The 144,179-nt window shown below is 40.8% G+C and overlaps 4 protein-coding genes across 13 annotated transcripts; 2 read left to right on the top strand and 2 right to left on the bottom strand.

Annotated features, from left to right (window-relative positions):
• Nucleotides 1-7,970: 7,970 nt before the first annotated feature.
• Nucleotides 7,971-35,720, top strand: AP1S2 (adaptor related protein complex 1 subunit sigma 2). 4 transcript variants are annotated; one of them, XM_036840129.1, is made up of 6 exons: nucleotides 7,975-8,123; nucleotides 10,304-10,482; nucleotides 16,758-16,866; nucleotides 17,411-17,548; nucleotides 33,290-33,298; nucleotides 34,130-35,720. In XM_036840129.1, the coding sequence occupies exons 2-6, from the start codon at nucleotides 10,304-10,306 to the stop codon at nucleotides 34,175-34,177; spliced, it is 483 nt and encodes a 160-aa protein (XP_036696024.1). In that variant the 5' UTR covers nucleotides 7,975-8,123; the 3' UTR covers nucleotides 34,178-35,720. The 4 variants fall into 4 exon arrangements, 3 of the variants coding, with proteins under 3 accessions (XP_036696025.1, XP_036696024.1, XP_036696026.1); XR_005018358.1 differs by lacking the exon at nucleotides 33,290-33,298 and adding an exon at nucleotides 21,735-21,829 and having other exon boundaries at nucleotides 7,977-8,123; XM_036840130.1 differs by lacking the exons at nucleotides 33,290-33,298; nucleotides 34,130-35,720 and adding an exon at nucleotides 28,380-31,445 and having other exon boundaries at nucleotides 7,971-8,123.
• A 2,009-nt stretch (nucleotides 35,721-37,729) lies between these two features.
• On the bottom strand, nucleotides 37,730-63,647 carry ZRSR2 (zinc finger CCCH-type, RNA binding motif and serine/arginine rich 2). Its single transcript, XM_036839430.1, has 11 exons — nucleotides 63,492-63,647; nucleotides 63,004-63,083; nucleotides 59,533-59,626; nucleotides 55,359-55,467; nucleotides 55,078-55,164; nucleotides 52,213-52,251; nucleotides 51,488-51,606; nucleotides 45,818-46,031; nucleotides 41,959-42,014; nucleotides 41,070-41,179; nucleotides 37,730-38,984 (listed from the first exon to the last, which is right to left on the bottom strand). Exons 1-11 carry the CDS (start codon nucleotides 63,530-63,532, stop codon nucleotides 38,533-38,535), a joined length of 1,401 nt encoding a protein of 466 aa, XP_036695325.1. The 5' UTR covers nucleotides 63,533-63,647; the 3' UTR covers nucleotides 37,730-38,532.
• Nucleotides 63,648-69,658: 6,011 nt separating this feature from the next.
• On the bottom strand, nucleotides 69,659-100,056 carry CA5B (carbonic anhydrase 5B). 5 transcript variants are annotated; one of them, XM_036839433.1, is made up of 8 exons: nucleotides 99,652-99,729; nucleotides 95,761-95,947; nucleotides 86,041-86,238; nucleotides 79,350-79,468; nucleotides 77,880-77,975; nucleotides 77,262-77,324; nucleotides 76,046-76,201; nucleotides 69,659-70,755 (listed from the first exon to the last, which is right to left on the bottom strand). In XM_036839433.1, the coding sequence occupies exons 1-8, from the start codon at nucleotides 99,682-99,684 to the stop codon at nucleotides 70,576-70,578; spliced, it is 1,032 nt and encodes a 343-aa protein (XP_036695328.1). In that variant the 5' UTR covers nucleotides 99,685-99,729; the 3' UTR covers nucleotides 69,659-70,575. The 5 variants fall into 5 exon arrangements, with proteins under 5 accessions (XP_036695328.1, XP_036695330.1, XP_036695331.1 ...); XM_036839435.1 differs by lacking the exon at nucleotides 99,652-99,729 and adding an exon at nucleotides 99,983-100,056 and having other exon boundaries at nucleotides 69,937-70,755; XM_036839436.1 differs by having other exon boundaries at nucleotides 69,937-70,755; nucleotides 95,761-96,012; nucleotides 99,652-99,720.
• An 8,686-nt stretch (nucleotides 100,057-108,742) lies between these two features.
• On the top strand, nucleotides 108,743-143,614 carry CLTRN (collectrin, amino acid transport regulator). Of its 3 annotated transcripts, none has more exons than XR_005018292.1 (7): nucleotides 108,743-108,885; nucleotides 109,209-109,267; nucleotides 113,854-113,939; nucleotides 126,628-126,741; nucleotides 131,452-131,646; nucleotides 132,569-132,670; nucleotides 142,787-142,917. XR_005018292.1 is itself a non-coding variant. In XM_036839438.1 (7 exons), the coding sequence occupies exons 1-6, from the start codon at nucleotides 108,828-108,830 to the stop codon at nucleotides 141,823-141,825; spliced, it is 624 nt and encodes a 207-aa protein (XP_036695333.1). In that variant the 5' UTR covers nucleotides 108,743-108,827; the 3' UTR covers nucleotides 141,826-141,866; nucleotides 142,787-142,873. The 3 variants fall into 3 exon arrangements, 2 of the variants coding, with proteins under 2 accessions (XP_036695333.1, XP_036695332.1); XM_036839438.1 differs by lacking the exon at nucleotides 132,569-132,670 and adding an exon at nucleotides 141,714-141,866 and having other exon boundaries at nucleotides 142,787-142,873; XM_036839437.1 differs by lacking the exon at nucleotides 132,569-132,670 and having other exon boundaries at nucleotides 108,744-108,885; nucleotides 142,787-143,614.
• Nucleotides 143,615-144,179: the final 565 nt, after the last annotated feature.

The raw sequence follows: 144,179 nt of genomic DNA, 5'->3' as shown, positions 1-144,179 counted from the left end.
TTTAGGATAAATGTTTTAACTTTGTCCTATATTATTTAGAAGACAAGGATATAATCTGATCATAAATCAACTGTCATCTTTGGTTTCTTGGTTCTAAGAAACTGACATCATCCACTTTTGACAATTAGGGATAGTTCGCCAGAATATGCTCCCCCCGCAACCCCCATTTCCTTGGCTCTTTCATCCACATGATTTTTAAAATTTTGCATTATCTACTGCCTGGTACAAATGCTATGTTTTGCCAGAGGAATGTAAAGCTAATGAAAAATCTCAAATCAGTCTTTCCTGCCCCTTTGATAGATGAGTAGTTTTAAATTCTGGACTCAGATCGTATGAGGATTCTCTTTAAATTTCAACGGAAAGGAGACACATGAAGGAGCACAAAAAGCAGGTTTAGAATCGAGACAAAGAGCTAGCCACTTGAAAATGCACCGCTCTACCCATCACTATGGCTCCCTCTCTTTGTAAGGAAGTGTGTAACAGCTTGCAAGAATGGCCAGTAATACTAACAGTTGTAACAGATGAACCCGGAAAAATTACTGGCTTAATACAAAGTTATTTCTCATTCACTTAAAGTACAATTGGTGGTAGGAATGATGATGGTGGTAGTGGCATGCGTGTCTGCTCCACGCAGTCATTCAGGAACCCAGGCTGACAGAGACTCAGCCATCTTCAAAACCCTACTTCCAAGGACACCTGGATGTGTCAACATCCAGAGGGCAAAAGCAGGGTTGAGGAGGGAGGGAGGGAAGAGGCTTTCCTGTGGAGGGTTTTCTGGGCCCAGCCTGACAGCACTTCCATCCACATTTCATAGCCTGATCTCAGCTCCATGGGCACACCTAACCACAGGGGTGGCTGAGGAACAGGGTCTAGCCACATGTCAGGGAAGAGAAAGGGCAGATTTTGATTACTACGTAGTGGTTTCTGCCTTATCCAGGGATATGGATTCTGTCTACCTGGTCTCTCTCAACTCTCTCCTTTCCACCTCATGTCTATAATCGCTAACAAAGTATTCAGAGGTGATTCCTACTTGGCATAAGTAGTTGGAAAAAATTTTAGAGTAGTGATATTCATCACGTAAGCATCTGATTTTTATGGTGCAACCTTCAAGTTTCTCTAAGTACTCTAATCTCTAACTTAGACTATTACAGTACATTAGTTTGTACAGGGCACACCACGATCATAGGCCACTATGGGTTGTGCATATAGACTGAACTTCAGGTTCATATAACTGAGACTATTACTCTCCCAATGGTATCAGACTTAATGAGGTCAGCAATAAAAAAATTCAGATCTCAAGTTTCCTTTAGATCATTTGTCTGGGAAAATTATATCACAATTACTGGATTTGAGAACTTTCCTGTTATATGTCATAGCTTTTTTTGGTATAGAGCAGTGGTTCTCAAAGTGTGGTCCCAAGACCAGCAGCATAAGCACCACCTGGGAACTTCTTAGAAATACAACTCTGACCATAAAACTCCTAGAAGAAAACATAGGCAAAACATTCTCTGACATAAACCATAGCAATGTTTTTTTAGGTCAGTCTCCTGATGAAAAAGAAATAAAAGCAAAAATAAACAAATGGGGCCTAATCAAACTTAGAAGCTTTTGCACAGTAAAGGAAACCATCAACAAAATGAAAAGAAAACCTATGGAAATGGAGAAAATATTTGCAAAAGATGTGACAAACAAGAGATTAATTTCCAAAATATACAAACAGCTCATATAGCTCAATATCAAAAAAACAACCCAATAAAAAAATGGGCAGAAGACCTAAATAAACACTTCTCCAAAGAAGACATACAGATGGACAACAGGCACATGAAAAGATGCTCAACATTGTTAGTTATTAGAGAAATGCAAATCAAAACTACAATGAGCTACCACCTCACACTGGTCAGAATGGCCATCATTAAAAAGTCTACAAATAACAAATGCTGGAAAGGGTGTGCAGAAAAGGGAACCAACCCTCTTACACTGTTGGTGGGAATGTAAGTTGGTGCAGCCACTATGGAGAACAGTACGGAGGTTCCTTAAAAAACTAAAAATAGAGTTACCATATGATCCAGCAATCCCACTCCTGGGCATATATCCAGAAAAGACAAGAACTCTAATTTGAAAAGATACATGCACCCTTATGTTCACAGCAGCACTATTAACAATAGCCAAGACATGGAAATAACCTGTGTCCGTTGACAGACAAATGGATAAAGAAGATGTGGTGTATATGTATATAAATACACACACACACACACACACACACACACACACACACACACACTAGAATATTACTCAGCCATAGAAAGAATGAAATAATGCCATTTGCAGCAACATGGATGGACCTAGAGATTATCATACTAAGTGAAGTAAGTCGGACAGAGAAACACAAATATCATATATCACATATATGTGGAATCTAGAAAAATGATACAAATGAACTTATTTACAGAACAGAAACAGGCTCACAGGTATAGAAAACAAACTTATGGTTACCAAAGGGGAAAAGTGGGGGAAGGGATAAATTAGGAACTCGTGATTAACAGATAGGCACTACTATATATAAAATAGATAAACAATACCTACAATGGAAAAGAATCTGAAAAAGAATGTATATATTCTGAATCACTTTGTTGTATACCAGAAACTAACACAACATTGTAAAACAACTATACTTCAATCAAAAAAAAGAAATGCAATTATCTGGCCTCACACCAGACGTGCTAAATCAGAAACTCTGGGGGTGGGGCCCAGCCATCTTGTGCTTTCACAAGTCCCCTAAAGAATATCCTAGAACCACTAGTCTAGTTGAGTTAGATTACTGCTGAAACATCTCATTTTAAGGACCAGGTCAAAAGAAAATTATTTGAAATTGTTTTGTTGAAAACATAGCAAATCTCTCTCTAATACTGCTGTGAATTAAGAGTGTTGTGGAAAACTGACAGAATGAAAAGACTGCTAAGAGCTCTGGGAGGTCATTAGGGCAAATAGTTTCCAAAGGTGTCAGTCACAGACATCTAAGTTTCTATGAAGCATCTCTAGGGGTTTCCTAAAAGAAAATGTATTCATATGTTTGATTGGTGACTGCTCCCCTGACCATCCAGAGTTTGTTGCCAAAAGACATGAAATTTTGTGTCAGGAGAAATAGTTTTGGAGCTTTAGGACAGAGTCAACATCTTACTCGTCTTTGTATCTCCATTACCTTCCACAGTGCCCAGCACAGAGCAAACACATAATAAACATTTATGTTAATAAATGAATGAATTGGGACTTCCCTGGTGGCGCAGCAGTTAAGAATCCGCCTGCCAATGCAGGGGACACGGATTTGAGTCCTGGTCTGGGAAGATCCCACATGCCGCAGAGCAACTAAGCCCGTGCGCCACAACTACTGAGCCTGCGCTCTAGAGCCTGAGGCCACAACTACTGAAGCCCATGTGCCCAGAGCCCATGCTCCACAATGAGAGAAGCCACCGCAATGAGAAGCCCACAAACCGCAACAAAGAGGAGTCCCTGCTCGCCGCAACTAGAGAAAGCCCACGCGCAGCAACGAAGACCCAAAACAGCCAAAATAAATGAATGAATGAATGGATGGAATAGTCATCTCATGGATCTCGGTTCTAAATAACTTCCACTAATATTCCAGAATCACTTTGAAAAAAATCCCGTTTGGATAGTTTAGTCTAGTTACTTTGAAGAATACTGACTGCCTCATGTATGTGGCCAGTCTTTTCAGCAGTTAAGGATTTTACCTATCAAATATTAAGAATGCCTCCAACTCCAACTCCTCTGAGAGAAAACCAAACATATGAAGATAAGTGCTTGTTCCATTTCTTGAAATGTCTATAAAATATCTCCATTGCTGCATGTTAACCTTTTCAGTGACTAACTCAGGGTTTCTCAACCTCGGCACTATTGACATTTTGGGCTGGATAATTCTCTGTCATGGAAGCTATTCTGTACATTGCAGCCGCATCACCAACTCTTCCCCCACCCCCGCCCCCCTGCCCCACTGTGACAACCCAAATGTCTCCAGACACTGACAAGTGTCCCCTGGTGGGGGATAAAATTGCCCAGCTTGAGAATCACTGCTTTAACCCAATATTAAAAGGAGAAGAGTCATTCTCCTGCATTTTATTCAAAGCTATGGAAACAGGCCTCAAGAAAGAACGTATGCTCCACATTTCCCTTTAGCTCATTGTTGAGGACGTCAGCAGTGACAGCTCTATCTAGTTGAAATGATTTGGTTCACAAATCCTCATTATTTTAGGCCAGTTTTCTCCTTGGAACAACTTTATCTTAGAAGATGCAAATTCTCAAACTCTGAGCATCTTTTTTACACTTACTGTGATCTTCTACAATGATTCAGCACTGAATTTCATTACAAGACATTTTTATTTAATAAATTTTAAATAATATATAGACTGGCTAAAGGAACACTGTACAAATCCTTAATACAGTGTTAGCACTAACAGAATTTTTATCTACTTCATTACAATATTTAAAAAAATTATCTAAGTAAAACCTACAATAAAATAAAATGTAATAATAACCTTTATTACATCCTACCTCAAGATTCTGCCTCTGGAAAGAAAGTCTTCATTGTATCTGGAATTTACTTCTTGGTATTGAAAGAATATGCTAATAATTCTATTTCTTGATTCATGTTGGATCGCATCTATTTTCTTACTGTTACCGCATGAGGATTTAGCATTATTTCAACATCCCCTCATGTCTGTCCTCCATATTCTCAAGATAAACATACTACAATTTTTTCTTAAATCGTCAGTGCTTAATCATGAGCCAATAGTGTACGCTGACATCCTCACGCTACTGTCCCCTCCCCTATTGTCCATGTGGGTCTATACTTTAAACATTCCTCTTCTTTTTTTTTCATTTAATGGCATTTTGAGAGGGAGAGGAGATAAAAGCATATAGTCATCACACATTTAACAGGAAACTAAAATTATTTTTGAAAACTTATAAAAGACTACATATAAAGTCTCAAAATTTTACTGTTAAAAGGTAGAATCTCTACTTTACCCTCACCTCTTGCATTTAGCACAAATAAAAGCTAGGCACTTTTGTTGTTGTTGTTTAAGAAACAAGTGATGTTAAATAGACTTACTCTGATCATTTTGCAATATATATATAAATATTGAACCATTATGTTGTACACCTGAAACTAATGTTATATGTCAATTATATCTCAATAAAAACATAAATAAAAGAAAAGGCAGGTTACCAGAAAGACTTCAATTCTTCCCCTTCTGTACAGTTGGGACATAGTTACCATTCCTATTTCATGATAAATCTGTTCTTCTCTCTTCTGACCTTGCCGAATTTTCCTTTATCTATCTGGGACATTGAAACCTGGGAAACATCTGGCAGCCGTGCACCATGAAACTACATGTTCTTGTTCCATGAGAAACGGTACTGTAATAAATGTTTCCTGTATCCAAAAAAAAAAAGTATAAAATCTGATTTTTAGTTTTTCATAAAAAATAATTTTTGCACCATCAATCAATAACAACCAAGAAATCAGGACCACCCAGATAAAAAAAGCAGAGAACTAAAAAAAGAGACCCTATTAACATGACAGATGAAGAAGATACCAGGTGAGAAGAATCAGCTGTATAACAAAGCCCACAATTTGGAAATTGTGGGAACCAAAGTCAAACAGTTAATTACCAACAAAGACAATAACAGTGGTTCTTTTGTCTTTCACGGTGAATGCACAATAAGCTCTTAATACTAAGACTGGGAAATAAACCATCTATAATCTACTGAAAAAGACCATCTGCTTCTATAAATTTTGTTCTTATACACTTGCCAAAAGAAGAGAACATATTAACAAAATAATGGGCCCTGCACTGTTAATTGCTAGGTCGTTTGCAGTTGTGCTGTTGCTATTAGAATTTAATAAGCCATTCCTTCTGCTAAATTAATAAGCAGCCAAGATTATGTAATAGCTGCTTTCAGCTGCTAATTATTTTTCCCATAATTCCCTTCCCTCCCTCCCCCCAACCTCCACCTTTTCTTGGCTAGGAATACCAGAGACTGCCAATATGTCATCAGCAAGTCTCCCGTCCTCGTTTTCAGAACCACAGACCAACATCAGGAGCATAACCAATGAGCTTAAACTTGGAGGTAGTTATCTCAGGAATCTTGAGGACATGAGTTTTGTACAGAAAAAGAGAAAAGCAGCATTTGGATTCAGAGGGCGAGTTTTCATTACATAGTATTAGATCTGTCTTTGACTGGCTAATGGCATCTGTTTTGTGTAGTAAGGGAGAAATGGGGCATTAACATGTGCCTCTGGGGCAGGATTGGTCCCGTTGCTGAAATTTGGGCAGGGGGCCTAAAGACCTACAGAAAGCCAGCTCTGTGCTTTGTGTTGACCACTTCTTTAATACTACAGTATACGTTTAGCATACACGCTGGTAGGAAATTTTCCAAGCAGCATAGCAGCGTTTAAAAGGGAAGGTATTGTATATTTTTATTTTGCCAAAGAAGGGCATTGAAAAATGCCCCCAAGTTCCTATTATATACTATCTTAGTTTTATAGACATTTTAACACACACAAAAAGAACACAATCCCTAATAAAGGATTCCTTTAGATTGATTAAATTTAGCTTCCTGAAAAACTTAGCATCTCTTTTTCCCTTTGGGCCGTTAAAAAATTCGGGCGACTATGCTTGGGAACCTCTGCAAAAAGGGCATAGCTTAACAAAAGCAATTTTCTAGCATCCTTTGTAAGAACCGAGGTGACTGGGGTAATGAATAGCATTCGACATGAGAAACCCGTGGCTGTTCAAGCAAGGTCACTTAATCCCGTGGGGCTCCCCTTTCTTCATCTGTAAAAGATGAGTAGGACTGGATGATTCATCCATTCTTTCATTCAAAAAAATATGTATATCCATTATGTGCTAGACACAATGCTCAGCACTATGGTTCTTAACAAATCTACAATTTTATAATCCTTATCTGTCAGCTCACATTTATTAGTGGTGTTATATACTAGGCAGTGAACTAGGTTGGGATGCAAAATGAAGAAAATTCAAGATGTGCTAATGGGCATATGGATGAAAGAGGGATTCCTTCTTACAGGGTTTGAGGGTGAGACTTCATAGGAGCTGTGACATTTGAGAGCAAGGGCATGCCAGGCAGAGCAAGTCGTCGACAAGACTAAACTGGAACCCAAGCGGATGTGGGGGAGGAGAGGGGAGACTCCGTGTGAAAGAAGCGGGATCTTGAAATGAGGTGCTTCTAGGCTTTTCAGATGAGAATGGACAGTAACTCCTCAGGTCCGCAGCACTGAGGATGGACGAGGCAAGCCCCGGGAAGAGACACTTGCACAGCTTGGGGCGAAAAGGTGTCTAGGGCTGTAGCAGTGCGATGGGAAGAAGGGGTAGGATTCCGGACAGTTTTGAGGCTAAGTAATTGTAAAGAGCACTCTAAACGCGTGCACGAGCTCCAAGAAAGAGCTGACTTGTTTTCCTCAGAGTTGCAGCACACCCTCTCTCCCCTCAACAACATCACCAGCTATTACACCGCCCCGTCCCACCCTCTTGGGGCACGGAAAGTTATCCGAGCTCGAATGTGGTTCTTGGCAGTCCTGATCTTCCCTGCTCCGCATAGCAGGGTCAACAAAGGCCACCGCGAAACACTACCTTCTCACCACAAAACAGCCGAGACAGCTGCGCGCGCGTCCCGGTGGCACACTCAGAAGTGCGCAGGCGCGCCGGCCCCGGCAGCGGCCGCTTCCGGGTCACGTGGCCTGGCTTCCGGTTCGGACCACCCCTCTTGGTAGAGACGCGGCCAATCGGCTTCCTCGGACTGGGCGGTCACCTGAGCTGTCTCCGGTGCCGTTGGCAACAGCCGAGCTGCATCCCGCGCTCCGCCCAGCCCGCCCCTCTGCTCGCCACAGCCAGGGCTCCTCCCCCGTCCGGCCCACGGGGCGGGGTCTGTCGGCTCGCCCTCCCCTCGCCGCCTAAGCCTTCACTCCGCGAACCGGGTCCTCTCCCCACAGCAACACGGCTTCTCTTCCTCAGCTCAGCGACAGGGGCTTCCCCTTAGCCGCCGCCGCCGCCGGCCGAGCCCCGCCGCGCCTGCGGCCCGCGGCCGCCGTAAGTCCCGGGAGGCGAGCGGGGGCGCCGGGGACGGGGAGCGGGGAGGGAGGGTCGGGCGAGCCCCCCGCTGCCCCACGAGCGCCCCGACGACCCCACCCTGCGTCCGCCCGCCCGGCCCGCCACTGGGGCACCGTGCCTCGAAACTCACTTCTCTTCGCGTCCGCGCCCCTCTCCACTCGGCGCCGCGCCCCAGGATGCGGGGGCCAGTCTCGGACGCTGCGGCGGCCCGGCGGCACCTGTGGTTCGGGAATCGCCTCAAGTTTTGCGGGGCATTTGCGGGCGGGGTCGGCGGCCGGGGGCGGCGGCGACCGAGGACCCTTGGCGCCCCCTGCGCGGCGGCGGTTGCCATTGTCTGCCCCGCTCCTTGCCTGTCACCTCGCCCGGGCTCGATCGGTCAGTGATGGAGTGCGGCCCCCCGTGGGGCGGCGGGCAGGCATCGGAGACGGCCGGACCGAGGAACGCTGGCCCCGAGCCCGTTCCGCGGCCGAGCCTATTGTTTTTAATACCAATCTCCAGGAATTGAGGTGCCCTGTGATTTGTGGCAAAATCAGAGCGTTGGTTTTTAACTAGAGGAAAGGAATACTTGTGCCTTGCGACCGGGCATCGTCCCATGTTAACATATAATTTATTTTCAAGAGAGTGAATTATTTATTCGTCATATAAAGTGGTGGGGGGGGGGGAGGTGGTGGAGCCTGCTATAGACTCCCTTGAGTCCTTGAGTTCCGAAAGCAAACCCCCAGCCCTCCTGGTCATCGAGATCCGGGAATACGGGTCTGTTCTTTTCCAAGTTCTGCTAACGGGTTTGCATGAAACGTTGTACAGTTTATGCTTTACTTGCTGTCCCCTTCTAATGCCGCTATCTTAACAGGACTTCTATGTGAGGCACTTTGACATCAATAAACGAATACTGTCCGTTTATTTCGTGCCAGGCATCCTTTTTAAGTGAGGTGTTTTCAGCCAATTTTAACTTTAATAAAGTTAAATTGTCGCATCGTAAATTTGTAAATATCTTGATGCCTGTTTGGATTATTACAAAAAGCGGCAATGATTTCTTAGCGAAATTTAGGGCCCATTTTATTCAAATTGATTGTATAAATTCCCCCACCCCATGTTCAAATTCGGCATGGTGTGGTGAATATTAAGAGTCAGGCTGAATCTTACTTGCAGTAACTAGTACTGGAACATAGAATAGTTAAAAGAAAATATATATATATCTCTGAATTCTACCTTTAAATTACCTTTGTAGAAACAGTGCTTATCTGTTTACAGTTGAGAAGACCAGTTGAATTATTATTATACAGGAAGGTTTCCTTAAAAACTAAACATGTAGACTAATCATCATTTACAGATTCCAAATAAATATATACAAAATAGTTTGTGTAAAATACACTAGAATTCAGCATCCGCTCCATCTGTAGATGCTATGTTTTTTATCGTTTTAAATGAAGTATTTCGTGTAATGTATGAATGTGTGTAGCTCTTATTTTGGCTTTTTAAAGGTTTTATTCTCTTAAGTAAAATTATATTAACTCACTTTATTGTGTGTATATTTATGGTGGAATTTTTAAAATGAGATGAGAAGGGATACTTAAATCAGGCTTTTATTAAGAAAAATGCATTTATGGGATTTTTTTTGGTTTATATTTTAGATCTTTTGTTTTGCTTAAAATATGTAAACATAAACTGAAAGAGCATTCTAAGTTATAGCAGTCTGTCTACAAGTAATTCGGTCTGGAACTAGGACAGCTTGTTCTGTTTAGGGTGAAAAATAGTAGATCTCTTTCTCTCAAATGCATCTAAACCAGTTGATGTCAACAATTCTCTTTTGATGCATATACATACATTCCTATAGCACAGGTACACAATAGTTTCTTAAATTGCAAGAATTATCTTTCTTTTTCATCAGAATTTTCACTTCACCTGTTTTTGTCCTCCTGTCCCGCCCCCCCCCCAACTTACATGGAACAGGGTGGGGTGGGAGGATTTGCATCTGGTGGGAAGATCTTTCTATAAGAATTTCCTTCTATTTTAACTGGCATAGAAATATTGATGGCTACTCATCATTTGTTAGCTAAACGCCCTGTCCCCCAAAGCTTCTCTGTGCAGCATGTCATCTTAACCTTAACTTTATTGAATCGAAGTATTGCCTGTAATCTTGGTTCTGTTTATCTTAACAGATGCAGTTTATGTTGCTTTTTAGTCGTCAGGGAAAGCTTCGACTGCAGAAATGGTACGTCCCATTATCAGACAAAGAGAAGAAAAAGATCACAAGAGAACTTGTTCAAACCGTTTTAGCACGGAAACCTAAAATGTGCAGCTTTCTTGAGTGGCGAGATCTGAAGATTGTTTACAAAAGGTATATTTTTATTTATCAGGAAGGTGAAATAGAATCAAATGTTAGATCATTTATAATGTGGAAATTGCAGACTTTTGAGGGATGACATTTATAAATAATGATTAATAAAGATATAGATGAAATAGTCTTAAGGTAAAGCTTTGTATTTTTAAGATAACTGCTGTTTTGATTGATTACCCAGGCTAAAATGTTAAAATCATGGAAATCTTTTTACACTAAATTATGTAACTGAAGGCATAAATGGTACTTCATGTTTAATCATCTTTTTAGGAAATTTGAAAGAATTCATTTCTTTGAAGGGGAAAATAAGATCAGTGTTTTAAATTGTGTGAGTAATTCTCTGAATTTAGATAAGCATTTACCCTCCACCACCACCTTCTCCCCACAAATCTGTAAAGTAATGACTGATATTTGACATGCCTTTTAATCTGACTTTTAGGATCTCTTACTCACTTATAAACACCTTGGATACATAGACCATTTTAGTCATAGATGTAAAAACTGGATATATACAGGATTTGTTCGTTAGGGCTTATTAATTTGAAGTACACTTGTTGCTGTGGTGGAGGTGTGATTATAGCTGGTAGATAGATAATTTTGCCAAGAACAGACTTTTAAAATTTTGATGTTGCAAAATGACTCATAGGTTGGCTTTGAACACTAAGCTTTTTTAAAAATGCTATACATCTTTATTAATATCTGAAACTTTTTAATACCTTAAAATAAACTTCTCAAGATTGTTCTCATCAGGTTAAAATAAATATAATTACTTTGTTTCTTCCCCATTTCTGTTCCCTTACAAATAATTTACTGAATTTAAGATAAGAACATTCATGCATATAAAAATTCTTTCTTGTGAGGGATGTGCAGGGAACTGACTGTATGGGCTGCGAGGGGGGTCAAAGAGAAGCCTAGGTTTTCTCTCAGTTTTCCTTTATTCCACTCCAATATGAGTGGGGTTTGTGGGGGAGATGGTAGAGGAAGTCATGAAGGTTATAGGACATCTAGAACTTTAAAAATACCATAGACTCCTCTTTAGAGTAGAATGAATATTAGTCATCTTTGGGTGATTTTGTATCCAGTGTTTGGTTTAGTATTTGTTGAGAAAAATCATAGCATTTTAGAGCTGGGAGATGTTTTAGAGTAATCTAGTCAAGTGATTTTTTTTTTTTTTTAAAAAAAGCTTTTTGCCCCAAGGGTAGAACCTTAAATGAAACAAGTGGAAGTGGAGGTGCTCGTGTGAAATCAGGACTGTATCTCAACTCATTTGGCTTCCACCCTCTCTGTAGATGGTTCCTGAGTTTGAAAACCACTACTGTTGATCAAACTTCAGCTTTATAAAAAATGAGAATTTGGGAGAAGTGACTTGTCCAAGGTCAGTTGCTAGTGACTGCAGTAGTGGTCAGAACTCAAATCTTAAGCCTGGAGGCAAGGGTTTTAAACTGGGATGAATAGAAAATTTGCATTTCTTTAAAGATCCTGTAGTTGGAGAATGGGTGGGGGAGGGCTGAGACTGGCACCTGAGGGATCTGTTAGGAGGCTGCCTCATCCAGCAGTCCTGAAGGAAGACCTCTGCTGTGGGCTCAGCAGGTGGAAGAACTGTTCCCGAGGTAAGTTTGGTAAGACTTGGTCACCGCTAGAAGCAGGGAGGGCAGTGAAAGAAGGGGAGGAGGGGGGTTATTCCACATTTCTGGTTCAGTTGATGGGGTAAATGGTGAAGTAGAAGGTTGACTTTGAGGGGCCTGTGTGACTTCCATTTGGAGATGCCTAGTTTTCTCAGGGTGGGCATAGGCATGGAAGTCTGGGGGAAAATTAGGCATAAAGCGTTAGATCACCAGCATTCAAGCAGCAGGCAAAGGACAAGTATAAGGTCAGTCACATTGGGGAAGGGGGGAGAGTTTCAAAAATAAGGCCACCAGTGCCAAAGCTCACGTGAAGGTCAACTAAAGTGAAGAATACTAGATTTTACAGTGAGCATTTCACAAAATGCCCTTCATCAGAACATTTTCAGTGGAATAGTAGAGACAGAACTCTCGAAGAAATGGGGCAAAGTGTGAAGAGGTGGAGACAATAAAACAGCAGGTGTAGACTATTTGGGGGAGCTTTGCTACGAAGGACAGAAGAGGTGATAACCACCTGTAGACAGGAGTGGGGGACAGGGTTAGAAAATGACATAAGAGACTTAAGCTTATTTCTAGATAGGGGAAGGAGTCCCCCGTGTGGAGGAGGAAAATACAAGCAAGGGAATCAGTCCCAGGAATCAAGATTCCTGTAGCTGAAGGAGATGGCCTGTCAAAAGAAAAGAAGGCACTAGTTGGTGCTCTGTGCACAGCATTCAGCCCATCCATGTTGGGCCACCTCTGTTAAAGGCTGTAAAGGGTAATCTCACCTGACTCTGATATTTACATCAAGCGCCTATAAATAAAGGTGCACTAAAAAAAAAAACAGCTTTACTGAGATGAAATTCACATAAAAAGTTAGAATTTATGATCAGTTTTCCTCTGCATTTCCCCATTTCATACTGAAAACTCATCTAGGGTACTTAAGGACATATTTTTTGTAGCTATGAACAGGTGATTTTTTTTCCCTAGACCAGCTGGAAGAGGAGACCTTTTAAGCAAACAAATTACCGCTTAGCTACTGAGAAATTCTGAACTAGCACTTTCGCTGTTCATATCACCAAGTGATCTTTATGTCTGCCTTCCTCAAGTTGCCTCATCCACATTCTTCATCCCTGAGCCTTTCATTGCAGTTGCCCCTCTTGGGGAGGGAGAGGTGAGAGGGGAGTAAGGCTCAGACTGAAAATCTGGGGACTTGAGTTCTTTTCCCTTGGCCATTAGCTAGTTTTGTGACTTTGAGCAAGTCATTTTGCCTTTGTTTCCTCATCTCTAAAATAAATGCTCTTGAAGATCCCGTGAACACAGAAAACACTATGCGTTTTGATTCCTATTTTGTGCAGCATGTTATGGATTAAAGTCTTAAAATTAATTCAAAAATACACACCTACCAATTACGAGCTTCAGAATTTGTTGAAGAGTACTGTATTGATTTTCTTTACTAGCAAAAGAATATTTAATGACATAGCAGTAGAATATTGAGAACGGTTTGGTTACAGTCACCCACAGTCAGCTGATATTTAGCTGACTGGGGAGAAGTCATGTGTTGTGAATATAAGAATAGGCACCTTCAGATGTTCTCTGAGTGCTAGTAATTAGAGTAAGCCTTAATCTACTCTGCTAAAAATAACCAAACATACCTTTCTTCTTACTAGTCTATTAATTTTACTTCAGATTTAGACTTACAAATATATACTAAGAGAACAAAATGAGCTCATTATTGAATTTTTTAAAACCACTTGGTTCTGAAAATAGGGAGTATACCTCAGGTTCTCCTGGTAATCTTTTACTAAATCAGGATAACAATTTTTATTTCTCTCTTCAAAGCACGTAAAATATTGCTTTGAATATGTTTTAATTTTTGCCAGTTGCAGGATTACTTTATTTAGCACAGTTCTGGGCCATAGTTTTTAATATAAAACTCAGGCTCTGGAGTCAAATCACTGTTCTGGAAGATTACTCAATTAAGCCTGAGTCTCCTGTAAATGCAAATAATAACGGTATCTCTCTGGAAGGGTTTTTTTGAGGATTAAAATGGTAAATTATGCCAATGCCTTAGGTAACATTTAGTGCCTTACTCAGAGTGAGGACTCAATAAATGTTACCTGTTATTATGCTTCTGTTTCTTTCTTCCTTAAGCCTTCTGAAAAGAGGTGCCTTCTTATAATCCTGATAACTGGATGCTCACCTACAGTGAAGAATTCATTTAATTTGATATTAAAGTAATATTTCCGAATGACTCATATAATCTAGGACCTTTGACTAGTGTTTAAATGCTGTTTACTTGTAAGTAAAAAGTAGTACTGTGGATAAGGAGCGAGGATGGTGTAAGCATTAGATTGCTTAACAGTAGCATTGAAGAAATCTTGAAATTTAAAAAACAAATTAAATTTACCTGACGTTGCCTATTAGTAAATTCTTTCTAATGGAATTATTTAGCACTCTGTTCATAGCAGCTAGTCATGTCTGGTTTTTATCTACCAAATTTTTAATGTCAGCCCCTTTAATCTTTAGTTTTCTTAATTCAGAGAATCTTATGTGTCATTTGTATCAGTTTTCCCAAATTTAAGACTATTTGAGGAGCATGGGTTAGGGAGGATGGAAGGTTGGAATATCCCATTGCTTTTTAAAGCGATAAACAAAACATAGGATAGTGCTGGGAAAGAGAGGAAGCACTTTGTTGGTAAGGTTGGAGGTGGTGCCTGTTATGTCCTTCATGATAATAAATGAATGTGTTTGAATGCCTTCTCTCTAAGACTGCAGGGGACCCACCATTTAAAATAACTTGGTGAGGGACTTCCCTGGTGGCGCAGTGGTTAAGAATCCGCCTGCCAATGCAGGAGACACGAGTTCGAGCCCTGGTCCGGGAAGATCCCATATGCCGTGGAGCAACTAAGCCTGTGTGCCACAACTACAGAGCCTGCGCTCTAGAGCCCGCGAGCCACAACTACTGAGCCCACGGGCCACAACTACTGAAGCCCGCATGCCTAGAGCCCGTGCGCCACAACAAGAGAAGCCACTGCAATGAGAAGCCTGCACACCACAATGAAGAGTAGCCCCACCCCGCTCACCCCAACTAGAGAAAGCCCACGCACAGCAACGAAGACCCAACGCAGCCAAAAAATAAATAAATTAATAAATAAATAAATTTATTTTTAAAAATAAATAAAATAAAATAACTTAGTGAATGTAGAAATCAGGTGGAATGGACATGGCAAAAAGTGTAAGTGTATGACAAGGGAGTCAGTGTGGTAGAGTGGAAAAGGCCTGGAGTTAAGGTCTGAAGATCAGATTTCTTGTCACAGTACAACCACTTGGCAGGCCCTTGTACTCTTGGGCCTCTTTTTTTTCCTTCCGTAATGAAGGATGATGCTGCTTACTGTTGGAAAAATCAAATAAGAGGAAATGTTTTTAATAATATTGAAATTTTAATAGAGTGTTATGAAAATACTAGTTATTCTCATACTGAAGAGCAGCAGTTCCTTGAATTTCAAAACTGAGATTGTGTGTGTGTGTTTGTATGTTATTTTACATAATGCTATGAGCAGTAATTGCCCATTGTGTTTTCTAAAAATCACTTAAATGCGCCTCTGTGAAAATTACAATGGCAACTGAGACTTGTTTAGAATGTCTTAGGTTTTCATTTTGTTTCTTTTCAAAAGCCTTAAATACATTTAAAGCCTTTGAAAATATTCTTTTAACCCTCCTCAAAGGACTTGGTTAGGTCATCCTTCGTTATGTATGCCTCAAGGTTGTGTTAATAAGTTTTGGCTTCCTTGGATCAAGGATAACCTAGTCCCACGTGCTAGAATCCTAGTTTGGAGAATATGAGTTTTCCAACCTTCTTATACCTTCTTCAAGGGTAAATAACCCGCGCTTTAATTTAACAGGGTAGAACTTGGAAAATTTGAGGACATGTCTCAGTTTCCCCTGTTCTCTTCATCTAACGTCTATGATTACTTGGAACTGTTGTTTTTTTCTTGAGGTTTATTCCATAATCCTATAAACCTCCTTTAAAAATAATTCTGTGCTGTTAGAAGTCAAGATAGTAGTTACCTTTGGGGCTGGGAGGCTGTGACCAGGAGAGGTTAGGAGAGGGGCTTCAGGGGTTCAGTAATAATTCTGTTTCTTGGTGCAGGTGCTGGTACACAAGTATGTTCACTTTGAAACTCATCAGGCTGTACATTTATGACTTGTGTTCTTCTCTGTGTGTATATTACACTTCAGTAAAATGTTCCAGAACGTTGACTTAACGTTGACAGCATCTTCAATAAGTCCTTCAGTTGGAGAGTTTATTTTCTTCCCTGTTTACTTGTGGTTTGAAATAGTCACACAGCACACTTTGTTTTAAGTAAACTTGAGAACAACCTGGGTCAGCTGTGTTTTAGAATATTCATAGAAAGGAGCCTGAATGGAAGAAGAGCAAAATAAGTAACTCTTTCTAGATGGTGTGATTTTTTTTTCTTTTTTGCTTGCCTGTACTTTTCAAAATTTCTTTTTTGTACATTTATTACTTTTATAGTCTAGGAGAAAAATAGTCTACTGTTGTAAAGAAATAAATTGTATAAGCATGACATCTTTCACAATAGGATATGAAAATGTATTTTAGAAAACATGATTATAGGGTAAATTTTTTTCTACATCTGTTTTTTGTTACAGATATGCCAGTCTGTATTTTTGCTGTGCTATTGAGGATCAGGACAATGAACTAATTACCCTGGAAATAATTCATCGTTACGTGGAATTACTTGACAAGTATTTTGGCAGTGTGAGTAGTATTTTGTTTTAGGAAACTGAATGCCACAGTGCTTTTTTTTTTTAACCTTTTCTGTAACAAGTTTATTATTTGATTATCTTGGGGATTCTGAGTATTTGACAGTAACTGTGGGAGAGGGAAGGAATGACTGTTTATTGTCAGTGTGCCTAGTGAGTTAACTGCCAGAATTGCTTGACCCCACAGACCTACTCATTTAATTATGCTGGTGAGAACGAGGTTTAAAATAGTGAAATAGAAAGGGGTCCAACTGCAAAGATTAATATACTGGAAGTGCTTAGTATAGAATTTAGATTTGGTTAGCAGTTACAATCATATTACCCAGAAATATGTATTTCAAAAGATCAGTCTTTATGAGTAGAAAATTATTAAGTTGCCCATGTTAGGAGCTTGCAGAGTCTGGTCTTTCTTAGCCTATAGGCATTAAGATTGATTCCCTCTGGTCAGATTTTACTGACTACCTGATAGTAGGTAAGTAGGTAAGTATCTTTTACTTTCTTCGGTTTTATTTATTTATTTATTTATTTTTGCTTTTCAGGTGTGTGAACTTGATATCATCTTTAATTTTGAGAAGGCTTATTTTATTTTGGATGAGTTTCTTTTGGGAGGAGAAGTTCAGGAAACATCCAAGAAAAATGTCCTTAAAGCAATTGAGCAGGCTGATCTACTGCAGGAGGTAAGCTACTCAGAGTTCTCTTGACTAGACACTAGCATGTTTTGCTCTTATAGCGAAGTCTCAGTCATCTTCCCTCATTCTTACAGTTTCAGAAATTACTCTGAAGCATGCTTGGCATGTAGTGTCCATGTGCAGATTATTGATTGGAATATGTGTCAGCCACATCAACTCAGTTATCTGTGGATGGATTGTTTACTTTGGAGGTGATCTGGAGATGGCCCATTTTGGGACCCCAAAACACCCGAGTCCAAACATTTAGAGGACAGACTACTTTAAGATGGGAAAAGTAACAGTAATTTGAGAACTCTCTGTCCATTGTTCTGAATTACTTAAGATAACCCCTTTTCTCACTAGTGTGTACAATGAGGAGTTGACTGTGAGATTATGGCATTTTCATTCCAAGTTGGTTCATATTTTCACCTCATGTCCATTAAGTGCAAATGTAGCCAAGCAAATGATAGTGTTATAATTATACTTTTTGTAGAATCCTCTAGTTTTGTGTTAGCAAAACTAACTAAAAAGTATTTCTATTTCTCTATGCTTTTCTTAAATAGCAAACCATGTTCTGTTAAACAGCTACATTCTTGTCTTGCCTTGATATCACAAGAACCATTGATAAAACCCCTTTCCCTTTCTAACTTCCACAGTTGTCTTGGGTTAATTGTATACTTGATACTTCTGTACCTTCAATTTCTGAAGTTAAAAATTTCATAGATAAGGCTACCTTTTCCTAAAAACTTAATGATACATTAATTCAGGTACCTAGTTGAATTATGCTTTAGTCATAATTGTGGTTTTATTCAAATAGAAAGTTTATAGCATGAGGAGAAGGAGCTAGTCGATATAAAAAATGTAATTTTTTCATTATGGTAATTGTCTTTTTTATTATTAAAGGAGGCTTTAAATCAGAGTAAATCTTTTTCTTCATTATAACTTCTTAACTGTTGGCCTCAGTCAGGAGAGTGGGGAGCTCTCGGTAATCCCTCTGCATCAGTCACTGACTAGGTCAGTTGTGGGGATTGTTTGAAGTTGGGATGACATCATCTGGAGCATACATAAATTAAATATGAGTCAATGCTTTGTACATTTAATTATCTTGAGTTACCAAAACGGGTTAAGGTGCCTGCAAAAGTGAAGTATTTTGTTGACAGCCCTAATGGCATCTGCTGTTCAGTAGTGAAATGAGCACAGCCCTTTTTCCATGTGTGTATGGTTTGCCACAGTTGTTTATTAATTGATTGCATACATGTCATTCGAAGATTTTTTTTTTTAATGTCAGATGTGCCAACTACAAGCTCATATTCTACTGTTGTAAAATTGCTTTAAAGTTAGCACCTCCTTATTCTGCTGTTCACTAACCAGACTTCTAAAAATTAGGTCAAGACCAGGGTCAGAAATTGGGAATTTTTCTTTTTTTCTTTTTTTTTTTTTTTTTTTTGGCCGCGCCATGCAGCATGTGGGATCTTAGTTCCCCGACCAGGGATCAAACCCATGTCCCCTGCATTGAAAGCGCAGAGTCTTAACCCCTGGATTGCCAGTGCAGTCTGGGAATTTTTCCTTCCCTTGATCACTTTTATATTTCATTATTATGGAACTATATTCGGTTCTATCAGATCCTGGTATTTCCTCCAAGTTCTTCATCATTTCCTGATTAATTACATTTGCCTTGAAACATTTCTAAAGTTGTTGAAGTTCAGCTTTTAATTTTAATATTTTTTTCTGGAGAGTAATGTTTAGGGCATTGACGTCTCTTGTGTCTGGATTGTTTTTTAAACTCTACTGGGAAATCGCTATACACTTTACAATATGACATATGCTAAATTTACTTTATAGCATGTATTGAGTAATATACTAGAGGATCCAGAAGTTATTACAAGTACATGTTTGTTTGTAAGTGTGTACGTGTGTGTGTATCTCCCCTATAAAAGTATTTTAATAAGAAGTAATGTCTCTTTTTTTGAAGTACTATTTTTATATCTCTAATTGGGAAAAGTAGGAATGGAGAGAGAAGCATAGGATGTCCTTAGTTCCATGTAAAATTCTCCTTACCCCATCTCACCCTAGTTTAAAAAAAAAAACCTGACTACTGTTAATTACAGTTCCTTGTCTTTAGAAGAGAACTTTGGCCCTATTTCTCATCTGTGACTACCTTTACATTGTTTTGTACATAAACCAAATTGATACTATATTAAGACATTTTCTATTCAATGGTCCAAGTGAACCATCTTTCTTAATTTAGCCATTCAGGTCTTGAGGAGGCAGAACGTGGCTGGTCCATTCTGAATTTAGAGTGAGGTTAAGGCCTTTATGAAACCAAGCTAAAGTCTGTATGGGGCAGTTAAGCTTCATTCAGGTTATTCTGTTCAGGTTAACTTGTTTATTCAGGTTATTCACCAACATACTGTCATAAGAAATCCAGGATGATAAGATGTTTGTTTCCTACAATAGAGTCATTTATATGTTGATACATGATACAAGTTTACATCTCTGGGAGAGTATTTGAATATTATGTTCATAAAATAGGTGATAGAATAAGATGAGAAAAAGCATTCCACAAACTGCTAAAAAAGATTTGTCTGGACACCATGATAGCAAAAAAGAACTATGATGATAGCTAATGCTTATCGAGCACTTAGATGTGAGGCATCCTATGCTAATCATCAGGATTTCCTGAGAAGGGGTCATGAGAGCCTTTTTAACCAAAGAAGAAACAGAGGCTCTCGAGGCTCGGTGAAGTTCCAATGACTGGTCCTAGGTAGCAGTTGGCAAAACCAGGATTGTAAACCCAGATCTGCTAGACTCCAGAGCTGTATGAAATCTTAACCACTGTGCTCTGTCCGCCCCAACCCCCATTTGTGTATTTTCTTGGTATGTTTTAAACATTCTGTTTTAGACACCAACTTCTGTATGTCTCAGTAATATAGTAAAGAAATTCATAATTCTCCTGGAGGTTTCTCTATGTTGAACAAAGTAGGTTTCCTAAGACTGATGCTATCCTTTACTTTTTAGACTGGAAATTTTCATTGTCCAAGTTATCAATAGTTGGAATTTATTAATTGGATATATAGATATAAATAGTATTTTTCAAATAATTTCTTGTTGGATTTATCAAAATGCCTAGATCTATAGTAGCGTTTTTGGTCTTAAAATTTAGGGTATAATATTCACTTAGTCTATGTCATGAAATGATTTTGCTTCCAAAATTGTAAATATAGCTGTAAAAACACTTATCTAAATGCAGTCTTAAATTTGTAGAAGTCCTAATTAATTGATTTTAATCTAGTTTTTCATATATTGTGATTTTTTTTTTCTTTTTCTATTTGGTGTCAGGTCTTTTACTTGAATTGATTTTTTCTAAACACCAAAGATGACTTTGAATTTATATTGAAAATATCTGTTGGCTTAAAGATATATGCAAATCACAAAATAATTTTGGTTTTAATCCTTTTTTAATCTGTGAAATACACACTTCTATCCTTAAAAATGTTTATTTTCTTTAGAAAAATTTCTTTAAAATGTCCCTTTTACTCAATTTGTGTAAATGTCATGTAGTTTGTTTAGGTAGTCCTTCATTTAATAGGCAAACAGGGTTAGAAAGTCAGTGCATAAAGTAGATTTTCTATTAGCATTTTATAGTCAGTAATGAGAACATAACATAAATGTGTATCTGAATAATAATTACTAAAATATCAGATATTGTGATTAAATAATAAAGATGTCTTATTTTACTTAATTACTTGGTAAGGAAGGGTTACAATTTTGATATTTCTAGACCGAACTCTATGTTAATTCCTTTTGGTATTCTGTTGTATGAATACATAATTAGATTTGGGGGTAAAGCCCAGAAAAATTGGTCTGTTATCCAATTTTTAACGTTTGACTGTTGGAATTTAAAACATATTTTCTTAACATGCCACTCGTACTTAACTTGATTCTTAAATTATTAAAGTGCAACATGCTGAGATTACTAAATTGACATTTTTTTTTGCAATACTTGGAACATTTTCCCCAGCACCAATTAAATACTTATTTTAAGCTAGATTTTTTTTGGAGGGGAGGGCATGGGGAAGCAGTACAGTTGGGTTTATTTTATAAACATTACATATGATGACAAAGGAAATATAGAGTGCATTTTCTTTGTGAAGTCAGGCACTTACCGGTTTTTCTCTGCTCCTTAATTTTATAGAGCCAGAATGAAGAATGGGGAGGTTTGTCTGAGGATATCTTATGATAAAGAGCAGTCTAAGGCTTTAGTCCCTTTGACCCCCACCTTATTTATTGGTAACTACTAAATTTACCATTTTCGTGGCATGGATAAAATGGGGTGTTATGCCAAAACTGTTGCACGTGAGATGATTTCAAGTCCTTGCTTGATCTGTGAAGATCAAATAGTTAAATACTGGGTGTTGGGCTTTAACCCTCAGCGGTAGATGCATGATGGTGTTGATCAGCGCTTTGAGATGTGTCAACCTTTTTTTTTATACTAACAGCATCATTTTCAAATTCGTGGGGGTTTTCCTTTTGAGCTTTGTTTGCTGTTGGTATTGTTTCTCACTAAAGTAATCTGAGAAATGAAAAATAAGTGAGGTACCAAAAGCAAGCATTACACTCATGAATTTGCTTCTACTTCAAGGTGGTCCACTTTATGAATAGATTTATTGAATTTACAGTTGTTAATTTGCCTCATCTAGAAAGTGGTGCTCTATGGAGAATTAGTGCTGCTAAAATTGATTTGTTTTAGTGCTGGGCCTGCATGATACATCTTAGTACTATACAACATCTTTGTGGAAGTAGTAATTAATAAATCTCTTGGACTGCATAAAAATGGAAAGGTAAGAATCTTAGGAGAAAAAGTGATTTCTTTAAAAATGAATCTTTTGTAACTTAAAAGTATTTTAAGTAAGTAAGTACTTATTGAAGTATTTAATAACATGCCTTTTAATAAGTTTGGGGTTTTTTAAAATTAAAATCTTGCTAATTAAGAATATTTGGACTTTGGGCAACGTAGTCAAACTCAAGAGTATCTTACATTGTTTTAAAACAGATGCTTTAAAATATATACAGTAATATAACAGCAAAAAGCATTTTGATAAAAATCCTCATAGGATTGGCTTTAATAAGACAAGCTCCTGTAATTCCTTTGTAATTACCACTGTTTATATTAAAACCTTTAAGCCTAAACCTTCTTCTTTTCAATTGGGTAAAAGTTAACAAGGCTATATAGTCTTTTACGCCAGCATATTTTAATTTTTTTTTTTTTAATAAATGTATTATTTATTTATTTTTGGCTGTGTTGGGTCTTCGTTTCTGTGCGAGGGCTTTCTCTAGTTGCGGCAAGTGGGGGCCACTCTTCATCACGGTGCGCGGGCCTCTCACTGTCGCGGCCTCTCTTGTTGTGGAGCACAGGCTCCAGACGCGCAGGCTCAGTAGTTGTGGCTCACGGGCCCAGCTGCTCCGCGGCATGTGGGATCTTCCCAGACCAGGGCTTGAACCCGTGTCCCCTGCATTGGCAGGCAGATTCTCAACCACTGCGCCACCAGGGAAGCCCAATTTTTTATGAGTAAACTTGATTGGGGTCTGCTAGACCAAATTCTGGATAAGTGAGGTTTAGTTACATTAATGCTTGAAATAGAAAATACAGAAGGGTAGATACAGAGAAAACAGAAGGCGGAACAAATCTTGCCTTTCACTTTGCATTTAATAAGAAACAATTTGGTCAATGCCCTTGGTCACTGGTTTTTAGGTTGTAATCATTTTGCTCTGTGTTTGTTTTTTGAGCTCTTCTTCTTTGTTTGCTTTTCAGAATTTTGAGGATTTCCCCCTTGCTGTTTCATTTTAATTCATTTTGAGTCCACTGTTGCTACTCTGGTCTGTTTGTAATAATGAAAAGTGGGAATAACTTAAAATATTCAGTAACTGTAAATCTGATTTTCAAAAGTATTTGACAAGAAGCCACAGTAATAAATGCAATTTTATATCACAATAGTTACATACACATAAACCAAAAAAATTTTTGGTTAAATAATATATACTTACTCATATCTCTTATTTTATAGTCTCATGTTTTCTATTCTATTCTTCTTTTTTTCAATGCTGGTCCTGATCCACTAAGTTGATTGCATGAGCCCTAGGATTGGGACCTGCACAGGGACCTGCAAAGAGCATATTCCTAGCTGGTGGTGCTGGTTTTATGTGTTTATTTATTTATTTATTAATTGAAGTAAGTTGACCTGATTTTTTTCTTTAAAAAGTACTTTCTGAAAAATTGCAGGGTTTGAGTTCTTTTTTCCCCTATTGAGACGTTCTTTTTTCTTTTGTTGTTTCCTCTGCTGTCCTTTTTTTTTTTTTAATAAAAATTCCCATTATAGGAAAATTAACAAATACAGGCCAGCACATGAGAACATAATCTTACCCACCAACCAGAGACAATTTATTCTGGTTCTCAACTAGGTTTGGGGGTGGGGCAATTGTGCCTCCTCAGGGGACATTGGGCAATGTCTGAACACACTTTTGATTGGCACTACTAGCCATGAGGTGCTACTGGCATCTGGTAGGTAAAGATCAAGGATGCGCTGTTAAACAACCAGCAGTGCCCAGAACAGCCCTCTCAGAATAAGAAATTATCCGGCCTCAAGTGTCAACAGTGCCAAGGTCCAGAAACCCTGGTTTAATTTAACATCATGTAATATATAAAAATTTCATTTATAGATTCCATTTACATTTATGGACTGCTACATCTTTTCAATATAATGTATAGTCCAGATTATAAATGACTGGCTAAAAATGAATCAAAAGTAGAAGGGGAAAAAAACCCCTAAAAATTGTGAAAGAAGGAGAAATGTGCTCAAGTAAATGGCTATAAGAATCACCTCTGTGATCCACCAAAATTACTTTTACTTGATAACCAGAGATAACCCGTAGCAAAACTTATGGGATGTCACTATATAATTTAATTTCCTCAACAACAACCAAATCTGTTAACATCTATTAAGGTAATTGAGTTTTTGCCTGAAAACAGAATTGAGCATACCCTGCAGGCAGTTAGAACACTTGAATTTTCTGCTTATTTCCCTATCCACCTTAGGGATTTGATAATTCCTTAAGAGAGAAATAGTTTAAATGACCAGAATTTACATATATAGACTTATGTTGTACCTATAGACATTTTTGTTGTTTTTCTTTTATACCCTATTAGCGTTAAAGAATTTACTTAGTAAAGATATTTAGAGTTTGAATATTTGAAATTCAGTGATTCCAAGAAATCTTTTCTATTTTGAAAACTCTGATTAAATTTAGGGCATTTCAAGTTATGATCCAAATGGAAGAACAGGGCAAATACAATACAACTACCCTAAAATGTGCTTAAAACTATTTCTTTATAGTTTAAAGTTATATTAGCTAAGTTAATTATTCTGCTTCTTTATTAAAAAAGTACAATTAACTGCCAGAGGAAGTAATTTCTCTTTACTATTTTATCACTAACGGGTTTTAGAGCAGGGTTTTAGGAAATGTAGTTAAGTTTTCCTCATTATTATTTTTAAGGCAAATGTAATAGAAGTAGACCAACAGCACAACAGAATAAGACAGCAGGAGATATGAATAAGTAATCCATAGATGAAAGAAAAAACACATGGTCCTTTGACTAAGGGAACGTAAATTAAAATACCAATTAGCCTTTTTTTTTTTTTTTTTTTGGTTTCTTGGATTGGCAAAGAAGAATTGTTTGCTTCTTATGAACACATAAATTTGTATTCCATTTTGAAGGGTTAGTTTAGTGATATCTATTAACAGTTAAGTGTGTACACCTTTGCCCCATTAGTTATACTTGAAGGAATTTTATCCAACAGAAATATACAAATGCAGCAAGACACATGCTCAGTATAATATTGAGCCATTGGAACCTAACCAAATGTCCATCAATGGGAAATAGGTTAAGAAAATTATAGTACAACCATACATGAAACTGTTAACCTGGCTTTGAAAGAAATGAGATCAATTTCTATGTAATGATATGGAAAGATACTCATCAAGTAAGAAAAGATCTAGGAGCAGGACATTAACTTAACAGTATTACCTCTGAAGATATTTGAGGTCCCTCCCTCCTGTTTTCTATAAGTGTAAAACATGTATTTTAAGTATAATTTTTTTAATTTATAAATTTTTTAAAAAGACAAAATGCTGCTCTGTGAATAGAAGACTACATTGTGTTGTTCCTTTAGGTGAAACTAGAGTAGAATTTGCTAAAAAGAAAGTTTCAGCAGGTAAAGTGAAGCACTTATGTTCTCTTGGCCATTTTAGACACTAACCATCTGGAGCAACCACATTGCTCTTGCCACATTGCTAACTTAATGTAAAAAAAAAAATCACTCGATTTTCCTAGTGCCTCACAAGTGCTTTTGTAATAAGACACCATGAGCCCTTTCATCTAAAAGGTACCTTATAAAGTGCTCTCATTTCTTCTCTTTTTATTCATTGCTAAAAAGAGATCTTAGTGCATTTGGATACTCTGCAGCCCTTTGGTCTTTAGCTCAAGGAATAGAGTTCCAGAGTTGAGAATAAAGACTTTGCCACAGTATTCAATGAGGGGCAATAAAAAGGACCATTGTATTCTAGAACATGAAGGACAAAGGGTACAGTTCAAGGAATAAGTGAAGCCCCTTCAAGAAAAACTGGAGTAGAGCAGTAACTTCAAATTACACTTCCTTATATATATTTTTTATTAAATGTACATTATTTTCTCTTTGACTACATAGTGTACCAGAAAGAAAAATCAGGACCCTAGGTTTTCAGTTTTGGATCCAATATCACTAGTTTATTTAAGCACTTCTCATCTCAACAAGACTTAAGCCTTCAGATAATTACTTGCTTACCAGTTTTCATTATAGTTTATCAGATCATTTTACTTTTGAGTCATTGGCCTAGTATAGTGAATATCTGGGAATTTTTAAGGTAATGAGGTTTGTCTTGTCTTAGGAACGTAGGTGGTTTTGAGAACAGGTGTAACTTAATTCCTTTCTGCTGTGTTTGTTCTACACTTCCCACTACATCTGGTCCTTTTTGTAGGGGATTAAGAAAAAGATTATTCTTAGTATGGAGGAAAGTTGAACATGCATGTATACTGAGGAGAGGAGCTAATGGAGAGAGCGATGAAAAACAGGAATGGAATAATGGGAAAAGTATATGCAGAGGGTGAATAGGAATGGAATCAAAAGCATTGGTCTTGAGTAAGATGAGTCTTCTCCCTCCTCTGTTTTGAGGAGATGAACGGGTTAAAGCTGTAAGTTTTTTTTTTTTCCTCATGAGTTGGATGAGTTGAGAAACTGCATCTAGAGGAGAGCTGCAGGGACTGAGGAGAAAGAAGAGGTAGATCACTTGAGGAAAATGTTGAGGGTTTGGAATAGATTTGCCCAGGATTAAAGGCCCATTTCAGATTGAAAATAGTAAATATCTAATCTTTATTTTAAAAAATAGGTCTCCAAAGAATCTGTACTAAGGGCAACTTGTGGTTTATATTTGTGTAATACAACTTGATTAAATTTTTTTTCTCACTATTTTCATTCTGGTCTTTATTCCCACACAATCTAAATCACTGACATTTCAGTGTATTAAACTCAGTTTGCTAGGCAGTAGAAGACAGTAGGTCTAATTCTGCACAGGACTATAAAGTCTGTGTATTGTAAGAGACTTCACTCTCACCCTCCCCAATTCTTAATTAATATAATTATTCCATGACTCATAAAATGTACTGGTGGTAAGAAGGCCCAGAATACTGGAGTTATATTTAATCCACTATAATGTTTTCCTCGTATATAAGAGAAAAAATAACTTGGTTAATTATGGGCATATCTGTCATTTAGCTAAAAATCAACCTTAAATGTTAAATGGTCATTAAGGCATTTATTTATAGCACAACTTTCTCAGCCCTTAGCAGTTTAAACTGGGCAAGTACTTAAAACGTGTTATAGCAACTTAAAAGTGGTAAAAGAATACATTTATTTTTTAATTTAAAAAAAAATTTTTTTATTATTTTTGGCTGTGTTGGGTCTTCTTTGCTGCGCGCGGGCTTTCTCTAGATGCGGCTAGCGGGGGCTCTCTTTGTTGCGGTCCGCGGGCTTCTCATCGCGGTGGCGTCTCTTGTTGCGGAGCACAGGCTCTAGGCGCACGGGCTTCAGTAGTTGTGGCACCGCGGGCTCAGTAGTTGTGGCTCGCGGGCTCTAGAGTGCAGGCTCAGTAGTTGTGGCACATGGGCTTAGTTGCTCTGCGGCATGTGGGATCTTCCCGGGCCAGGGCTTGAACCTGTCCCCTGCATTGGCAGGCGGGTTCTTAACCACTGCGCCACCAGGGAAGCCCAATACACTTATTTTTGTGGGTTTTAGAGTTGTTTTCTTCTTGAAGAATGTTTTTCCGGTGAGGAGGTTTTTGCCCTTTGAAGAGTATTCTTCTCAATTGATTGGATGGTAAGTTCTTAAGTACAGTAATATGGATCATTGTTATAAAGAATAGTTTGGCTTTATCAACTCTTTTCTTTCCTAAAGGGTATTAAAGGTCTGTCAGAAATGCCTGGGGCAGTCACGGTTGAGAATTGCTCCTATAGAATTGTTTGTTCTCTTTCATAGTTAAGTCTCCTCTGGGGAGGAACCGCTGTGTACTCAGCCCTATTTGGGAAACTACCTTTTTCTTTTCTTTTAATTGTTGGTTTTCACATGGTGTGATATAAAATTAAGAGAGAAAACAAAAATATAAAAAGCTGTAATATAAAGGCTCAAAGTACTGGTATTATTTAGGTGAAAGGTTATTTGATAGACTTAAATTTTTCTTGTTCTCTCTCCAGAAAACAGAACATGTATCACACAGCAAGAGTTTCGTTGGGTGTAAGAAAGCATACTAGAATATGTGCTGGAGTACTTACATGCATCAAAATGTAGTAGGATATATAAATTCCGTTTGTAATTATAATTTTGTCAAGTTTGTTGTTTATAGTTTAGCATTACCTGAAAAGTTTAATTACATTAAATCCCAAGGGATAGTCCCAATTATTTCATTTAACTGATATTTTCATAGGGAATTTTGCTCTGATAATGATCTATGATTGGGGCTTATAATTTATTTTTTTTACACAGCGAATATTGAAATAGGTTCAGAGTTCATTGACCAAAAAACTATTAATACCATTGATACCGAAATCGAATTCCCTCATGAAAATGAAGCATTTAGGGGTTCAATTTATTATTAATATTATTTTAGCTTGCTGCTTCATTCCACAATATTCTGAGTGGGAGAAAAAGAGCAATTATATCTTTAAACTGTTTAGGAATTATCTGAGGATTAAAATTTAACTGGCTTTTTTCCTCAAACACTTTTGTATTTAATGGTTATTATTTAAGTATAAGGTATCTGTTACATATTTTATTGAAACAGTTTACATGAGTTTGTAGCCTAACATTTCAAAGTGCCAAGTTGAATAAATATTAAGTTGAGGATATCTTAAAAGCACTCAAATAAGCAGTTTTAAACTTTTTTGAGTCACAAGCCTTTTGGAGGGGTATAATTGCTTTGAGAATCTGATGGGCCGTGGGCCCTCTTCTCAGGAAAATCTGTACCTAATTTTGTCTCTAGTTTCAGGGAGTTTTTGGAGTCCCTAGACATTAATCTCTTCTGTGCACTCTAGGGTCAGTTTAAAACTTCACCTCAGGTTACCTTGTTGATGTGAGAAACATCCTTTTAGGTACATTTATAGAGAGAAGGCATAGACATTTAACAGATCTATTTGGAGAGTCCTTTAAAATCTATCTTGAGGATTATTTTAAAAGTAATATCCTTAGTCCCAAGGGCATATAGTCTTTGGAATTTTTTTTTTAAGCTAAGTGAACCATTGAAAACCTCTGTTGCTACCAAATGGGTGACTACTTTTCTCCTTTTTTCTTGGGAAAGATTTTCCTTTAGGATCTGTAAAAGTTCATGGTCATTCTGGGATGTAATGATTTTCATTAAGGGACTAAATTCCTTTGCTTCGTGTGGTAAAATCCTGATGAACTTGAACACTGGCGGGAGGGAGTATTCTAACTGGATTTTGAGTTAACTCAGTATTTACCAGATGACTTATACTGAAAAATCTTTTCAGAGTATTTTTAGTAAATACAGTGCTTTCAGATTTTGTAGGACATATAGGTCATCATTTAGATTATCATTATATACAGTAAAGTTATAAAAGATGAATCTGAACTCCTGGGCATTGTTTAGAAGTTAAATATTCAGCCATGAACCAAAATTCTAAAAACAAACCAATTCTAAGTTTCAATTAAGATTTCTTTACTGTGCACTAAACATTCTAGAAATCTGATTGTGTCTATGTCAGTTTGTATACTGTGTGTAAGAATATATGCATTTCTTTTGTAGCCACGTCATGAATATTTTAATGTCCCTGTGTACTAAATGACTACTCATCATCGTGTATGCAGAATTTCACAGAGGAAATAGAGAGCTGATATGCTCATGAAAGAAAATATCCTGAGCTTGGTGACTGATTATCTTGTATAATAATAATAGAACATTTCAGAACCATTACCTTTATAATTGTAATAATTTTCCTGTTTTCATCCTCTTTTCTATTTTATTTTCATTCTATATGTGATCTTGATATAGCTTTTCCTGCTTGCAGCTGGTTTAATTTCTTCTTGAAAAAATATGACCTATGACCATTTTGAGTAATGTTTCATCTTAAACACGTACATGTCATCATTTATGAACCATCTGTGATTAATCGTGTAAGAGGAATACCTGGCAATTGTTAAAATGTTTACCAAAGAAAATATAGCTGAAACGCTAGGGCAGAATAAGCAATGCCATAATATAGTGTGGTTTGGTCTTCAAACGTTGGCGGGGGGCAGGGGGAGCTATATTTAGGGTGGTTATATTATAGTCTATATGAGCAAACGTCTTCTAATGTATCACATAAAAGTGTATTTGGAAATAATACAAGAAAGTAAAATCTGTACTATTATATAATATTTAAGGTAAAACATTCACAGTTTCTAAGAAATTTATAATGCCACAATTATTGAATCACATTTGTCCTGTACAATATCAAACAGTCTGTTTAAGAACTATCAGAAAGCTATGTCAGAAAAGTCTCTTCTGCAATATCTATTGTTCAATAGTAAGTAATCCTTTCAAAGTATTAATATGGGCTTTATTTTATATAGTTAAGATTCTTATATTGCTTAAATACTAATATTTTACTAGTTATGGTTTTATAATTGTCTGCATTTAGATACGTAATGATTTGTTAAATATGGTTTTATATTTCTGAATATGAAAACCTTTAATATTGATCATTTTTGTGTATACTTTTAATAAAACATGCAACATATATTATTATAAAGGGGAAATTACCAAATAATTCATTATGTCTAGAGAGTTGAAAGCCCGAGTTAAGTAACTTATCATTAAACAATACATTCAAAAGATGCTCAAACTGATTTACCATTGAAAGAAGACCTGTGAAAATGTGTATAAGGCAGGTATGCAGATCAGTTGTTTCCATTCTTACCATTCTCACTGTACTACATGACATTTGAAGCACCTGGGTGGGCGGTCAAATGAGAAATTTAGCATTATACATTGATAGCATTGGGAAACATTGGTCTTCCGTTTCCATTATTTTCCTCTATCCCTCCCCCAGCCCTGCAACATGTCATTCATGTGGTTTTAATGCTGCATAAATATGCACTGTCTCATGCCTGTTTGCTTTGGATGCTGTGTGCCCACCTGTAACAAGATGTTGCTTCTTTTGTTATTTGTATACAGCTGCTTGCTTTAAACTAGTAGATTCTGAAATACCTTTCCTTGCATGTCTAAAATAAAAGTATTGCATGTACTTTGTCTCATGTGAATGACTTTTTTCTTCTCCATCCTTTTGATAAATGATATATTTCATATTTTAATTTTTCCAGGTAATTATTTTAAATTGTCTTTTAAAAATAACAAAATTTACTAGTTTAACCATTTTTAAGTGTACTGTTCAGTAGTGTTCAGTATGTTCACATTGTTGTGCAGCAGATCTCCAGAAGTTTTTTATCTTGCAAAACTGAAACTCTGTACCCATTATACACAACTATTCCCCACTTCCCCTTCCCTCAGCCCTTGGTAACCAACCACCTTTCTACTTTCTGTTTCTATGGATATTACTAATTCAGATAATGGTTTTTCTAGGTAATTTTGAGCTACAATTTCAGTGTGAACATGTGAAAATTAATTTTATATTATAAATACAACTGATTAAAAAACTCGTAACGTACGGTTTGTATAAGTCTCAAAGGAAGAAAATGTGTAAATGATTCTTTGAAATTAGGCCTTTCAGAAAGGACAGATACTTTAAATAATGCATATTTGAGAAGCAACGTGGTTCTGTTCAAGAAATGCTATATAAGATTGCAGGCAGTGAACACATAGGGGAAGTCTGACCAGCTCCAGGGAATAGGATAGGGGGACATTTTTACATGGATAAGCTAAGAATGTTAACTATAGAATTCAATGTAGGCACCCTTTAATAAATACATTAAAGGTTATATGATGTTTTAAAAATTATTTAACATTAAATGGAAATGATTCTTTTTAAATAGTCCCCTTTATTTAATATGTATGTGATTCAGATGTCAGTCTTGCAGTGTATTTAATGTTTAAGGCTAAACATTATAAATGAAAGAGATTGGCTTACATCATTCTTGGGAGTGTTGCATCACTTCCATTAAACTTTCTTTTAAAGCTATATCATGAAAACTCTGAGACATACAAATAGAATAGTATAAGGAACTGTCATGTACACATCACTCAGCTCCAACAACCATCAACTCAATGCTAGTTTCATAAATCACCACCCCACCCTGCCTTTTTTTTTCTACCCCGCCTTTTTTGCCTATTTTACAGCAAGCCCTAGACATCCTATCATTTCATCTTTAATACTTCACTATGTATCCCTAAGAGATGAGTACCACACCCCCCAAAATTAATAGTAATTCCTAATATCTTATGCGTGGTTGGTTTTTTTTTCCTAATTGTCTGAAAAATGCATTTTTATAATCGGTTTGTTAGAGCCAGATTCCAAACAAGGCTCACATTTTATCTGGTCTCTTTAAGTCTCTCTTAATCTTTAACAACTCCTCTGCTTTTACCCTCCTTTGCCTTTTTTGTTAAACTGAGTCCCCTATGCTGTAGAATTTCCTCCATTCTGTATCTGGCAGATTATAATGGTGATGTTTAACTTGTTTTCTTATCCTCCATGTATATTTAGGTCTGTAGCCTGGTTAGGTTGAGGTTCAATTTGGAGGGGGGGAGGGGGGCAAGAATACTTCATGAAAAATAGTCTTTTTTCACCAAAGCTGACTTTTACTCATTTTTCATTAATACACAAACATACTAAAAGGTCATCATATGAACTTTATATATAGAGCTGGTTTATAGTAAGGCTAAATACCTTCATTTAGATTTCAGTTGAGTAATGTATCAGCTAACATTTTTTGAGCACTTTCTGTGAATCAGGCACTAAGCCTTATCTCCCTTAATCTCTACATATGAAGGTAAGTACTATGATCCTTGTTTTCATAGTGCAAGGAATAAGGAAACAGACCAAAGAGTTCAAATAATTAAGATTATTTCATGTAGTGCTTTACATACAATTAAATCTAATGTATGGATTTATGGTTCAATTAATTTTTCTTTTGTTTTGTGCTGTACCACAATTAGGATGCAAAAGTAAGTTATTTGGGTACAAAAATTGTTTTCCTCTGTTAAAATCTAGTATGCCTTTTAATTACAAACTTGTTGCTAGTAATACCTGAAATTTGACCTACTTGGTCCTTTTTTATTTTGTGCCGTGCAAAATTAGACACTTTGGGAAAACTTAATTTTTTTCTAGTATGCCTGCTTTGTTTAGTCTTCTTTTGACATTTAAAAATGAGTATTGGTTGTTACATAGAACAAAAGGCACTTTTGTCCCAGATCCCAGAGCATTCTTTCTGTATGTTGCTTCCACTGAAACCATTGGTTGCTCTTGGGGAGGTCTGGGAAGGTGAGTTTCTGCAGCCTTGCTGCTGGGGACATTTAAGTCCAAAACTGAGTAAAAACTCAGAGAAGAATAAATACATATGACTTGAAAAAAGAGCAGGGAAAACAAAATATGTGAAGAATGGGGAGAACTCAGGGGGGTTTCCCTGGTCTTTATTTAGGGGAGGTTTTGAATTTTAACACTAAGGTAACTTACCTTTCCTGTAGAAATGTCGGGTAGCTGTGGGTTTGCACTGCGTTTGCAGTGGGCTTGACTGCTTTTTGTGTTACAGCAATGGAGCCCAGCACAATTGGTAGGTAATCAGTAGGTATTTAATGCATGCTGAAAATATCCTCCTGTGGTCTCTGATGTTTGGGGCACAAATTGCTAAATAAGCACTGGCTCTCCATAGAAGTGCCCATACTGCTGAACTGCTTGCCTTCAGCATTCTCTGAAACTTGCACGCCCTTCCGTGTCAATTTCACATTCTCAAGCCTCCCCGGATCTGCTTACCAGAGTCTCACATTTTCCCTCCACAGGAAGCTGAAACCCCACGTAGCGTTCTTGAAGAAATTGGACTGACATAACTCTCCTCCCCTGTTGATGACTTCTTGTGGCATTTCACACACTGTAGATGGTCACTGCCTTCATGTCCATGTTAGCTAATGGTGTAAGATGACGTCTTGTCAGTATTACTGTTCTGCTAAGCTGCTTCATTCAGGCCTACACGATCTTTTTTTAAAGGGAACTTTGGTTAATCAAGTGATAAGGGACTTAAATATGAATTAGAACGAATGCAGGAAAAGAAAGGTACTTTTTCTGGCTATTTTGAAGTTTATAGATCTGTTTCTCTTGAATAGATTATTATCATTACCTTGATTATGTGTATCTATGAACATGACACAATCAGGCAATATACATTTATTAATTACTGTCTTTGGCAAAAAAATTAAATTATGTGAAACCTGGTTTTATGAAACCAAAGACTAGTGCATTTCAGTATATATGCAAATAAAGGGAATTGACATGTCACATATCAAGTGAACGAAAATTTCATTGTGTTGAAACTTTAGAAAAAAAACAAATGTATACCAAAGACCCTTATTAGAAACTAAACACCTTAAAACAAAGGGAATACACAAAAGACTAATGGAATGATGCTGTTTTACACTAAAAATTATTTCTTAGGCATTCCAGACCTGGGACGAGGAACAGAGATCAGCTGTTTCATAATAGTAAGCACGTTATTTTTAAGGCCAAGGAACATTTGACTCCTGAGCTAAGTTTCTTGTTGTCATAATCATTTAGTCACTTAGTTGTGTTGTTTTTGATGCCCCCAAAATAAAATGGAAATGTTGACTTACCAGGGATTCTTAATAACAGTATGTAATGGAAAATGTTTTACTCCCTTCACAAAGTGTTGCATAAGTCATTGTTTAAAGCACGAATATTCCTTCCAGGGTGCTTGTTACAGCCAAATTTATTTTACTCCCCTATTGCTTCCCTCCACTTAGAAGTGCAGCAAACTTTAGGGCAGCTTCTGTCCCTTCTGTGGCACTGCCTAGTTACTGGAAGTGATAAATATAAAAACAGATACCACCTTTCATATGAAAGTGTGAGCTGAATGAGGTAAAATGGCACTAGTGGGCTCTATATTTTTTAAGGATATACAGTTGTTTCAATGTCACTTTTATACATACTTCTATGTATGTAAACATGTCTTCACGGTTTACACTTTCATTTGTATCTGCTGGGCTGGATTAAGCTTTGTTGTGATTGTGACCAATATTCAGGCCACGTGAGCACGTCTTATCACATCGCCAATTAGTTGTAATAAATGTTCAATGTACACCACTGTCGTGTGTTTTTATCTGTCTCTTTCCAAAAGTTTGTCAAATTATGAAGAGCTGCTGAAGGAAGAATTTAAAGAAAAAATTTTTTGAGTAAAATGTTGAAAATTCACCCACGTTTGAATGTGGTGGTGGTTAAAAGCACACACAAGATAAACGGCGGAAGATTTAAGGAGTCTTCATGTACTTCAAGCTCATTAAAAAATAATATGGAGTCCATGCTACTGAGAGCTTATCTACACATTTATTTTCAATCAATAAATACTGCTTTTAAAACCTTGATGCAGTTGACTTTTCTCTTTCTGAATGAGCAACTCAGATCACTCCAGGTAATCAAAGGTATTCTAAATCAACTGGAGTCCCCCTCCAACTAACTGGAGATGCTAGCACACTTGCTGATATGGACGGCTATGTGCCAACTACTGCCTAGTATAAGTAGCAAATCAAAATTTTGGTTATCATGATAGTTAAGGGACTGCCTATTAACTACAGATAGGAAATGTTACATACAAAAATGTGGATTTTTTTTTTCAAGTATACTCTTTGATTTCTGGAAAAAATAGGAAAACAATGAAATGAGGATATTTAAGATCAAGGAAACAGCTACCATCAAACGAATTTGCTAGTCTGCTAAAAATAGATATGTGTGCGATTAAAAGAAAAGGATACGTGTAGGTTTAAAGAGCCTCCAACATGCAGAGCTATCTCTTCACTGAAAACAGGCATATGGCCTTCTGCTGGCAATGTAGAGTTGGAATTTTTGAATCATAAATAGTAATCAAATTGTAAGTTTAAAAAACGCATTAATAAGTCTTAAGTTCAAGATGGACATTTATCAGGATAATGACCCAGTCAGTGGTTTAAAAACTACTTCCTTCCATCCCTCTCATACTACCCATTAACACTTGAGGGAAAAGTCACCAACATCTCTACCTTGAGGACAAGCTGGTGTTCATCTCGTTTTTTCCTCCATGAGCTATTAAGATGAATATTCAGCTTTGAATGCCCACATTTAATTGTGTATGTGTGTCTTGGCTGTATTTAGAAAAGGACTGAAAAATTTTGAATTTAGTGAATTCAGCATTTGTGAATCCAGTAGATACCTACAGAAAATTTTCAATCATTTTTAGGGTAGAGGCATTTAAATTCTGGAACAAATCAAATTTTCTTTTACTTTCTTTTTTTTTGGCTGCACCACATGGCCTGTGGGATCTTAGTTCCTCGACCAGGGATTGAACCCCGGCTCATGGCAGTGAAAGCGCTGAGTCCTAACCACTGGACCGCCAGAGAATTCCCACAAATCAATTTCTAAAGTAAAATGTAGGGGCTTCCCTGGTGGCGCAGTGGTTGAGAGTCTGCCTGCCAATGCAGGGGACACGGGTTTGAGCCCTGGTCTGGGAGGATCCCACATGCCGCGGAGCAACTGGGCCCGTGAGCCACAGCTGCTGAGCCTGAGCGTCTGGAGCCTCTGCTCCGCAACAGAAGAGGCCGCGATGGTGAGAGGCCCGCGCACCGCGATGAAGAGTGGCCCCCACTCGCTGCAACTGGAGAAAGCCCTCGCACAGAAACGAAGACCCAACACAGCCAAAAATAAAAATAATAAAGTAAAATGTATTCTGGACCACATAATTCCTTTCCTTTAGACTACAGATTAAAGAACTTTCATTTTCCACAGATACCACTCAGAAATCCCAAGCTTGAAGAAATTTCTTTTCCTATTTCTGTTAAACTATTTTGTGCATCCTTAAGTCCTTATTTTCAAATCTCAAGTTGCCAAATGCCACATACTCAGAAACTCGAGATCTCCAGTACGTCAATGGAGAGGAGATTACTAAGAAAATAAAAAATTTATAAGGAAGTATGAGAGCATCTTCTTTTTTATGATCTGAAACCTAAGAATGATATTTTGTCTCAAGCTTTTTATTTATTTTTTTGGCCATGCAGGGTATCTTAGTTCTCCAACCAGGGATCGAACCTAGGCCCTTGGCAGTGAGAGCATGGAGTCCTAAGCACTGGACCACCAGGGAAGTCCCTAATTTTTTTTTCAAGCAAGTTTCTCTGACCACTCTTTTTTACCAGAACTGCTTTAACACCAGGCATATTCAGTAGCAATGAACTCTGTAACACTGTAAAAAAGACGAACATCCTAATGGAAAACTATGGGGTAGGAGGGAGGGGAAAAAAATTGACTCCACCCTTTAGTACTTTAAGAAAGTGAATTTTAAAGTAAAAAAGCTATTCGGCTATTAACATGTAAAAAATCCAACAATTATTAATAATTTGGGGCAAACAACCAAACTTAATGCCCATTAAATACAGAAAAAAGTGTTTGGCTTAGCCAATATGTACAGAGATGAATAAACACATAAAATTTACCAAACCGGCAAAGGTTACAGTAATTTGCTGCAGGAACAGCAAAATTTATTGTTGACAGTAAATTTTTTTGTAGTCTTTATGGAGGGCAATCTGGAAAGACCTGTATTCATATTTCTTGATGTAATTTATCCTAGGGAAATGACCAGTAATGTATGAAAGTATTTAAGGAAATCCACCACAGGACTGTTTATAGCACAGGATTCTTTAATAGTGCAAAACTTAAAATAACTTAAAAATCCAACAATAGGGATACGGTTGAATAAACTGATAGATCCACACTATGCAGTGAGTAAAAATAACAGTAACACTAGGGCTTGATGAAATAGGACAATGTTTGGTGTGAAAAAAAGCATATTCAACTGCAGCCATATGTTATCTTTGTGTAAAAACAATGTGTACACACCCATACTCCCATAAGAGAGAAAAAGACTTAAAGCAATGCTCCAGTGTTAATTGGTTATCTTTAAGGGTCAGGATTATAAATAATTTGTGTTGTATACATTTTACGTTTTCTAGGTTTTCTATAGTAAGCACACTGATTACCAGAGGATAAAAGTATTTTTAAATAGGGTTCCAGGCTACATAGGCTTTTGCCAGACTTGCTAACCCACATGAGCTGAGAGCCCTCTATCCAACTACGCAGCCGCCATAACAAATAAGGTGTACAATCACTGAAGGACATGGTAAGTTTATTTGGATTTGGGACTCTGCAGAGTTCAGTCTCGGCTCCCCGACGTCCTCTTGCCGCGGCTCCTGGACCTGGAGGAGCTCCGGCTGCGGCTCCGGCGGCTGCGGCTGCCCCGGCCACGGCTGCGGCCCCTTTTTCTTCCTCTGCTTCGGGAACTGTGCCTCTCCCGGCTTTTGGACGTGTGCTTGTGAGATTTCTTGCCCCCGTGGCTCCTCCTCCTCCTCCTCCTCTCGGCCTCCCCGTTCCTCTTGTAGGAGTGGGCCGGCCCGGGGCTCCTCCTCCTCCGTGGCCTACTGTAGTAGTCGTCGTGGCGGCCCAGCCGCTCCCTCCTCTCTGAGTTCTTACTGAAGCAGGAGCCAGTCCGATCCGGAGACAGGTACATGTCTCGATTCGCTTCCCAAAATTCATTGTTGGGATTTCTGAACACGTGAAGAAAGTTGCAGTGTTTCCCTCTTGGACACTGCTGTATTTCAAATAAACCTGCAGTGGCACAGTGAGGAAACGGCATTTACTGCTGGCACTTCATCCTTTTCAGAAGGTACATTTCTGATGTTCGCTTGTGATAGGACTATTTTCTCCTTACGTACATTGATGTCATAGTTTGGGTTCCCCGAATTTCAAAAATAATCAATGCTCTAACAAAGGGCACTGTGAAAAGTAACAGATCAGAACTTTTAATTAACCAGAATGCCCCGTTCCCCTACTGGATTATGGTGTGGAGTGCAACCGAACCAATGGCGACCACATTATTTTTTCTAGGGTTTTACCATCCTGCTGACTGACAATGTAGATCCCTAATTAACACTGAAGAACCAGCCCTGGGAGTCCCCCTGGCAACATGCTTTGAGGGCACGGTGGTGGGAGGACCAAAGCACTGACCAAAAGAAAGAACCTATTATAAGTAAAAGATCCTGTATTTTCTTATACTTCAAGATGATAAACACTGGCCTAATGCTTTAAATTTACCAGGTGCTTTTAACATGGAAGATTTTTGTCAAAGGTGAAATCTACTTGAACAATTTAGAGATCTTTTGGGGATTTTCAAACTTTTTTAAAAGCGGTAAATTCCCTAAATATGTAAAAGAGTTAAAAGTGAAATACCTCCATACCACACACTATATACAAAAAGTCAGTCAACATGGATCAGAGTCCTAAACGTAAGCTATGAAACTATAAAACTCTTTGAGGAAAACATACAAGTAAATCTTCGTGACATGGGGTAAGCAATGGATTCTTAGATATGGCACCAAAAGCACAAGCAAAAAAAGAAAAAAATAGAAAAATCGGACTGCCTCAAAATTAAAAATTTTTGTGCTTCAAAGGACAACATCAGTGTGAAAAGATAACCCACATAATGGGAGAAAATATTTGCAAGTCATATCTGCGATAAGGGACCTGTCTGTAGAATATCTCAAGAACTCTTACAACTCAATAAGACATATAACCTAATGAAATATGGGCAAAGCATCTGAACAGACATCTGTCCAAAGATGATATACAGTGGCCAATAATCCAATAATAAGGACACGACAAAATGCTCATTAGTTACTAGGAAAAATAAAGCTGTTATTTAAAAAATAACAAGTGAAATAAATAGTCTCCTGCTTTGGGGGAGTCAAAGTCACACTCAGAAGCGCCTCACTGAAATGGAGAAAACAGACCCATCTCTTACAGCACCCCAGTCTTTAAATCAGGCATAATGGTTCTTCTGGTTTGCCAAAGCAAGGAATTCTAAATTCCTTTTTTTTCTCCCTTCAAATAAATGGTTTTTAAGTGAGAGCATCCATTAAGACCGGGTTGCCAAAGATTCAGACTTTATAAATTATAGATTTTGAAATAAGAGGTTTTAAGCAGGTGAGTATAAAGCAAAGCAAAGCAAAGCAAAGGGTAAGGGAAGTGGTCCCCTAAGGCACGGGCAGCTCCTCTCGTAGCTCCCGGAACACTTCAATAAGAAATGGTTCAGCGAAGCCCATCGGATAGAAATCAAAACAGAACGAGCCCTTCAAAATTGCCAGCTACTCAAAGGACTGACTCATTTCCTGATTTGGCAGCCACTGCCTGATGAGTCAGCCCGCCTGAATGTGCCCTGACCAGGTTCTACAGCTATAATCAATCTTTATGACACAAAAGCTTGTATTTCAATAAGGCAGGAAGTGTCATAGGTAATGTTTTAGGTGGCAAAGATGACAGAAGGTTCATTAGGGATAAAGATGGGAAAAAAACCCAGCTCAAGTGAGGAGCCAATGAATAGAAAACACTTCTGAGACTGCAATCAGGAGGCGGTGTCCCTGATAGACACAACTTCTCAGGCTTCCTGCAGATCCCAGGACTTCGAGCACCAACTTTGTCACCTATACATTGTGACCCCAGTCACCTCATCCATAAAGTGACCCACAAGGTCGGTTACAGGTCTAAAATGTGATGTACTTTATATAATGATCTCTGCTCATCTACCAGGTGAGGCAAAAGCTGTGCTTCATACCTTTAAAAGGTTGGTTTTTTTCCTAAGACTATCCCTTTATATGACAGTGGAACAGTGGGGAAAAAAGTCATATTGTATTTTACCACAAATTGCCATTTTCCATCGGGTCACTGGGCAGAATTCGCACTGAAGCTGTCGTCCTGCGTACCACCGTCCATTAAACAGAGAAAGGGCTGCTTGGCATTCTTCTTCCCTTTAAACCACAAATTAAAGGATGCACTTTAGAGTAACTTTCTAATACGCAAATTAACCCTATTGTTAATTAACCCTTGTATTTGTTTACTGTAGGACCACCTAGTTCACTGCTTTTGTGCTACCTAGGGAGTCCTCATTACAGCATTCAAGGTCCTGAAGCTCACAATTTATTCAGGAACCCTTTTGTTTTTTAGTTTTTTTTACTAACCCTCCCAGAGGTTTTGATGCAAGGAAATCGACTTGAGTCAAAGCTTCTTAAACCAAAAGATTGGACCATTAAGAATGCAGAAGTGTTTTCCATTGTCAGTGCCTGTTCCTTCTCAGCTCAGATCGCTGTCCTTCCTATTATGCAATACAATGGTTAATTTATCCCATTAGCCATGGCAGCACAGGCAAACAGCAAGAGGAGCAGAAACAACACACTAACTGCTTGCTCTCTTAGCGGGCCAAATGCACACCGAAATTATTTGGGGCTTTTATTTGGGGTTCTCTATTCTAGTTACCCCTTTTCAGTTTGTGTTTTAATTTTAAAATTATATAAGTAAAAAATTAACTATATTGCAAAAAATTTAAAACTCTCTAAGTATACGAAGAATGAAATACAAATGTATAATTTTCTAATCCCTTCCATATTTCTAGGTCAGCTCTTAATATATACATTTTTAAAAATACCATGCATATGAAAGCTATGTATTCAGTGGAAAAATCCCAGATGTCAATGTAATCACAACACTATATTGTGACAAACGTGAAGATGTTTATGTTCAGAATACTTACGATTGATATTGAACATACACATTGCCCCTCAGATGAGGTTCCCAGTTGCAGCTGACCTAAGGAGCAATGAAGAATTGCATCATTAAAAAACAAACAGGGCTTCCCTGGTGGCGCAGTTGTTGAGAGTCTGCCTGCCAATGCAGGGGACACGGGTTCGAGCCCTGGTCCGGGAAGATCCCACATGCCGCGGAGCAACTAGGCCCGTGAGCCACAACTACTGAGCCTGCGCGTCTGGAGCCTGTGCTCCGCGACAAGAGAGGCCGCGATAGTGAGAGGCCCGCGCACCGCGATGAAGAGCGGCCCCCACTTGCCGCAACTAGAGAAAGCCCTCGCACAGAAACGAAGACCCAACACAGCCATAAATAAATAAATTAAAAAAAAAAAAACAAGACAAAAACCTAAGGAAAAGAAGCCCTCCAGTCATCAAATGCATTTTTTGTCCAGGCCAACATTACCAAAAGTTGTTATCAATCAAAGATTCCAAAATTAAGATACTACCCCACTCTCACGTCTATTTAAGGCATACTTCAGCAGATAGTAGTGCTGCAGGCCCCAAATACCTGATCCCTGTTGATCCTGACTTTTTTGTCCAAAGATATGAAATATTTCACACGTGCATAAAGATACAGAGACTATTTTAAAAAAAGAAAAAAAAATACAGAGACTAGAAATCAGCCCCTATATACACCACCCAGATTTAACACTAACATTTTCCATTTTTGACTGAGAATGTTTAAATACATAAAACATGAAAGACCCAGTTGAAGCCTTTCCATCCTATTCTTCTCCCTCCTCCACCACATAGGTGAACACTATCCTGAGGTTGGGTGTATCCTTCACATTCCAAACACACACACACACACACACACCCCTATCTACACAGACACAACACCCACAGCCATACATACACACAGACAGGCATATACACATATATCATATGTGTGCCATAAAATATATACATATATTATGTATAGACATACAAAGAAGTGTATGTCTGTTATGTACATATGGGTATACACATATTTATGTACATATATGCTAAGAAGCACGTATATATATTGATAAACAATATATAGTATGGCTTTGTACATTTTAAAATTTTATATAAATAATATTTATTTCACATCCTTTTTTCAAGATGTAATCATGTAAACTTAATGACTCATTTTAAACTACTGAATACTGGCTATATCAAATTATCAAATTTATTTATCCACTCCTCTAACGATGCATATCCAAGGTGCTTCCAATTTTTCATCAACAAACAGCGATGCAGTCAGCATGCCTGAATGCGTCTCTGGGCAGTAGGACTTTGTCTAGTGTGCATGACCGGAAGTAGTATGCTGATTTGTAGGTTCCATGTACTTTCAACCTCACTAGGTACTGACAAACTGCTCTCTAAAGTGGTTTTACTAATTTACACAACCTCACCCATGCTTGATATTAGAATTCATAATTTTTTTCCCGATGGGTATGAATAACATCTCATTTTAATATGCACTGTTCCCATTACTAGTGAGGTTGAACACTGACCATTTGTCTTAAAAAATGACAAATCTGATTTCGTTTTACATAACGGTATAAAAAGGTCCTCAAATATTCATACTAATGTTTAGCATTTCTTTTCAAAATGAATCTATCAATATAATTTTACAACTTAGTTGCAGAGTATTTTTATTAGAGCATCCCAAGAGAGGCAGGATGCGTACTGACTGACAGTACTGACTGACACCATCCTTAGAAGGAAGACTGGGGTGGGGGGGTTTCCCTAGTGGCGCAGTGGTTAAGAATCCGCCTGCCAAGGCAGGGGACACGGGTTCGAGCCCTGGTCCAGGAAGATCCCACATGCTGTGGAGCAACTAAGCCCGTGCGCCACAACTACTGAGCCTGTGCTCTAGAGCCCACGAGCCACAACTACTGAGCCCGCGCACCTACAGCCCGTGCTCCACAACAAGAGAAGCCACTGCAACAAGAAGCCCACGCACCGCAACGAAGAGTAGCCCCCGCTCACTGCAACTAGAGAAAGCCTGTGCGCAGCAACAAAGGCCAACGCAGCCAAAAATAAAATAAATAAATAGATAAATTTATAAAAAAAAGAAGGAAGACTGGGGACTTCCCTGGTGGGCCAGTGGTTAAGACTTCGCCTTCCGCCTTCCAATGCAGGGGGTGCGGGTTTGATCCCTGGTCAGGGAGTCAGGGAGCTAAGATCCCACATGACTCTCGAAATCTTTAAAAAAAAAAAAAAGAGAGAGAGAGAGAGAGAGAGAGAGAGAGAGAGAAGGAAGACTGAAAGGCCTCAGGAGGCCACGTCACCCGCACCAGGGCCCTTAGAGATCGTTTAAGCCCGTGGTTCCCAAAGACCTGGTATTAATTTTCCATGATGAATTTGATGTTTTGGAAATTTTTCTACTAAAAATTTATTAAACAGCTTTCCATTTATAACTGCCAATGTGATTAGCATAAGCCTGGCTGACAGAATTCTCAACAAAAGGAAAAAAAAAAAACCCATGGTTAGTAGGTACGGCCTGTCGCAGATAATGGGGGTGATTTCCATTAAGCAGCCTGAGGTGCTGAAAGCAGCTCCAGCACTAACTTCCCAGAAGCAGTATGATGTAGGGACCCCATGAGGGAAAACACTGATGTAGTCCAGTCCTCGCCCTTTCGGGATGAGGAAAAGGCACAAAGAGGCAAAGAGCCCACGGCTAGTCACCACACCAGCTCCTCAGCGGTGCTTCTCACGTGGCACCGAGTCATCTGTGGCCAGGCACTTAGAAGTACTGTGAAGACGGGAAAGTGCATGCAACAGAAAGGAAAGGTAAAGGGGAAAGAGAAATTCTGAAAGAATTTTTTAAAATCTTGAAATCAGTAGAAAGAAGGATAGCCTTGAATTTCACGAGGGCCGCAGTTACTCTGTTTCTTGGCTATTCCAACTTTCCACTGTCATTTCCAACTAGCAGAAAAAACTCACAGCTTAATTCCTATCTCTTTCCAAATTATGGGCCATTTCCCCCATCCTAACATAACAAAATCATTCGGGTTCGGATCTGAGCGAATCGCAGGCAGCAGGAGGCTTCACCGTGTTACGATTTGACCACTGGGCCCAGGAGCAGCAGCCATTACACCTGACTTCACGCTTGCTCTAAGGAATGTTTTAAAATAACTCTGCAATCTGAACACTTCCTTTACCCCCTATGCTGCATCACAAACCATGACTCTGGGAACACTATGTTCCGTATTGAGAGTATCCAGTGAATAAAAACAAAGTAAAAATAAAAAAGGAAAAGGAATCAAGGTTTATGTTCTTGGGTAGCTCCAGAAGAAAGAACGTGCACCTTGGGTGGAAGCTGCAAGCAGGCACCATCAACACAATACAGTAACAACAAATCAACCATCTCGGTAGGTGGAGTAAGTAGAGGATTGTCACACTCTGCTCTCCATGGCTCTAGGGGAGACCGACCACGGGAGGGAGGGCATTCCGCATCATACGCAGCCCCTAAGTGAACGCTTGGATACCTATCTGCAGAGGACCTTATGCAGAGAATTCACAGGCTGCAAAAGAATGGGACCATGAAGGTACTGAATGGATGCAATATCTTTTCCCATCAAAACCTCAGAACCCAGGAAATGTCATGCTAGTACCTGTTTAAGATTTCAAGTAGTACCTCTACCGTATTGGCAATGAGGTGGATGGAGAGGGAGAGAAAAGAATTAACATTTCCTTCCAACATGACGCCAGGCCCTGCACCACAGCACACGTCCCACCCAGGCGGAGAGCCTGTGCCCTCGCTTTCCCATCCCATCCGGTGCTTCAGAGGGAGGCGAACTAGTCCCGTCCTCCACACGCACTGCATGTGCCCACCTTGAACTGGATCACTTTCCCCACGTTCTTGAACTCGGGGAGCACGTCGTCATAGAAGTCCAGGAACTGCTGGTAGGTTTCCTCTTCGCTGTACTCCAGACTTGCGTCGGGGTCATAGTCGTCCCTTCTGCACTGCTCCATCCCAAATGTCATAAACATGCTTTTAATAAGAAGGGTGGGACTTGATGCCGGGAAATTGTGCTTACGTGAACACCTGCGTATGAAGGAAAAACTTCAGCATTCCAATGGTGAGAAATTACACATAAAAGGCTTGCTTTAAACTGTGAGATAAAGACTGAAGCAACTTAGCTGTTTCAACTGAACTGTAAGATGATAAACCCCATTCAGACTTTAAATTTCAACACTTAAAACTGTTCTAAGGGCTTCCCTGGTGGTGCAGTGGTTAAGAATCCACCTGCCAATGCAGGGGACATGGGTTCGAGCCCTGGTCTGGGAAGATCCCACATGCCGTGGAGCGACTACGCCCGTGCACCACAACTACTGAGCCTGCGCTCTAGAGCCCGCAAGCCACAACTACTGAGCCCACGTGCCACAACTACTGAAGCCCGCACGCCAAGAGCCCGAGCTCCGCAACAAGAGAAGCCACCGCAATGAGAAGCCCGTGCACCGCAACGAAGAGTAGCCCCCGCTCGCCGCTACTAGAGAAGGCCCGCGCGCAGCAACAAAGACCCAACGCAACCAAAAATTAAAAAAAAATTAAATAAATAAATTTATTTAAAAAATAGTATCCAGCATTTAAAAAAAAAAAAAACTGTTCTAAAACTGACCAATATATTGGGTCTCATTAAAATGTAAGGTCAGGAATTATTTCCAAGTTCAGATGCCATTCAGCTGCCTTTTACTGAAGTTCAGGAAGCCTTACACATGTGGAAGCACAGGGAAAGAGGAGATGCGTGGGCATGACGGACCGTGATGAAAGGCGCACAGACACCGAGCATGGGACTCCGGACAAGGTGAGAACAGTGCAATCCTGGTTCCATACAATCGCCAACAAACCCGACACTTAGAGAACGGTATTCTGAGAGTTTCAGCTAAATGGAACGCATTTCATAGTTTTCATGGCATTTTTATATTCTTTTTCTGATCCTTGCAACCTGTTAGGACAGCCAGGGCTAGTATTTTCTCCACTTTGAAAGAAAGAAAGTGAGGCCTAGAGAAGCACACGTACCCAGGTCACATGGCTGGGGAGAGAAGATCCCAGAGATCCGAGCTAATCGACAGTCTACTGCCTGTGTGTTATATGATGTGCTAAATGTAAGGAATTTGTCTTTAATGAAGGAGGTTAACCGTTGTGAAGAACAATTTTCTTTTCATAGCTTAAACTGGACCGGGTTTAACTGAGTAATTTTTTTAAAAAATCTTTTATATGAGTTTACTTTCTTATTTACTTCCTTCTCCTCAAGTAAAATGAAGGGAAAAAATGCAGCTTAAGATTCCAAATCGTCAAAATTTTCCTGATTAAATTTCTAGTTTAAAAATTAGTTAAAAAAAAAAATTAGTTAAAACAAAAATTTTAGAAAAACATCCCCAGAACTTTGGAAGAAAAAAAGTTGAAGAACAAGGCAGGTGTCAGAAAAATACAATGGCCCTGAAATGAATAAATGTTTAACTCATGCTCACTTTCCATTGTCTGTAACATACATCTGTACACCTAGTGAGACAACGCACACAGAATGCCCCGCATACACCATGCCCAGCTCAGAAACGTGCAATCTGTGTTCATTAAAGTGAAATTTTCTATCTTTCAAAGGACCCTCCTAGATTATTCAGTCAGAGACCTTGTAATGAGATCCATCTTCCCAAGGACAAATACCCACAGAAAAAAGAACGAGGATTCAACCTGGTTGGCAGTGTTAGCAGAACCAGAATTTTACAAGTATGAAGCACATACAGAATTAAAGGAGAAACCAATTTAACAAGCTTAAAATTCTCATGGGATTATCATATCTGAATGAACTTGGCTCTAGTACCCAGGATGTCAAGTGAACATTTGTGAGTTTTGGAACAGTGCCAAAGTCCCCATCTAGGGAAAAATCCCACTTGGCCTAGAGATAGTCCATATAATCTGAGTGTATTTAAGGCCAGCCCTACAGGTTCTACTGAAAAGTCAGCTAAGACAAGAGATATTTGGGAAGGCAGTCTAAAGTTGTGGTACCAAACCCATGTGATTCTCAGAATCACCTGGGAAGAACTGAGATTTCTCAGGTCCTCCCCTAGACCATCTGTTCAGACCTCAAAGAGTGGGGAACCCATGTTTTCAGAGTAACTCCCCACCTGGTCCTGAAGGTTAGCCATGTTTGGGGACTCCTGGTTTAGGCCATGCTATTTACTCAGATCCTTGAATCCAGTAAGACTGCCACAAAATCATGTAGTTGGACATTACCTTAACCAAAGGACAGCCAATAAATGGCATGGGTCTCCAAATGCCCCCTCAGGTAGAGCTAACTGCCTATGCCTCTTTTTCTTTTTTCAGGGGAGCACTCCAGGCACCCACTACCTTTGTCCTTTATCGAATCAAGCTACATGCTAAAGGTAGGCTGTGATTATTTACCGAAGGTCTTTGTGAGAAATATTCTCATGAAAATTACATATGCAACTGTTAATAAACCATCTATCAAAGTTACTGCCCACCTTCCTACTCAATGTCTTTATACAGTATTCCATGGGAGGAACATTTACACTCTGATGCCTGGAAAATCTTTGTCTTTCCAGAGATCCCACTCATTTCCTTTTTGGTAAGAACTACATAGCTCATTTCTGCCTGGGATGGATACAACTCCAAAGCCAAATGTACGTTCACAATAACTCACTTTCTTCTCCTTTCCTTGCTTTCAATTTCTTTTATTTTATTAAACTTAGTGTAGTAGATTGTGAGCCTTCTTTATTTTATTTTTTATAAATTTATTTATTTATTTTTGGCTGCGTTAGGTCTTCGTTGCTTTGCACGGGCTTTTCTCTAGTTGAGGCGAGCGGGGGCTACTCTTTGTTGCGGTGCACTGGCTTCTCATTGCGGTGGCTTCTCTTGTTGCGGAGCACGGGCTCTAGGCGTGCAGGCTTCAGTAGTTGTGGCACGTGGCCTCAGTAGTTGTGCCTTGTGGGCTCTAGAGCTCAGGCTCAGTAGTTGTGGTGCACGGGCTTAGTTGCTCCACGGCATGTGGGACCTTCCCAGGCCAGGGATCTAACCCGTGTCCCCTGCATTGGCAGGCGGATTCTTAACCACTGTGCCACCAGGGAAGCCCTGTGAGCCTTCTTTAAGTCACTTCTGGAAACAAGTGAGGTATAAATAACTACTCTGATTAATAAATTTTACTTTTCATCAGTGATTATGTTCTTTTAGGACCAAAAAAAAAAAAAAAAAATTGAACTCCCCTCAAAGCTGTGACTCCAAGTGCAGAAAGGTTCTAGAATCAAACTCGTACTAATTACAAAAACAAAGCAACCAAAGAAATGCTTAGCTATGGGAGTGCTTGATGATGTGACAGACCTTAACAGAAAAGAACAGTTGTATGATCTGGAGCAAGTCACTGGGGCTCTCTGTGAAAGGGGAGCAGTATCTTTGTTTGAAGGGATGGTGCTGGATTTTGTAACTGCTGGTTTCATGGAATCTTATTTCACAACTGATCACTTGAATCATGCAAATACCCAAATCGCTCTCATACTTTTTTTTTGATAGTTGTGATGGTGAAATTTCGCATGCCTGTGAATATATTAAGAAAGGTTCACAAACTAATCTGACCACCGTCAGTATTTCCTTGAAATGGCTCTCAGGGATGGGTTTTGAGAGCCTGACAGTCCATTCCCCTTTTCACAAATAAGTACTGTCAACTGATTTCCTGGAACCACTTAGGACATCTCCCCTTCTCTCACTTATGCCCAACAGAAGACTCCAGAATCCGATGACCCCAAGTCTTCACATTTAGGGAAATGTTAGAGACATATCATAATTGAGGACTCCTGCAGCTGGGAAACCTTACATACAATTTGGTTCAATCCCCCACCCCTACCCCACCTCCGCCAATGCAAAGGTGAACTCACATTGAGTCTCAACTGTCTTTCAAAGGTAATTCACTGTACATTTTTTCTTTGGTGGGGGATGTTTTACATCAATCAATTATTACTATTTTGATGAAATCAAACATACATTTGGGAAACACTTCTAAGGATACGAAGGGGGGTAAAGTCTTTCTCCCCTCCTTAGTTCCCAGTTCCTCAAGAGGAGACTTTCACTATTGGCCGGATCCTGTGAATCCTTTCACAGATATTCTGGGCATATACAATCCCAGCTATAAAATATAAGAGGAGTCACAAATCCTACATTAGTGACTCTCAATCCTGGGCACATCAGAAACACCTGAGCACATTTCAGAAATTCGGGTGCCCAAGTCTCAGAAACTCTGATTTACTCAATTTGAGGTAGGAAATAATTTTTTTCAAGCTTTCTAAATGATTCTAGTGTGCATCCAGGGTTGAGAACCACTGTTCTTAAAAAATGTAAAATGATGTGAGGGCTTAAATTAAAAAAGAAAGAGAAAGCTAGAGAAGGATCATATTTTCAAAGAAGGAAATAAAACAGCATGGATAATTTTATGAATAAAATAAACATGAGACAACACACAGTTTCTCATTAAATACATATGAATTTGCCTATTCATATCCCTTTTTATGATGAATAGGACACTAAGATATAATTAGATCTTTTCTTCTGCAGAATGAAAAGTAATAATTAGATTTTGCCTCAGATGGATTTATTCACCATTATGAATTATTTATCTACTTTAAGCTGTTCATTCATAAACAAGCCAAATTATAAAACTCACCATTGCCTGGCATACAGTTGGTATTTAAATATTTGCTAAATGAATGAAAACATCAACACTTAGTTTTCCACATGAATGTCTTGTTTTAAAATCATTGATCCAAAAGAGGGAGGGAACCAGAGTGTCTCAGAGAATAAGGGCAACAGTAACAAAATGAAAACACGAGCAAACACTCAGAACTTGCCATGGGCCTGCCATGTTCTCCCTGCTTTCCCTGCATTCACTCACAACCGCCTTAGAAGAGGGGTACTGCTTTTAATCCCCATTTTACAGGTGAGGGAACTAAGGCACAGAGGGCTTAAGTAACTTTCCCACCTTGACAGCCGCTAAAGCCAGATGTTGAACCTGGTGTCTGTTCCTGAATCAGAGCAGACTGAGAACGCACATTAGAATTTTCCTCTACTCACTCGGATCCTGTCTTTCACAGATATCCCTTTGGGCATGCCAGTTTTTAAAGCCTCTTTTGTGTACAGTGTTTGCCATTCAAAAAATAAAGCCAGACTGCTCCAGTCTTTTGAAATAGATTATCTCCCCATCCCAGTTGTCCCATGTGGACTAATACAAGTGCAGGAAGAAAATAAAAGCAAAAGGTCTTCAGATAGCTGTGGGAGGAATGCAAAGGAAGCCCTGCCAGAGAACTGGACTAAGCCCACCCACAGAAGAGGTATGGGGTGTGGAGGGAGCAGGGGATGCTCAGCTGGGGGAACTGGAGCAGCAGCAAGAATGCAGCAGACGCCTGCCTGTGAACATTTCAAACTCCAGTCCGTGCCAACTCAAAAACCTCAACATTTTGAGTCACTTAACTCTGACACAATAAAGCAAAACTGGTTACCTGTCTCCAAATCTGCAAGCTCCTGTTTTACTGTAGAATGGACAATTGGCTCGATCTTTTTCCATTATTCTTAATTCCATGGGTGGTTCTGGGTTTTGCCATGTGGTGCCATTTTCCAACTGTTAAAAATAACCATGACTTTACTTGGTGTTAAAAATCCATGAAGAAGTAAATGTTTAAAAGGTATTCAAATATTTTGGTCAAAAATAAAAACAGATTCATGTAAGAATATACACATTCAAGTTGTGTCACACAATCTAGACTCTACAAACAACTGTTGTGAGACAGGGGCTATATGTCTCTCCTGGCTCCCAGTCACTGCCCATCATCAGGCATCACTATGGCTACCAGGAGCAGTCACCCAGGCTTCCCTTCTGTCCATCCATTCCGAAAAGGGTCGAAGGACTTCTTAGCGAACCACCCCGTGAGAGCAATCTAAGTTACTGTGAATCAAGTTAAACCATCCATCTGGGCGTAAGAGTGTGTGATGCTGGTTACACACACTTTAAGGACTATAAACAAGTCCAGTCCACCAGGGTGATCTTTGCTTTTGTTCATCAGTTCAATTTTGTTGTTGCTGCTGTACAAAGCACAGAGCCACACGGGTGATTCCCACATTCAGACAGGATCTAAGTAGCTTACCACGAAATTAACATTATTGGAAGTATTGTTTTTAAAGAAATGTTCATCGGTCTCAAATTCTTAATGAAAGGTTTTGAAAATACCTCATTTTCAGCCTGCTCCAGCATCTTCTGCACAGCTTCCTACAAATGGTGCAAACATAGGACTAATGAAAACCTCAAAGTCAGGTAAGTCACATCTGGTTTCTCTGGTTAAGAATCTCATGTGTCACAATTTTAAAAAAACTTACGCACACAAAAGGCTTCAGGTTCTAATTTGCTTTCTACAGCACAGATCTTCTGAAAAGCTTTCAAAAGACATATAGCTGAGAATCTTCATTCAACTAGGACATTTAACAGCACACATCGCAAAACACAGTCTTCTAATAATTTCAGTAATAGTATTTAGTAGATTTGAACATATATTCCACATTCTAGTTTTTAAGATGAGGTATTAGTGAATATCATAAAAGACAGTGCTAGCTGAAACATCACAGACATTTAACAGACGCTACATTATGACATGAACAGCAGCAACTGGGATTGATGAAAAATCTCAAACTTTCCGATAAGGCAAAGTCAGTCCTGCAATATGCCAGTAAATTTTGACCTCCTTGGCATTTAAATAAGTTTTAAATTATGTTCGACAGACTTCTCTTCCCTAGCTCCTTAAAGCATTACATAGAAGACTCATATGTCTAGCTGCTTACTTGATTAACTCTTCCTGGCCACGTAAGGGTCCGCAGTAACTTAACGTGCTCAAAACGAACCTTACTCTTCCCTACCCTTCGCCCATCTAAATGCCCCATCTCAGTAAACGGTGTTGCCATCTGACCACCTGCTCAAACTAAAAAGCTAGAAGTATGACTTGAATTCCCTTCCTCGTCCATTCAGCCTACCAGCTAGAGTTCCGCTGACTGTGCCGCGACTCACCCCAAATCTCTGTACTTCTCTGTATTAAGCAGTACTGACATCCAAACCACCATCACGTCCTGTCTGCAACAGCAGCCTTCTAACTGGTCACCATATATCCACTCTTACCTCCTTGGTCACCACTCCCCACCCCCACCCCCCATTCTATACACAAAAGTTAGAATGATCTGTTAAAGGTAAAGATATAAATTAGATGAAGTCACTCCCTGATTAAAAACCCTTTAATGGCTTCCCATGACACTTTAGGTAAAATCCTAACTCCTCCTTCCCACCCAGGAGGCCTTACATGAATGACCCTGCCTACCCTCCTGACTTCCTCCCCACCCCTGCCGCTCTTTCCTTTGGTCTCTAGGATTCAGGCACCCTGACCTCCTTTCAGCTGCACGCTCAAGGCCTCCCCCCTCTGCCTGGAGCCCTTCTCTCTGAGATCTCTGCATTCAGGCGTCAGCTCACACATCGGCTCCTCCTTGGAGAAGTCTTCCTTGACAGGCAATCGAAAGAAGTACTTTCCTACCCCAATCACTCTGTCACATGACATTCTGCTTTCTTTCTTTTTTTTTTCTAATGCTTTATTCCTTTATACCACTTAACATTACCTTAGAGCACTTAAAATGATCTTTTTTGCTTGCTTATATTCAGTTCCGCCATCTAGAAACCGAACTCAATGAGTGCAGATCTTTTTCGCTGCCCTATCTCCAACCCCCAGAGAAGCATCTAGCTCACAGGAGAAACACAGAATGCAGATCCCTTTATATATGCTTAGAATCGACTTCATTTTACCCACTTCTCCTTAATGTCTCACCAGACTTCCTTTGAAACAAAAGCGTTAGCTTTTATCTGGTGCCAGAAAGACCTCAATTGAAGAACATTCCACTGTTAAAATGGGAATTTATTACTCTCTATTAAAAAAATGACAAGCTCCAAACAATTTTCCTGCCCCCTAAAAACTTAGCATGATCTTGCCTCATCTGGAAAGCAGTACTCAAATAAGCATGTTTAAAATTTGCACTGGAATTAACTGATGGCCAGAGACAAAAGAAACAAAGGTTGCTTCTATCCCATCATGACCAGGATGTAAACAAATGCATTTTTCCCCATGATCTGGTGATTACCCAGTTTTATGCTATTCAAACATGGCATTATCACAGAAAAGATACATCCTGATGAATCAGTCAAGGAAAGATGAGCTGTGATATCTTTAAATAAATACACTGTTAAGGAGCAGCAGCAAAATAGACCAAAGCAATCTTTAAAAACAATCCTGGAAGATATAGACGATACATACATATACCTTATAGATTCTTTTTTTGTGTGTGAGCAACTATAGGTTAGCTACAATTGCCTTTATAGCACAAGTTAGAAAGGAAGTCAAGATTTAATAACAAAAAATATTTCCTCATCCCTCAATATTTGAGTTTCTGATTTCTTTCAACCTATTAGTTCTTGCCGACACGTCCAAAGCAGTGAAGTCTCTTATGAATCAAACAAAGGTGGAAACTATACAAAATAGTATTCTCTAAGTAAGTCAACCCATATACAACAAAACCTCCGAAGAACACCATCTGCCCTGGAGTGGTACAAAGTGTAAGGCAGGGGTCAGCTGCCTGTTTTTAATCAATAAAACAGTAAAGGTTTTACTAGAACATGGCCACACCCTGCATTTTCGTGTTACCTATGGCTGCTTTCACGGGACACTGGCCGAGTTGGACGTTTTCAACAAAGACCATACAGACCACAGAGCCTAAAATGTTTACTCTGGCTCTCTACAGAAAAAGTTGGCCAATCCCTGGTATAGAGAGTAAGATAGGCAGAGTTGAAGAAAAACCTTCATTTAAGGCGTCTGCCACAGCACCCACCCAAAGAAGAGCATCATAAGGGAACGCTAGTGTATATCCAAACTAAAAACATGACTCTTTCTAAAGAAAAAACCAAGTCCCAACCTGACATGCCTATAGCTTACCCTTCAAGCCCAGCACCCGCCCCATCCGCTCACTAAGAGGATACGCATTGCGTTCATCCTCCTGTGACGGGAATCACCTCTCTTTCTTTCTTCTCCTGTAGCTTCTGCTGCTCCTCTTCTCTCTCTTTTCTCTGCTGTTCTTCCCATTCTTCCTTTAACTTTCTCTTTACGGAGGAAAAAAGAAAGAAGAAAGGTAATTTTTTTTCAGACTCGCTTTTTTACAACATTTCACACATGGGGCAAATAAATGAAAAACTTTAACACTGGTAAAATGGATAATATCCGGATTTTTAAAGTTCAAGGTATGTAACTCAATGAGAGTCGTTTTGGTTAACTGGTTATCTGATTAATACCATACCTCTTGTTCTTCCTGCCGTTTTCTAGCTGCCTCTTCCTTTTCTTTCTTTATTCTGAATTCTTCTTGCGCCTTCTGTTCCCGCAGCAACCACTCCTCATGTAATTTTTGCCTATTGATGTAACGACGTGATCAAATAAAAGGAATGGGCACTAATCTACAAATACATCCACACACATATATGATAGCAAATGACATTTTGGGAATGATGAAAGTATCATGAAAGATATTTTCTAGAAAGCAGTTAAGCGGGGGTAAGAGGATCAGGAGATGATTAGTGATATTGGAAAAGCACTACATTTTAGCAACTATCCTCCTAGAGGGTGACAGCATAAAATCACTACTTCTACGTTTCCTATCTGTAACATCTTTACACAAAACAATGACACTCTAGCTTTCCCTTTAGGTTGACCACAGTGATGTGTAGGTGCCAATAAAGTGAGTAACATCCAGCTTTTCACATTCAGAAAGTATTACCCTTCCTGTTCTATGCATTTTGAAAGTGCCCATCGCAGGACTGCAGCACGATAAAAACCTGGCATCTCCTGCTGTAAACCCTTGGACTGCTACTCTTTACAGTTGAGAGACTCCTGTGGTTTGCCCCAAGCACCTAACTGCTGAGAGAAGAAAAATAGAACTACATCGTGATCGTGTCCTTAAAATAAAGAAAGCTACAGGTTTTACGAAAAGATGACAAGGAGTTACAAAAACAGATTAGTGGGTGTCTAGTTTATTTTTAGAAATGACCAATTATAAAGAGTGATCTTATCTTAAAATGGTGTCTCAGATATCCAATACCACAAGCTTACAACTTAAAGATGGGTTATATTTCAAAAGTTTATTAGCCGATTAAGTGTTTAAAACCTAGACTGCATTTTCCCACTGAATTTGTAAAAGGAAAATGAAATATGAGAAATTGTTCTATATTACTTCAGGGACATTAGGAGTTAAATAAGGTTTTATGTCTAGTCTGGGGACCCAACCACAATTTCAAATACTTGATGGGAAAAAGTATTCCATTTCCAACTACAGATTCTAGGAACCCATCTTTTAGCCATAGTAGAGACTGGCATGTTGCATATGTCAACGTTCCTGTGTATGTCATAGAGTATATGTAGATGTTTCAGTGTGCAGAACTCTGATTCATGAATCTTTTGAGGAAGATATTCATTGTAAATAAACTGAACCAAAGTGTATATATACTTAAGACCACAAAAAAGTAAAATGTTACAAACTTTAAAACTTAATAACTTGGATATAATACTGAGAACTCTAGAACTCTGAGCACATAACTCTGTCAACCCCCTGCACTAAGAGACTTGAGCAAACTCTAGCATGGCTTTTAGCAGCATAAGGCTGTGTCCCTAGGATGACCCCATCACCTCCCACCCCCCAAGACACATTAAAATGCCTGCCTGAGAAAACTCAATGCTGCCTAGAAAATGGACTGTTTGCTCTAGCCAACACCTGATAATAGGCCTCTGCCTTCCCTCTCCTAGAGCATTACTCAAAAGGGCTCGTAATTATGAATATGTGTCTCTTACAGCTCATAAGGGTCTCTCTCAAGGGCCTGAGAGCCATTCCTGGGAAATGCAGTCATTAAGAAGGATGAGGCCTCTGGCTCCCAGTCTCTGTGGGAGGATAAAGCCCTAACTTCCCTAACTGCCCACTAACGAACACAGCTTCCTGGTCACCTTCACAGGGACCAACCCCTGGTACTGTTCACTTTCCTCATTCTCCCTTTTAAAAGCCCAGATCGCCTCTGCACAAACCAGAATGGAGCTCAACTCTTCCCCTACTGTCAGGAGTTACTGAATAAAGTCTGTTCCTGCACTTTAACTAATGTCCGGCTCTGTTTACCTTTGACACTATACACCTGCTTTTAAGTAGTACATAAAGCCATTCAGTATTTTCAAATAATTTTCCTGCTTTTCAACAATAAAGTATTATGCAACTCGTATAGGAATAAACAAAAATCAAGGGAACACAAAGACACGTGTATGTGATTTAAAAGAAGCATCTAAGTAAATGGGAAAGCAAAAACAATGACTTCCCTATTTCATGCTATACATATCATCTTTATCATTACAGAAATCTCTAGTAGTAAGAACAACCAGAGATATTACAGCACCTCCTATCTGCTCACACTACGTTAAGCGCTATACACTTACCACCTCATTAATCTCATTTAATCTCCCCAATTCTATGCTGTAGGTACTATGATTGATGTTTTTTTTTTTTTTTTTTTGGCTGCATCATGCAGCATGGGAGATCTTAGTTCTCCAACCAGGGATCAAACCCGTGCCCCCTGCAGTGGAAGCGTGGAGTCCTAACCACTAGACCACCAGGGAAGTCCCTGTTTATGCCCATATTTAAGGCGAGGAAATTGAAGCTTAGAGAGATTAAGCAACTTGAACACAGCTAGTAAGCAGCAGGGCCAGGACTGCAATGCAGATCTGGCTGAATCCAACTCCCTGTTCCCAATCATTACTACTTTTTTTTTTTTTTTTCAGCATTTTGATATTTCCACCTATTTACGTGCTTAGGTGGGTAACAGGAATTAATTACAAGAAAAGAAGCAACATTTCCAGTGAACACACTAAATAGGTAGACAGGATCTATAAAGTTTTTTCTCCTTTAAAAAATTATTTATTTATTTTTTATTGTGGCAAAGTATACATACCATAAAATTTACCATTTTAACCATTTAAGTGTACAGTCGAGTAGCATTAAGCAGATTCATATTATTGTGTACCACTTGGGGAAAAAAAAATAAACTACCCCCTGAAAAATACCAAAAGAGAAAAAGAGTAGAATATTTTTGTCATCTTGGGATGGGGGCGGCCTTTTGAAGTCAGACATCAAGGCCAGATATCATCATGAAATTGATGACATGGAGATCAAATTATGTGAGTAACACCATAAGCCAACTTAGGACTGATGACAAATGAGAAAAATATACATCACACACATGACAGATAAAGGATTAATATCCTTAATCAAGTAATAACATTGCTTACACAACAAACTTTAAAGAAAATGAATCCCAAAAGAGAAAGGTGCAAGACCTAAGCAAGCTACAAATAGATAATATATAAAAAGATACTCAATCCTACTAATTAAGAAGTGTACATTTGAACTCTTCTCAATACTCTGTAATGGCCTATATGGGAAAATAATCTAAAAAAGAGTGGATATATGTATATGTATAACTGATACACTTTGCTGTACAGCAGAAACTAATGCAACATTGTAAATCAACTATAATAAAAAATTTTTTTTAAATGTACATTTGAAACAATGAAATATAACTTTTCACTAAAGGAGTTTTAAGAATTGATAATGCCTAGTGTGAGTGAAGGTGCGGAGAGATGGGCACCTTGATTCACTCTTGGAAAGGCTGCAAACTGCAATCTGGATGCCCTTTCTACCTGCCCACCTACCTTTTACGTGTACTTCTCCTCTAGGCATTTTCCTAAGGAAATAATAGGACAATTACCATGGATTTATAATCATGGATACTCACTGCAACTTTTTTATAATAGTAAAAAGCCTGAATGTACAATAATAATAAATTAATAGTAAATAAGAGTGAATTAATAGTATATGGTAAGTGAATGTTATTTAATAGTAAATAACCTGAATGTCCATCAGTAGAGAACTATAAATTATGAACAGAAAATAAATTATGCCAGTCATACAATGGATACTGTGTTGCTATTGAAATGGTTGAATTAGATCTCTGCACCAACACTGAAATAAATGTCCTATATAGCGAAAAAAGCAATTTATAGAAAAATATGTATAAATATCATCCCATGATAGAAATATACATATACAGTACATCTACAGTTTCTTTCTTACCTTCTTACTGGGGCTATCTTTGGTGTGCTGAGTTTATTGAAGCCCTTTCACTGTTTACACTTCTTAATTATTTGGATTTTTTTTCAAAAACATTTACCAATGAGCAAAAAGAGTGAATAATACTTTTTTTTTTTTTTAAAGACAATATCTTTTTTCAGCCCATCAGCTAGAGGTTTAAACAGTTTATCCAGGGTATTTTATAAGACCTATTTTGTATAAGATTGTATAAAGAAGACCCGTCCTAGTTAGTGAAGACTTAGGATATTCAAGTAAAATAACTGGGTTCGCAGGAAGTGCTTCAATCAGTGCTGACCTCTCTCTCTCCAACAGCCTCTCTTCTTCTCGTCGTTGTTCTTCAATAAAAGCATCCGCTGCTGTCTCCTCCTCCTCCTCCTTCTGTGAGAGTCCTGAAGGAATGTAAATGTTTTAGTATACTATCTGTATATTACAAAACCTTGGTCAATAATTCAGGAAAAAAATTATATACAATTTTTCATCTTTACAATTATGGTACAAACCTGTTTTTAAAACTTTCTAATAATAAAGGGCCCCAATCGCCCAAATTGGAACAACGTGAACATTGAAAAGAACAATAATGGTAGTAGATAACACATTAAACTTAAAAAATGTATTGATGGTTCCATAGTGGTACCCCAAAAGATGGTGAGGTGTGGGAGGGAACATCCACCTGTATAGAAGAATGGGAACTGAAAAATGTAGAAAGACTTAAGTAGAAAAGTCCTCACTTCTGCACCCCACTGTAGGAAGAGGATATTTATTTGGGAAGAGGATATTTATTTACACTATCTCAAAATATCAGCCCTCAGATGAGTACTAATTACAAAGGCAGAAACATCTTTTACAATGGAGCCATCTGATTGGCAACACTTAGACCACACTTTGCATCATTAGGAGTGGAACAACTTGACATGAGAGGCCCCCTGATGTATGCAACGAGAGCTATACAGCATCAGCTTTGTAGTATTTTGCTATAGAGTGTAACCTGAAGCTAATCAGGAGAAGACAGACTAATCTAGAATGCAGGGCATTCCACAGACAACTGGCTTGAGCTTTTCAAAATAATCAAACTTGAATTGGGAAAGTTTAAATATGGCCTATATATCATATTACTGAATTAATGTTCCTTTATTTGTTTAGTATTATGGTCCTTATTCTTAAGAGGTGCAGGCTGAAGTATTTAGGGGTAAGGGGTATGTATATGCAATTGATATGCAAAGGGTTCAGAAAAAATTTGTACATATGTATGTATCTATCTATCTATATATAGAGAGAAAGTAAGGCAAAATGTTAACAATTGACAAATCTAGGCGAAGGGTTCATGGATGTTTATTGAATCATTTTTTCAACTTTCTGTACAATGGACCATTTTCAAAATAAAAACATGGGAAAATAAGTTTTAATATAATAAAAATTTATATCCTCTTCTACTCAGAATTTAAATTTGAGCAAAAAAAAGGAGGAAAACTGAAGTGATCTTAAGGAAATATAACAGAAGATCTCAGGCTAAAAGGAAAAAGATATTGTCTGTCACATATATTAAGTATAGGTCTAACCAAAGGCTCACCCAGTCCTAGATAATCACAATACAGCTGACTCTTGAACAATGCAGTGGTTAATGGGCACTGGCCCTCCACGCAGTTGAAAATCCATGTATAACTTAGAGTCGGCTCTCCACATCCATGGTTCCTCTGTATCTGTGGTTCTGCATCCTTGGATTCAACCAACTGCAGACCATGTAGTACAACAGTATTTACTATTGAAAAAAATCCACATATAGGTGGACCTGCGCAGTTCAAAACCCATGTTGTTTAAGGGTCAAGTGTGTATCTAACTGTATTACACATGTAACTGTATATGGAATCATGCTACAATTTTGCAACTTGCTTTTTATCCTTCATGTTACCTTAATTTCTGATAATGCAGCTCGTTTCAGATTATTTCAAGTAGAACTGGGGGCTAAAGAGGCTACCTGTAATAGAGAGGTTGATACTCCAGAAATTTCTACCAATCACTTGCCAACTCACTCTTATAGCAATTCTTACAGAATATTTCTATATTCTAGCCTTCTGGGTAATGTTTGCCCATCCAACATGTGCTACAACCCACAGCAGTATTTGGTAGACCACAGTATTCATGAAGCACCACTAAGTAAAGAACTGTGAGCTGGAGTAGGCCAAAGCAGGAGCAGTCATCCAGAGACAAGCGCTTAGTCTTGGATCTGCCATTAGCCATATATAATCACGAGCAGACCAGCGAGCTGCATCCTTCAATTGACTAAACTGCCAAAGCACACATCCACCTGCCTATTCACAGAGGCTCACTCCAAATGCACTTTACAAAGTTAAAGGGGAATAAAAAATCAATGAAATATGTTGGATTTAAAATATGTAAAGAAAACGAAGACTTTTAAAAAGTGGGGGCATGTTACAAGAAAACAGGTTAACAAAGTAAGGAAGCTGAAAACTTTAAGGAGGGTGGGGAATCACTAAGGGCATCAATAACGCCAACCTAACCTGTTTTTCCTTTTATCCCTGATGCTTTATCCTGCCTCTAGCGGGCCAGTTTTGAACGAATAAAAAAGAGATGCTAATACAGGCTGCAGGGCAACGCACTGCCCCTTCCATTCTAAATATCCCAAGTATTGCTGCTGAAACAGTTACAGGGTAACTCCAATGGTAAGTAAAACCTCCATGGCTATTTTCTCAAGGCCTGAGAATCCTGGTTCCTTGAGTCTGTGGACTTCAAGAATTGTCTAGGATAATTTAACAGGTATATTCTGGCTAATGTGGATGGTAACCATTATAACTCAGTACTCCTGCGTGATTTCAGTGCTTCCATCTGCATTTATAACTACACTATACAACTTTACAACTAAGTTCATTAAACAGATAGGTTTAATATACAAATGTTAGATTCTGCCATGAAGGCCAAATGACACCACCACCAGTACAGATGAAGGTTCCACAGTACTTTAATAGGAAAAAAAAAGTGATAAGTAACCACAGGGCAACAGTAATAGTGGCATTCCAAACTCCACTCAGTACCATATTCACGTTGTGAGCGTCTATTTCCCATCATCCCTAACATTACATTAATGTAGATATGGGGACTTCCCTGGCGGTCCAGTGGTTAAGACTCTGAGCTTCCACTGCAGGGGACGCTGGTTCAATCCTGGTCAGGGAACTAAGACCTCACATTTTACGACTTGCAGCCAAAAAAAAAAAAAAATAGGTAGATATGAATTTTACTGGATGTATAATTGTATAATTTCACTTGGTTTTGTGATTTGTAAGTATATTGCTTTATAAATCAAGTAAGTTTCACAACTAATTTTATGCATATATATTTAAATAATGTCAACAAGCGGTCTCTCATGTTAGTGAAGTTTAAGAAAAACTTGCAAAGTGTCTAAAACCCTCGACTCCTGCTGGTTTACAAAGAAAAATATTCACCGAATACTTACTATGTGCAAAGGCTGTGCTAGCTGCTATAATTCGTAATGCCTGCACCTGTAATATTAGATGCTTCATAAATACTTAACACGTAATCAGTGGGTGATGATTCACCGTGACTTCCCCCCCCCCACCCTTGACTACGTTAACATTGTTTCTGACATGGGTCTAACACAACTTTTTGAGAGGCCGTGGCCACAGCAATTCTTTTTCGGATACGGTACTTGGCTTCCTTCTGACACTGGGGCCTCAAGTTAGGACGGGAGTCGTGGGAGCAGTTTCATACACAGAAAACAGGATGAGTCCATTACCTGAGTCTCTCAGTCGAGCGAGTTCCTGCCGACGTTTCTTTCGTTTCTCCTTCTTCAGGGCGGCCCTGTACTTTTTGTGGCTGGAAAAACAAGACACAAACACACTCCAGCGTCAGTGGCCGCACCTGCAACGCTGCCTGAGCCTCCCCGCTCCTCCGCGCCCAGTGACAGGAACTCGTTTGGGTGCTCGAAAGTGAAACCTTGCTTCCCGTGTTTTAATTACAGAGCATGCTTTTACCATCACCTCGCCATCCCATGCGCAGACGGCAGGCCTTCTCCATCCCATCACCTGTACCCTTCCTCGCCTCCCTGAGCCTACAGATGCCCGCGGACAGTCCGGGAAGCGTCCAGGGAAGGGATCGAGCTGCCGCGGTGGCTCATCTGCTTCGCCCAGTTCCCCTTGCCTTCCTGCCTGCATAGCCTTCATCCCAGCCTCGGTCCGCTCCGTCCCCTTTTGTTGTCAGCTCATCTCCCCCAACCCAGCTCACCTCAGTTTCTCCGGAATCACCATTTTCTCGGGCGCCGCCATCTTGCCAGCACAGCCACGCCCCGCAAGAGTCGGCCGGAAAGGGCGGGCTTGAGGGCGTGCGCAGCCGCGCACGGTCGCAGTCGCTGCGCGGCCTCTCGGGCTAGAGGGGCGGGAGCATGCCTCCCCCCTGGCTGACCAAAGACGGACGACGGGAGGTAGGTAGCTCGTCTTCCAAAATCCTGCACAAGTAAATGTCTCCTTCTCGAAAAATCCTCTGGGGCTCCTAACCCGTCTTGTAAGTAATTCTTCCCTCCTAGCGCTTCCCCAGTGCGTCAGCACTCCCTCTCCCCACCTCATTGTGAGGTGTCTTGGGGCCAAGAAGTTAAAGTCACACCTCCCCTTTTCTCCTCGTCCATTCACAAAGCCTCATCTCACACAAGCTGCTCGCCTTGCTTTCCAGTCCGAGGCTCTGCCTCCTTCCATGGTTCCACCTATCAACGCCTCAGACAAAGCTCCATACGCCGCCCCCTTCCATTCACACCTGCTGGCTCTATAGGCAAAATTAACTACCGAGGCTGCAAAGGTGCAACCTCTACTCCCAAGGAATTTACAATCTAGAGGCAGAGAAGGACCAATTCATAGATTAGATAATATGGTACAGGCAACTAAGATTACTTAACATAGTCCGCCTGGAGATTCAGGGAGAGCTTTCTGATGCCTGAGTTGTTTTGAAGGCATACGACCTTTACTCAGGTGGAGAGGGTGGTAATGGAATTGCAGGTAAACCAGCATAAGCAAAGGCACTAAGAGGTGAAACAAGGTGGGATCTGCCAGAACCGCGAGAATTTTGGCCATCGAATATAAAGGGCAATTTGAAAGTTTCAAGGAATACAGCGGTATTCCTTGAATACTGCTGGGGCTAGGTTGTGGAGGAGGCCCGTTCCAAGAAGCCTTAACTATGCTCTGTAGGGAACAGAGAACCGTTGCAAGATTTTAAGTTGAGGCTTGTTGTGATCATATTTGTGTTTTAGGTAAATTACTCTGGTTTGCAATATAAAGGGTACAGCCGGAATAACGCAATCTAGGTGAGAGGTGACAAGGAATTAAACTGGGGCAACTAGAGTAAGGGACTGAGAAAGCAAAATAAACCCTGCTAATAATTAGACTGTGATTTACACATACAAGGCCAGGGACAAGACCAAGAAAAAAGTGTTTCTCCCAAGGACACGTTGCGACTGCAAAAGGATTAACAACCCCCATCATTTGATAATTGGATAACTTCCCTGGCTTACCTTTTTCCCTCTCTCCTCCAAATCAAAATTACTGAGATACCCAATTACTAAGCTGCCTGTTTCCCTAGTCCCTCCTTGAAATCATTCAGCAGAAGCCCAAACTCTTCATAAACTGCCCTACTCCCTCTTACAAAGACACTTGCAGTAACAAGCTTCCAAGTGGACCTTGTCCAGCTCAGTGCATCAGTAATTAGGGACATAGACTTTGGAATTGGATGGATTGGGAAACTCAAGCCTTGGCTCTCTGATCTTGAGTAAATTCCTAATTTTTTTTTTTTTTTTTTTCTGGCCGAGTCCTAACCACTGGACTGCCAGGGAACTCCCAGTTCCTAATGTTTAGTCTTCAGTTTTCTCATCTGTAAAAATCAAGGGAATGCTATATGTTGGCATAGTGCCTGGCAATAGTTAGTGTCCCCAAAACTTTATCTGTTATTAACGGCAGCAGCAGCGTGAAAACTTCCCAACCCGCTCAAGAGTGGGTTAGGTACTTGTCCTGCGGGTGCTCCCAGCACAAGTATTTCACCTTTTATAACACCTGTCACACTATACTGTACTTTGTTGCCTTCCTAAGACTGCATCTGGCACTAAATCTTAAACTTCTTGAAGGTGGAGACTTGGCAGTTATGGCCTCTAACTAGAGAATGCCCTGGGTGGCACAAAATATAGCTGTGCAAATCTCCAATTTTGCTGGTTCCTGTGACCAGGACTTATGCTGAGAATTGCTGCCATTCTGAAAGCATCAGTGTTTGGGTTGCTGTAACATTTCTTATGAATCAGACCAGACTTTCATGTCAGAATAACTAAGAATGTCTTCTAGGAAGATACTTCTAATTAAAAAAGGATACAGATTTCGATTTTATTCTGATTTAGAAATGAGTGCAAATCTCCTTTTATAGGAGTTAGATGTTTATCTTCAACAGTTAACCACTGCATTCATTTTCATGAATAAGCTTAAATTGCTCAAGTTAATTTCATTACAGAAGTTACTCTAAAAGCCAATTCCATTTCCAAACTACAGTTACCATCATTTGAATTCGATAAATCATAAGATAAAAATAAGGTATGTAAAAATGTAATGCAAAGATACATTCTATGATATTCTGATAAATAGAACAAATTTATCTTTATTCTGCAATGTAACATGTATTTTCTATTTTTCTTGGTGCCTGAAATACAACATCTAGTTATTCTCAAATATGTATGTTTTGGTTTATTCCCTCTCTTTGGGAAAAGGCCTAAACTTTTGTCTTATTTTGTCAGTAGAAAATAGCTGAGTGTTCTTAAAAAGTTAAAGAAAATATTTTACTCATATAAATGATGTAATAGATAATGCTATTACTAAATATGAGGGTTTTTTTGGGTTTTTTTTTTCTGGCCGCGGCATGCTGGATCTTAGTTCTCGGACCAGGGATCAAACCCGTGTCCCCTGCAGTGGGAGTGTGGAGTCTTAACCACTGGACCACCAGGGAAGTCCCTAAATATGAGTCTTAGTTATTATAAAGTGACCAAAGAATGATCCATAAATGTATTTTTCATTTATTGCAAGCATAAAGGGAGAGCAAGAAATGTCTACTCTCTGGATGCCAGGTTGGAACTCTTTTCAATTAATTTGTTTTTTTTCTTGCTCTAGTAGGACAGTGGTACTAGGACTCACTGAATGGTCAATGCAGAAATTCTCAGGAAAGAACATTTCATTTCTCACCTACCATTAATTTCAGTATTAATCACCAGATTTATTCAAGGACATACAGTGGGGTCTCAAGTCCTCTCCAACACTCATTGCTATGCCAAAGGCTTTATATATTTTCTAGATTACAGTTATCACTTAAAATAGCAAGATAAGATACTTATAAATGCATATTAATATGAAAATGCATGCAAATCTATATTTGTACAACTGATTAAAAGTTTTCTTTGGAGCAGGGAACTATCCAGTGGTAGTTATTCTTTATTCAATCAATTCTTATTCAGTTATTAGTGAATAAAGTTATTCTACATTCAGTTAATATTCTTATTGATTCTTTTGTCTAGTGATAAGCTCAAAGCAACACAACTGCTGGAATGGTGGCAGAGTTGATATCCCCACCTAGAACCCAAACCAAAGTACCATTTTCGAAGAGTAGGTTGAATTTGATAAGCAGGGATCAAAATGTACACAGGGACAAGTGTCTTAGCCTGTTTGGGCTGCCATAACAATATACCATAGACTGGATGGCTTATAAATAACAGGAATTTATTTCTCACAGTTCTAGAGGCTGGGAAGTCCACGATCAAGGTGCTGGCAGATGGCAGATTCAGTGTCTGGTGAGTACTTCCTTACTGATTCATAGATGCCCATCTTCTCTCTGTGTCCTCACATGGTGGAAGGGCTGAGAGAGCTCTGTGTGGTCTCTTTTGTAAGGGCACTAACCCCATCATGAGGGCTCCAACCTCATGACCTAGTCACCTCCCAAAGGCCCCACCTTCTAATAGCATCACATTGGGGGTTACATTTCAACACAGGAACTTTGGGGGGATACAACCGTTCAGTTCCTAACAACAAGAATGCATTACTATTTACATGTAAAGTAGCCAGTATTGTTAATATGTACTAATTACATGGTAAAATTGAGCTTATTTGCTTAATTGAACTGTATCCATTTTGATCAATAAAATTTTGCATAAAAGAACTTAAAGTTGAATTAAAAAGACAATAAAACATTAAGTAGAATAGGTATCAAAAGTTGAGTCTTCTAGTGAACAGAAAAATACCTAAAGTGATTACAATACTGTATTTTTGCTAATATTGTGCCAAAAGAATGTGTCCCCCCAGTGAGCAAGGGAAAGACATCTTCCTAAACTTTTTTGAGGTGGATGCCTGGTTTTAGAATAGCCAACCTCACCCTAACCCATGTAGCCCTGGGAAAGGAGAAAGGGGCTAGAAGCTTGCCCTACTGGTGATGTCAGCAGATTGTGCACTGGTTCCATAGAAATTGGTGAGCTGAGGAGCAGTGGGTGGATCTTTCCATTCCTGCCTCTCTAGTAAATCCCTCATGAGTTTTCCAGTCACTTTCTGATCTCATGTTGTCTCGCTAATTGTATAGACACCTTACATGCTCAAAAAAACTAATACGAAGAAAAAGTCATTAAACAAATATTAATATTGTAAAGAAAGGGTTTTATTATATTATTTAATGAAGATAAGCAGCAATTTTAGTACAGAATTCTTTCTCAAGCCCTTTGACAGCCCTCAAGCCCATTTTCCCCCTTCATGTCTAGGAAGGCACAAGTAAAACACTTTTTGGAGGCAGAAAAGACATGAAAAGTTTCCCCTGAGGGTGTATCAGTAGCCAGGGAATTTACATCACCCCCTTGGGGGTCATCTGACTAAGGCATGGAAGAAACCACATCCCCAAGGCAGTTTCCATAACCTCTGCAGAGAAGGTGACCAAGAATTTGTCATGCAAAGCAGGACATGGTTGAGAGTGAAAGAGGGTGCTGTTAATAACTATACCAGAACACCAGATGTAAGTTGATCAGGGGTGGCCAACAGGGACACACTCTATGAATACATCCTTTGTATCTCTGAGAGAGAAGGGCCAGTCAGGCATTCTGTGAGTCAATTTGGAAGACTCCCTGCAATTGAATTTTGCATTAAGAATTTGCAAGAGACCTAGGAGGGAAGCCTGTGTGCCCTGAAAAATGCATATCTTGTGTGTTTACCTTTTAAAGATAACTATGTTTTAAAACAGATAAAATATATAAAGTTAACATAACTTTTTCCCCATATTAATCTTTTAAAGAATTTTATTCATTTCCTAGAGCATATATGCTTCCCTTCTCCAGAGAAGGCATGCACTCTAGAAGCAATGCCTTTACCCCTTCTTTTTTAAGAGCAGAGATATGCCCCCAAACTTACACATACAACTCCAACCCTATCTTTTTCCCTACTGAATTTATTAGTTATTTTTAATTGTGGTAAAATACACATTAAAATAAAATTTACCATCTTAACCTTTTTCAGTGTATAGTTCAGTAGTGTTAAGTATATTCATCCAACCTTATCTTGCAGATCGGATGACTAGCATACTAATGAAAGAAATATACTAGTAAATGTAGTATTGAATTTGAACACAGGCATAGGCAATTAAAAACGTTCCACGTATTTACAAGCAAGGGCAACAGTGGCATGGATTCCTCAGAATATGTAGAATTATCTAGGTTTTAGCCTATTTGACAGGTTTCTCTCCCTATTATAGCAAAAGTCTTCTAAATGTTTGTTTATTTTATTATTTATTTATTTTATTTTGGCTGCGCCAGGTCTTAGTTGCGGCATGCGGCTTCTTAGTTGCGGCATGTGAACTCTTAGTTGTGGCATGCATGTGGGATCTAGTTCCCTGAGCAGGGATCAAACCCGGGTGCCCTGCATTGGGGGCGTGGAGTCTTACCCACTGGACCATGAGGGAAATCCCTGCAAAAGTCTTCTAAACCACTGTATAAATTAGGAGATTTATGTTGATCACCTGCCTTGCACAGAACCTCAACTAATAAAGTTCAGATAGTTTTAAAGGGAAGTCAAGATAGTTCTGTCATTGTGGAAAATATTATTGTATTCTATGAAACAATGTACAAACAATTCAAAATAATACTATAAACCATAGACTATTATATTACTAGCCTTTTGAAAAGTATTTCTGTAAATGGATCATGAAAGAATTTTAAGTTCTAGGCACTTAAAGCTTTTTCTTTAAAATATTCTGCATATGCTTTCTATATGATCAAGCCTTTAAGTAAAACATCTGACTTTCAGAAATGCAAAAGGATTTCCGGATATAAGTAAACCCTTGTGTTTTTAGGATTACAAAATATTTTTTCTTTTTTTTAAAATAAATTTATTTTATTTTTATTTATTTTTGGCTGCGTTGGGTCTTTGTTGCTGCGCGCGGGTTTTCTCTAGTTGCAGCGAGCGGGGGCCACTCTTCGTTGCGGTCCATGGGCTTCTCATTGCAGTGTCTTCTCTTGTTGTGGAGCACGGGCTCTAGGCGGGCAGGCTTCAGTAGTTGTGGCACGCAAGCTCAGTAGCTGTGGCTCACGGGCTCTAGAGCACAGGCTCAGTAGTTGTGGTGCACGGGCTTAGTTGCTCCGCAGCATGTGGGATCTTCCCGGACCAGGGCTCGAACCCGTGTCCCCTGCCTTGGCAGGCAGATTCTTAACCACTGCGCCGCCAAGGAAGCTCACAAAATATTTTTTCTGTATTTTAAATTGATAGTAAGTAATCATATCCTGTACTAGTAATGACAAGTGAAAATCGAGGCAAATATACCCATTGAGAAGGCCTTATAAAAGAATACACATTCATGTTTTAAAATAAAATATACCTAAAACCATAGCCAATGCTCAGCCAAGAAGTACCAATCTGGGTCCTGTGGCTGTTTCTGAAAAGCCTGCATTCGGGATGGTCAGTGTCTGTGCCTTACCAGTTGTTAAATATTTTGATTATCATCCCTACTTATAACTCTGTAGAACCACCAATTGATAAACATATCAATAAAAAGACAGCTCAAAAATGTCACACATAAAAAGACATTACAATTACCAGCAGGTTGCTATAAGAGAAATTTGTGTCTCTTGCTGGTACTTCAGTGATAAACATCATTATCAATAAAAGTAAGAATTTGTTTACCAAAGAGCTTCCCTCAAAGACTAAGGAGCGCTGCCATACCAAGAAAGGCACATCCATAATTATTAAATGCAGGCATTTAAAAGAGTCTAGTTAGCAACTTTTAAAGAACTAGTAGATATTTAAGCAAGATACCACCTAGATAATGGCGTCTAAGGGGGTACTTGGCTGGTAGACGACTTGGGTTTTGCTTGTATGTTCAGCACATAGTCGTGAGGGAAGGATGAGCGGACAGTGCGGTTCAATAGGGGCTGAAGGGGGCGGAAGTTGTCCACCATTCTTTTCTCTTTCTCCCCCTCAGAAGTGAAGAGCAGGGTCCGAAATTGCTCAAGCTAGAAACAGAAACAAGAAGCATAAATAATTTCAATAGAAAAACAGCTTTACTTCATGAATAAATTACTTTCATTTTTACTACCCTGAAACATTCGTCTAAAATTGGATACAGAAGGAGAATTTACTTCTGGGCAGGAATCCCTTCACTGCTGGGCGGGGAATAAAATGTTGTGTGAGGAGAGTAGCAGGAGGTGGTGAAGCCAGCGAGGCACCTGGGATCCGAAGACTGGCGGTCAAAGGCCCTGTCCCCCACGTATTAGCCATGTGCCCAGTCCAAGTTACTTCTTCTTTGGTTCTCAGAAACCTCATCTTTAAACGGGCAAAATAGCCAGGCTACAGGATAATAAAAAAAAGGCTTGATGCATATAGTAACAGTGCCAAAAATGTTTTGTTTTTTCAAAATTTAACTGAATCCTTAACATAAACAACGTAGTCTTGATTGCTTACCGCACCTGGGCATTGCGGACAAGGCAATGCAGGTGGAGGTCTTAACAGGCAGTGGGATGCCTCCTGCCAGCACTGTCCAATAGAACTCTCCACGGTGAAGGAAAGGTCCTGTGCAGTGTTGATTACAGTAGCCACAAGCCACATATGGCTGGCTGCTGAGCGCTTGAAATGTGGCCATTGTGACCAAGAACTAAATTTTTAATTTAGTTTCAATTTAAATGTATTTATACTTAAATGCCCACACGTGTCTTGTGGCTAAGGTACTGAACAGTGCAGCTCAGTATAAAAGGAGTGATCCCAAATCAAGGGCTTGTTTTCCAGTGTGGCAATAGCATCCATCAGTAGCCCCTTGGCTTTCTGAGCAACCATGTTATAGAACACTTGACTTCAAGCCAGCTGGAAAAGCTCTTTGTAGCATTTTTCCTCACTCAATCAGGCACACTGTAGCTACAGAGAGGACAGCCTAGGGCACAGCAGGCAAGCATGGGAAGATTTGTTTGGATTAAAGACTTCAGGCCAAGTAGACCAGGGACAAGCACCAAACACAGTGACCGTACTTGCAAATCACACATATACCCTCATTAATTAGGAACATGTCTGAGTAGTTTATTCTTATTTGGCTAATTGCAAAAGATTAGAAGTAGCCCAGGTATCAATAATACATTTCATTGGAGCTATAAAATGGGCTAGTATATAGCCATTAAAAATGATATTGAAGATAATGTTTATTATCTATAAAATGTTCCACACATCACCGAGTGAAAAGAGCAACAAAATGGCATGTACAGAATGATTCCATTTTGTTCAAAAAATTATATATATTTATATAGATGAAAGAACAGAAGGATTTATGTGTATCTGTATAAGTAAAAGACCAGAAGGATTTATCCAAACAGTGATTAACACTTAGTGGTAAGATTGTAGGTAACTAGGATTATTGATGACAGCTAACATTTTTTTCTTACTGAATTTTCTGTGTTGAAATTTCATTTGAAAAGTCCTCACATGGGCCACTGACCCTCTGATTTATTTATTTTATTTATTTATTTTTCAGTGTTATGTCAGTTTTTAAATATGAAGGATAGTAGCGGAATAAATGTATAAGCCACCAAGCCCAGGCTTATGAGCAAACTCTGTATTCTGTCATTTGTTTATGGTGGTTTTCATGACACAGAATTTTTTTAAAAATTATTTAGTCTACCTTACCAGTTGCTATCTCTGTGACTTCTGGTTTTGATATATGGTTAGAAAAGCTTCCTCCATTTGGACGTATGAAAAGATTTTCCTATGCTTATCCTAGTACTTTTATGGCAGTATTTTTAACATTTAATATGTCTGGAATATATTCTTGTGTAAGGTTTGAATGGTCAATCCAACTTTTCACCCCCAAATGTCTGCTCAATTGTCCCCATCGCTCTTACTGAATAATCTCATCTTTCCCCCTCACTGGGCTGAGATGCAACCTTTATCATAAACTAAATTCTCGTACGTACTTGGACATATTTCTCAATCTACAGTTTTCATCCTATGATTGATCTCTTTATTTGTGTACCAGTACAGCACTATTTAACTATTGAGGCTTTATAACTTGGTTGATTTAATCATCTTTCATTTTCTCTTTCACAATTTTCCCTGGCTCTTTATTTATACTTTTCTTTTAACACATGAGGTTAGAAGTAGCATATCTATTTTAAAATCCTATTGGTGTGGGCTTCCCTGGTGGTGCAGTGGTTAAGAATCCGCCTGCCAATGCAGGGGACACAGGTTCAAGCCCTGGTCTGGGAAGATCCCACGTGCCACGGAGCAACTAAGCCCGTGCGCCACAACTACTGAGCGTGTGCTCTAGAGCCCGCAAGCCACAACTACTGAGCCTGCGTGCCACAACTACTGAAGCCCACGTGCCTAGAGCCCATGCTCTGCAACAAGAGAAGCCACCGCAAGGAGAAGCCCACACACCACAACGAAGAGTAGCCCCCGCTCGCCACAACTAGAGAAAGCCTGCATGCAGCAATGAAGACCCAACGCAGCCAAAAATAAAAAAAAAATTTTTTAAATAAATTTATATTAAAAAAATCCTATTGGTATATTTATTGGGATTACATCAAATTTATGAAGAATAAACAATTCATGGCCAATAACAACTTAAGGAGAATTGACATCACAGGTGTCTATGATGTCTTCCTATTCAATAACATGGAATGAATTTTATCAACTCAAGTCTTTTGTGTTCTTCAGAAATGTTTTAAGTTTTCTTGTTAAGCTGATTCCAAGGTATTTTGTATTTTTTTTCCATTATAAACAGCATTCTTTCTTCCATTATATCTTTTTTAAAAATTTATTTATTTTACTTATTTATTATTTTTGGCTGCGTTGGGTCTTTGTTGCTGCGCGCAGGCTTTCTCTAGCTGCGGCGAGTGGGGGCTATTCTTTGTTGCAGTGTGCAGGCTTCTCACTGCAGTGGCTTCTCTTGTTGCAGAGCATGGGCTCTAGGCACATGGGCTTCAGTAGTTGTGGCCCGTGGGCTTCAGTAATTGTGGCTCACGGGCTCTAGAGCGCAGGCTCAGTAGTTGTGGCGCTCGGGCTTAGCTGCTCCGTGGCATGTGGGATCTTCCCAGACCAGGGCTCGAACCCGTGTCCCCTGCATTGGCAGGCGGATTCTTAACCACTGCGCCACCAGGGAAGCCCTCCATTATATATTTTAACTGATTGTGATTTATACATGTCCAGTGTACTGATTTCTAGAAATTAATATTGTACTCCACTAATTACTGAATTATCTTTGCAGTAGTTCTTTTTATTGTTTCTCTCATTTATTTTTTCTTTTCTGGTCTAATTACATTGACTACTTCCAAAATATAACTTCAGTTAAAATTTAACATAGTAATACTCTTTTCCGTATTAAGCATACTATATACTTTAGAACTGAGATCAATCTCTTTTATCAAGTTAGGGAAGTCTCCATACATTCCTATTTTATTGAAAATTTTTTAAAAAACTGAATGTTGAATTTTGCTAGTGCTTTTTAAGAATCTATGGAAATGATTATTTTTAAAATATATTTAGATTCACTGATATGATGAATTAATATCATTCGTGATATTGAACCATCCTTGCATTACTGGAATAACTACTACTTGAACAAAATATATATTTCTTTTTTTAAAATTTTATTATTTATTTTTGGCTGCGCTGGGTCTTAGTTGTGGCATGCGGGATCTTTTTTTTCAGTTGCGGCATGTGGACTCTTAGTTGCAGCATGCAGACTCTTAGTTGAGGCCTGCATGCAGGATCTAGTTCCCTGACCAGGGATTGAACCCGGGCCCCCTGCATTGGGAGTGCGGAGTCTTACCACTGGACCACCAGGGAAGCCCCCCTTTTTTTTTTTTTTTTGTTTTTTTTTTGAAAGAGGGAAGGGAGGGAAGTTTTTGAGAACCAGGAATCCAGACAGGAACAATGAGACAAGTTTTTTGTTTTTTTTTTTTAATTAATTAATTAATTAGTTTATGGCTGTGTTGGGTCTTCGTTTCTGTGCGAGGGCTTTCTCCAGTTGCGGCAAGTGGGGGCCACTCTTCATCGCGGTGCTCGGGCCTCTCATTATCGCGGCCTCTCTTGTTGCGGAGCACAGGCTCCAGACGCGCAGGCTCACTAATTGTGGCTCACGGGCTTAGTTGCTCCGCGGCATGTGGGATCTTCCCAGACCAGGGCTCGAACCCGTGTCCCCTGCATTGGCAGGCAGATTCTCAACCACTGCGCCACCAGGGAAGCCCCCCCCCCTTTTTTTTTTTTAAATTGGAGTATAGTTGCCTTACACTGCTGTGTCAGTTTCTGCTATACAGCAACGTGAATCAGCCATATGTGTACATATATCCTCTCTTTTTTGGATTTCCTTCCCATTTAGGTCACCACAGAGCAATAAGTAGAGTTCCCTATGCTATACAATAGGTTCTTACAAAGTATATATTTCTTTTAACGTACTGCTGGCTTCTGTTTCTAAAATATTATTTTAGCTTTTTTTTTTGGCCATGCCGTGCAGCATTCGGGATCTTAGTTCCCCGACCAGGGATCGAATCCGTGCCCCCTGCATTGGGAGCGTGGAGTCTTAACCACTGGACTGCCAGGGAAGTCCCTATTTTAGCTTTTTAAAAAATATATCCTTCAGACATACCAGTCTGTAGATTTTTTTTTTTTTGGTCTGATCTTTGGTGGGTGTTGGTGTCAGTTATCCTGGCTTCATAAAAAAGGTTCTGGAACCTTTTGTTCTTGTGAAAATGCTTTGTGATTAATTAAAATCCCATAAAGCAAGCATAAGCAAATATTATTGCAGTTCAGTTATGTTATGAATTAAATAGAATTTGTGTATTAACATAGTAATCACCACTTAGTTGCTAAGGAAAAAATAGACTCCAGGGTCAAAACAACTGACTTAAAATTTCTGGACAGACATTGTTGGGTTCTGCTTTTATCCTGAGGTTCCATAGCAAAATTCCCTTAAAGATTTTAAAGGGTTTGAGCACATCCATTTTCAGCCTTCATTCTTCCTTTTAAAAGGGTCTTGTTTATATAGAGATTCATATTTATATATAAAATATACAATGCATAAAACATATGTCATTGTCAAATATGGAAGTAAAAAGCTTATGTTTCCTAAGTTTTACCTCTTCTCTCTAGTTAATTTGAAGCATTTCCTAATTCATATCCAAATTAACACAAGATGTTAGCACATTTTAATAAAAATGTATGAGCATTACAAGATGTTAAAAACTGATGCCAAAGTTTGAGCCCAGCCTTGTTTTAAAGGGGCAGACTAGAATTTCCTTACATAGAAATGTGGAAAGAACGTACCTGATCATGATCAACCTCTATGGGCTGCTTCTTAATGATCCAAGTGACAGACTCAGAGAGTGGCGGGGTAGTCAGGGACCCTGAGTAGGTCCAGTAATCTGGGCAGGTAGGCATCAGACAGGAAGGGTCGAATGACCCAAATTCCACAAGCATGTCCTGGCCAAGAGAAGGGGTCATCGAGTTATCATTTTATGGTGAAAACCACTCAGGAATCAGATGATGTGGTGACGATTCTAGGGGAGTCTGAGGACCAGCAGCGGTCCAGATGAGCTCCAGGTATCTCCGGGCACCTTAGGACAGAATCATACCCATGCTTTGTTCCTGCAATTAACCATGTATTTCTGATAGTCCTCAGTGGGAACACAGCAAAAACCATTTTCTCCCTCCGTTCTAGTGAGCTTATAGCAGGTGGTCTCCTCTGAACTCTTTGGGAGGCATTAGGTGGTAGCTGGTGCATAAACAAGGAGGCTTTTCCTTTTCAAGAGAGACTAATAGAATTCACCTTTCTAAAATGCAGTGCAAATTAGGAGGAGACAGGATCCTGGACAGAGAGAGGGACAGAGGGGAACAGGGAGGGAGAGAGAGGAAAGGAGATGGGGGTGGGGTGGGGGTAGGGGAGGGAGGAGGAAAAGGAGGGAGATGGAGAGGGAGGGCAGGGTGGAGACATAGGCAGGGAGGGGAGGGAAGACAGACTTCCAGAGAGCAGCCCCTCTGGGATTCTGAATATTGAACAATTAACCTTGACAGCTGGAAAGAGGTATCCACCCTGAAGGATGTGGGTAATTGTTCTGTAAAGCTGGACAAGCCAAGTTTCTCTCAGACTTTTCTGTGCTCCCTGCCTATGGGAGGGTAGCTAGAGCCCAGAAGGCTGCCCTGAGTGTTTGCACAAGGACTGAGAAGGAGCAGGGGTCGGGAGCAGAGGAGGGGACTCGTTATGTTCCTGAGTCCCTGAGTGCTCAGTGGCATGGCAGCCAAACCAGAGCAGTCCGTGCCCAACAACAGAATCACTTCTGTCCCCTGCAGGGTATCCCAGGGCCAGGGGCTCTCTCAGCACAAGCATCATAAAAGACAAGTTGTCTTAAAGGGCAGCCTTCAAAGAGAACCTTAATTACACTGAGGCGAATTACCTTTTCCCAATTCACAGTGCCTTCTTAGTGTCTCCGCTCTGAGACTGAGACATAAACTATATTTCAAGTGATTTAGGAAAAAAAATTACCTTGTGCTTAACTGATGGCAAAATATCCACCAATTTCTGTAGCTCTTTATGATACTTGCCTAGCTAAAGAAGCAATGAGAAAATATTAACAACAATTGACATCTCACTTTTGAAACTGCAACAGAATGAATTAAAATTAACCACCTGGTGATTATATAAAAACAAACCAACCACACTACTTAAGCTACAATTAAACTGGTAATTTAGAATGTTTTAAGCATCACTGAATTCAATTAGACACACAACAAATGAGCAGGCTGTTTGCTGACAGGGTCAGCGTGCCTGCAGGTGAAGGTGTCCTGCTCCATTTAAGCATCAGTTCTTCAATTAATATTTAAATTAATTAAAATTAAAAATTGTTCCACAAAGTAGCGACATTTCTTTTCTTTTCTTTTCTTTTCTTTTTTTTTAGGAGCCACATTTCAAGTGCTCAGTTGCCACATGTGGCTTGTGACTGCTCTGTTGGACTGTGCATTTCTATACCATTTGAAATATATTCATAACAATCTTGTATTTTAAACATTGTCTCAATATTCTTAGAACTTAAAATTGCAGTGTTGTATCTTTTCATCCTAGGATACAACACATCACTTCAAGCTAGTAAGATTTTTTTTTTACCTTTAAAAATACTCCTAGCACAGCCAAACCATTTTCTTCCAGTGCTGCATCCTCAAAGTTTTCAAATTTGACTGCATTCCAATGCACCAAGTGCAGCTGAAACACCATTAAAAGGTGGTTTTACACATGACCATGTAGGATTGCTCCAAAACAGACAGCCTTATTCACATATGATATTTTACTGTGCTTACTCACCAAAAATAAAGCCACTGAGAAAAGCACATGACAGTCTGGTGCAAAATGAGATAGAATTAAAGAACAGGAAGAAATATATGCAGGAGCAGTAATTAATGCTACTTTGGAATAGAGGGATTTATTTGGGGGAGAAAATTTTATATACATATATATGTGTATATCTCCAAGTGAATAACATTTCATTGAGGGAGCAACATTTGTCCATTCCCATCCTGATTTGCCTGAAACACTCATATCCAAAATCCATTTGCATCTAAAGGAGAGATGTTTATATTGAGAGAAATAGATTCTCCCTATGCGAACTAGGAGTTGAAGACAAATTTGTTCAAGGGATAACCACTTAAAATGTGTTTCTTTTTAAGGTAACATTTAAAACTAAATTAGGAGGAAAGTTGTGAAGAAAAAATTCTATTTCCTTTGGCTCCTTTTATTTCCCTACAAATCATTCCTTGTCCATCATTCACGAATCCTCACCTAGCCTCCCGAGTAACACCCTGAAGGTCATGTTTAACTTCTGCCTCTCCTCTCCTGAAGAGGACCCTGCCTCCAGGTCCTGTTGCTTTTATTTCCAAAATGCTTGTCCAAACTGCTTGTTAGGGACTTCCCTGGTGGCACAGTGGTTAGGACTTCCCCCGGTGGCACAGTGGTTAAGAATCCGCCTGCCAATGCAGGGGACACGGGTTCGAGCCCTGGTCCGGGAAGATCCCACATGCCACAGAGCAACTAAGCCCGTGTGCCACAACTACTGAGCCCGTGTGCCACAACTACTGAAGCCCGCTTGCCTAGAGCCCGTGCTCCGCAACAAGAGAAGCCACCGCAATGAGAAGCCCGTGCGCAGCAACGAAGACCCAACGCAGCAAAAAATAAGTTAATTAATTAAAAAAAAAAAATGCTTGTGAAATCGTGCTCTTTTTCTCTATTTCTATTGCCACCGCTTTCATTTAGGCTCCTACCATTTCTCACTTGGGTTCATTTGGCCTGGTGGCCCTGCACTATTGCCTGGGTTATTTCTTTAGGCTATCATTTGAGCCTAGCTTAGAATTCTGGAAGAATTCTGTTTCAGGATCTTAAGGTTGATTTCTGCTATATTATTTGAAATGAGGGCAGTTATCATTTTTACATGTATAAACTGGGAATAATCAAATATGCCCCCAAAAGAGCTACATAGCATTTATAGGAATTACCTGATTCTTCCCGATGATTTCTTAGAACTAGAAACTCAGAACTATCCCCTATTCTCCACTGTTGTCACTGTTCCCAAACTTCTCAACTTACCTCTGCTGGGTAACATTTGCTGTCCACAGTATGCTCGGAGCCCCAGGCATCAACGGCCCCCCAGTGAAAATGGAACTGCTTTAATCGGTAGTTGTGTTCCAGGGGTCCTCCCTTGATCACTGAAATGAAATGGCACATCCAACAATTCAGGGGACAGTTTTTCATGTCGTGGAGGAATGTGGGGGAAAGGTGGAATCTGTGGGTGGACCTCTATATGAACTGTCTTAAATGGAGCACACTGTATCATATACCAGTGTTTATAAACTTGATTTCCACACAGTTAATACATGTGTAAGGGCGAGACCTGCACTCTGAATGGCACCAAGATTTAACTACACTCCAAGCTGCATACAGTTGTTAAAGGCCAATTCTTGCCTTAGTTTTATGTTCTATATTTACTGTGCCCAGTGTTTTTTATGCACAATAAAATGCAAATTTCTCTCAGCATATTTATCTAACCCAATCTCATAAAACTGAAATATGGGTACAAAAGATACTCTCTTTTTTATGCACTGATACTTTGCTTTTCAATTTTTGAAGATACTAGCGTTTCTTTTCCTTACATTGAAATAGAAAAGGAAATTTGCAAGTCAAAAATTATCACCCATCTCCCTTTAGACAGAGTGAACAATGTGAGTCACCCACACACTTTACCACTGGTCTCTGCTGTGCTGAATAATAAATACCTTTTGTTTAGACTAGAGTTTTCTGGAAGTAGTGAAATCAGTACATGATAGGGGAAATACTCAGATACGAGTTTTGAAAGTCACCCTTCCTCAGGCTTTGGGTTGTGCTAATTTTTTTTTTTTTTTGCTTGAATTTGTTAAAGCATGTTGGTTCCTCATTTCTGCCATCTGATCAGACCCTGGCGATGTCTGTCCATGGTTAAACCATACAACAGCACGAAAACCTTCCATCTCATCTGTCTTAATGATTTTAGAGATTATTGCCTCATTAGTTGAATTTTATGTATGCAAATGATTGAGTACAGTCATCCTGAGGTCCAAATACACTGGATATGTCATGCAGTGGTCTACTGTATATCTTACCGGCTTTCATAAATATTTTACATCATTTCCTTTTTTGAAAAAAGAAGTTTTGTAAGAGGTGAGCAAAGATACCAATGACTACTTTTCTTTGAGGGGCAAGGGAAGTGCAGAGAATAATACCACATGATTCACTAAATTAATAGGAGGATGGTACGAAAGTGTAGTGAAATAAACATAAAATATCTTCCAAAAAATTCTTGTTTTTCTATGCCAGCTCCATATTGTGAGCATGACTTTGGCAAATGTTCAATATAATCTGTTGGAATGAAATTGAAGTTCTGGTCCCAAGTTAAGTGACCAGGGCAGAGGAGAGGGCCAGCATTTCCCTCCTATCCCCAGAAAAACACTGGCAACATTTCCTGGACACTTACTGTGCGTCTCCTCCAAAGATGATGAGCAAAGCCGAGAGGAGATGTCACCTCTGGGTGGCTGCAAGGGTGGGGGGCAGAACTGGTCTTCAGGTGTGTTTTGATTCACCCACACAATACTAAACACATTTTTCAATTCATTGCCAACATTTAAAGCTGGCTGATTTCACATCAAAATCCACATTTCCAACTTAATGAGACGCCTTGCCCATGTTGAGCACAGGCCTCCACCAGGTGATAAGAGGCTGGATGGGAGAAATGGCTGCCCCTTTAGATGGTCCCGCCAGTTCTTCACAGTGGCTACTGCTGCCATTTCTCTTAGACGCTCCCAGCCTGGCCTATTCTCATTACTTCTGCAGCACTGTAGGTACATCTGCGTCTGTGACCCCTGGGAGAGATGTTAGATACCAGGCATCTGACTTGGGCTCTTGCTAGCTAGAAAAATCATCACATCTCTATATGTGCTGGGCACTATACCTGTATGAATTGTATGGGGGAGAGGGGAGACAGGGAGGTAGTCTCCTGTATGATGTGGTTAAGAGCATGCATTTTGCAGGAAAAGGACTTCAGTTTGAATTAACTGGCTTTGTGTCGTTAGTCAGGAGTGTTGGCAGTTTCTAAGATGACTCCCAGTGATCCCCAGTCTCCTGGTATTCACACCCTTGTGTAATCCCCTGCCCTGAGTGTGAACTGGACCTTGTGACTTGCATCTAAGGGCAAAAGTGATGGGATGTCACCTTTAAGATTAGTTTACAAGAACACACCGCTTTCCATCTTGCTTGCCCTCTCTGACTCTTCTTGCTTACTTGCTCTCATGAAGCCAGTGGCCATGTTGTGAGCTGCCCTCTGGAGAGGCCCACTTGGCAAGGAAATGAGGGTGGCCCCTGGTCAACAGCGAGCAAGGAACTGAGGCCCTGGGAGAAACTGAACCTGCCAACAGCCACTTGAGTGAGTTTAGAAGAGGATCCTTTGCCAGAGGAGCCTTGAGATAAGACCCCAACCACAGCTGACACCTTGATCACAGCCCAATGAGAGACCCAGAGCAAGAGGACCCAGCTAAGCTGTGCCCAGATTCCGAGTCTCTGAGGGTGGTCTGCAGAACTCTGTGAATCGGCTCTTGCCTGTCTCAGGACTTCCTTGTCTGCCACTTCCTTCATGCACTTTACACAGAGTAACACCTAATACGAGCATCACACTGCCTCACACCTTCACCTCCACACGGAGCACCCAGGTGTCACCTCCATCAGGAAGCCTTCTCCCACCAGATCCCACTTCTCTCACAGCACTTAGCCCTCTTCATTAGCATCATCTTTTCCAGGGTCTGCCTCCCCACCACACTATAAGCTCCTTAAAGGCAGGGACCATCCCTTCCTCCTCTTTCCCATCCAGATACTAACCAGACCCGACCCTACTTAGCTTCTGAGATCAGACGAGATCGGGCATGTTCAGGGTGGTATGGCCGTAGACCCTTCTTCCTCTTTCTATTCTGAACACCGGGCATAGTGCCTGGCATTTAGTGGATCCTCCTTGAAACCAGGAACTAAAGAAATGCACTGTAAACTGTCTGTGGGTTTGTTAATTGAAACATAATGGTAAATTCAGCAAGAGCGAGGAAGAGGGTGGGATCAGGCAGGGCAGGTACATGGATGAGGGGCGGAAGTACAGTTGGCAAGAAACAGGGCATAGAAGGGAGACAGTGAATTAGAAAGCAGATCAGTCATAAGCTATATCAAATAAATATATGCTTATTTATTTGAGGTCACTGATATTTTGTTCTTTCTGTGCTTTAGGATGAGAAAAGCTTGGAAAAAATTAGATAACAAATATAAAACACCTAGCATAGAGTCAGGCTTCTAGTAAGCGATCTATGTAATGTTCACTCTCTTCTGTTGCCTTGAATGTGGAGGCGAAGGAGCTAGCAGAGAAAGGGCTGATGAAGGGAAAGGTAGTGCTCAGGACCCATGCAAATAAAAGCAAATGCAGGAAATGGGTGGGAAACTTGGGGTGATGGAAAAGTTCTAAAATTGGATTGTAGCGATAGTTGCACCACACTGTAAATTTACTGAAAATCATTACATTGTTCTTTTTCAAAACAAGTAAATGTAGGACCAAAAATAGGGAAGCAGAACTTAAAATATTTATGAGGGCATTCTTACTAGGGTCAGAGGTGATGCCCTTTAAAAGTGTAAAGTAAGTGGAACAAGGTGGGGGGCAGGACGCACCCTTAGGAGAACAGCGGGACTCTTCTCTTTAATGCCTAGTGACATTGTCGATGAGATTGATTTCAGAGGAGGTGATAATTTACAGGGATCATCCACAGGACTCAGCCCAAGCGTAATTTAGTGCCCTTCCTCACAATATTTTGTATCCCTCACATGCACTCATTAAAATCAATAACTGTGTCCTATTCAGGGAGCCTAATGACAAAACAGTACCCAGCAGAGGGCAGTGGTATGAGACGCTCACACCCCTTCTCTTATTATCCTCTCCTTTTCTGTAAAGTGGGTTGTGATGGCCCCTCTTTCATTCCTGATTTTAGTAATTTGCATCTTCTCTCTCTTTTTTTCTGTTGGTCCACCTAGCTAAAGGTTTGTCCATTTTATTGATCCTTCCCAAGAACCAACTTTTGATTTCATTGATTTCTGCTCTGTAATCCAACATAGGCATTTTCATCTATAAATTTCCCTCTAGACACTGCTTTAACTGCATCCCATAAGGTTTGGTATGTTTTGTTTTTGTCACATACTTTCCCCAGCCCCTTTCCTTGTATGCTTTATCCCCAGGTCTTTGTAAAGCACAGTGTAGCATCATTTCCTACTTTTTTTGAAATTTAGGACATTGATATTTATTAGACCCTTTCTTTTCTAGAATTAGAATTGTTTCTTGCCTTTCTTCATTACTAGGATGTACTTCTTTTCCTTTTTCTTTATTTTTTTATGTTCATTTACTCTTTCTTCCTCTTTGAATGCTATTGATTATTTTGCAACAGCATGGAGAAATAGCAGTGAAGAATAAGCAGGAAATAGGAGGCAGTCACTGAAACGTGGAAGAAGAGAGAGAGAAAGTTAGGTACTTATTAAAGATTAATGGTATCCTAGAATAATTATTAAAGCATAATGAAAAAGGGCTGTTTATTTGGTCCTTCCTGACAAAATAAGTGGAGAATTAGCAACATCTGTACAATTTTTCTTGCATATTTTGTAAAAATAGTGTGACCGACTCATCTAGGGAAGGTAAGATCAAGGAATGATTTAGTTAGCTGTGTTTGGAGGTAGCTAAAGAACAATTATGAGGAAAATGTTGGTCACTCATTTTCCAAGTAAGATTGCCCAGGCAAATGGGTGGATAAGAATTCTTGAATCTATTATTCAAAAGAAAAAAAAATGACTAAAAAATAAAACAAAAAGCTATTTGCCTTGAATGATCTTGGGGATTAACTCACTTGGTTAAGAAACCCATTAAATAACTTGCCAAGATTTGCAACTCGATTAAAATATTGGCAACAGATAGTCCCTAGTCTGTCAAAGAAATTAGAAGTCTGACCATTATTTAGGATCCTCAGAAGAAAGGAAAAAATGTTGCCAGGGACCTAGATGGGACTGAGACTCATTAATCAAGAGGACTGCTGCGCATGCAGAGTAAATGAATGAGAGTTGGTGTTCTAATAGACTGGGTCTGCCCGTTCTTCTAGTTCTGGCAGGAGTAATGGTAGAGCTCAAAAGGGAGACGAGTAGAGCTCACCATAGTGCAAGATGGCCATCTGGAAAACAGGAATTTAGCTTGCTGTTTGGAAGATTTCTGGAATCCTTATACACAATGTAAATAGATACTGATGAATCTGGGAGGGAAAAGTAATTTCTTTTTAGTTTGAGAAATGAAAGTAAGATGTTCGGGGTTTGGGGGGCATGTCATACCATGGAGGAGAAAGAGGAAGATGGGGGATATAGAGAAACCTAAGCCCTTAAGGACAGACTTGAACACTTCCTGAATCACAGCAGAGAGGTGTGTCAGAGGGCAGAGAACCAGAGAGAGAGGAATCCCATTGGAGGAGCAGTCTGTTTGCAGTTGGGCCAGAGGGCCATACCTAAGTATCAGAGCATCACTAGAAGAATGCAAAGAAAACCAAGATACAGTTGAGAATCCTAGACCCAGGATAAATACAGGAGTGAACACTTCCATTTATACTTTAAGATACACTTTTAACTTCATTCATTAACACTTTCATGGATGCATTTCTTCAACTTCATGAGAGGAATTCAAGTTTCTCAATCTCATCTCTATTGATATTTGAAGCTGGATAACTCTACGTGAATGCTGTGCATTGTATTGTAGGATCTTTAGCAGAGTTCCTGGTCTCCACCAACGAGATGCCAGTAGCACCACCACCCCCCAGTGTGACAACCAAAAAGGCCTATAGATGCTGCCAAGTTTCCCCACTCCCTGGGAAGAGAGGGGTAGCAAAATTGCCACTGATTGAGAACCATTCCTTAAGATACATTATTTCAAATAACAATTACTTCAGACAAATTAGGACAATTTGATACTATCAAATTCGGTTTGAAAAAAAAAAAAAGAAACCTGCAAAGAATTAATCACATTCTGTTTTCAATAGACACTAAAAGTTTCAGGTAAATTTTGAAATCATTAGATTAGTTTATATCTGGGTAGGCTAAAACAAAGATACAAAAGCAATATAATATTTGAATTTAAAAATCTCTTTTAAATTGTATTTCTTTTAAACTAGGTAACATTGTTTAACAAAATTAACAGAACACGAGTTTCCATTTTTCTTACATACCACTGGTCTTAACTAGTTAAGTCTATAACCTCATGCACACATTAGTATGCTTTTTGCCCCATTTCAAAGGTATTGTAATCTCATCAGTTAAATCTGATTAAATAATATTACTATCTAAATAAAAGTGTCTTGTAAAGTCAGCAAGCAGAGAAAATTAGTACATATGCAATACACATATGCAAAAGAAACTGCTAGCAGAGCTTTAATTTCATAGCCTATCTTTATATCACTTATAGACTCTATATAGAGAGATATATATGTTCACTAATAAAAAATACTACCTATACTGGAAGAAAACGTTCAAAAAAAACCAGAAGGGACTTTTTCCATACATTATAAAAGTCAGTCCAGTGAGTCCCATGCCACTGCTAACAAAAGAGGTCCCCGCTCCCACGGAGGCCTTGCGATGTGGCCTGTGCTGACATGAAACTGTCCCTTTAACTCCAGATGAGACCACAAACAGGTCTGGCTCTCACCTGACTTATCTGCAGAGTCTTCAAATTCCACGAGGAAAGAGTACCCATTATTCCAGACGTGGAGGCAGGTGGTCGGGTCGTAAGAGATGGTGAGCGGTTTTAAGCCAGGATCGTAGACACTGTCCCTCCACCGGATGTTGATGGGCGACTGGCGGTCACCCCCCGGGACCAGGTCCACGCTCTCCCAGAGAGGTTGCACTAGGAGAAAGCACATCGGAGGCTGTCCTCGAGATGACGCTAGCTGGAATCCCACTGGGGGATGATATGGTCCCATGTAAGGGTGTATGCTGAGTTCACCTCTTATGTGAGCCAGCTGTGAGGATTAGGCAGCCATCCTGCAAAGCCTGGGTAGAATGTTAGCATTGCTAAGGTCCCTGGAGTCCTGTCACATGAATAGCTATGACACTGTGTATTAAGGTGTACACGCACACTCTGTCCCACACGGGTGCTGATGACATCACTGACGGTGACTTTTCTACCAAAGAGTCAAGCGCCGGGTCTTTGTGGCAAGTCCCTGATAAATCTCAGGAAACTTCTTGTAACAAAGAAAGAGCTATCCACACATGATGGATAGAACCCACATGTATAATTCGGGTGGTCCAGCTCTCTGCCCTTTAGAATCAGCACGGATGGGCAGAACCAAGACCAACAGGAAAGCTGGACAAAATATGAATCAAAATAAATCATTACCAACGACCCTCTGCACCTCACCCCACCACTGAGAATGAGTCTGAGGATTTGAGAAAGTGACAAGGCAGCTGCTGCCCAGTCAAACCCCCCTGTGCATGGCAGGGTCACTGGCGCTCCACTTGTCATAAAAACAAGCTTGCCTCTGGTTGTCTCTTACAGAGGAGACGGTTCTCTTCCTGAGATAGCTGCCCAAAGCAGGATCTTAACCTTGGATTTTTGGGTACAAGTGCCCCAGCAGCATAGACACAGAGCGCTCCAAGGCAGTCTCTGGACCAGTGGTTCTCAAAGGAGGGAGCGATTCTGACCCCGGGGGACATTTGCCAATGTCTGGGGACACTCTCAGTGGTCAAAACTGGAGGAGGGTGCTACTGACATCTAGTGGGTAGAGGCCGGGGATGCAGCTAAACATCCTACGTATATAGGCTGGGCTTTCACAGGAAAGAATTACGTGGCCCCAAATATCATTAATGCCAAAGCTGAGAAATCTTGGTCTAGAGCAAAAAGCAATAGGCAAACTCAGGGCATTCCCTTTTCCCCACCCCGCCCCCCCGCTCAATTTTTTCATATAATGCAGTAATCTCATCTCTAGAGAGGTCTGAACCCAACGTTTTGGGTTTTCTCCATTAGTGTAAAATAACTTCTGAACAACAAGAACTTACTTTAGAGAAGGAGGACTTTCTGTTTCAGAAATCTAAAATGAAAAATGCATATGAATTGGTACAATAGTCATATCGTTATCAGATTAGAATGCAAATTCCTTGCAGGGAGGAGCCATACCTCCCTCCCTTTTTTTTGTGCCCTGTAGCGCCCTACTGGATATATGCCCTTTGAGGATTGATTATCCAAATGCTATTGTTGGGATAAAAAGCTGTATTTGATTAATTTTTTTACATTGTTTTTTATTAAGTTTTATTGGCGTATGGTTGCTTTACAATGTTGTGTTAGCCTCCACTGCACAACAAAATCAATCAGCCATACTGATTAATTTTTAATTTGGTATTTTAAAACTTCCAGAAACCCCAAGAACAGCCACGATTCAGTCTTAAAGCGGCCCGCCGGCACAAAGAAACCTGACAACCTTGTCCACTCTGAGGACTGAGGCTGAGCGTTTGAGCATTCACACCCTTCAAAACCAGCTCGTGAGGGTCTCGCAGGGAGACTCGGGGAGAAGGGAATAAGGAGCAGATCCCTAAGACGATGCCCTCTTTCACCCAAATCGTCCCCCACTTCATTCAGGAAATGGCCTAGAGTCTGCTCTCACCCACACAAACACCAGCCCGAGGAAACTGGGCCCGTTCCTTCAGCTGCTCTTTTATGGTCATAACGCTCCTATCAATTTTTATGCGCCTCGGTTCACAAGTCCAGCTTCCAGGTTTTCTTTCCCCCACCCACCTCCCCCTTTAGGAACCCAGACCATCCCCCCGCCAGGGAGCCCTTGGTCACTGTCCCCTTCGTGAAGCCCGCTTTTGCCCAGGGCTCGTTTTGCTAAAGATAAATTCACATTTTTGTTGTCTCCTCCCTTCCTCTTCCTCCGTTTTAACAAAATACAGATTAAAATGATTTCTTGGTGGTTACTCAGACTTCCCCTCAAAGTCCGAAGGTGATTACGTGTTCTGACTAACGGAGCCTGCGTTTCCAGCTTCTTCTCGTGTGGGGAGAATGAAATAAACAGAGGGAGTGATTCTGTCAACCATGGTTTAAGGGCACGACGTCACACTGTCGTTAGGGAGGTGTCATTAACAAAAGCCCTTTAGATTCCATGTGGTCGGCTTGGCTTTAGTTCTTGTTTACATGACTGGTCCTGGCTTTGATTTACTTTGTGCTTGCACCACCTATGGCTCCAGCCTGGGGCGGTGGGTACAGGGAAGGGGTCTCTTTTAGCCTTTGAAATGTGCAAAGCTCATTCCTGCCTTAGCCCCTCAGTTCCTGCTCCTTCTCCTCCTCAGAAGTCAGTTTCCCCTCATTGAGTTTCAGGCTGGCTCCTATTATATTTAGATATTGGGCTTGTCACTTCCTCAGTGAAATTTTCTCTGACTACCCTCTTATAATATGATTCTCTCTTCTTGTTTTTTAATCATAGCACTCTGATCTTTCCCCTCACAACATTTATTACGCAGGTGTAGTCATAATGATATGCATATGAAGGGTAGCACAATATGCCGCTGTAGGAGAGTAAAAGTAATTTTCCCTCAACCTTCTAGGTCCTTACCTGAGACCTCCCCGTAATCAAAAGACAGATTAACAGGAGAAAAAAAAATTAATTACCTACTTACTGATTGGAGCCCCCACAAAGATATGAGACTCAAAAGTCAGGTGGGCGGTTGTGGCTTAAATACTATCCTGAGCTAAGGACTGGGACGGGTCTGGGCCTTCCGAGGGGAGGAAGGAATTTCACAGGAAGGTGAGAAAAGGAAATATATCCTAAACGAAGTTTAAAGGAAGTTCTCTCAGGTGAAAAAGTGATCTCTGGTAATAGCTCTCTTCCTGCTGCAGACCCCCTTTCTAATGTAAATGTACCTTGCAAAAAAACTGGTAATTTATACTCTGTTTCCAGAGCTTCTCTTGTGTCTGCAGTGTCTCAAAATAATCGGCTCAAAATAATCCATATGTCAAAGAGGCATATTTTGGGGTGGTGAAAGGGAGCCGAATATGCCACCCCCAAATACATCTCTTCGGCATAAGGATTATTTTGAGCTGATTGTTTTGAGAAACAGCAGACACAGGAGAAACTGTGGTAACAGAGTGGAAGTTACCTGTTTGTAAGGGAAATTTACGTTTACAGCGGAAATCTCCATTTGTAAGGGTGTCTTCCTTTCTGTACCAGGAAGAGGAGGATGACTAAATCACCAGAAACTCATCAGTGGAGAATGCAGGACTTAGATCTGCATAACAGCCTTACCCTTGTTCAATGTGCTTTTCCTGGTCACCTCCAGTAATGCCCCTCCCCCAGCATCTTCTTTTCTTTTTAGCTGGAGCGGGTATTGAAGGTGGTATCTAGGGCCACCTGGAGCAGTTACTGTTTTCCTGGGTCTCTCCCGTGTCATCAAGGAGGTATACATGTTATTAAAGTCCTGTTTGCTTTTCTCCTGTTAATCTGCCTTATTCCAGAGGTCTCAGCCAGGAATCTAGAAGGGTAGAGGGAAAATTCGTTCTCCTCCCCTGCACAAATACGCTTAACTATCTGCCTCCCCCACTTCTGCTGTCCAGAGCTGAGCTGCCTTTCAGTCACTTGCGGATTGAGTGTATGAGATAAAGAGCATCGCTGGGAAGGGTACATTCCCCTTTTATCTTTATTTCCTATTACCCTGCTCATCATCACATTATTTTTCCTTTAATCATCCTTCAAATTTGTCTCTTCCTTGCCTTGCCCATGACCACCAGCCTAGTTTAGGCCTCTCCGCCCCGCACTTCATACCACATCCCTTGGTTGTTTCTCCTCCTCTCTCACTCCTCTCTACTCCATCTTCCCAAACTGGTCTTGACATCTTCTCCAACCACTCTGATCTTTCCTTCTTCAGAACTCACACTGCATTCACTCTCACACCATTTAGCACCCAACCATTCCTCATGTAACGTGTATTTGCTTTATCTGCTCAAAGGGCCTGTGTCCTACACTTCTTCTACAGCCCAGGGCCAAATTTGGTACCAGGTACAAAGGAGGCACTGAATACTGCAAACAAGTCCATGCCAAGGCTCTCTACCCTTCCCTCACACTCACAGTCTCTCCAACCAGGCAAGCAGGTTTACCCCAGAACACCTGTGTTCAGGAGATCGCCTCTGCCTGTTTCTCTCTCATTTCTTAAAACCCTACCAGGCTCTCAAGGTCAGTTCAAGCCCCTTCCCTAACAACCCCACACTATATTAAGCATCCCTTCATCTGCTGTTACTCTCTGAACCTGCACTGTCTAATATGGTAGCCACTCGCCCTGTGTGGCTAGTTTAAATTGAGATGTGCTGTAAAACACCTAGGGACTTTGAAGACTTAATACAAAACAAAGAATGTAAAATAGTTCATTTATAATTCTTATATTCACTTCATTTTAAAGTGACAAGATATATTTTGGATATACTGGGTTAAATAAAATATATTAGTAAAGTTAATTTCCCCTCTATACTGTATTTCACCTATATATTTGATATATTAGTAGAATTAATTTCACAAATGAATAAAATGTATTTCTTCTTTTTTTCCCCCAGTTGTTTGTTTTGTTTTTGGCCGCGCAGCAGGGCATGTGGGACCTTAGTTCCCGACTTGGGATTGAACCCGCACCCCCTGCAGTGGGAGCGTGGAGTCTTAACCACTGGACCACCAGGAAAGTCCGTTTCCCCCCAGTTTTATTGAGATGTAATTGACATACTATTTGTTGTTTTTTAAATGTGGTTATCGGAAAATATAGAATTGCCAATATGGCTCGTATTTGTGGCTCACATCATTTATCTACTGGACATTGTTGCTCTATACTCTCGTTAGCCTTTTCTCCTATGCCTTACCCTGTAATATCCTTTTTCTTGAGATGTGCTATTTCCTCATGAAATTGAACACCATCCTAGCAGGCCTAGGGCTTATTGCAGTGATGGGATACACAGGGACCCTCCATGTGACTTTCTTTGTTGGGGATGGTCACAGAATCACAAATTGCCTTGTTAGAGCATCAGGGTTGTAAAAGGCACTTTCATGCTGAGCCCAGGTAACCACAGCATCACGTGCAGTTACCAGTGCAGGAGACTTAAGGCCCACGTTTCCTGGTGGTCAGTTCAGGGCTATTTGTTAGTTCCTTGTAGCTGCAGATACTCCTGAGGTCGTTAAATAAATCCAAAGGGCTCTTAATCGGTCCATTGTTTCTCAAGATTATCTAACTGTTAATGAAAAGACTCAATCTGGGGCATCCTGAGTCTGGATTATCTGGCGATTATCAGATTTCTTTGTGAAGACATTGTAAAATAAGCTTTTTTTCATTTTTAAAAAAATCTATTTATTTATTCTTATTTTTGGCTGCATTGGGTCTTCGTTGCTGCGCGCAGGCTTTCTCTAGTTGCGGTGAGTGGGGGCTACTCTTCGTTGTGGTGCACGGGCTTCTCATGGCGGTGGCTTCTCTTGTTGCGGAGCACGGGCTCTAGGCGCACAGGCTTCAGTAGTTGTGGCACGCGGGCTCAGTAGTTGTGGCTCGCAGTCTCTAGAGCGCAGGCTCAGTACTTGTGGCGCACGGGCTTAGTTGCTCTGCAGCAAGTGGGATCTTCCTGGACCAGGGCTCGAACCCGTGTCCCCTGCATTGGCAGGCAGATTCTTAACCACTGTGCCACCAGGGAAGCCCAAAACAAGCTTTTTAATACTCTTATTCTCCAGGCTTTGTATCCTTCAAAATTAATTGAAGAAATAACTGAACAACTTTCTAACACAGTTCAGTTATTATTAGATCAGTGCTGTAAAATAGAACTTTCTCTGATGATGGAAATGGCCAGTATGGTAAGTGCTAGGCATTTGTGGCTCTAAAATTTTAATGAATTTTAATTTACTTGTGAATACCCATGTGGGTCTAGTGCCTACCTTTTATACAGTACCATTCTATTCCAATTTATCCTAAAAATAAATTTCTCTTCCTTCTAAAATCAGAGATCATGAACAACGTGAATCATTGGAATAATAGCAATTAATAAATATGTACCATTTCCATTCTAGATGATATTCTTTATATTTCATTCAATTAAGAATTAACATTATTACATTTATTTTCTTATGGTCTAAGGTCTCATGCTTAATTTTTAAAAGACTTTATTATTTAAGGTACAGTGATTTCCTATATACTGCCCATGCTCACACGTGCATAGCCTCCCCCATTATCAGCATCCCCCGTCAGAGTGCTACTTTTATTGCAATTGACAAACCTGCACTGACACATCAGAATCACCCAAAGTCCATAGTTGACATTGTGGTTCACTCTTGGTGTCGTACATTCTGTGGGTTTGGACAAATGTATAATGACATGTATCATTCATTATAGTATCATAAAGAGTATTTTCACTGCCCTAAAAATCCTCTGTGCTCTGCCTGTTCATCCCTCCCTCCTCCCAATCCTTAACAACCACTGATCTTTATACTGTCTCCATAATTTTGCTTTTCCAGAATGTCATATAGTTGGGATTATACAGTATGTAGCCTTCTCAGATTGGCTTCTCTCACTTAGTATATGCATTTAAGTTGTCTCCATGTTTTTTCATGCTTTGATAGCTTTCTTATTAGTGCTGAATAATATTCCAGTGTTTGGATGTACCACTATTTATTTATCCATTCACATACTGAAGGACATCTTGGCTGCTTCCAATTTTGGCAATTATGAATAAAGCTGCTATAAACATCTGTGTGCAGGTTTTTGCGTGGACATGTTTTCAACAACTTTGGGTAGATACCAAGGAGTACTGATTGATGGATTGTATGGTAAGAGTATATTTAGTTTTGAAAGAAACTACCAAACTGTCTTCCAAAGTGGCTGTGCCATTTTACATTCCCACCAGCAGTAAATGAGAGTTCCTGTTGCTCCATATCCTTGTCAGCATTTGATGTTGTCAGGGTTCTGGATTTTGGCCGTTCTAATAGGTGTGTTTTGATGTCTCATGATTATTTAACTTGGATTTTGCTGATGATATATGATGTGGAGCATCTTTTCATATGCTTATTTGCCATCTGTATGTCTTCTTTGATGAGGTGTCTGTTAAGGTCTTTGATCCATTTTTTAATTGGATTTTCTTACTGTTGAGTTTTGTTTTCCGATCTACTCTGACCCTAAATTTTTTTTATGTGACAATTAGGCTAAATTTCAGTAGATGATACATGAAATGAAATTAATTTTTTCATCTTGGGTAACGGGTATAGGATTTTATCTTTATTTTATCATATTATCAGTCCGCAGGGTTAGGACTGTCAACATTTACTGTGTGCAACTTGAGATCACAGCAAACAGCAGTTTAAGTTGACACCAGTGATTACCTGGGGAGGGGGACAGTGAAGGTAGAGCACAGGGCACAGGCCCCAGTGAAATGCTGCTTCTAAATTCGCCACAGCCTCCTTCTTCAGTCACTCCCTACTCTGCTCCCGGATCCTAAAAATGGTCAGACATCTGAGGGAGGTGCTGAGCATATGACAGTGATGAAGATGGTGATGATGATAACGACTGTGGTTCTAGAGGTAGCTGCCAACACCAGGTTCTCACTGTGTGGCAGGCGCTAGCTAAGGACTTTGAACATTGTCTTTTCTAACCCTCAGCAATTTTGGGTCATCCTTGCTCACGAGTGTATACTGGGGTACTGAGCTTCCAGAAACAATGAGTACTGTCCTTACAGCTAAACAGATGAGGAACCAGGATATCCAAACAGGACATGCTCAGTGGCCCAGGACAGCAAAGACCAAATATTATCCTGGGTGAAACAAGGAGGGACAGTATAAACACCAAAAGCAAAACCAAATCATATCTGTCATCTGTATGTCTTAGTAACCTACAAACAAGAACATCTGATGTGGGAAATTAATCAAGGGAAGCCCCTCATCCCTAAGTCACTACCACTTTTTGTTTTTGTCAGCACCGAAAGGAGCAAACTAATCTATCTTTTTTTTTTTTTTGGCTGCACCACGCGGCTTATAAGATTTTAGTTCCCCAGCCAGGGATGGAACCCCGGCCCTCAGCAGTGAAAGCGTGGAGTCCTAACCACTGAACCGCCAGGGAATTTCCTAGGAGCAAACTATTCTAAAGACATGAGCATATTGGATTTTAGACCCTTAACTTTCAACTTTCTGTTAAAAAAAACAACTTTCTATTAGTAACTAGATAAATATGACTACTTTTTTCCTTTTAAGCCTTAGACCACAAAGTGCCAGTGTTGAGAATAAGCCAGTCCGGGTAGGATGTGAGCCTGATGGTAGGAAGCCGCACCCAGCAACCAGAAATTTATTATGACTCAGACCAGTTCAGTTTAATGAGAACACAGTCAATATCGGAGGAAACAAAATAAACTTACAGTAAAAATATATTTATGAAGCAGTTTCAAGGCAATAGATTCAGCTAGATTAGCATTACTAATAAACTCCTTTTTTAGTGTGCAAAATAGGGTCAAAGAGAGTAAACCCAAGGAGGAAAAGTTGAGAAAGCTAGAATCTGGAAGCAAACCAACACTGGAAAACTCTGTGTGAATTCACTGTGAATGGTGGAAATATATAACCATTTAGCAGGTATGCTTAACCATTTCATTAAACTCATGTCTCCACCAACACACACATTATCCTCTCCGATCGTCGCAGGGGTTCTGCACCAGGGTTATCTGGCCCCCGGGGGACACTTAGGGATGCCATGTGGCACCTGCAGTGCACAGTCCACCCCGGCAGCACAGGACGACCCACGCCCACGGCAGTAGCGCCGTGGCGTCAGGGAGGACCATCTGCTGCCTCACTTGATCTGCTGGGTTCACAGCGGAGCACTCACTGGCGAGCTGCTCAGCTAGAGGCAACTCTTCGCAATTTGTAACGAGGGACGGAATAGTCCAGAGTATGAAGCTACTGAACTGCTTGCAAACATGAATATGCAAATTCCAGAATGTTCAGACTCACAGAAATAATTTGCAGTCCGTGGATCAATTTTAGTAAAAAGACAATTGCTAACAAAAAACAATAAAGAACAGGTTCAAAGTATTTGAAACTTGGGACTTCTTTGACCTATTTCTGCATGACATCATTTTAACAAGTTAAAATTGGTGAAGAAAACACCTTTCCACACGGTACCGTGGTAATCATTTCACAGTATGTACGTGTATCAAATCATCATGATGTACGCCATAGACTTAGGTCAGTTATATCTCAATAAAGCTCGGGGAGAAAAAGGCTTTCCATATTTGAACAAATAGAGGAATAATGGGTTATCCTCACAGTTCTCAAGGCATCTAATCCCAGCCTGGAATGCCACTGAAAACAGAGCTGCAGACACTCAACACACGTGACTGTTAGGAAACAACCAGGCTTCTGCTCTGTCCAGGCAGCCATGTACTCACAGGCTCCGTTCCGGGTTTTGTAAGTGCAGGTGTAGAGGCTGCAGGGCCTTGCTAGCATGGACCTCGGAATCTGGAACCTTCTCCACAGCGCCTTGCATGGAGAGGCTTGAAGAATGACCCTCAGGCGACTCATCATCACCATCTTTAGCTTGAAGTCTTGATCAGCTCCCAAGTAACTTGCAGGAACCTAATAACCCAGAGGCAAAAGGAGGACAGAGGAGGAAAAGTCGCAAACAACAGAGGTGGCCGATCCTGTGGAAAACATCATTCAGATTATTAGTATGGGGGAGGGGGAGGTAAATACAGCAGGAGTGGAGTGAACCAGGCAGAGGGTGGTAGGAGATGAGGTCTAGAGGTAGTGCATGCCATATCAAGGAGACATGCAGGCCATTGTAAAGGCTCTTTCTCTAACTCAGGGTTTCTCAGCTTCGGCATTGTTGACATTTTTGACCAGATAACTCTGTTGTAAAGGACTAGTCTTTGCACTGTAGCATGTTTAGCGGCACCCTTGGTCTCTACCTACTAGATACCAGTGGCACCTTCCTTCCATTTGTGACAACCAAAAATGTCTCCAGGCATTGCAGATGTCCCTTGGAGAAGGGGAATCACCTCTGATTGGGAACCACTGTTCTAAGAGATGGGAACACAATGGAGTTTTCGGAGTAGAGGAGGGACATACTCTGATTTACATTTTTAAAAGCTCATTCACGATGCCCTACTGGAAACTGACCAGGATGGAAGAAAGAAGCAGGGAGCCCATTCAGGATAATCCAGGGGCTGGAACTAAGGATGTCACAGTGGACGTGGTGAGAAGTGGCTGGGTACTGGATGTATCTTGGGGATACAGCACGTAAGGTGTGAAAGAAAGCAGTCACAGATGACTGGCAGATGCTTGGCCTAAACAACTGCAAGGATGGTCTTGCCACGAACTGAGATGGGAAGACTATGTGTGGAAAAGGTTTTGGGTGGGAAATCAGCAGCTCAGATTTGGGCATGTGGAGTTTGAAATGAAATTCCAATAATCCAAGCGAGAGAACATGGTAGAATATTCTACCTCATGGTAGAACGAGGATGAACCCCTGAACAAAGAAACAGAACCCGGCACAGGAGCTGGCAGGGAGGGAAAGATGGCACTCTTACTACTAATTCTGTTGGGTTTGAGGTGCCAAGGGGGCAGGCGAGAGGAAAGGTCTAGGGAGAGTTGGCAGTGCAGCTCTGGTGCTCAAGAGAGGTTGTGAGGCTAGAGAGAGAAGGAAAATCCCCTCCCCCCAGGGGTAACAGGTATATAGAGACCAACAAAATGGAGTGATTAAGGAGGCCAAGACATGGAGAAGGAATGGTCAAAGGCAACCAAGGAAGGAATGGAGCATGGAAGGTCAGGGGCAAGGAGGGTTCCAGGGAAATCCTAATAGAAAGAAACTTAATTTAGCTAATGCTAGGCTACAATACGTGTAACAATACGTGAGATTATTAATGTCCAGGTATACGCTTCAGAAAGAAAGATGCTTATGAGAAAAACGTTTATGAATTTGCACCTAGACTATAAACTGCAAAATTTAGCATTAAAAATAAACTAATACTCATTATTAAATAGGCCCCAGGTGAACCCTGGAACGTATAAATGTAGAATACATTTTCTCAATAAGTTATATTTTGTTGTATAGGCACAGGAAAGGTGTGACCATGAGCTGGATGGGCCCTAGGGAAGGTAAGCTTTCTGTGCTACATGCCCTTTGCTATCACTGATTATATATGCTCTTGGATTTTACTTACACCGTCCTTATCTGCTGTTTTGCAGACAGAAATGTGTGAATGAACAGATTCTAACAGCCTTTTAGAATCACTTGTAGATTGTGTATTTATTAAATGCCTTGGCTCTTCAACTCTGCCTGGTTAAGCCATTTGTACTTATGCAAAACACCAAAAAAACAAAAAACAAAGCACAAAAACCTACTAAAGGTTACAGTTGCGTTGAAAAAAGATTCCTTGATTCTTATCAGATGGACCCTTCACTTTCTTGCCTTCTGATTTAGAAAGGAAGACAGCGTTTTTGCAATTCTCTGAAATTTAAATTAGAAGTTATGTTTCCTTGTCTTGACTGAGAAAGTTCAGCCTCCTCCTCTCACCCACTTCTTCTCTATGATCCCAATATAGGGTTGCCAAAGGTTACATTTCTATAATTGCTTAGTGTGCTGCAATTGCTCCAGCGCACTAATTGCTCCAGTGGAATGATATGAAATGCATTTCCCTCTTTCCATCGGATTTCCTCAATATTCATATTCAGTCAAAAGGAACTCAACTCATTGTTTTCCAACTACGAGTGGTCGCAGCCTTTTGCCTGGCTCCACGGACAACAGGGCAGGCGTGCAGAGGCACAGAAACGGTGCCCTTGCTGCTTTCAGCCTTTAGGTTCATTTCAGACCTGGTACTGAGTTTACAATTTCTGAGTGAAGTAGGAAAGCCCTAGAAAGTTGAAAGGTTTTCATTTCCAAAATACTCAAGAACAGTGTAGCTCTTTATCAGGACCCAGAAGGGAGAGTTGGGGCATGGGGGTGGGGAACATTGGTTCACTGTGGACTTCAGTGCAGGCTGAGAACAGAGACCGTTCTGAGGGATCTGCAGGGGCAGCTTATGGGTAGCGTGTGGACAAGGTTCTTTCACCAGAGATTTCCAACTTCTCTCCATATTCCAGCAAGACTTTTAAGCAGCAGAGTGGTGATGACCAGACTGTCAGCAAAGGAAAAAGGGGAAGCAGAAAGCAATGTGGTTTTCAGTGGTTGACAGAGAATGAACTCTACCCAACATAAGGTGTACACATTTTCATTATCTCCCCATATTTCTCAAGCTTTCTCAGCAAAAATAAACAAGAGGGAATTACACTAATAACAACGACTTTCCAGCATCCTCCGAGCAGTAGCTTTCAGCTCACGCCACAAAGAATTACAACCACCAACAGCGTCTGTATTTGGTAGGTTCTTCCCCCCTAGCTCCAGGACGGGGCACAAAAAAAAAAAGGATAGAAGAAAGAATTGAGGAGTAGAGAAGACTCAGATTTGTCCACATGCTGTAACTGCTGATCCCCTGCCCTGGGGGTGGTTGTGAATCCGTCCGTAGCCCTTGGTATAGCCAGGAAGAAAATCAACAATGCAGACATGAGTGAATCCAGTTTGCTGGGCCTCGGTTTCTGAAACTGCAACCCCCTTACTTCCCAGACTCTTTGGGACAGCTATTCTACCTTTAAATGCACAAAACCGTAAGGGGGTGTAGTTTTCTGGTGACCCTCAGAGCGGAGGAACAGGATTAGAGTAGAGATGGAGCGACTCCCTGCCTCCTACCCCCATCGTACAGAGAAGCCCCGCCGGGACTGTGGCCATCCTAGCGGGGCCAACAGCTGTCCCGGCTCCGGGGCCCACTGCAGCGCGTGATCGTGTGTATGAGAGGATCCCTGTTCTCTCTGCTAGCCTACGCTCCCCTGCTGCCCACGCTCCACATCGCCTCCGGACTTTACCCGAACGTTTCCCAGAGCGGGAACCGCTCTGCTCGCTACCGGGACGAGAGGTTCATGCGCGCGGCCATCTTGGCCACGCCCCTTGTGCCTAGCCACGCCCCTCACGCAGGGACACGTCATTTCGCTTATTCACGTCACGTCCCCGCGCGCCCGGCCCACGTCCCGACGAAACTTAGAAGTCCCGCCCTGGCCACGCTCCCCATGTCGGAGCCCGAAACTGTTCTCCACCCAGCTCTGCACCTGCTCTCTATCCTGACTACGCCTCTGCTGCCATCGCTCCGGGCCTCCGGCCGCGGTCACGCGCCTGCGCGCTAACTTGGTCCCACCCCTGGCCTCGCCGTGGGCCCACCCCTCCTTGGAGCCGGACCATCTTTGTTGCACACCTTAGAACTGTAGAGCCGCTCCCCCACGGACATGCCGCGCCCACGTTCACGGTAAGTCCTTACACTGCGCCTACACCAGGGCCCTCCTTTCTGTTACGTCACTTCCGTCCCATACGCTACTCCGTGGCCCCGCCTCTTCATCGGCGTCCACGCCCCTGATCCGAGTCCTTTCACATTCCTCTTATCCTCTGGGCCACGCTCGTTTCGCTGACCCCACGCCCCTCTCTTGTGCCCATTTCTCTGCTTTCCACTCTGGTAATTCCTCTGCCCTCTGCCCACCTCTCCCGCAGTCTCGACTAAGCCTGTTTTGCCTTTACGAGCGGCTACGCACCGATTGAGTCCCACATTTTCAGGTCAAGCCTCTGTGCTACGCCTAGGCCACGCCCCTCCCGAAGTGGCCGTCGCTGACGCTCCTTCCCACGGTGTCCAGACCCCGCCCCTCAAGACCGGGTTACATTCCATCCCCTCTTTATTCCACTCCCCTCTGTCCTGGCCAATCCCGGCGCTCCGCCCATGCCGCACTGTACGACCCTGAGGTCCCCGTTGATCACGCTAACTCCGCGCATGCGCATTGCCCTGCATTCCGTCATGGCCACTCCCTGGTTTCCCAGGCCATCCCCTTCTGGTTGGACTCTGGCCTAGTCCACGCCTCCTGCTCTCCCTCTGCTGGCCGAGCCTGGTCCTGGGAAGCCGCAGAGAAGCGGGCGGGGCTCACGAATTTCAGGAGAAAGTCGCCCAGGTCTCGGAGCTAGATGTTAGTGGCGTATATAGGGGTGGGACGAGCCTGCGGATCTCTGCTCCTCGCCTAAAAATGGATTTTCTTCATATTTCTCCCAGTTCCAAACACCACAACTCCAAGAGTAGAAACCGGATAGGAAACGTAACTGAGGACCAACTGGAACTGTGTTCCTACCAGCTTCCCAGCCGACTTTAAATGCTAGCCGGCTGCATGGAGTAAGCGCACTCCTCTACTTCCTGATGGCTGTCTCCTTCAGACGACTTTTTTAGGTACCTAGTGCCCTCCTGCTGTCTAGGACCTGTGGAGGCAACACCACACTTAGATTTCTGCTTCTGGCCCCCTACTTTGAGATTAATTTTCTTTACTGTCTCCATTTACAATTCTGGGTCCACAGGAAAAAAGTGAAGAGATTATTACCAGCTTTATTTATTTATTTTTTCCTGTCCAGAAACCTCTGAGTGGGCACTCCTAGGGGAAGGGCACTTTCCATTAGCCATTCAGTTGTTCATTCATTGAACTCATTTATGGAGTACTATGTTCCAGTGACAAGACAAACTTCAAGGAGCTTATAGCCTGAAGTTCCCCAGCTTGGGTTTGGATGGGACAAGAATTGATGAGAAAGGGAAGATGTGGTAAGGGGGTCGGTTATAGGTGGAAAAGGACTTGGTAAGTGCTGGTCTCTTTTTTTTAAATTGAGGGATAATTGACATGTGACATTTTATTGGTTTCAGGGGTACACATAATGATTCAATATTTATATAATTGTGAAATGATCACCACAATAAGTCCAGTTAACATCCACACATAGTTACAAATTTTTTTTCTTGTGATGAGACCTTTTAAGGTTTACTCTCTTTGCAACTTTCAAATATACAACACAGTATTATTAACTGTAGTCACCTTTCTGTACATTGCATCTCCATGGCTTATCTATTTTATCAATGTAACTGGAAGTTTGTAGCTTTTCGCCACTTTCACCCATTTTACCCACCCGCACACCCTGCCTGTGGCAACCACCAGTCTGTTCTCTGTATCTGTGAGTTCGGTTTTTTGTTTTTCTTTGTATGTGTGTTTTTTAGATTCCACATATAAGTGAGATCATATGGTACTTGTTTTCTGTGTCTGGCTTATTTCACTTAGCATAATGCCCTGCATGTTCATTTGTTTGTTTTTGAGAAGCACAGTTTTTCTTGATTTTTAGTCCCAACGGAAATCCTGATTCCTCATCATAATGATGCTATGAACTAAGTAGGAAACAAGTATCATAAAGTGTAAGTGTCATAAAGAGTTTCATACAGATCTCCTCAATGTAAACTGTTGCCACAATCACAAAGCACAATTAAATCAATTTTTTGAACCACCCAAACTTTCCTGTTTATTTGAGATCACAGGCCCTCAGTGGTATGGCTTAGCCAGGGCAGCATTTATATCATCATTCCCCACGATGGCAAGTAAGTTTTAGCTCACATGTCGACTGACTGAATAACTGCATTGGGAAGTTTTGTGGCTGAGTCCAGGCTCCGAAGGAAAATGTTCTGTAATAGATTAACAATGTCTGTTGTGGGTCCAGGATGGGTGAGTGGTTGCAACAACCTATGTGGCATCTCTGATTTGTAGTAATAGAGGTCTTGCATGCACGTCTTTTAAGCAGTCTTCAAAAACAACATTTCGTACTGTAAGTTTTTGATGATTTCAGACAGTAGAAAGATCAAGGTCACTGTCACTGGCCAAAACTTAAGGGCAGAAACTTTGATGTGTTGACTACTTCATATGCTTTGTATATCAAGCAGAATGAGGGTAGCTTAAAATTCTGTTATGAAAATGAGAGCATCTAACCTGAAAGATACATGGCCCCTCTACCTCTTTGTAGAGGTTGGTAAAGGCGGTACCTGTTGGCAGGGCTAAAAGTGACTGGGTGACACTAACTGGCAGCCAGATATAAGATTAAGAATGGAAAATACTACTCCATAGAGCATGGCTACAATAATCTTTAGCCTAGAAAGAATATCATGACTTGTCAAAACTGTGAGAAAACTCTTTTTTTTTAATTTATTTATTTTGGCTGCGTTGGGTTTTCATTGCTGGGCACGGGCTTTCTCTGGTTGCGGTGAGCTGGGGCTACTCTTTGTTGTGGTGCGCGGGCTTCTCATTGCGGTGGCTTCTCTTGTTGCAGAGCATGGGCTCTAGGCACATGGGCTTCAGTAGTTGTGACACACAGGCTCAGTAGTTGTGGCTCGTGGGCTCTAGAGCACAGGCTCAGTAGTTGTGGCGCACGGGCTTAGTTGCTCCGCGGCATGTGGGATCTTCCCGGACCAGGGCTCGAACCTGTGTCCCCTGCATTGGCAGGCGGATTCTTAACCACTGCGCCACCAGGGAAGTCCTGAGAAAACTCTTACTACAACACCCAAGCGAAGCTGGAAAGAGTTAAACATTCAGGAAGAAATGTCAGTGAAGTCTTGTTTTTACTACATGGGACTCATTTTTTTTTAATTTTTATTTTTAAAATTTTTATTTATCTATTTTCATTGAAGTATAGTTGGTTTACAATGTTGTGTTAGTTTCAGGTGTACAGCAAAGTGATTCAGTTGTATATTTTTTTCAGATTATTTTCCATTATAGTTTATTATAAAATATTGGATATAGTTCCCTGTGGTATACAGTAAATCCTTGTTGCTTATCCAGTTTATGTATAGTGGTGTGTATCTGTTAATCACATACTCCTAATTTATCCCCCACCTTTCCCCTTTGGTAACCATAAGTTTCTTTTCTATGTCTGTGAGTCTTTGTTTTGTATAAAGATTCATTTGTATTGTTTTTTAGATTCCACATATAAGTGATATCATATAACATTTGTCTTCCTCTGTCTGCCTTACTTCACTTCGTATGATATTTTTTAGGTCCGTCCACATTGCTGCAAATGGCAATATTTCATTCTTTTTTATCGCCGAGTAATATTCCATTGTGTATCTATACCGCATCTTCTTAAGCCTATCGTCTGTTGATGGGCACTTGGGTTGCTTCCATGTCTTGGCTATTGTAAATAGTGCTGCTATGAACATTGGGGTGCATGTATCTTTTCAGATTAGAGTTTTCATCTTTTCCGGATATATGCCCAGGAGTAGGATTGCTGGATCCTATGGTAGCTCTATTTTTAGTTTTTTAAGGAACCTGCATACTGTTTTCCATAGTAGCTGCAGCAATTTACATTCTACATAGGACTTATTTTAATGTATTGGTCTTCATGCAGATGAGACACTCAGACAGGCACATATGCATCCTGTTTATGAAACCATCCTTTAAATTGCTACCTTAGGAATATAAAGTTGGCAGAATTACACTCACTCAGTTTGTCTGAATTAATCTTTATTTCCAAACATTAGTGATTAACTTTCTCTGAACTAGAAAATTGTTACCCTGTGTGAAAAAAAGGCAAGGTTCATAATGGTTACAGTTGTTGATTAACCTACAAAATTTGATGAGCCTTCGAATATCGTAGCTTCAGATTTTTTTCTCATCTTAAAAAGGGCATAAGGTACGGGAGTGGAGACAAAAATTTTCCAGAGCCCAGGGCTCCTTGTTTATCAAAGATACTGGGAGTTGTTTTTCTCTGGCTGGGAATGTCAAAAAAATTGCAGTGTACCTCGTGATACTTCATTTCCACAGTCTTGAGCTCCTTAAACTGCCCATTTATGATTCAAATAAGTCAATTCCGTTTTATTAAATTATCAAATATTCATGGGCCATGAGGAATGCAAATGGAACCAAATATAGTCCCTGCCCTCCAGGAGCTTAAAATTTGTAGGACCCAAAAGCAAATAGATCCATGTACAAATGGATCCATGTACAAAATGCTATGGGAACACAGGACAAAGAGAGAATAAAAAGTTAGTAGATCTGACAAGTCCACAACAAATAGTAACAGCTAAAAATCTATAACAAAAACAAAAGAAAAGAAAGATTTCTCGAAGGAGGTGATCATTGAGATAGACCTGTAATAGTGGTTAAGATGTTTAAAGATAAAAAAATGAAAGCTCACAGTGTTCAGGGTTGTATAGGTTTACAAAATACCTGTTTGTGACAATGAAACAGAACAATCAGCTTCAAAATTTAAAAGCTACATTGGTTCTCTGCTACATCTTGTTTTATTGCAGGTAAATGGAGCATACATAATCCCCCACATGCGTTTACAACTCTGATGTACTTTAAAAGGCATCTTGTGTGAATCAAAAGAACAACTCACGTGTTTTCTTTTCGTGTGATCTCATATTTAATTCACCCTCCAGAGCAGTAAATCAATAGTTATGTGCCACGAAACTGCTTTCCAGTAGTGTTGTGGAGTATGAAAAAGCACAGAGAAATCAATTTCTCTTTCCTGTCTCAGGAGACTCTGTGCCTTTCATATTGCTCATGGCAACAGTAGTCTCAGCTTTTTATCTGCGTTCTCTAAACTCTAAACATTGGCAGTAAATAGGACCATATTCAGAATGATTGAAAATGCTTTATTTGTCATCATTACCACTGTTACTGATAAATTATTAAGCTCCTATTTGTGAAATTGCTGAAATGAGCATTGTATGAAGCAAGTTTGATATGAATTCTCTGGAGGTTTAATACTTAAAATTGTGCATGAAAATAAAGGCTAAGTATGTACAGGATTTTGAAAAGTGGAAGAAAAAAACCCAATATGTTGAGAGGCAAGAACAATAGCATCTAGTTCTGTGTTCCACCTCTTTTATTGAACTCTCAAGCTCTTTAGTTGTTAAATCATTTTTAGCATGTTCCAAGTGATCCAGACCTTGTAAGAGTCTTCATATTTTAAGTCAAGTTATTGACGGTGTCTTATTTTATCATTATACGTTTTCTCTCTCTATTCATCTGACAGGACCTGTAAAAGTCAGTATTTTTAATCATTTCATTTTTGGCTGCTGTTTCTTTTGCTAATGACAAGTACTTTTCTAAGCAAATACTGGGGTATAGAAAAATTAAAACTGTAATTATAGACTATTTAGAAAGTAGAATGAGATCACTGTACATCTGTACTTCTTATGTCATGTGGCTAGAACAGTACTCCAAGGAAAATTCATAGCCACAGATATTTTCACATTAACTGAGAAAGATTAAAAATAAATAAGCCTACTAGCCAACTCAAGAGTTATAAAAAGAACAAGAAAACCAGTATGACAGAAAGAGTAAAGACTTAATAAATGTAAAGACAGATGAATCAGAAAGCAGAAAGAAAGGAATTAAAAATTAAATGCAAGATCTTGTTCTTTGTTTAAACAACAACAAAAATAGGTAAATTTCTGGAAAGAACAAAGGGGAAATGAGAAAAAAATTTATAACTAGAAAATATAAAGGAAATGTAACAATGAATGGAGTATTTTATGGGAAATATTTTATAAAGTCCATGAGGAAACTGGAAAATCTTAATGAAATGAATGCTTTCCTTGGATATTGTAAACAGCGAAAAGGGACTCAGAAAGAAATACGAAACCTGAAATTAATGACAATATAAGAAAATTTTAAAAGAACTCTTCCTCCGAAATATGTATGGTCCAGAATCTTCAACTCTGAATATTTTATCTCTTCTACATTTTCAAGTATTTGTAAACATAGACGATGTTAGAAATCTTTCTGTACCATTTTCAACATGGTAATACGAGGGCTGGAAAAAAGAATCAGCACTTGAAAAGGAACCTAAATATTCTTCTACAAAAATGGATTTAAAAACCTAAAAAAAGAAAAACACAGCAACTAAGTCCAGAAGCATGTTAGAAATCATCAAACTGAGCTTATCTAAGGGTTGGATCAATGTAAAGAAATTTTAAATATAATGTACCAAATGGTAAAAATTCTCGGATCATATTAATAGATACTGAAAAGGCAGGCGATACAATTCAATATAGGTTATTGAATACAATTCAATAAAGGGAATTTTCAGTAAACTAGGAATAAAATAAATTTGATATATCTCATGATCTATCAAATTTAAAGTGACTCACCAGGGAATTCCCTGGCCATCCAGTGGTTAGGACTCCACGCTTTCATTGCCGAGGGCACGGGTTCGATCCCTGGTCGGGGAAGTAAGATTCCACAAGCCAGACAGCGCGGCATGCATGCATGCATGCATAAATAAATAAATAAATAAATAAATAAATATAAATATATATATACATAAAAATAAAAATAAAAAAAATAAAGCGACTCACCAGATCCCATGGAGGAACAGCTTTCCCTTCAGGGTGAGGAAGAAGACAAGGGCCCATGTGATTGCCACCGCGATGTTTCCCTGTTCTCATAGGGCCACTACAGTGAGATGAAACAACAATAACATCACAGGAGAACATACAAGAAGATCCAAGGCTAAGGAAGGTGTGTTTTAACTATTAAAATATATTCACATTGGTCGTCCATGCAGGTAGTATTATGAGTATTTTGTACTTTTCTCTTTTTGCCTCTCTGTATTTTCTGTACAGAACTTCTATTGTTCTTTTTTCTATTGTTTTAAAAATGAGACAACAAACATTGAGAAATCATAATTCAAAAGAGAAGAGATTTTCTTCTCTTTTCAAATGAGTGGCTTACACTGACAAAAACTCAGCATTTTACTGTCTTCAATCCTCGTCACATAAGTGACTAAGTAAAAGCAAAAGAGAGACATTTGATACTTTTATGAAGTTTTAAGGCTAAAGGCTGAATCAGATTTCTATCTCGCTAACAGGGCTTTGTTCCTTGATGCAAATAATCAGCTTTGTTACCATCTCTGTCTATTCCCTCCCCAACCCCAGGATGCCTTTATCTAGTCTAACATTTCCTAAGATAACTTCATCTAGTCTGACTTTGTTTTCAGGGGTCAGTTATGCGGGCCCTACCTTCTAGGAAATTTCCATTTCATCTAATAGTGAAATTTCTGGAATGACTAGGCTAACTTTTGGCCACTTCTCTCTCTAGTACAACTTTTCCTGACTCTGTGCCCTGGCAACCAAAGTGAAGGAGATGAGGAAGAGCTCCTTAAGTGGAGTTAGCCAACAGCAGTGGGTCATCTATGATCAGCTGTCACCCTAACCAGGAAGGGGAAATGAGGAGTGTAGCTGTTGATATTTTTCTTGTTGCTGCTTTAAAAATCCAGATTTTCTGTTTAACAGCGGAGTCACCCGATCTAATTTTTCCATTCATGGTTTTCAAGCAACGAGGTGGAATCTGGGGACTGAACACATGCAGAGGCGGCGTGGTAGAGAGGAAAGTCCTGACACTGACCTGCTGGGGGGCTTGACTGGCACCTGTAGGATGCCCACTAGGGGAAAGGTTCCTCTCCACTCACTGCCGCAGTCCTCAGAGCATCTCCGAGGTTTCGTTACAATTTCAGTTTTGATCAGTGATGACCCTGAGACACAGTCGGGTTCAGTGTGGTGGAGATAGGGTTCAAGTGTAAGTCATCCAGGCTGGTAAAGTGACACCCATTCCACTCCCTGTTGCCACCAATGCCTTAAGTAGTGGATCCTCGGTTTCCTCATATGTAAGATGATTATACCACAGCAGCTGTGGGGTGCTGTTTTGAGGATTAGAGAAATAATTCAGCAAAGCTAGTTCATGGTAGGTAGCTCCTAATTACTGTCGTATAGCTGCACTGAGCAATGTAGTTGCTTAGCCACATGTTTCTACTTAAATTAACTTAAGAAAAATTCATTTTCTCAGCAGCACTAGCCCCATTGCAAGTGCTCAACAGCCACCTATGCCTAGTGGCTACCATATTGTCCGTATTGTGTACATATTGTATAGTGCAGATATAGAACGTTTCCATCATCACAGAATGTTCCATTGGATAGCACTGCTGTACATCATTAACTTTGATTTTACACAACTACCAGAGCTTAGCGCTGAGCAAAACCATTCTCTTTGAATTGGAAGCTCTCCTGAATGTTTACCTGTGGAGATGAGAGTCTAATGAGGCCAGTCTTGGAAGGGTGTCCTTTGTTCACCAGAGATAGAAAGGAGTGATGTTTGCTTCCTAAATTAAGAGAGTCTATCTATACGCCAGAGATATTTCAGCCCTGAAAAGATGGGAAGTTCATGCCAGGGTAAACCTCCAGAAAGGACTAATTCTTTCCACCGTGCATTTAACCAGACAACAACAGAAGAAAGGTGGGGGGAGGATTCCGACTTTTGAGTCAGCAGAGAAGACATTCTTTGGAGGTAGAATTTGGAAAGGACAGCTAATCTGTTTTCCAAACAGATTTTCGTAAATAACTGACAGGAGATGGGCTGCTTCTATCAAAGTATTAACCCAGATGATGGGGGTTAATCATTAAACCTTTTAGGTGGTGGCTTGCTTGTTTGTCTGATATTCTAATCCGGGTCACAGAATGGCTAAGGCAGCTTTAAGTGAAGGGTGGATTTTTTTCCCCTCCGTTTGCCTTGTGTTTTCCACTTTGAAAGAATGTTGTGGCTGCTCTTTTTTCTAGTGACTGCTATTCATGCCGAACTCTGTCAACCAGGTACGTAAGCCTTGAAACTTCAAAACAGACGAACAGTTTTCTAAATGATTGACAAGTCTCTGCCTGAAAGACTTCTTTATTTTTGTAAATCTGCCGTCGTGTCATGGCTTCAAAGTTGAGCCTGTGAATGTTTTATGAGTTTGAAGTAAAAATTTCAACCATTTAAGATGATTGCAGTTAAACTTTCAGGAGTATCTGGGGCAGTTTAATTGCAATTCTGTGTTCTGTTGATTCGAGTTGCATTAAATATTAGGATTTATCAGGTTCCATTTTGGCAGATTTTATCATCATATAGTGCTCTCTCTCTTTTTTCTTTCTGGCAGATGCAGAAAATGCTTTTAAAGTGAGACTTAGTCTCAGAACAGCTCTAGGAGATAAAGCAGTAAGTGAAGAAACTTGTATGTTCCTTTAAAATTTTGTTTGCTAGTAACACTGCTTTCTCTGCATAGTTATCTTAAACTTGTATAGATTGCTTCTAAAGACCTCAAATCTGATATTTTCTTAAAGCAAAAAGATTGTAGTAAAATAGAAATTGTTAATAAAGTGATTTTGCCTGAAGTATTTAATCTGCAGTGTATGCTGGAAAATATGTGAAGTTCTGTACTACCCAAAACAATTTTGCCAGCCTGCACGTTTCAACCTAGCAGAGTGGAGCAAAGGGGCCTGAGTCAGGCTGTCAGGTATGGGTTGGGCTCTGCTCCTCACCGTTGTGGTCACTTGAACTTTGTCAGTGACTTTTCTCATCATTGAAAGGAGGGCACGTTTCACCCACCTGAGATCTTTCATAGCACAAAATGTTCCAATTCTCAGGTGAGGTTTCTTCAATTCTTCTCAAATATCAAAGTAATAACATGAAATATATGCTTATGAAATTAAAGTTAAAAAAAATACTCATGGGGCTCCGGTAGCTATAGGAACAGTAAAGACTGTTGAATTAATAAGAGGGAGTTGTGTCATTCTAGTTTCGGTTTTCCGGCATGGTCTGTGACAGTTTTCCCGAATAGAAGGTGATAGTAAGACGCCTCAGGCTAGAGATGATAAAAGAGTGCTAAAGATACTTGGAAGTATTCAGTTTGCAGGGCAATCCACCGTTTTGTTCACTCAGTGAGTAATAATCATTCTAACAGCCAGCATTCCTTGAGAACTTAGTTTACTTTCTAGCTGGGACGCTTCTAATCACTTTGCTCACATCAGCTCATTTAGCCCTCACAACAACCCTTAGAGGAAGGTGGCATGGGCATTCCCATTCTCATTAGGTGCATGAGAAAACTGAGGCGCAAAGACATTACGTGGCCTACTCAAGATCTCAAGTCAGCAAGGGGCAGGGGTCAGGTTTGAACCCAGGCAGTCTGACTGCAGAATCCACCATCTCTGCCAGTGCATAGGGTTGCTTATCCCAGGATCCTCTGAGGGCAGGCACCATGCTGGATGCTGGGGATGCAGTGCAGCTAAAACCAGGCTCATCCTTGCCCTTGGGGAGCTTATAGTAGTGGAATTGGTTGCATATTAATGAACCAAATGCAAGTGTGTAATCTTGACGAGCATTACAGGGAGGAGAAGTACATAGGGGCTTTGGCCTCATGAGGGGCCGCAGTAACTGGCATTTGCTGTGAGGTCTAAAGCATGAGTAAAAGTGAACCAGGGGATGCAAGGAAAGAGGGTGGAGGGACCAGCACATGCAAAGGCTTATCATAGGAAAGAACTTGGGGAGAGTGAAGGGTGGAAGGAAGGGCAAGGTGCCTGGAAGTGGAGCAGTGAGGAGGAGCATGGCGCATGATGAGCTTTGAGAGGAAGGAAGGGTCAGGCCAAAGAATGTGTGGACTGTGTTGAGGAGTTTTGATATTGTCTTTTTTTTTTTTTTAAATAAATGTATCTATTTATTTATTTATTTATTTTTGGCTGTGTTGGGTCTTCGTTGCTGTGCACGGGCTTTTCTCTAGTTGCAGCGAGCAGGGGCTACTCTTTGTTGCTGCGCATGGGCTCCTCATTGCGGTGGCTTCTCTTGTTGCAGAACACGGGCTCTAGGCATGCCCGCTTCAGTAGTTGTGGCACGCGGGCTCTAGAACGCAGGCTCAGTAGTTGTGGCACGCGGGCTCAGTAATTGCGGCTCACAGGCTGTAGAGCGCAGCCTCAGTAGTTGTGGTGCACGGGCTTAGTTGCTCCGCGGCATGTGGGGTCTTCCTGGACCAGGGCTCGAACCCGTGTCCCCTGCATTGGCAGGCGGACTGCTAACCACTGCACCGTCAGGGAAGCCCTTGATATTATCTTTAAAGCAAGGAGGAGTTTCGTGGAAGGGGTGTCATGACAGAATTTGTGTTTACAAGACACTTTGGCCACAGTGTGGAAGACAGAGTCAAGGGGACTGGAGTAGAGAGGAGGAGCCAGTTGGGAGGCAGTTGGAGTAGTGCAGGTGGGAGGTGATGGCTATTTGGAGTATGGTGTGTTGGTGGAGAGAGGGGGCAGTGAAGGGATTTGAGAGCCACGGGGATGGGATGACAAGGCAGAGAGGATGAGGGGTCAAGGATGAGCTTTTGTTTCTAATTATGCACCTGGATGCATGATGGCCCATTTATGAGTCAGGGAACCAAGAACCAACAAGAAAACCATGCCTTTAATTTTGGACTTACTGAGTTTGAGGTATTATTGACAAACAGGCAAGGACAGAGCTGGCTTGAGATATACATTCCTGCGTCACCTGCACTGAGGTGGTAATGACAGTGCTGAGGGAGAAAGCGGAGGGTGGCAAGAGGAGAGGGGCTAGCCTTGAGCTTAGCGATTCTCGAAAGCTTAAAGCCCTTGTAGAGGAGGGTGAACCTGCAAAGGAGGCAGAGGGGCAGGAGGAAAACCAGGACGATGCTGTATCACGAAAGGGAAGAGAGTGCTTTCAGATGAAGGGACTGTTGAAGAGCATCAAATGCTGTTGAGAGGCCAAGCGAGGCGTGACTGAAAACCGCGCATTGTGTTGAGCAACATGAAGGTCATTGGTAACGTGAGAGAGCTGCTTTGTGGAGCGGAGGGATTGGAAGGCAGATAGTGGAGGAGGTTAAGAATAAGTGGGCAGTGGGGCTTCCCTGGTGGCGCAGTGGTTAAGAATCCACCTGCCAATGCAGGGGACACGGGTTTGAGCCCTGATCCGGGAAGATCCCACATGCCGCAGACCAACTAAGCCCGTGTGCCACAACTACTGAGCCTGCGCTCTAGAGCCCGCGAGCCACAACTACTGAAGCCCATGTGCCACAACTACTGAGCCCGCGTGCCTAGAGCTCGTGCTCCGCAACAAGAGAAGCCACCGCAATGAGAGGCCCGCTCACCACAATGAAGAGTAGCCCCTGCTCGCCGCAACTATAGAAAGCCCACGCACAACAGCGAAGACCCAACACAGCCAAAAATAAATAAAATAAATAAATTTATAAAAAAAAAAAAAGAGTAAGTGGGCAGTGACCCTGTAAAGACAGAAGGATGGACAACTCCTTTGGGAATTTTGGCTGTGACGGGAAGGAGAGAGAGCAGTGGGTAGAAGAAGGAGGACTGAATAAAGTGATTTAGTTTTGCTGTTGTTTTAATGGGAAAGACTTGAGCGTAGTTCATAGTCAATGGACAGCATCCAGTCAGCACTGAATGCACAGAAGAGAGGGGGAAACTGTATTGTTTAGATCCTGGGAAGGGCCGAATGGAAACGTTCCTAATAGAGGTGGACAGAACAGCCGTTGACAGGAGGAGAAACACCACATCTGGCCCTTCCGGGGAGGATGTGGATAAGACATGTGCCTATGGAGGAAGTTTTGTACTTGGTGTCAGGAGGGCGGGGGAGTGTAAGTGGATGACTCGAGATGTATCAGTAACATAAAACAGGAGCGCCTAGTGAGAGTGAGGTTTGAGGGAAGCACTGAGATTTGGGGAGGCCTGAAGGAGCTTTGAAATAGTCATTGTGAACCATGAGAGAGAGAAAACTGATGGAGAATCCTAAGGGGATCCCAGGCAATTTGGGAGTAGGTCATCATGAGTTTAGAGTTAAGCCACAAAACCTGTTTTGTGATTTTCTCCAGTTACACTTGATTACCACCTAAAATGTGGGGTCAGCCACTTCAGTTTGCTAGGGCTGCTGTAACACAGAACCACAGATTGAGTGGCTTAAACAACAGAAATTTGTTTTCTCTCATTCTGGAGGCTGGAAGTCCAAGATCAAGGTGTCAGCAGGGTCGGTTCCTTCTGAGTTCTGTGAGGGAGGGATGTGTTCCAGGCCTCTCCCCTTGGCTTCTAGATGGCTGTCTTCTCCCTGTGTCTACACGTCTTCCCTCTGTATGTGTCTACACGTCTTCCCTCTGTATGTGTCTGTGACAAATTTCCTGTTCTTACAAGGACACCCGTCATATTGGATTAGGGCCCACCCTAGTGATCTAATTGTAACCTAATTACCTCTGTAAAGACACTATCTCCATATATGGTTCCATTCTGAGGTACTGGGAGGTTAGGATTTTAACATATGAATTTCTTTGTAGGGGGGTACAATTCAGCCCATAATACACACATACACTCAAGTTTTCAGCTGAGAATATAAAAAGTAAAATTGTACCGGTGTTAATAAAGGAAAGGAAGCTGAGAAGGGGAGTCAGTTTTGAGGGAAAGGTGAAAGGAAAGAAGGGAATCAACTGTTTATGTCCAGGATGAGATGTCCAAATGACCTATTTGTTGACTGGCTACTAATAACTGCAGATTTGGAAGAAGATAATGCAATGGGAAACACACCACACTTACAATGATAGAATAGCCAGGAAACTCTATCCTGAACATTATGGTGACATGATTTATCATGGTCTCCAGTCTTTATTGTATGAGGAAGATGAGAGAGAGAGATACAGACAGACAGACAGACACACACCAACACCAGTGTGGCCACAGTTAGAACCCAATGGACCAATTTTTACCCCATGCCTCTTCACTTTACCTTCGGTTTTACTTCTCTTTCAGTATGCGTGGGATACAAATGAAGAATATCTCTTCAAAGCGATGGTGGCTTTCTCCATGAGAAGAGTTCCCAACAGAGAAGCAACTGAGTAAGTAAGCAATGAAAAGTCTAAATTGATTGTTTGCAGTATTATTTGAGACAGGACATTAATTCAAAACTCAATCTTGAAAATAATGTATACATCTAATTTTTAAGGGACCCACATTTTAATTTAACATTAAAAAGAACCTTTATAATCTAGCTCAGCTTATAGTTTATATCATGTTTTAACAATGCTTTTCATTCAATTGGCACTATGAAGATAAATATAAAAATTTGTAGTTAACATGTCATAAGCTTTCTACATTTCTATATATATGTGTATATATATATATACACATATATATATATATATTTCTCTTGCAGGTAGATAGATAGATAGATGATAGATAGATAGATAGATAGATAGATAGATAAGCTAGAAAGAAAAGAGTTCCCTTCTCATTGTATTGGTCTGCTCTGGCTGCCATAACAAAATACCACAGACTGGGTGGCTTAAACAACAGAAATTTATTTCTCACAGTTCTGGAGGCTGGGAAGTTGAAGATTAAGATGCTGACAAGGTAGGTTTCATTCTGAGGCCTCTTCTTTCAGCTTGTAGGCAACACCAAATCTTTGTATGCTCACATGACCTCTTGTTTGTTGAGGGGGAAGTGGCAGGGGAGAGAGTGAGCATTCTGGTGCCTTTTTGGATGAGGGCGCTAATCCTCTCTATCAGGGCTCCACCATTATGACCTCATTTAACTGTAATTATCTCCTTATAGGCCCTATCTCCAACTATTAATACATTCACATTTGGGGTTAGGACCTCAACATATGAACTTGGGGGGCAAGGGGATAAGTGCATAGCACTCATTTTGAAAATAACTTACATATGTATAGGTTCATGGCACTGTTGGTATCTATCATAGCACCTTGTTTATTTTCTTCAAAGCCTTAGTACAACTTTTAATAGTTTTACATTTGAATCTGTTCTTCCGAAGGAATCTTCCCTATTTGTGATGTTTCCTTCCATCTCCATTTGTGGTTAGGGTAACACTCCTGGCTTCTCTCTACTCCCTTACTTCACTCTTCCCTTGAGAGGTGAAATGACTGATTTGATTGGTGGGCTGGAAGGATAAACTGGGCATGGGTTCCCTTCTCTTGAGGAGCCGGCCTGCCCTCAGCACGCATTTTTCTGTGCTGCTCCCCACACTAGGTACAGAATCAGGCCCTGCCTGGGCAAGCTTACACACCCACACGGCTGTCCGTGCTGTCTGTAGCTGTAGACTGTTTAGATTGGTAGGTGCCAGATCCTAAGGTGTTAAATATCTTGCATATTGCACCAGTATATGGTGATACCTGCCTCAGTTCAGCTCTGCCTGGGTCACTATAGATGAATTTATCTCATCGCAGGATATCTTTAAAATTAGGAAGGAAATTTGCCCGCTGATAAAAGTCATATCCTCCAACGCAGCCTTTTATTTTGGTCTCCTGTCTGCTTCATTCTTTTGTCTTAATTTTACTGAGAACTTGGCAAAGAGGGTTTCTATTTATTGTCTTCCTCAGACCCACAATGTATTATGCATGGGCTGTGAATATAAGGGATAAAACAGAAGAGTAAAATTTGGGGGAGCAAAATAAACATATGATATGTGGATTTGTGTGTACACAAACACACACATATATACACAACACACATATGTATTTTAAGATACGTAACATATTCACATGATTCAAAAAATTAAAAGAAGGAGGTGTAAGGTAAAAAAAAATTATGCCCTATGTGAACTTTACTCCTGTTTTATAGATTTTTAGAAAAGATATATTTGCCTTTATCTTATGCCTTTAAACGGAAGCATTCTTTCCAAAACAATTTATAATAAGCTTTTAAAAATAAAAATGAGAAGATTGCCTTCCAAAAAATAAAAAAGGAAAAATATAAGGAGAAGAGGGAACCCATGTAAACTGTTGGTGGGGACGTAAATTGTACAGCCACTGTGGAAAACAGTATGGAGGTTTCTCAAAAAACTAAACATAGAACTACCATATGACCCCGCAATTCCATTCCTGGGTATATATCAGAAAAAAAGAAAAACCCTAACTCAAAAAGATACATGCACCCCAATGTACACAGCAGTGTTATTTACAATAGCCAAGACATGGAAGCAACCTAAGTGTCCATCAGCAGAAGAATGGATAAAGAAGATGTGGTGTACACACACACACACACACACACACATATCCACATATATACATATACATGCAATGGAATACTACTCAACCGAAAAAAAGAATGAAAATTTGCCATTTGCAGCAACGTGGATGGACTTGGGAGGCTATTATGCTTAGTGAAATAATAAGACAAGTACTGTATGTTATCACTTATATGTGGAATCTAAAAAATAAAGTAGTGAGTATAACAAAAAGAAACACACTCAGATATAGAGAACAACCTAGTGGTTCCCACTGGGGAGAGGGAAGGGGGAGGGGCAAGATAGGGGGAGGGGGTTAAGAGGTACAAACTACTATATATAAAATAAGTAAGCTGCAAGGATATATTAGACAGCACAGAGAATATAGCCAGTATTTTATAATAGCTATAAATGGAGTTACAGCCTTTAAAATTGTGAATCACTGTGTTGTACACCTGAAACTTATATAATATTGTACATAAAACTATACCTCAACTTTAAAAAACGAAAAAAAAGAGAAAAATGTAAGGAAAAAAGCCGCTGGTCATCTCACAATGCTAGCCCCTCAACTAGTCTCTTTTTATCTTATTGTCATTTTTGATCAACAGATTTTATACATTGCTGTGTTCATTGTATTATTACTTCCTCTTAGTACCTAAATTTCACCTTGTAAATGGCTATGTTATATCACATTTCCATTCTTAGGAAAAGTTAATTTAAATATGTAACATTTCAGATAAGTTTTGAGGAATTCACTTTGGAAATTTGATTTTTCGGAACCCGGACATTGTAGGAGTCTGTGAATATGTAATCTGGTTTATTTGCAAAGGTGTTTTAATTGGAACTGGGTGCATAGGCTATATAGAGGCTTTTGTGGCCAATGTCAGTTGAAAAATTGAAAAGTGCAAACCTAGATTGGGGTCAACAAATTGTTTTCCTGTAAATGCTCAGGCAGCTTGAGTCCCAGCAGCACTGCCCTCAGGGGGCTGAGGGATGAGGGCTGCCTCATGAATCAGGATGTGTTTAAGATGCAGTACAAGTGCTGCCCCCTAACGGTGGCTGCTGCTTTACATGAGCAGGTTTCCTCTATGGGAAAGGGCACCACCACACAGTGCAAGATGAACTGAAAACAACTTCCCAGACAGGCTGCCTCTCCCGAGTGTGGTGGGTAATAGAAAGACACCGCTAGCTTGGCAAATGGGTCAGATTTTAAATGTGCTTTTCAGAGGTCTTTTGGTGCCACTGTGAGGCAGAGTGGATTCTAGAGGGTGGGAAGTATGCCTGTTAGGATGGCTTTAGGGATTCAAATCTTGAACATTGGCCGGTTTTTTAAATCGTTTTTTTTCCTATCCTGTCATTGCTTATTCTATAGATGCTGCAGAAAACTTAGAGCTACTGAGATGCACTGGGTGGAAAATGTAAAGAGTAACTCACTAAAGATAGTCAAATAATGAACGGAGTAATGAAGACTCTTCGTCCCGCCTTTCACCCAGTCCTAACTACGGTATCTCATATCAAGCGTGATCACCTCCAGTGACACAGGGCTCAGTGTCCCCTCTGCATATTTGGGAACCTGCCGCCAGCCTACCCTTGACCCAGTATAAGCTGGATTGACTCTGCAAGAGGGTGTTCTTTCTAAAGCGAGGTCCTGGCCACATCCGTGAAGGACTTGCAGGAGAGCTGAATGGGTCCAGTCACCATGACCCCAAGCGGGCAGTGGAAGAGAAGGTCGAGGGTCCGAGAGGCAGAGGGCGAGGCCCTGCAGAGAGGGTGTGGCGTGTCCACAGCCTTCCCCGCAGGACAGGGGCGGGGATGGGTCCCAGTGCGGGTGCACCACGCAGCCCGCTGGGAGCTGACAGCTGGGTCCATGTGATGAGTTAGCGCCCAGGCCACACTAGTGGCCCCCTTGCGTGTTCCCCTGCCCACCTCGGGTCAGGCAGGGCTGCTAGTAGAGAGAGGAGTCGTCTGTGAGAGGAGAGAGGGGCACATCACTCCCCAGCTTGCAGACGTTCCCAGGACCACTTCCAGCTGCCACCAGAGTAGCAGCACCTGGAGCGCGAGCCACCGTGATGGTGTCCCCAGCCACTGAGCCTGTCCCGTGGGTGGAACAGAAACTGGCGCCTGCCTCTTAGCTGGAGAAGTCTGAAGGCAAAGGCTGGCTTGAGCCTCCATGGCTGGGTGAGAGAGGGCGGCTTTGCCAGCAGCCTGCACTCGGACGGCTGCCCGGGGCCAAGCAGAGGCCTCCGGAGGGAGCTGCACGAGTCGCTGCCTGTGGGGCCCCGAGATCCAAGTGCAGGGCAAAGGGAAGGCGGCAGAGCGGGCAGGGAGGGGCGAGATGGAAGCCTTCGGCCAGAGTGCGTCGTCCTTGTCAGGGGAAGGGGCAGTGCACTGGTCCCCAGGCAGTGCCCTGAGGCCCCCCGGGTGCACTCTGGATGGAGAACGCGAGGACCCGCCCCGGCAGGGGCCACCAACGGCCAGAGGGCAGCACAAGGAGCCTGGCTAGGGAAAAAGAAGCTTGCCTTTTTCTCCCTTGTCGGATCCCCGCCCTCTCCCACCTCCCTTTTCCATCCCGCAGTGAGCAGGACTGCGGGGAGGTAAGGGGCGAAGCGCAGGAGGAGTGGAGCCAGGAGAGTAAAAGAACCGAGCACGCCGCCGAGGCCAGCACGGCCGGGGGAGGGAAGCTGTGTGTTAGGGGCGGGAAGACAGTTCGTCTAGGTTTTGATCAGACCGGCCGGAGCTCTTTAACGGCCGGAAATGACAGGCAAGCTCCATCGCGCCTCGAGATGCCGTCAGGGAGTGAGGGAGAGACAGAGCTGACAGAGCGCCCAAGGCAGTGGTGTGAGAAGCAGAAGCCTCTTCTTCACGGTGCTCTCCTGAGGCCGCCTGTGCGCTACACTGCTGGATGGGGGCCAGAGAATTAAGTAACCTCTGTTGGAAGGCTGCTGTGTAGGCTGCTAGGTAGGCCCTGAGATTTAAATGATGGGTAAATCCCGGTCCCACACAGCACAGGCCCACAGTCAAGAAGCCGGCCCTGGGAGTCATGGAAGACGGACGAAATGTGACAGAAACAAGACAATTCCTTTGAAATCATTACTTACAAATCTTGATATCAAGTGGTTTTCTTGCTCTTCCCTGGATTTTCTTTTTTTCTTTTTTTTTTTAAAGTACTTGAACTCCGTTTTTTAATTTTTTAAATTTATTTTTATTTATTTATTTATGGCTGTGTTGAGTCTTCGTTTCTGTGCGAGGGCTTTCTCCAGCTGTGGCAAGTGGGGGCCACTCTTCATTGTGGTGCGCGGGCCTCTCACTATCGCGGCCTCTCTTGTTGCGGAGCACAGGCTCCAGACGCACAGGCTCAGCAGTTGTGGCTCACGGGCCCAGTCGCTCCGCGGCATGTGGGATCCTCCCAGACCAGGGCTCGAACCCGTGTCCCCTGCATTAGCAGGCAGACTCCCAACCACTGCGCCACCAGGGAAGCCCTTCCCTGGATTTTCTTAAAAGTAGAATGGAAGAGGGAAGGACAAGTTTAAGTGGTAGAAAGTTCTGGTTTCATGAGATCAGATTACTTGAAGGTTTCTTGGGACTTTGATTGAAGATGGTAAACAGGTGTTTTCACGTTCTTATAATAAGGTTTAGGCCAGATTTTCTAAAATAGTTTCATAGGAATTTTTAAATGTTGAAAGTATTACTATCTCAGGAAGATATGATTAAGTTTAAACTTTAGTCTATTTTCCAGGTAAACTGAGAAATCTAACTGCCTAGTTTACTCCAATATTGTTTTTTTAGAATAATTTATCATTTTTATCAGGAGAGGCAGAAGTCTAACTCAGGCATAGTGTTCTCTTTCCGAGTAAAATGATGTAGGGCACGGAATGAATTTCTTCCTCTGCCTAATTATTCAAGGATAAGCCTTGTGATCTAAGAACGAACAACATGCTCTTGTATCCACGGTAAGGGGATTAACGGTCTCGTGCCTGGTAAACAGCAGCCCAGTTCCTATTTAGTCCTTTGATTTCCAGAAACAAGAGCCCGATTCTTCCCACCCTAGTTGGCCCTGTCTGGCGCCACTGATGAGAAGTGGCAGTGGAGCCAGTTCTTAGACAGTTACCTTCAGACCAGGGCTCCCCACACTTGAGGAATGGGAGTGGACATTTCTACCCTTTTAGTGATTTGCTGACAGAAGCAATTGTATATGTATAAGTATTACAGCTTTGTGAAGCAGTCGGACAAAATTATTATTCCAGTGAATACAAAGAATTCCATCAGACCCATCTATATTTACAAATCTTGAAAGTGTAGGTTTGCTGTTTAGCTGTGCTAATGCCATTTCAGTCATTTATTTATTTATTTTTATTGAGGTATAATTGACAGATCACATTATATTAGTTGCGGGTATACGACATAATGATTTGATATTTGTGTGTATTGTGAAATGATCACCTCAGTAAGTCTAGTTAACATCCGTCACCGTACATTGTAATATAATTTTTTTTCTTGTGATGAGAACTTTGTAAGATTTAGGCATTTCAGTTTATTTATTACATCAAAACGTACTTTAAAAGACATGTTTAGTTCAGTAAGTGCTGTTGGCTGATTAATTTTTCATTTTGTGCAAATCTTAGAGGACATTCAGTGTGGTCACATTTAGAAGAAAGGGCATGGAAGAAGTCACGCTGGTTGGACATAATCTATCACTGGAAGGAATCTGCATCTTTTGGTCGCTAAGTAAATCATCTACTGAAATCTGTAAATCAGTCTTCATGTTACTTCCTTTAGCACCCACTTTCCTTACATGTACACTTCCTCTTGGCTACCTCTATCTGCACTATATTCAGGAGTCTTCTTATACTAGAGAGTTGTCTGTGTTATGTTGTCTGAATATTTGTGACTGGGGAAACAAAGTTTTAGGGAAGTAATCTCCCTCCTTTCCTTTCTCCCTTTTCTATTATTGCTGTGCTGGCCCAATTTACTTTCTCAGTTACTCTCTCTTGGAATAATGTGGAAACAGTGAGTAACAACAATGGAGCTCATTACTCCGTTCTGTTAGTTCATTCATCCATCTATTCATATCACAATCACTGAGTGCCCACACGGGCCACACTCCAGGAGTACAGGGCCGCACAGTACAGGGTAGCCTTGGGCCTTGGCCTCATGCCCCAGGGCCCAGAGAAGTCTTGTGTTGCAGATGGACAGAGTGTTTGATAGGCTCCCAGGGAACGCTCAGCTGATAAAATTGAAAACGGTGCTCAAAGCTTGGAGACTATGAAGTTCTACTGTGGGTAGAAATTAGAGCCCCTCCTGACAAAGACTGTGGACAAACCACGTGGAATCCAGAAGCCCTGTGCCCTCCCCTCTGTCCTGGGTCTGTTCTCCGACGGAGTATGGAGTCTTGTGGGCAGATTCGGGCATCGCGGGAGTTTTGGCTCCCACTTTGGTTTTAATCTTCTGGTGAGCTCACACCGTGACCTTGATCTTCAAGCGTCTTAATAGCACTAAACTCCTAGACCCGGCACTTATGGGCAGGGTCGTGGCATCTAAATGCCCTTGCAGTAGAACTCTTTTCCTAACCCCCCCTAACCATAGTGGCTAATCATTGTTAGCTCTTGGTAAACATCTGTGAGTGAATGAAGCATGCTTAACGTCCTGGCTCTTAAACCAGGGGCCCGTCTACTGGGCTGCAGTGGACACAAGCAGACGGTGTCCCACCCACCGTTTCTCCCTCTTGTTGCACCTGAGTCCCCTGGGCAGATACTCCCACGGTGAAGGTGGCGGGAATGGCCACAGGAGAAGGAGCTCCCCACCGCCTGCATTTTATCTCTTGTTGGACCTCAGTGTCTTACTCTTGCGGTAGCCAGGACATCCGTTAATTTCCCAAAGGATCATCCAGACAAGGAGGAAGCCCCAGCCCACGAGGGTGTCTCCATCGCCCTGTGCAGCCTCTGCCTTGCAGCTGGCCCCAGAAGCAGGGGTGTGCTTTCCCCTGGCCCTTTCCCCTCAAGCTCGCTACTTTAGGAAGTGGGTTTACTCGTTACCAGTTCAACTGCCGAGATCGGAACAAAATGTAAACACATCTCTGTAGTTCTGTTTCTGTAGTTGATATTTGTAGAGCAGAAGCTTACTGTTTTGTGTGCTTAAAATCTTTGACTTACTTTTCCTGGCCAAACCATCATGTAGGCGGGATACTTACTACTCTTCTATTGAGGAAGACCCTAAGCAGTTAACCGTACCCTCGCTGACACACGAAGGTCTCAAGCCCTTTCTAGTAACTCATGCAGGGTGCAATGCCTTGTCTCATGTCTAGCAAGTGGCAGGTAGTAAACTTCAAAATAAAAGCTTGATTTATAGAGTTTCAGCACAGGATGTTTTGTATGTAACAGTAACTGTCTCCATTGAAAATGTTGAGTTTAATATTTTCAGCCAACAATTTTAATGTTTTGGACATCTTTATTTCTAAGTAGATAACGTATTTTCCTTTTATTTGCTGAGGTGCTGTGCTAAAGCATGAGTTGCCACCCAGTGGAAACACGGAATGAAGGACTTGAATTCGTAGTCAGGGATAGTGGGTTCCATGGTGATGGGGACAGAGGAAGCGCTTGGGCCACAGCGTGTCGATGCAGCTGTGTGCATCCCTCCTCCTGCCTTGGTTTCTTCATAGCACATCTCCCCACCTGTCAGTGTGTACGTTTATTTAAATGTTTACCTTCTGTCTCCGCCCCCTTAGAAAGCGTGCTCCATGGGAGGGAGAAGGGACTTTGGTATGTTTACAGCTCATTCTCTGACTCTCTAAAGGGGAAACCTTGAAATCCATGTTTGAACAGTATTTGAAGAGGCTTTAGATGGAAAGAACAATACAGGCAAAGTGTCCAAATGACCATTTACTTGGTTTCCGGCCCCCTCTATTATGCCAGCAATATTAGTTTGTATTTTTTTTTGATTTATATAAATGGCTTGTGCTACCCATAATATGCCACTTGCCATCTTTTTCATTTGACAGTGTATTTTTGAGATTTACCTTTTTTAAAAAAATGTGTAACTCTAGTTCCGTAGTTGCCAACTGGGGGTGATTTTTGTCCTTCAGGGAGTGTTTGGCAATGGCTGGAGACATGTTTGATTGTTATTACTGGAGGAGGTCCTGATGATATCGAGTCCGCAGAGGCCAGGTTTGCTTCTAAACATCCTGCAGCGCACAGGGCATCCACATCATAGAATTATCTGGCCCAGACCGAACAGTGCAGAAACCCTGGGCTCTTTCTTTCCTTTAATCTGTGGAATAGTAGTCCCTTGATAGCAATACCATATTTACTTTATCCCTTCCCCTGTTGGTGGACATTTAGGTTCTTCCAATTCTCTGCTCTGACAAAGGGGGCTGCGAAGAACATCCTCACCAGTGTGTGTGTGTGTGTGTGTGTGTGTGTGTGTGTAAGAGTGTTTCTGGTGGCCGCACTGTGTTCTAGGAAACACTTCCAAATGCCGCTTCAGAAGGGCTAGACCCATGGACACCCACAGCACTGCCTGGGATTCCAATTCTCTGCATCATTTCCAGCATTTGATATTTTTTAACTTTTCAATTTTTGCCAACCTGAAGATGATAAATGAGTAGCTCATTTTAAAAAACCGCATTGTCTGATTGTTAATAAGGCCCAAAACATGAGTCGTTCGCACCCCACAGCATTCTGCAAAATGGGGGATATGTTTTTGCCAAGCACACACCACTTCGTTTTGTTCATCTCTGTGTCTTTGAAAAAGGCACATTCTGGGAGACCAGCCTTGACTGTTTCTGCCAGTAGAGGTCGCTGTCCCTCAGTGGCTCTCCATCAGTGTCAGTGTGCACCGCCCGCCCCGCCCCCTCCCCCCCCAACATCTGGCAGTGCCTGGAGACACGTTTTATGTTTACAATATGGATTATCTACTGGCACCTAGAGGATAGAGACCAGGGATTTTGCTAAAACCCTACAATGCAGAGGTCTGCACCCCACAAACAAAGACTTGTCTGGCCCCAACAGAGCCAGGGTGGAGAAACCAGCATGTGGATGAAATCCTAATGTTTGAATCTTTGAAAGAAAGACCATGACAATCTCTAGGATAATGAAGCTATTTTAGTATTATTTAAATTAAGAACAACCTTTAAACCGTATAAAGTGGGCAATAGGGGAGAAGCACGCCTTCCTGAGAAGGGTGTTCTCAGGGGCAAAGGCAGGAAGGGTGGGTGGGCAGGAGGGAGTGAAGGCTTGGACATCAGCAGTGCTTCCTCAGGGCGGGCTCTGCAGGTAGGAGAGGTGGCTCTGGGGCTTGGCAGAGCCCCTGGCTGGAGTGGAGGGAGCTGGCCTGGCGGTCCGTGCCAGTGACTCAGGCAGGGGTAGGGCAGAGGTCAGCTGGGTAAAAAGAGCTGTGGGTTTGAGTGTCAGGAGGAGGTGGCCTTGGCTCTCAGGACTCAAGGGGGACGTCAGGCTGCAGGAGGCCCAGGCCCGGGAGTGCTGATCCGCTCCCATCTCTCCAGCGAGGCTCTGTGACTGGGCCCTGGGCGGGAGGGGGGCGGGTGGCCTCACAGCAGGGTGGGCGGCAGACAGGGAAGGCTCCGGCAGGCCTGCTGGTCAGGCCGGGGCTCAGTGTCCTCTTCTCAGAGGCTGTTGTGCCGGGAGCAGAAGCTTCTTCTCAGAGGCCCCGGCCTGGGCACAAAGGCAGAGACCACTCCATGCCTCCACACGGGCCGGAAGGCCGATGGCCTGGGCTCGGGGCTCTGCCTTCTTCTCTTGGGGTCGGGGGTCTCAAAGCTGAGAGGCCCGTCGAGCCGCCTTTTTCCATTCCCGCATCGGCTGAGGGCCCTCGGCACGGTCTCCTCGGCACAGGGGTCTGGGGACTCCTGGCTGGGCGGACACGTGTAGAAGCTGCCTAGGCTCTCAGGGAGGCCGGTACGGATGTTCACCGGGTTCTGCCTGTGGCGGCAGTGGCGGGCGTTCCACTGGGACCGCATCATGAAACTGTTGCCATGGCGGTTAAAGCCCAGCCCCGTGAAGGTGTGGAGGGGCGGCCCGCCGGGAAGGCGCCTCCAGGCCTGGGGCACCGAGGACCCGCGGACCCGGCGGCCAGCTGCGCAGGGCGGCGGGGAGCGGGACGCTGCGGATCCAGGGCCCGCGCTCCCGGCGGCGGCGGCGGCGGCGGTAGGACAGGACTTGGCACCGGTCCCGGCCCAGCGGGAGGCAGGGGCCGCGGGCGGCCCGGTCCATGGGGACCATGGGGACCGGCGCTTCCGGGCGCGGGCTGGCTGCGTGGCCTTGGCCGTGCCCAGGTACCTGCTCAGGTAGCTGCCCATGCTCGCGGGTCGGCGGGGTCGGACCTTCGACGGGCTTTGGCTTCTGGGCGGCCCCGAAGTGTGTAGACGCGAAGCTTCCGGCGCTGAGGCGACCGTTGGCATCGGGGCGTGGGACGGCTCGTGGCGCGTCGGAACCTCTGGGCACGAGGTCCTGCGCGGGCCAGGCCAGCGCCCCGCGGACGCGGGGCCTCGCGGGGCGCCCCTGTGTTCTGAGCGCAGGGATCCTTCAGCCCCCGCTGCTGGCCCAGGTGCTTGGCTCTGGGTGGAGTGGGAGCCCTCCACTTTTTGCCCTTGACATTTAAAGGGAGAAAATATAATAATTTGTACCAGGTCCTGAAAATTACAGAAAGTTGACTGAAGGGCACTCTCTTTCATTATTGTAAAAATGAACATAATGCACTTGAATGCTCCTTTAAGGAAAAAGAGCGAATTTACTTGTATTTCTACAGAGGCTGTGTGTTTCTTCTAGAATGGTTGCTCATGTCATTTTTTGCAATTTTGCTTATAAGGACATGGTGAAAGCCATTCAGGATTTATGTTTTAGCTCCGACAACGCTGGTTTGTTGTGGACTCTCCTCTTATTTTCTACGTTCATACATTTCATACATTCATATATAGATTGTCTCTAATCTGAACACTAATGCCATTTCTTGTCATTTCTACTGGTGATCCAGGTATACAGAGTAGAGTGAGGCACATTTCCAATTTATAGTTGGAAGCAGGTACCCGCAAAAACAGTGTTCAAAACCTGCTGGTAAATGTTACAGCACTTCAGTCTGGAGGTCTGTTGTTGGGCCGACCCCAGTTACTGGAGTAGGAGAGGGGTGGAAACAGTGGTCAACAGAGGAAGCAAGTCCTCCATCAGCAGATTTGTCTGGTTCTGAGAGGTGGAAGGCTGAATGAAGAGGACATTAAAAGATCCTGATGAGGAAACACAAAAGGGTTTTGTGTCAGAGAGAGAGGCCAAGGGTTGAGCAAACAGGGATGCTGTCAGCTAACAGGTGATGAAGAATGAGATACCTAATGCCCTCTACTGAGCCATTCCCTTTTTTGTTTCATTTTTGGTAGATTCCTTATTTTAGGAATGATCCCCAAGTCTATGATTTTGAAATAAAGGAAATTTCCTATATTATTTTCTTCTTACTAAGACATTTCTTCACCTCTTAAGATGGTAATAACACCAGAGTGGAATATCTAATGCAATTTGGTATTATTCGCTCATAATGTACTTTTTTTCTTCTCATCATCTGCAGAATTTCCCACGTCCTACTTTGCAATGTAACCCAGCGGGTGTCATTCTGGTTTGTGGTTACCGATCCTTCAAGGAATCACACCCTTCCTGCTGTTGAGGTACAGTCAGCCATAAGGTAATCACCGCTAAATATGCCTTCCACTGGTAAATCAAGTTATTGATTAATTCAGCTGTTTTCATAGATTTTGAAGACTTCTCTCTCTGGTTCACAGTGATTTATTTATTAAGATGTCAAAGGTTTCATTTCGTTACTTTGGAATAGAGATTAGTGTAGATCAGTGGTTCTCATCCAGGCGCAGTTTTGCCTCCAAGGAGACATTAGGCAATGTCTGGAGACATTGTTGTTGTACAGTGCTGGTGATGGAGTAGGCAGAAGTTAGGGACGCTAGTTTACATCCTCCTGTGCTCAGGATAGCACTTCACAACAAAGAACTATTCAACCCCAAATATCCATTGTGCTGTGGCTGAGAAGCCCTGGTTTAAACATTAGCTAAGAAGGTTTAGTACTGTCTTCCTTTGGCAAGAACACCTTGTGCGGCACTATTGTGTGATGGTTCATTATATGCCTTCTCGAGCCCGAATGCTTAGGTGTTTTTTGTTTTTTGTTTTATGGAAGTATAGTTGCTTTACAATGTTGTGTTAGTTTCTACTGTATAGCAAAGTGAAAGTCTTTACCTTTAAAAGATAATTTTTTGAAAAAAGGTAAAATCACGACTTTCATACAAATTAAAAATAAATGCTATCAAAGATTTTATTATCTTATTAGTTAATGAGGGAACTAGTAAGACGTTAAAACCAGTTTAAAGGAGACTTCAAGGCAGCATGCAAATGCAGGAATTGAAGAATGGTGACGTTTATTTATTAAAAGATACACCAGTCTATCCATTGGCAGTGCTCCACCAGACACAATTCACCTTGATTTTCTGTGGACAAGAATCATTTACATTGTATCAGTTCTCTCCAACTTACAGATATGCAAAATAACTCAAAAACAATAAAAGGGGGAAATTGTCCAGAAAGGTAGACTTGCAGGACACTCAGTCATATTTTTCACCCATTTGAAGTTTTACCCATTTTTTCCTGACAGTTCCCCTCCTCCTCTCCTTGGGATTGTAACAAACTTTCAGAAGTGAAATGTATTCTTTTCTGCACAGAAGCAGAGGAAGCAGTTTGTTTTTATTTCAATTAATGTGCACTTTATGTGTGTCAAAACTTCAAATCCCACATATGATTTGTGTTGGGCAAAGGTATATTGGAAGAATGAGTTCACAAAATAAACTATTTCCTGAAAAGGAATGAAACAAAGTTCACTCTTCTTACAAAGGATTTATTTACAAGTTACTGAAATGCATATTTTTCTCGTTACCAAAGAGAAATATCTAGTGAAAGAACTCATCTGCTCTTTGTAAAATATTAATGTTTAAGATAATGAGTGTATAATCAAATGCCAAATGTTTTTGTGTGAATAATCATCTGTTTCCCTTGCTGAAGCAAAGGCATTGAGGCTCTATACCCATGGGAAATGAGTTACCAAGGTTTTCTTTGTTTTGTTTTGTTTTTTTAATAAATAAATAAATTTATTTATTTTGGCTGCATTGGGTCTTCGCTGCTGTGTGCAGGCTTTCTCTAGTTGCGGCGAGCGGGGGCTACTCTTCGTTGCGGTGCGCGGGCTTCTCATTGCGGTGGCTTGTCTTGTTGCGGAGCACGGGCTCTAGGTGTGCGGGCTTCAGTAGTTGTGGCACGTGGGCTCAGTAGTTATGGCTCACGGGCTCTAGAGCGCAGGCTCAGTAGTTGTGGCACACAGGCTTAGTTGCTCCGCGGCATGTGGGATCTTCCCAGACCAGGGCTCGAACCCGTGTCCCCTGCATTGGCAGGCGGATTCTTAACCACTGCGCCACCAGGGAAGCCCTAACAAGAAGGTCTGAGCTAAATTGTTTCTGCACTTTTGCCAGTAAGAATACTGCTAAGAGCCACTACTTAGGGAGTAAGAATTAGGAATATTGTATTTCATGAGAAAAGAGATTTTATTCAAGCCCTGTGACGAGGGAGGGCTACAAGGAAAATGAAGGCACTGTGGTTAAACCAGGCTTCAGTTAATGTGAGGAGGAGGAGTGAGTGTTTAGGGTGAAGGTCGAAGATCTAGATGAATATGTTCACAACAAAATGTCTGTTTCAAAGGCCCTAGTAGAAAGGGCTATTGAGGGGGTGAGGATAGCCAGTAGAATGGGAATTTATGTCCGGGAATGGATAGGGCTCATCAGGATTGTATGAAAATAAAGGAAACAATACCAAGAGGGAAGGATAGAGTGAAAAGAAAGGAGATGGTACCTAGAAGGCAGGTGGTAGGAATTTCAAGGCTGAAGAACCTATGTGGTTGGGCAAAATAATGCTAGTTCCACCCAATGCTTGCATAATATTTTCTGGTTCACAAGGCATGTTCTGATGCATCTGTGGCATTTAGTATCAACACCAATCATTTGTGAGCTATTATTATTATCCCTGCTTTATAAATGAGGAAATTGAGGCTCAGGGAGATTAATTGATTTGCTCAGGTCACCTAGAAAAATAAAGAGTGACAACTTGAACGCAGGCATGCTGCCAGCACATGCAGTGATTTCCCCCCCCCCCCCCCCCCCCCCCCCCCCGGTCTGCTAGAGTATCCACACCTGTGGAATTAGGCGAGGGGATGACAGACCAGTTCTAAGATGTCTGCTTTTGATCTGTTTTGAGGGACTGGCCTTATTCAAGGCCAATCTTGGCTAGAAGATATCCATGGTGATTGACGCCTCTTGGGGATTTCAGTGGTAGATGGAGATATAGTTTGTACTAAACTAGAACTTCTTATCAGCCTGAGTGCTAACCAACCAGGTAGACAGAATGAGAATGCAGAGCAACTTTTCACTTTACTCTGTTATACCTTGGTAGTGGGGTTCATTATTTTGTGGGAAGGTTTGTGTTATCGTGTTAGCAAAATTAGGTTACGAAAAAAGAAAACATTCCATAGTTTGATAAAAATTGCATTGAAATTATCCCCTGTTGCAGATTTCCTGGCTGGGATTCTCCTTCACATTTATGAATAATCATGCCTCCCCATAGATTTTCATTTGCTAAAGGAGGTCTTTCCTGATACCCTGGTGCTGGTCTGCAGAGATTCTCCAGCTTTTACTCTCAGGTTCAGGATCAGTAGTCACCAGCCACATGTGGCTCTCAAGCACTTGAAATGTAGTTAGTCCAAGATTAGATATGCTCTAAGTGTAAAGTACACACCAAATTTCAACAACTTAGCACAAAATAAAATGTGAACCAACTTAAAATTGATTACATGTTGAAATTATATTTTCTTGGATATAGTGGGCAAAATATATATATATTTTTTAAAATATTTATTTATTTGGCTCTGCTGGGTCTTAGTTGTGGCGCAGGGGCGCTTTAGTGGCAGCATGTGGGATCTTTAGTTGCGGCATGTGAACTCTTAATTGCGGCATGTGGGATCTAGTTCCCTGACCAGGGATTGAACCTGGGTCCCCTGCATTGGGAGCTCAGAGTCGTAACCACTGGACCACTGGGGAAGTCCCAAAATATGTTATTAAAATTAATTTTCCCTGTTACTATTTACTTTTTTTTTAAAACGCAGCTCCTAGAAAATTTGACATCACACATAAGGTTCACATTATATTCTGGTTTCAGTGCTGCTCTAGAGGTTGTTGAAGTCAGCTTGTCTAGTGTGAATTCAGTAAAGGCCACACAATATCTCCAAGAAATCTCCTCATCTAATTTGCAAATTCCAGTTAGAAATTTAGTTTCAGTCAAATAAGTTTTTGCTACCAACCCCTCCCTAACTGCCACCGACCCCTCCCTAAGTGCCACTACCACCAAAAATACAGATTTTCCCTGGGGAAAGTAATGCATTTACCTTCATATTTTTCTAGACTTTTGGACTCCTAAAGCACCATTTACTTTAGTCATATGGAACTACTTGCAGCTGACGCAACACATCATACTACATACCATGTCTCCAATTCCTATGCTCACTGCACACTTTGGTCTAAAGAACTCCTACTTGTCCCTCAAAGCACAGCTCAAAAGTTGCCTTCTTAGGAAAGCAGCTCTGACGTTTTACTACGATGTACTTACCCCTCTGCTGTGCTCCCACTGTGCCCATATCTACCTCTTGCACTGTGATTGCACTGTGATTGTGGAGGGACTGATGGGCCATTCTTCTAGACTGTAAGCTCCTTGGGGTATTTTTATTTCATTTTGTATCTCCAGCACCTAGCACAGGATCTGGTACTTAGTAAGTTTCCAGCAAATGTTTGTTGAATTGAATGAAAAAAAAGATCAAATTGATGGATTTGCAGCTGCTCCCAGCTTCGTGTTCTCTTTTCTGCTGCTGGTTTTGTTTTTTCTTCTCATATTTATCACCCACTTTTTGCATATTATTTTATCTTTTCAGGCTTTTGGTATTTATGTAAGGCACCTTAAATAGAGTTCTGTCATTTTAATCTAGATACTGCCTCTCAGGAAATAAAACATGGTGGGCAGAGCTCAAAGCTCAAGACTTCCAGTTACTTCTAGGACATTATCAACAATGGAGGGCAGTAGTACATAGAGAAGCATCTTTCTGGCAACCAGCACTGCCACTTATAGCCAGAAAACCACAGCATGATTGTCCTCATCAAACTGTCTGTTCAACCTGAAGTCTCCTGCTAGGGGGATGCTCTGTTTATAGAGATAGTTATAATCATGGGGAGATAGGGTTATACCTTCTGTTTCTAATGTTTCTTCTGTCTTGTTTCATTTGTTTTTAATCATCATTGTATTTTAGAATGAATAGGAACCGGATCAACAATGCCTTCTTTTTGAATGACCAGACTCTGGAATTTTTAAGAATTCCTTCCACTCTTGCACCACCTACTGACCCATCTGTGCCCATCTGGATTATTATATTTGGTGTGGTATTTTGCATCGTCATAGTGGCAACCATGCTATTGATTTTGTCAGGAATCCGGCAACGTAGAAGGTAAGATATTTAAAGGGAGTGATTTAAAGAGCATTTTCTTATTTACTCATGACTTGGAAAAACAAGGAGCGGATTTTCCCCTAGCTGAAGAAAATGCGTTATATCTGAAACTGAAAAAATTGGTGATTTTTCAAAATATCACTTATGCTCTTGTTTTTGGAGACTTTTTGGAGTCCGTGTCCCTTAGTTAACTATGAGTCCTTCCATTACTATCTTTCTTTCTATTCTACACCATGTGAATGTTTTATATCTAGAGTTGGTTTTAATATCTGGGTTATGATTTTGTAAGCTGGATATACAGAGCTAAGCAGACTTTTTGGGTAGGCAGAGTTAATCTTTGCTAGTCATCCACCTCCAAAGACTAGTAGTTCCATAGTCCTTTTCATGCCTCCTCACCTTGGCCTGCCTCTTCCGGTGCCTGCAGCCACCATCTTGTACTACACACTTGTGCGATGTTTTATATTCCCTCCCTTTGATGGATGCTCTTCCCTCCAGTGCCTATGATTTTATATAGACCCGTGTTCTTCACAGTGGCCTTTGAATCAACTTCCTGCATCAGAATTGCCTGGAAAACTTGTTTAAAATATAGGTTCCTTTGCCCTACCAGAGACCCACTAAAGTCGATTCTCTGAAGGAGGTGCATTCTTTTAATTGAAGTTTAGTTGATGTACAATTGAAGAAAATATGTTTTAATGAATATCTAGGCTATTCTAATTCACTTAGTTTCAGAGCTTCCAATTTAAGTACTTACATTTGGATTCCCACTCCTGGAGTTCATTTAGCTGGATTCTGGGGCACATGCAAACTTTGCTGTCTAAATTATTGGTATTAGAGAATTTCAGACCAGTGGGAGAGTTATTTAGGTAGAGAGGAGACAAGATTTCTTAGCACAATGAAAGGAGAAAATAATTTTGTTTGCAAGCACCTCTGATCCAGAGGGGAAGTGGAGAGAGTCCTCAGCTCTTCAGTAGACACTCTGATGCTTCTAAACCTTCCCTTCTGATACCAAGGAAGAGGAATTCTGGTAAGTGGGAATCACAGGCGTACACATTGGTTTTCAAAAGGGTTGGTGCCCACACGGGACATGCAGGTTGTGTTTGGCCAAGTGTGTGATTGACTAAATGTTTCTCCTGAGACTTTCTGCTTTGCATATGGTTCACCCTGGTTATTAGCAGAAGGTAATCATTTTAAATTTGGGGCTTTATAATTTTTTTCACAAATGGTAAGTGAAATGCTATGGAATAAATGTGATTTATTGTAGTGCCCAAATTAAGCTCAAAGATTAAGATCAAGTTGTACTTGCTTGCTTTTCTTGCTCTTGGCATGGCACATAATGCTGAGAGTCTTGGTACAAATTATTAATCTGTTTTGTTTTGTTTTTCAGAATATTAAGAAATATTCTCTTGCAGTATTTGAATACCTATGTTTAATAGTTTTAAGTTTTATATTAATCCTGAAATGCTAGGATTCTATGGTTTCCAACAATTGTAACCTTTGTGAATTCACGCCATCTCCTTGGTTCCCAATTTCCTCACTAGTACAATATGGTGAAGGAGGTAGAAGAATGGGCTCTGGAGGTAGACTGCTTGGATTCAAAGTATTTATTGCCTAGACTCTGCTCTTGTATGTAATCCATTAACTGTATGGATATCAGGAAATACAGGCAATGAGTCAGGGAAACCAAGCTCAAGAGGATATAATTTGTGGTGCTAGAGTCAAGTTGGTTAAATTTTTCTTTACTGTCTGTGCATAGATAACTTTGCTCGAGTGACAGTGAGGTATATTAGAAAGAATTAATTTGCTGGGATCAAAAGAGTTAATAGAGCTCTTGAAGTAGTGCCTGGCGCTACTGCTGTTAGCTGTTACTGTTATTTTATTATCCTGCCAGTTGCTGGTCTTTCAGCTCGTTAGTGCTGGGATCAGCTATCTCTTCCTTCTGAGCAGATTCTGCAGTAATATAATAACTGAGTGTGTAGCATCATAATCTGTTACCCGGGAGAAGGGAGGCTGTTGTCACAACCTTGCCTTCACAAATTTAGTTCATGTTCAAACCAGGAAACAGATGGACAAATCTCCTGTGTCAACCTGGAGAGCATCAATAATTAGCAAATAGAGTCAGGACAGTTATGACAGCCTTCTGAAGAGAAATTGATTTGTTGGGTTTTCCATTTGTTACGGAAAAAATTTGGTGGGTTTTTCTTGGGCAAAGTATTGCTTCAAAGGTGGGAAGAGGGTGCAGTTCGAAGTGGGGAGAGCCCTGATCATTGTGATGAAAGCCTTTTCTAATTGTGGAAAAACTAGGAGTTGCCCCTGAAAGCCTTTAGCGTTGAGGAAGACAAAGATTTGTTCAAGAATCCAATTCATACATTAGATAATAATGAACATAGTTTGTGTGATACAAAATCTTAAACCTAGAAGACCAGGAGGGACCACAGGGTCATCTGAATCACCATTCTGCTTCTGCAGAGAAGAGTGCCAGTGTCATCTAAGACATGTGCATCTTTATACTTACTACTGAAGAAATTTCTCAAGTAAAGCTTTAACTGTTCTGTTAGCTGTGTCAATAACAGCTTTCCATTGACTGTTCAGAACCACTGGGTGGAAAGTATGCAGTCACTGGGGGCCCAAACTAGGTGAACTCAAATACTAGTTATACCCTTTAGCTGAGTGACCTTGGTTGTGTCATGTAACTTCTGTGGGTCTGTTTCTCCATCTGTTATAGGTAGATAATGTCTCACAGGACTTCCATGAGGACTGGGTGAGAAAATGTGTATAAAGTACCTAGGTTATAGTATGTACTAAATAAACAGTAATTATTATTATCCAAGATGAGCTTAACCCATTTCTGTGATTAAGGGATGCTGGAAAAAGATCTCTTTTCCATCCAGATATTGCCACCATACTGCAGAAAATTTTCCAGTTCAATGGCTTATTGCTTGAGATTTTATTAGTTAACAAACACCTATTTTAAAAGGCAAGTGATCTTATTAGGCCTGCTGTTTAATAGTGGTGGACTGACGAATCAGCTCTCTAAAAAAAAAAACAACCTTGATTTGTAGCATTTGCTGACTTCCTATCCAGTCTGAAATTTCTGCATGTTTGAGTCACCTCTAGCAAGCCTGTACCAGCCAGTTTCAACACGCCATTACAACTGCCGCCTCTTCGTGAAATAACTCGAGGAGGTTGCTTCTCTATTACCATCTAGTTAAGAACTGCAGTTTGCGGAATTGAGAGATTTGTTGAAGGAAAAAAGTTGGAAAACTCATTTTTTTTTTCTTTTGGGGAACGATTAGGGAGTTGGGTATGTGGGAAGACAACCAAGATGAACTGCATATACTTGACAGTGATGTCTGTACTAGATCTGTGTCTAGCCCCAGCCTGGAAGTGGATATTTTAGCTCTCTGGTCGGCTTTATGGTAATGGTGATGATGGTGATGGTGATAGTGATCACTGTAATGGTGGGGGTGATGTGATAATGCTAATGGTGATGAAGTCGATGATGTGATGTGTGTTTTAGTTGAAAGAGCACTGGATCCATTCTCCTGGTTTTGGGTTCCAGTCTCATGCCCTGGTATTTTTTAGCTGAATGACCTTGATCCAGTCATATATGGAAAATGAGGATAATATTTTCTTAATTAGTTATGATGATGGGAAGACAAAATTGGAGAATACACACAAGTGCTTCATACACTGGGGAGTGCTATATCAATGTAAAGAAGCATCGTCATCAAAAAGCAGTTACAAAGTGCTAATTCTATGTAACCTGGCACTTTGTGCTATAAAAGAAGAGTCACAGACACAGCACAATTTCAGACTTGTATGTATATAGTAGAATTGATTCATGACTCCTGCATATAAATAGACTGTTATAATGTTATTGTCTTAGGAAGGGATCTTAAACAATGATCTGTATCCATCTCTCCAGAAGCCAAGGCCCAGAGAGGTAAAAATATCTTATTCCTTTATTGACCATCCATTATGTGATAGGAGCTCTAGAATGTATCATGGAAGAGACGTACATAGATAACATGGGTGGTCCTTGCCTATAAGGAGATGATAATCTTGTAGTTGTAACAAAGCCAGGTCAAGGACTCAGGACATTGAACCCTAGCTAATGCTCGCAGTTGAGCAGAGTCACTAGTAAATTCACTTGGCTTATTTCTGGTTATATTTCTCTTCCCATAAGGTCAATAGTAAAGGGAAGTGCATTTGCATTTCTATGAATTTTTTCACACAAGGGGCTGGGGCTCAGCCAATATTTTCATATACTGAAACTTCACATTCTTATAGAGTCTCAATTAAGTGAATAAATTGTCTTGAAAATAGAAATGTAAATGAAATCAGAAATGTTAGAGCTAATAATTGTTTTACTTTGCTGTTCTTAAATGTACACACTCAAAAGGAATCAAATATGTGTTTTGAGCGAAGCCTGGGGAGATGAAATAGAGTTCTAGGTCTACTCCTTTCACCAGTCTCATCCCATTCTGAAAGACAAGTTGCTCTACATATTTGAGTCTCAGCTCCTGCATTTGAAAAACAGGGATAATAGTAAAATCTGCATAGTATTGCAGTAGGAATTAGGTGAGATGATGTATACAAAGCACTTAGTCTGCCGTGTAATAGATACTAATTCTTACTGTTTTTGCTATCACATCACCAGTCTCACTGTGCTGCAACGCCCACTAAAATCGTTCCGGCAGTGCTGCCATTTCCCCAGGACTCATCCATACTGATTATGACGACAGTCCCACTTCCCCAATAATTAACTCTGTCCTGTTTTGAAATCATATTTGTCTGTCCTTTGTTGTTTGTCTGGCTGTTCTTGGGTCTTGGCTTTTCAGCCCTATCTTGTTTGAAGGGAGACAAAAATACTGTTTCTGCTTTTAGCCGCCACTACTTTATCTTGAGCAAACCCTGATCCTCAACACCCCCTAGCTACGTGGGCCACCCGATACAGGCAGACCTCACTTTATTGTGCTTCGCAGATACTGTGTTTTTTACAAATTGGAGTTTTGTGGCAACCCTGCGTTAAGCAAGTCTGTCAGCACCACTTTTCCAACAGCATTTGCTCACTTTGTGTCTCTGCGTCACATTTTGGTAATTCTTGCAATATTTCAAACATTTTCATTATTATTATATTTGTTATGGTGATCTGTGATCAGTGATCTTTGATGTAACTATTGGAATTGGGGGGGTCCACAGACCACGCGCATATAAGATGGCAAACTTAATGATGAATATTGAGTGTTCTGACTGCTCCACCAACAGGATGTTCCCCGTCTCTCTCCCTCTCCTCAGGCCTCCCTATTCCCTGAGACACAACAGTATTGAAGTCAGGCCAGTTAATAGCCCTACTGTGGCTTCTAAGTGTTCAAGTGAAAGGAAGAGTCACATGTCTCTCACTTTAAATCAAAAGCTAGAAATGATTAAGCTTAGTGAGGAAGGCATGTTGAAAGCTGAGACAGGCTGAAAGCTAGGCCTCTTACACCAAACAGTTAGCCAAGTTGTGAATGCAAGGGAAAAGTTCTTGAGGGAAATAAAAAGTGCTAATTCAGTGAGCACACAAATGATAAGAAAGTGAAACAGCTTTATTGCTGATGTGGAGAAAGTGTCAGTGGTCTGGATAGAATATCAAACCAGCCACAACATCCCCTTAAACCAAAGCCTAATCCAAGCAAAGCCCTGATTCTATTCAATGTTATGAAGGCTGAGAGAGGTGAGGAAGCTGCAGAAGAAAAGTCTGAAGCCAGCAGAGGTTGGTTCATGAGGTTTGCAGAAAGAAGCCGTCTCCATAACATCAAAGTGCCAGGTGACGCAGCAAGTGCTGATGTAGAAGGTGCAGCAAGTTATCCAGAGGATCTAGCTGAGATAATTCATGATGGTAGCTACACTAAACAACAGACTTTCAATGTAGATGAAACAGCCTTCTATTGGAAGAAGAGACCCCCTAGGACTTCCATAGCTAGAGAGGAGAAGTCAATGCCTGGCTTCAAAGCTTCAAAGCACAGGCTGACTCTCTTGTTAGGGGCTAATGCAGCTGGTGACTCAAAGTTGAAGCCAGTGCTCTTTTACCATTGTGAAAATCCCAGGGCCCTTAGGAATTACGCTAAATCTACTCTACATGCGCTCTATAAATGGAATAACAAAGCCTGGCTGACAGCACATCTGTTTACAACACGGTTCACTGGATATTTTAAGCCCACTGTTGAGACCTACTGCCCAGAAAAAGATTCCTTTCAAAGTATTACTGCTCACTGAAAATGCACCTGGTCACCCAAGAGCTCTGATGGAGATGTATAACGAGATTAATGTTGTTTTCATGCCTGCTAACACAACATCCATTCCTCAGCCTATGGATCAAGGAGTAATTTAGACTTTCAAGTCGTATTATTTAAGAAATACACTTCATAAAGCTACAGCTACCATAGATAGTGATTCCTGTGGTGGATCTGGGCAGAGTCAGTCAAAAACCTTCTGGAAAGGATTCACCATTCTAGATGCCATTAAGAACATTCATGATTCCTAGGAAGGGGTCCAAATGTCAACATTCACAGGAGTTTGGAAGAAGTTGATTCCAATCATCACGGATGACTTTGAGGGGCTCAAGGCTTAAGTGGAGGAAGCAGCTGCAGATGTGGTGGAAAAAGCAAGAGAACTAGAACTAGAAGTGGAGCCTGAAGATGTGACTGAATCGTTGCAATCCCATGACAAAACCTTAACAAACGAGGAGTTACTTCTTATGGATGAGACAAAAAAGTGGTTTCTTAAGATGGAATCTACTCCTAGTGAAGATGCTGTGAAGATGGTCGAAATGACAACCAGGGATTGGAATATGACATAAACTTAGTTGATAAAGCAGCGACAGGGTTTGAGAGGATTGACTCCAATTTTGAAAGAAGTTCTCCTGTGGGTAAAATGCTATCAAACAGCATTGCATGTTACATACAGAGAAATCATTCATGAAAGGGAGTCAGTCGATGCAGCAAACGTCACTGTTGTCTAATTTTAAGTAATTGCCACACCCACGCAGCCTTCAGCCACCACCCTGATGAGTCAGCAGCCATCGACGTCAAGGCAAGAGCCTCCGCCAGCAGAAAGGTTACAGTCCGCTGAAGGCTCACATGACGGTTAGCATTTTTTATCTCCAAAATATTTTTAAATTAAGGTATGTACTGTGATTTTTTTAGACATAATGCTATTGCACATTTAGTAGACTACAGTATAGTGTGGCTCGCTTTATTGCAGTTGAACCAAACCTGCTATATCTCCGAGGTATGCCTGTACTTTTTCGGTCCCCTCTTTTGCCCATCTTCTCTCTGGATTTATGAGAAATAGCCACACTAAGGCTTCTAAGAGCTAGTTTCAGGTGTTTTAGTCACGGTTTCTGTTTTTTTTTTTTTTAATCCTCTTCCTGAACCACCTGACATGCAGGAACAGCAGAAGTCATTAACACTCATTTTTATTTTTCAGGAAAAAGAATTCATGTTTTTAGCAGAACATCGAATCAGAATGATCCAGAAAGATAGTTAAGTTTTATTATACTTAGAGCAATGTGCAGGCAGTGACTCAGTTTATTACAGGACACACTATGAAATGTGACAAAGGGCTGTATTACTGTTAGATAACCTTTGAGCTTCTTATCATGTCCGCCAGCCAGCAAGTTACTGACACTGCAGTTTGTGAAGCCTGGCAATGCCAAGACTGTGAACAACTAGATCTAAGGTCACAAAAGAATAATATGTACCTAATTTGTCATGGACACGGCTCTCGTTTTGATAAATTTCCACAGCAATTTTGCTCAGAATCTTTTTGATTAAGAAATCCTTCTTCTAAAGAAGAGAAACTTGTCCTCATCCATCTGCATCTTCCTTTTTCGTTCTTCCCCATTCCTTGTGATGCCTGGTGGATTATTTTTCCTTTGTGGTTGGCGGGCGTGGGGGGGGAGGCAGGATTTCTTACCATGATCTGCAAGTGTCCAGCTTTCTGCAATTTTTCTTCTAACTCTGTAAAAACATTTCTTTTAACTGAGGAAACCGGCAAATGAACACTGGCAACCATTACTTCTAAGACTGCTGTTGTGTTGCCACCTACTTCAGAATGCTCCATCCACAAGGATTTTTGTAATATGAGTTTCATACTTAAATACACAAATTTCAGGGTAAAACTTGACTGTTGAAAACCTATTTATTGTTATGGAGAATTATTATTCACTCCAAGCCCAATGAGGAGTGACTTGGGGACAAATTGCATGAGCTAGGCATTTTTGATGATAATTTATAAATATACATTTGTCGCTAGGGTGTCATTCTTACTGAAACATCACTCCTCTCTTTTATAATCCATGAAAAGGAGGGGAGGATGAGTGAAATTCGGAGTTTTTCTTTTTTATTGAGCCCTTTCTTTTCACTTTAGGACAAGAACTGTGTCTCTTCCACACATAGTAGGCACTCAAAGCATAGTTATTGAATGAATGTTGGATACTATGAATGGAAGTGATGTGTTCTATGGTTATAGAATGTCAGTTGTCTTTGCTTTCTGAACGACGTGGAAAGTGACGAGATACCCCTGTCTACAGGAGGAGGGGCCAAAGAATTCTAGTCCTCTGATAGGTGATTTCACCTGGCTGGAGGACCTTCTCATCACAGGAAATTGTATGCCTACTCCAACTGGCACTGATCGTTGACCGCTGATGCTTGGAATGGACAGTGCAGTATCTTCACCCTGAGGAAGGGAAAACACAGCAGCCTGTCCTTACCTAGGTCTCTGGGACTACAACCCCCCGACTTCCACTCCCAGCATTGGGCCTGTAGTGGTACATTTTGACATTTGACAGTGGCATGCACAATGACAAAATACTTTCAAGTGATGACAGTGGGATCTACAGTATTGAAATGCTACTTTACTTTTCTTTATAAACTCCACCTATTTGAAATTATCTAATAAACCATCAGTGAACCCTGGCAAAATCTGTACTCACTCCTAATTCCTAAGGTATGAAAATGAGTACTTTCCTCCATCCATTTGAAAAAATAACTATTCAATAAATACAAGAAATATCACATGTGTACATTCCCTTCCTTCCTTCCTCCCTTCCTCCCTCCCTTCCTCCCTTCTTCCCTTCCTTCCCTCTTTCCTTCTCTTTCTTCTGATAGATCCCATTCAAAATCTACCTTGGGCTGCTGTCTGAGTAACTTTGCCTACAGCATTAGTCCTTCCATTCTTCCATCCAGTTGTTTGTTCCATCACCCAGCTACCATCCAATCATCCATCCACCCATTCATCCATCCATCTATTAATTCATCATCCAGCCAACCAGTCATTGATCTACATTCATTGATCCATCCATTTATCTGTCTAACTAGCTAGCCAGCTACTCATATGTCTGTCCATCCAACTCTAAGCACATTAGTTGAGTGCCTGCTCTATGCTGTCAGCTGTTTTACAAAATATCTTTTAATTTGGAGTTGTCTGATTAGTTCCTCCTGAGAGATTCAGGTCAAAAGAATTTGGTGATGGGGTAGGGCAGGAACACAGAACACAGAATTTTATTTTTAGAATATCTTCTTGGTGCATCACATCTAGAGGCACTTGTCAGTTTGTCTCATTGTTGGTGATATTCACCAAATTTCTCCCTTTACAAAAAACAAATGTCTCTTTATAATTAGTACATTGCTGGTAGGAGTGTTACATTGAGACCCTGTGAGTATCCTATTCCTTAATCATCTCCCACTCAGTGGTTTAGTATCCATTGAGGAGCCTCATCAGAATCAATTATTATTATATGGTGATTTTCTGTTTCTGTTGCACCTTCTATATTGGTTGTCATTCTTTTGTAAACAAGAGCTCTTTCTTTTCTCTGCCTTCCTCCACCATATTCTTTAAAGCACTTTGAAATGAGCTCTCATGTAGGACTAATAGGAAACTCTACCTTGATCATCTTTGGGGCATCTTCACCACCTCCTCACCCACTAGAAATTCACTAAGTTTCTAAGGGACTTCCATAGCGGTGGAAGTCCATCCTGGTCACCACAGCAATGTCCACCATCCCAGCCATGTGATCCACTCAGGTCTGCCTCTTTGGAGTTTCTACAGATTTCTGGGACAAGAGAATCTTTGACAAGTCTGGGAGCCTCATGCCTAACATCATGCCTCCATGGTGCTCCAACATCTAACTTGTGATAATCCTGATGGAAACTCTTCTGCCCTCTGATTGCCTAGAGGTACTCACATCTCTTCTCCCCCTACCTCTATAATATCAAGCACAATTGGCTCAGTGTCTTGGCCTTTCACAAAAGACAGGAAGAATGTTTGAATTCAAAGCTACATTTTTCCACACTCCAGGGAAAGATTAAGGATCTGGTTACCACTTGGATTGGGGTAGCAGCGTCTTTAAAGGGTCTGAGAATGAATAACTTAAAAATTTACCTGTTAAATAGAATTTTTTGGAATGACCTGGGATTATAGCTATGAGTTGTAATTAGTAAAATGTGTTCTGAGTTCCAAAAACCTGACTTAACAAATGAATACAACTATTTTGTAATGAGTAGAGCCAAGGAATGATACCTGCAGTTTACAATGGTTACATCCTTTCTACAAAGTAATGTGAGTTTGCTTCTTGGTATCTCATTTCAACCTAATTTTTACCTAACATTTGCAGACCATTAATTTGTCAAATCTTGTGAGAGGAATTTATTACTTTTTTAAATTCAATTTTTGTGAAGTTGTTCTCCTAGAGCTAAATTTTTTAACTTGCCAATTTACCATATATTTTCCTCACATTCCTTCATGCAGTTTGTGTGTGTGAATGTACATATGTATATGTGTGTGTATACAAACATATTCATCATATAAATATATATATTCATTCATATACATATATATATATATATATATATATATATATATATATATATATATATATATATATATATATATAAAATCCAGGCAGACTTCTGATCTTGATAGCATCTTTTCACCTCATCAACTCTTTATGATCTTTGAAATTTATTTGAAAATACACAATGTCATCCATTTTCCCCATCATTCTAAGGTTCCTCTTACCTTTCCTGATCTCCATGTTTGTACAGAAGACCATCCTTTCTCTTCCTAGATCCCAATCATTCTTTTTATGTGCATTTAGGGAGAACAAAGGACCATCTGAAATGGAAGACACTGAAGATAAATGGGAAAACACAATCACAATTGAAAATGGCATCCCCTGCGATCCCCTGGACATGAAGGGAGGGCACGTTAATGATGCCTTTGTGACAGAGGATGAGCGGCTCACCCCCCTCTGAAGGGCTGCTGTTTTGTTTCCCCCTGAAACTCAACACTTGTTTCTGTGCAACTGCTGAACATCACAATTCATTGAGGGAAGATTATATATTTTGTTTCACCATTCTTCTTTTGTAAGAAATTTTGAATGTGCATGAAATTGAAAGGCAATGAATTATACCCATGAAGACCGTTGGAATAATAAGCTGTTGACTATCCAAAATATTCTAAAATATTTCTCTGACAGCACAGTGTGTAAGTGTAGTCATGTGGCATTTGTAGTTACTGATTTTAAAATGCATTAGTATTTAAGCATTTCCAGCAATAAGGTCAGGCCAGTATATATATATCACACTTTAAAGACCTAAGAAAAAATATTTTTCCAGTGGAGAATGCCTATAATATGGAGTCCAAATCATTGAAAATGGATCCTTTTTGAATATCATTTATATCACTCTGTATATGACAAGATAAGCAAGAATACCAAGTAATTACTGTAAAGGGGTTGGATAAAAATGGGCGTGTTGATATACAAGGTGGAATTTGATCCTGTTATCATACCAACAGTTGCTTATATATATTTTCTGACTATCATTCTCTAATAGGGCATCTCTATTCATTGATTATTTCTGCAGTTTGTAGAAGTACAATCTATGCTAACTTAATAAAGTGCTAATCATCTCTTTTTAAGTGACTGATTGTAGTCTGCAATTTATTTTCACACTGTGGAACATAGTAAGCCTAATTTTTATGTTATGTTTAATCTGCTCTCCAGTCCTAGAAATGAATTATTTTTGTTGTGTGTATCCCTGCTTGAAGACTGTAGTTTTTAGACTTGATCTTACTTTCAGATAGGCCATGTATCATTCTAAATTCTAATAATAATTATTATACATGTATTAATAGAAGGAAAATATGCAGCTCAATCTCCCACTGCTATCACCCATAGTTGGTGTTCTGGCGGTAGTCTCTAACTCACTTCCCTGCCTCCAGTGGATACAAACTCTGAGAGGGGTAGTGGAATGCAGAAGGTTTATTGGGGAGTGCTCTCAGGAGATATACCTGTAAGAAGTGAGGAAGGCATGTGTGGTAGACAGACACTAAGGTGTCTGTCATCTCCTGATGTTCACGCCTTCATGTAACCCTCTCTCCGTGAGTGTTAAGGGGACCTATGACTTGCTTCTAATGAATAGAATACAGCAAAGCTGGTGAGATGTCACTCCTGCAGTTAATTTATATGATATCTGAGTCTGTCTTGC

This window comes from Balaenoptera musculus, chromosome X (assembly GCF_009873245.2).
Source record: "Balaenoptera musculus isolate JJ_BM4_2016_0621 chromosome X, mBalMus1.pri.v3, whole genome shotgun sequence".
Lineage (NCBI taxonomy): Eukaryota > Metazoa > Chordata > Mammalia > Artiodactyla > Balaenopteridae > Balaenoptera > Balaenoptera musculus.
The sequence above is the reverse complement of the archived record's forward strand: the minus strand, read 5'-3'. Positions and strand labels throughout refer to the sequence as shown.

Excerpts from the sequence above, each read along its gene's own strand:
- AP1S2 (XM_036840129.1), top strand. The coding sequence starts at position 10,304 with ATGCAGTTTATGTTGCTTTTTAGTCGTCAGGGAAAGCTTCGACTGCAG. Across the intron at positions 10,483-16,757 it reads CTGAAGATTGTTTACAAAAG|ATATGCCAGTCTGTATTTTT; the intron begins GTATATTTTTAT and ends TTTTTGTTACAG. Across the intron at positions 16,867-17,410 it reads TTGACAAGTATTTTGGCAGT|GTGTGTGAACTTGATATCAT; the intron begins GTGAGTAGTATT and ends TTTGCTTTTCAG.
- ZRSR2 (XM_036839430.1), bottom strand. The coding sequence starts at position 63,532 with ATGGCGGCGCCCGAGAAAATGGTGATTCCGGAGAAACTGAG. Across the intron at positions 55,468-59,532 it reads AGGCTGTTGGAGAGAGAGAG|GCAAAAATTACATGAGGAGT; the intron begins GTCAGCACTGAT and ends TTACATCAATAG. Across the intron at positions 38,985-41,069 it reads ATGGAAAATGGCAATTTGTG|GTTTATTTGAAATACAGCAG; the intron begins GTAAAATACAAT and ends GTGCCACTGCAG.
- CA5B (XM_036839432.1), bottom strand. The coding sequence starts at position 99,388 with ATGACGTGTCCCTGCGTGAGGGGCGTGGCTAGGCACAAGGGGCGTGGC. Across the intron at positions 95,948-99,268 it reads CCGCTCTGGGAAACGTTCGG|GTTCCTGCAAGTTACTTGGG; the intron begins GTAAAGTCCGGA and ends CTGGGTTATTAG. Across the intron at positions 77,976-79,349 it reads GCAAATGTTACCCAGCAGAG|CTGCACTTGGTGCATTGGAA; the intron begins GTAAGTTGAGAA and ends ATGGTGTTTCAG.
- CLTRN (XM_036839437.1), top strand. The coding sequence starts at position 108,828 with ATGTTGTGGCTGCTCTTTTTTCTAGTGACTGCTATTCATGCCGAACTC. Across the intron at positions 113,940-126,627 it reads CCCAACAGAGAAGCAACTGA|AATTTCCCACGTCCTACTTT; the intron begins GTAAGTAAGCAA and ends CATCATCTGCAG. Across the intron at positions 126,742-131,451 it reads GAGGTACAGTCAGCCATAAG|AATGAATAGGAACCGGATCA; the intron begins GTAATCACCGCT and ends ATTGTATTTTAG.